General features: G+C 43.4%; 2 protein-coding genes across 15 annotated transcripts; one reads left to right on the forward strand and one right to left on the reverse strand.

Moving 5' to 3' along the window:
* Positions 1–472: 472 nt before the first annotated feature.
* LOC105482625 (male germ cell associated kinase) lies at positions 473–75,125 on the forward strand. 14 transcript variants are annotated; one of them, XM_071097623.1, is made up of 15 exons: positions 473–586; positions 8,203–8,531; positions 19,482–19,536; positions 20,447–20,568; positions 24,716–24,795; positions 27,401–27,533; positions 32,537–32,708; positions 34,374–34,541; positions 39,780–40,091; positions 44,575–44,747; positions 51,992–52,140; positions 61,074–61,205; positions 63,426–63,500; positions 66,280–66,399; positions 72,208–74,120. In XM_071097623.1, exons 2-15 carry the CDS (start codon positions 8,431–8,433, stop codon positions 72,360–72,362), a joined length of 1,947 nt encoding a protein of 648 aa, XP_070953724.1. In that variant the 5' UTR covers positions 473–586; positions 8,203–8,430; the 3' UTR covers positions 72,363–74,120. The 14 variants fall into 14 exon arrangements, with proteins under 14 accessions (XP_070953724.1, XP_070953731.1, XP_070953732.1 ...); XM_071097631.1 differs by lacking the exons at positions 473–586; positions 72,208–74,120 and adding exons at positions 595–747; positions 74,848–75,125; XM_071097622.1 differs by lacking the exon at positions 473–586 and adding an exon at positions 595–747 and having other exon boundaries at positions 72,208–72,925.
* An 8,699-nt stretch (positions 75,126–83,824) lies between these two features.
* Positions 83,825–93,084, reverse strand: LOC105482416 (transmembrane protein 14B). The gene is made up of 6 exons (XM_011742506.3): positions 92,949–93,084; positions 91,264–91,330; positions 90,860–90,936; positions 89,878–89,979; positions 85,854–85,944; positions 83,825–84,328 (listed from the first exon to the last, which is right to left on the reverse strand). Exons 2-6 carry the CDS (start codon positions 91,284–91,286, stop codon positions 84,277–84,279), a joined length of 345 nt encoding a protein of 114 aa, XP_011740808.1. The 5' UTR covers positions 91,287–91,330; positions 92,949–93,084; the 3' UTR covers positions 83,825–84,276.
* Between the last annotated feature and the right edge of the window lie 11,012 nt (positions 93,085–104,096).

Consider the following 104,096-nt stretch of genomic DNA (forward strand, 5'->3'; position numbering starts at 1 on the left):
AATTTATCCATTTATTCACACATTTATTCATTTTTCTTCGAATTACCACTATCTAACCCTGTGGCTGATACTAGGCAGGTTCTCTGAATGAATGAATGGAAACAAACTTAGAAGTGCAGCGCAAGCGATAATACGTACCCGAGGAACTGACCAATATAAGGAACTGCATACGAGAACAGTTTTTCCCCAGGCATAAACAAGTGCAAGTAAGAGGCAAACAGACGTCCTTCTCTTGCTCTGCCCGGTCTGGGAAACATTTTAATTAATCAAGACTTTGTAGAATGAATCGGAACAAAACCAAAACAAAATAAAGGGCAAACAAACCAACTTCTGAGAAAGAACTGACTGAAAAGGTAATCAACTCCCCTAAACTCCAAGTCTAAATGGCACACTTGCTGCAGCTCAGCCGACGGTTCCCCTGCTCCCTGAAGCCCCGCCCCGGAGAAGGCGGGGCCCGTGGGATTGGCGGGGATTTCCCGCGAGGCCACGCCCTCTCTGGGCGGGCCGTAGGACCGCCTGCTGCCCCCGCCGTTTCCTAGGAGATGAAACACAGAAGACGCCGGAGCTTCACAAGTGAGCGAACTAGGTAAGCGGCCGGCGCGGGCAGGTAATCCCGAGCGGGCTGCGGGGCCACCACCCTCTGTCCGACCCAGCCCAAGCCCGACTTGCGAGGCTGGCCAGGCATGTCCCCACGGCGCCCTGTGCTACCAGGGCCAATCTCCGCCGGGAGACGGGCCCCTGACGCCGGTAGGAGAAGTACTGGAGGGAGGAGGGTCCCCAGAGGGGCGGAGCGGGCGGGAGTGGTCCGCCCGAGGGAAGGCAGTGGGTGTCTCCCAGACCTCCGGACCGCTTTCCCGCCTCCTGGACCGCGGGGGCCGGCCTGGTGTGGGAGGATGACGGCGGGGCGTCCCTTAGCCTGATAGACCCCCACGCCGAACCTCTCCTCCGGGGTCTCCCACCTCTGCGCCCTCCTCCTCTCCCCTGCTGCTTGGGCTGGAGGTAGAAACTGCTTTTAGGACAGAGAGGCAGGATTGGGTCTCAGGGAGGCCGCGGAATTGAGTTCAGAACAGTTGCAAAATCTAAAAGAAGGGAGAAAAACAGGAACTAGGTCCGATTTCAGCCCTCGCTGGTGCATCCCAAAGGACGCTCAGATGAAAGTAGTATCCCGCACACCCGCGTCCCCCCGACGGCGCCGGACAGCAGGCGCCGGGGGACGCCCCCTTCTTCCACCAAGCGGTTCCCGGAGCCTCTTAAGGGCCCTGGTTTGCAGAGCGGGATCAGAAAGCGTGTGACGAAACCTGTCCCTTTTCTGCAAATAATACGTTTTAATCTAGGGACAGGTCAAGAGTGCGGTGTCGAGAGCAATAAAACTGGTTTTTAGTGGTTAGTAATCTCAATCCTACAAGGAAAGAGCTGTATGCAATTGTGTTTAGATAATCGTTTAAAAGAAACAGACATTTGTTCTAATGATAACGGAATTCTCAAAGAGGGAAGCCAAAGTTATCGGACTTAATTTATTCAGAAAGACAACCCACCGAGTGAAATAATGGTGAAGACAAAAGTGACTTTCCGGCTTTTCGGTCGGGCCCCGCCTCCCCGGCCCTTCAATTACCGAGGCTTGACCGGGAGGGAGAGAGTTCCGCGGACCGCGTCACCGCCTGCTTCCACTGCAGGCGCAAGGCAGGACATTTAATCTTTTCGTCGGGGTGGACTTTGTTTATTTGTGTGTAAGCTTTGACATAATTTGTGAATATCAGCACAGAGAACTGTGCTTTTATATTTTAAGATATAATCTTTGTTTTTCCATCGTAATAACTTTATTTAATTTCTGTAAACCTTCGACTTGGTTAGTTTGGGATCTTTTTTCCTGTGTAGCTTTTTAAAGAATTTGGTTACTTTTAAAACGTTAATTCCTCTTTTGTTATGTATTAGAAGCGTTAATGCCAGCCTCGGAGTGACATAATTATAGTATGTGCTAGAAAGCCAAGTTGAAGACATCCAAGCCTTATCTGTTCAGTGATTGGCAGACACTAGTTTTATCCTTCAATTGCCCTCTATGTTAATCTTCTTTAATCCTATCTGAATCTCTTATTAGCTGGCAAAAGCTGTTGAGAATAAAGGCCAGATTTACAACAATTGTGCACCTAAATAAGCGGTAATTATGAACTTAGATTAAAAAGTTGAAAACTGGAATGAGAGATAAATTATAAGGGTATTTATTTTTGTGTAGGTCTATAATTAAACCTCTAAATAAGCATCTTTTTCTTTAACCCATAGGAAAGTCAATAACTATTATAGCTTGATTGTAGAAAATTCCAAGTTTTTAACAATTCTGTTAAATTGAGGATGATAGTTAAATTTACTTGGGTTTTGTGTTGTTGCATATGTATCATATCTATATATATTCATGTACATAAGAAACTGTGTTAATATATCCCTATTTTGTAGAATTAGTTTTCCATGGATCAACAGAGAAGAGTATGTGTAACTTGTAGAGAAATATTACTGTGCGTGAACTGTAGAATCATGGGAAGCCTGTGTTTAAGGAACATAGACTGCTTTTTGATTAGTAATCAGTAGTTACTATGCTACCTTGGTTAAAGTAGTTGCTTATGTGCTATCAGGGAACAGGGACATGGAAATCATGATTTTTTTAAAAGCTTTACCTTTATATCTATGTCTCTACATTAGACCATTGTCCTTGTATGTTCAGGGGATAGAAGAAACAGTTGGCAATGATCAGCTTCTCACCCTGGGCAGCTGTTGATTTTGTAATTAATACAGTTCAAAAGGAGCCTTTCCAAAGTTTTTTCTTAGGGAGCGCAGTATGTAAACTTGTTTTACTTGAAGGTTAGCTAGGGCTTAAATGGGACAGATGCTCACAGAACCACTAATCTGACCTTTTAAAAATCTATGTCACGTCCATAATCCTCACCACTCCACCCCTCAAACAGAAAGGAGCTGGGAAATGGTCTTGTTCCTTGCTTATTCTTCCCTCAATATAAGTACACACTATCCTATAGCCATCATCAGTGGACAGACAATTGTTGTTGCTGGTGTTTATTCAGAAGTTGATTGGTTAGGCTTGGAATGAAGTTGCCACAATAGCTTCTCGCAAAGACACCATGCGTGCCCCCGTCTGGGCCAAAAGTCATCGGTGACCGAATGATCTATTGTGTTGATAGTGCTGGTACAGCTTCAGGTCACCCTCCCACCCCAGGGCGGTGGCGATGGGGTGGCTGATGGCCTTAACAGTGGAAGAGAGAGGTGTAATTAATTCTTATTTTTTAGATTGTTGGGCCAATGAAGGTAAATTTTTTTGTCACTCTGTTTCCACTTCCCTGAATAACACTCGCTACCATCATTACCATGCTACTAGAGGCAGCTCCCTCTTCCATTCCCTTCTCAAGTAATATGTCCTTTTTCAGAATTGTCTACATTACTTCTACCCTTCATACCCTCAAATGCTTGTCCTTGGTTAGGTGTTAACATGAAAATAATTTGGTTAAAAAAAAGATGATGCTATCATACCATTATGTTTCTGAATTAAATAATTTTCATGTCCGGGTGCAGTGGTTCATGCCTGTAAATCCCAGCACTTTGGGAGGCCGAGGCAGGTGGATCACATGAGGTCAGGAGTTCAAGACTAGCCGGGCCAACATGGTGAAACCCCATCTCTACTAAAAGTACAAAAAACATCTGGGTGTGGTGGCACATGCCTGTAATCCCAACTACACGGGAGGCTGAGGCAGGAGAGTCGCTTGAACCCAGGAGGTGGAGGTTGCAGTGAGCAGAGAGAGTACCACTGCACTCCAGCCTAGGCAACAGAGCTGTAGGAGATCGGTCAGGGTGGTAGGAAAAATCGTAGAAAGATGCAAACCTTCTTGGAAGGCCAGGGGTTTGCAAAGCTTCGAAAGAAAATTTGGCCGAAGGCAGCTGAATTCTCTTAAGAGCTTAGGTTGGATAACAAGGGAAGGTAAAGAAACTGATCTAGATAAGTTAGTTTAGGTAGGCCTCAGAACCTGGCATTTAATCATCCGTGGGCAGAACTGCTCTCTTGGGGGTGGTGGGGTGGGGTGACCATGTTGATTACCCACAAGTGTGTTAACTCAAAGCCTTTGTCATTAAATCTGTGCTGAATAAATGCCTGCAGCGCCAGCTGGTCAGGGCCATGGTTTACGGCACCCTGCTGCGGTCTGTGTGCTGCCCGGTCCCCTAGCCTGCTCTTTCACTGGATACCTGTACCTGAGTGCATTCTTTGATCTGTTGTTCAGCCAGGGTCTGCGGGTCGGACCCAGCACAGAGCGAGACTCTGTCTCAAATAATAATAATTATAATAATAATTTTCATGAGAGGAGCTCCACCTAGGTTCTTTCTCCCTTAACCATTCAAGTTCTAAGGTCTCACTCTTTCCCTTTACTGTTTCTATTGTATTTCACTGGTCTGAATGACCCAGAGGTAGCCCTAGGGTTTAGTCAGGTTATGGAGTGGTCCCACTTCACTTTCCAGTTAGTCAGCAATATCTTAGTGTCTGAGTGAGGAGCTGCATTAGGAATCTTAAGGTGGAGGTTGGGGTAGGTGGCTTGAGTTGTGGAGCTTAGTCTGCATGGTTTTGGAGCAAAGAGGATGTTTTCTTTAGCCTCATTAGGGATAGTAAGAGCTGGCACCAGTTCCTAAGAATGGCTTGTTTAAAAGTTGGAGACGGCCCTGAAAAACCAACAGCTTCAAGGCAAATGCGCCTTTTGGATTGACTCCGTTGATTCTCCAGTTGATCCTAGACAGGTCATTTAATCCTTCCATGTTTTTATTTTACGATCTTACTGTCATGAGGAACATGATGGCCTTTTGTGCAAATATATTCTCTATATGCTTACTTAATCAGAAAGAATCAGTAAACCTAGAGTGAACATATTTCCTAAAAGAGATAGTTACATGCCACCTTAAATAGGGTAGCTAGAAAAGAGTGTACAGCCATTTAATATGCTGGTGATAAATTGCAAAATACTGATTTAATAAAATCCTAAGTGAGAAGAAATATACTTTAGTCCATGTTTTGTTTAATGTAGTACAAAACAAAACAACCCAAAAGGTTTTTCCAAATTATATTTGCTTATAGAGATAAAGGCAAAATGAAGAAAAGCAAATTCATGTTTTGATCAGAAACCATGTAGAGAGAGATACAGCCTTTCTCTACATTAACGCCTTAATATTTGGAATCAGTGTCTATGCATAAGGTGACAATGACTTACAAAAGCTATTCTTTCTCAGGCAAATGGGGAACGATTTGCTGGTATTTATGATTATTAGTTCAGGCTTAATCTGACAAAAATGAAGAAAATCCTAAATAGAAATGGAATCTGCTGTCGTGGTCTCTTTTTCAAGATCCTGGCCATGGAGTTAGCATAGCCTAAATTATTTTATATGTGCCTTTGAAGGGATTGTTACCTACATGAAGTAAGAGAAATGTTAAATACATACTCCCGATTATCATTATTATTATTTTGAGACAGAGTCTCGCTCTGTTGCCCAGGCCAGAGTGCAGTGGTGCAATCTAGGCTCACTGTAACCTCTGCCTCCCGGGTTCAAGTGATTCTCCTGCCTCAGCCTCCTTAGTAACTGGGGCTACAGGCCTGCACCACCACACCCAGCTAATTTTTATATTTTTAGTAGAGATGAAATTTCACCATGTTGGCCAGGCTGGTCTCAAACACCTGACCTCAGGAGATCCACCTGCCTTGGCCTCCCAAAGTGTTGGGATTACAGGCATGAGCCACGGTGCCCGGCCCACACTGCCTATTATTAAAAGCCCCACAGGATTCTTCTCCAGTTTTCTGTGAACAGATCCATTCCTGTAAATAGGAAACAACATAGCTTTACTGTGCTTCTCTGCACGCTTATGTCTGCTCATGTTTATGTTTGTTTTCTGGGAAAGGCTGTGTTGGGAAATCTGAAGTATTTTGACAAATATAACATGTCCTTGTTGGTCTTAGATTCCTGCATATAATAGAGAAGCAGTTTCTATGATGTAAATGAAAGTGTTACAGTGAGAGAAAAATATTCTTTGAATGAAGAACTAAGTGATAAAAGGCACTTTAAAACAAACTACAGACATACCTCGGAGATACTGTGGGTTTAGCTCCAGACCACGGCAATAAAGTGAATATTGCAATAAAGCAAGTCACACATGTTTTTGGGTTTCAAAGTACACATACAAATTATGTTTACATTTTACTGTAGTCTATTTAGTATGCAATAGCATTTTGTCTAGAAAAATAATATACATACCTTAATATCTTATTGCAGCCGGGTGCGGTGGCTCACACCTGTAATTCCAACACATCGGGAGGTGGAGGCAGGTGGATTACTTGAGGTCAGGAGTTTGAGACCAGCCTGGCCAACATGGTGAAACCCTGTTTCTACTAAAAATACAAAAAATAACTGGGCGTGGTAGCTTGTGCCTATAGTCCCAGCTACTCGAGAGGCTGTCATAAAAAAAAAAAAAAAACTTATTGCTAAAAAATGCTCATTATCTGAGCCTTCAGTGAGTCATAATCATTTTGCTAGTGGAGGTTTTTTGCCTCTGTGTTGATGGCTGCTGAATGATCAGGGTGGTGGCTGCTGAAGGTTGGGATGGCTGTGACCATTTCTCAAAATAAGACAACAATGATATTTGCTACATTGACAGACTTTTCCTTTCATAAAAGGTTTATCTGTAATATGTGAGACTGTTTGATAGCATTTTACCTACAGTAGAACTTCTTTCAAAATTGAAGTCAGTCTTCTCAAATCCTGCCACTGCTTTGTCAACTCAGTTTATGTAATATTCTAAATCCTTTGTTCTTGACTGGGCACTGGTTCATGCCTGTAATCCCAGTACTTTGGGATGCCAAGGCGGGTGGATCGCTGAGGCCAGGAGTTCGAGACCAGCTTGGCCAACATGGCAAAAACCCATCTCTACTAAAAGTATAAAAATTAGCCAGGTGTGGTGGTGCACACCTGTAATCCCAGCTACTGGGGGAGTGATGGTGATGGGTGAGGACTGAGGGACAAAAATCACTTGATCCTGGGAGGCAGAAGTTGCAGTGAGCCAAGATTGTGCCACTGCACTCCAACCAGAGTCTCACTCTGTCTCAAAAAAAAAATTCTTTTTTGTCTTTTCAGCAGTGTTAATAGCATCTCTACCAGAAGTAGATTCCATCTCAATAAAAAATTTTCTTTGTTCATCCGTAAGAAACAATTCCTTACTTATTCAAGTTTGATTATGACATTACAACATTTCAGTCACATCTTCAGGCTCCACTTCCCTTTTTTATTTATTAAAAAAAATTATTTTTAGAGACAAAGTCTTACTCTGTCACCCAGGATGGAGTTTAGTGGTATGGTCATAGCTCACTGTAACCTTGAACTCCTGGGCTCAAGCAATCCTCGTGCCTTAGCCTCCCAAGTAGCTGAGACTACAAGCGTGCCACTAAGCCCAGCTAATTTTTTAGTTTTTGTAAAGAAGGGTATGATATAGTGCCCAGGCTGGTCTCAAACTCCTGGCCTCAACAGTCCTCCTGCCTTGGCCTCCCAAATCAATGGGATTACAGGCATCAGCCACCACGCCCAGCTGTTTCTTATTTCTTTGTATGAATCTAGTGTGACACTAAATTCTAATTAGTATTTAAATTTTTCTTAGTTTGATGTAAAATAAAGTAGCATGTTATTTAAATAGAATACGAAATTTTAAAATAATGCTATTCCTTTCATATGAAACAAAAGTTTGCTTTATACTTACCTTACCCAATTGGGGTACTTATATTCCACAGAAAATTTACAAGTAGTACAGTTTTAAATAATATGCCAAATTAAATACGATACAAAAATTGATTCAAAGAATGGATATAATATAGACATCAATTTTCCAAGGTCTGATTTGGAATAATATAGATTATATTTAGTAACAAAGGAATCATACAAGCCATTATGCCATTATTGAACATAAATAGCACAGTACCATGTAAATGAGGCATTTAGCAAGTGAATATTACCAGTGAGTTATATGTGAACTTCATTTTAGATAGACAAATGAGTTACTGACAAATAATTAACACAATAGTATTTATATTATTTATAATTTTTCCCTTTGCTCTAAGTTGCCAGTATAATTTTTGAAGAGACTTGTTAATGAAAATTCATGATATCCTTGTTTTCTTTCTTTAGGGTGTCTATAAGAATGGAAGCGCTGTTTCCTGCCAGATTTCTTCATGCTGTATCTCGTGAACCTTTGTAATCTTGGGGAGGAGCCTATATTGAATGATGACAAACCTGTCACCAGTGTAGCAACAACAGTGTGAGAACAAAAACAAATAAAAATTGAGAAGCGTTCAAATTTATATTCAACAAGGAAGTCATTGCAATCAACAACTTCAGCTGCATTATTTTTCCAAGATGAACCGATACACAACCATGAGACAGTTGGGGGATGGCACGTATGGGAGTGTGCTTATGGGCAAGAGTAATGAATCCGGGGAGCTGGTGGCCATCAAAAGGTACTGTGTGTGACACTGCCAACTTCACCTTTGAAAACTCTGCTCTTTATTTTCCTGTCCTCAATTAAGAATATATACCAGCACAGGCCGGGTGCGGTGGCTCACGCCTATAATGCCAGCACTTTGGGAGGCCGAGGTGGGCGGATCATGAGGTTAGGAGTTTGAGACCGGCCTGGCCAACATGGTGAAACCCTGTCTCTACTAAAAATACTAAAATTAGCTGGGCATGGTGGCGCGCTCCTGTGATCCCAGCTACTCAGGAGGCTGAGGCAGGAGAATTGCTTGAACCCGGGAGGTGGAGGTTGCAGTGAGCTGAGATCACGCCACCGCACTCCAACCTGGATAACAGAGTGAGACTGCGTCTAAAAAAAAAAAAAGAAAAAAAAATGTATATACACACACCCACACATACACATACACACACAAGCACAGGCTGGGTGCGGTGGCTCATGCCTGTAATCCCAGCACTTTGGGTTGAGGTCAGGAGTTTGAGACCAGCTTGGCCAACATGGTGAAACCCTGTCTCTACTAAAAATACAAAATTTAGCCAGGCATGGTGGTGCACACCTGTAATCCCAGCTACTCAGGAGGCTGAGGCACGAGAATCGCTTGAACCTGGGAGGCAGAGGTTGCAGTGAGCTGAGATTGCACCACCGCACTCCAGCCTGGGCAACAGAAGGACACTCCATCTCAAAAAAAAAAAAAAAAATACATATATATACACACACACAAGCACAGAAGGAGGTCTAGTTTAGATCAAATAGCATTTGGCTCATGTGGAATGTCATTCTTGGAAAAGAACATTGCCAACGAGGAATTCTGCTGTTTTTCATGTATATTACTTTAATTGCCAGGCTTGTCCAGCTACACTGATAAACCAAAACATATGAGTGCCTCCTTTTTCACATGTATAATACATTTGGACCAAAACTATAGGTAATCTTTGGGATGTTCTTCCAAATTTATTTGTTGGTTTTCACTTTTGTGTGTGTTTTTTGAGATGGGGGTCTCCCTCTGTTGCCCAGGATAGGGTGCTGTGGCGTGATCATGGCTCACTGCAGTCTTGACCTACCAGGCTCAAGCGATCTACCTACCTCGGCCTCCCAAAGTGCTGGAATTACAGGTGTGAGCCACCATTCCTGACCTGTTTTTCACATTTAAAGTTGAGTGCAGAGTGGGGCTTATAATTTCTTTAAAACAAGATCTCAAAATCAGATGGTATTCACAATGTCAAATTGAGTTCTGAATGATACATGTTATATTCCTGAACTTCTGAAATAGAATTAATTGTTTTTAACTTGTTTTTAATCCACTGTGTTTTTCCATTGCTGCATAACAAAATACCCCCAAAGCTTAGTGATTTAAAAGAAGAAGATACATTTATTAATTCATATAGTTTCTGTGGGTCAGGAATTTGGAAGTAGCTTAGCTGGGTAGTTCTGGCTTGGGTTCTCTTATGGCAGTCAGATAATTGGCCAAAGCTGCAGTTATCCGAAGGCTTGACTGGGGCTGGAGGATCTACTTCCAAGGTGGCTCACTCTTGGTTTGCTAGGGCCGCTGTAACAAAGTACCACAGACCGGGTGGCTTAAACAACAGAGATTTATTTCCTCACAGTTCTGGAGGCAAGAAGTGCAACATCAAGGTATCTGCAGTTTGGTTTCTTCTGAGGCCTCTCTCCTGGGCTTGTAGACAGCCATATCCTCTCTAGGTCTTTATATGATCTTCTCATTGTGCATGTCTGCGTCTACATTTCCCCTCTATTTTTTTTTCAAGACAGAGTTTCACTCTGTCACCCAGGCTGAGGTACAGTGGTGTAAACATAGCTTAGTATAGCCTCAGCCTCCAGAGCCTGAACCGTCCTCCTGCCTCAGCCACCAGAGTAGTTGGGACTATAGGTGTGTACCACCACACTTGGCTAATTTTTAAAAAATATTTTTGTAGAGATGGGGTCTTGCCATGTTGCCCAGGCTCCTCTTATAAGGACACCAGTCGTATCAGATTTGGGCCTACCTGAAAAACCTCAGGTAACCTTAATGACCTTTTTAAAGACCCTATCTTCAGATACTGTCACAGTGTGAAAGTCTGGGGGCTAGGACTTCAATATAGGAGGTTTGGGGGACACAGTTCAACCCATCACACTCACTCACAGGGTTGGCATATTTGTACTGGCTGTTGGCAAGAGGCACCTCGGTTCCCTTTACCAGAGGCTCCTTCCTTGGGCCTTTCCAGAGGGTTGTTTGAATAGCCTCGGGCCATGGTGGTTGGCCTCCCCCAGAACCTGTCTCAGACTCATCGGATACACATCTCCACATCACCACATCAACTACATTATAACAATCTAAAATTTAAATGCTTTAGCAAGTGTTTCAAAATATTATGATCTAAACCATTACATGTACAAGGAAATAACTTCATAAAATATTTTTAAACAGTCATTATCATCAGATAAGTAAATATATAATATATAATAATAGAAATGAAAAATTTATTGAATAGGCTTAATAAAATTCAATACTCATTTGTGATTTGACGAATTTAAAAAAAACAAACCTTGGTTTCTTAAAAAACTTACGATTAAAAAAAGCCACTTGGCTGAACGCAGTGGCTCACACCTATAATCCCAGCACTTTGGGAGGGCGAGGCAGGAGGATCACTTGAGCCCAGGAGTTTGAGACCAGCTTGGCAACAAGGTGAAACCCCGCCTCTACAGAAAATACAAAAATTAATTGGGCATGGTAGCGTGTACCTGTAGTCCCAGCCACTTGGGAGGCTGAGGTGGGAGGATTGCTTGAGCCCAGGAGGTCGAGGCTGCAGTGAGCCAAGATAGTGCCACCACTACTGCACTTCAGCCTAGGTGACCTAGTGAGACCCTATCTTACAAAAAAAAAAAAAACTCTCAGCAAATAGGAATAAAAGGAAACTTCCCTAACCTGAGAAAACCTATATAATTCATATTAATGTGAAATATCAGAAGTAACATCAGTACAGTTAGTTTGAAAACCCCAAATGCCTGCTAGCAGTCCTGCTGATTAGGATTGCATTGGGGATACTCACTACTGCAATAAGACAGAAACCTAAGAAATGAGTGTTATTAGACAAAGTGAGCTGAAATAGCCCTCATTTGTAGATTAAATGATTATGTAAATTCACACAAAGAAATACTTTATTATACACAAATACATCCATATAGAAAAATATTTTTAAAGGCCTGGAAAGATACACCCAAAAATCCATGATGGCCATGGTTTCTGGGGAGAAGGGTAGGAGAATCAGAAGGGGCATTGGGTCTTGGATGTGGTCCCACAGATGGTTATTACTGTCTGGTTTTATATGACAAAGTGTTCATCATTTTTTTCTGAGTGGCAAAATACGGTATTTGTTTTATTCTTCAAAAATATGGTAGTTTGTGTTGTTTTGTTTTGTTTTGAGATGGAGTCTCGCTCTGTTGCCAGGCTGGAGTGCAGTGGCGCTATCTCAGCTCACCACAACCTCCGCCTCCTGGGTTCAAACAATTCTCCTGCCTCAGCCTCCTGAGTAGCTGAATTATAGGCATGCGCTACCATGCCCGGCTAATTTTGCATTTTTAGTAGGGACAGGGTTTCTCCATGTTGGTCAGGCTGGTCTTGAACTCCCGACCTCAGGTGATCCACCAGCCTCAGCCTCCCAAAGTGCTGGGATTACAGGCGTGAGCCACCGTGCCCGGCCTACTGTACTCTTTTTTAATTGGGAAAGCAAAAGCTTTCCCACATCCCATCCAGAATGCATCGGGTTTCTTCTCGTTGATCAGAAGTGTACCACGTGGCACCCCTAGCTGCAGAGGGGATGGGAAACTGATTACTTAGCTTAGCATTTTATATCCCTGTGTAAAAGCTGACTCTGAATGACAAGGAAGAGAAGGAGGGCTTTCGGCTAGTCGGCTTACCATGTGTCTGCCATATGCAGTAACTACTGTGTGCTGGGCAATGCTCCACCTTAGGCAAGGATGGAGCAGAAATGAATGGAAAGAGGAGTCCCATGGAAGACTTGAAGAAAATTGAAAAATTCATTTATCACAGAATTGTTAAACTACTACTGTGTTTCATGATCAGGACAAAATGGGGACAAGATAGATGTCTTACAGTATACTCAGGAAAACCAACAGATTCAAGAAGTTACATCATCAAGTATGCTAAGTCCTATGATGGGGGAATGTTGGGTCCTATGGGAGCCTAGAGAAGCCACACTGGAGAGGTATCATAAAAGGCTTCCTAAATCAATGAGACCTCAAGAATGAGAGAAAATTTTTTTTTTTTAAAGTGGGGGGTGGATGGGGAAATGCTCCAGGGAGTAAGAAATAGTATGTATGAAGCCCTGGAGGCAAGAGAGGGTGTGTGAGGGCCTAACTGGGGCTGAGTAACTGAAAGAAGCATACGTGACTGGAATGTGGATTACAAGTGGGGCAGAGGAGGGACGTGAGGCTAACAGGTGAAGTTGTGAAGCCAGATGAAGGAGTCTGTGTATCTTGAGGACTAGAAGGTCATGAAGGATTTTAAGCAGAATTGTTCATGTGATCAAATTTTTAGAACTGGCTGGTTAGCAGAAGACTGGAGACTTGATTGAAGAGGTCAAGACTGGACACAGGGTGGCCAGTTAGAAGGTCAGTACAGTCATCTTGGTTAGAGTTAGAAGGTCAGTGCAGTCATCTTGGTTAGAAGTGGAGGTAGCCTGACAGGAAAATAGCTTTGGGGATGGATGTAAGTGGATACAGTCAAGGGACATTTAGGAAGCAGGCTGTATAGAAATTGGTGACTGGGCATGAGGATGGATGGTGGAGTAAAAGATGAGGAAGAGTCCGGGCTAACTCCTGGGATTCTGGCTTAAATGTATGGTGGTGGTGCCATGTACCATGTCAAGGAGGGGAAAATCACAGGCTTTAGGGGTAAAGCTGAATTCAGTCTGGGGCATAATGACTTTAAGATGACTTTTAGTCAATTGAATATTTGCATTTAAATCTCAAAACAGAGGTGCAAGCTAATGATTTGGAATGGTTAGTCTACAGATGGTAATTGAAACTCTTTAGAGGGAGAAGAAAAGAGAGGTCCTCATTTGAAGCACTGAGAAACCATGGCATATAAAGGATGGGCCCTGGAATAGGATCTTACAAGTCTGAGGAACTACCAGAGAAATAGGGGAGAAACCAGGAGAATGTAGAAAATATCTGAAACCGAGGGAAAGATCTAAAGAAGCAAAAGCATGTATCAAGAAGTCTTGAGTGTGGTGATTCCAGAGCTCTTTCAATGGCTCAACATTTACCCAAGAAATTCAGATGTTTTCTATGATTTTCATGCTGAGCGGTTAGCATTGTTTTTGTCCTCAAATGTGTCATCTAGTGACCACCTTATGGCTACTTCACCTCCAGGCATTACATCCATGCTCAAGGAGGGAAGAAAAGAGAATAATACCAGCAAACTCTTCTCATCTTTTATGAAGAAGTAATAATTCTTTCCCAGAAGTCCTCAAGGACATCCCCTTACATCCTACCGGCTAGCACTGGGTCACGTGGTCTCTCTTACTTCCAAAGGAGACTGAGAGAGTATTTACTCTTCCAGTCTCTGTTTTAGGAGGCAGAAGGAAAGGGGCTGGAAGTGGCCTTGTGATATTTCAACAATATCATCTGCTATGGTGTTCCTTGGGTTTGGGGAATATGACATAACTGGTGGCCGTGGTGAGCATTGTTCCAGTGGAATAGTAGAAGCCAGACCGCAGTGGGACAAGTAGTAGCGGGAAGTAGGGCAGTGGAGGCGTGGAGCTTTGGAGAGCTGTGAAGGATGAGTTACTGAGTTGCTAAGAAAACCACAAAAGAGTTTCCCAGTGTCAGAAAGAGTCCGCCTGAAATTACATGGTATGAATGTGAAAGTGGAGCTGCTGGGAGCATTTTCATGACTTTTCTTTCCACCTGCACCCATCTGTATGGAGAGGGGAGACTGGAGGATGACAAGGCAGGAGCGGTGGAACGATGGGAGAAGGGGATGTTCAGAACGTGTGTGTGATCTTGAGAGAGTAGTGGATGAAAGGGCTGATGGTGGGGCCAAGCTGGATGAGGAGGCAAGCCATGCCATGCAGGTGGTTGTAGGAATAGCCACAAGTTGAACAAGAAAGAGGTTGTATAAAGAAGTTTCGAGGGTAACGACGGTGAAAAGGATAGGAGGTTATGATCAAGAGTCTGAAGTTGGAAAGGTTGTTAGGTCTTGGACAGTAGGACTGTTCCTTATAACAAGGCGTTTATGAGTAACTGTGGTAGGACAGAGGTGAACCTTTCTTAGGAGTTAAGCAACTGTGAAGGCGGCTACTGGCAAGGTTAACAGTTTAACCTACACTGACTATTCTCTATAGCCGTTATTCCTCAAGTCTGAATGAGATAGTTATGTTATCTACAAGAGTCATACAAGCAGGCTTTGCCATCTCTTTAAAGCCTGATATACAGGGATAAACTTTACCTGAAAATTACAGATACTAGAGTCCTCATTCTCCCTTCTCATTTTTTTTCTTTGTTACCAAAACAATTCACATCCCATAATAACCAATCAATCTTTTGCTTGGAGATAGAAAATTTTAGGCATTTCCAATTTAGGCTTAAATATTCTAGGTGTATCTTAGTGGGTAACACTTTAAGATCCATTGATACTTTTCCCCTAAAATTAAAAATAAATTCCAGGCCAGGTGTGGTGGCTGACGCCTGTAATCCGAACACTTTGGGAGGCAGATCACTTGAGGTCAGGAGTTCGAGACCAGCCTGACCAATGTGGGGAAACCCCATTTCTACTAAAAATACAAAAATTAGCCGGGTGTGGTGGCGTGTGCCTGTAATCCCAGCTACTCAGGAGGCTGAGGCAGGAGAATCACTTGAACCCAGGAGGTGGAGGTTGCAGTGAGCCGAGATCATGCCACTGCACTCCAGCCTGGGCAACAGAGTGAGACTCCGTCTCAAAATAAATAAATAATAAGTAAATTCTACATTGAATACATTTGGTGGAGTAGCTGAAGAAGAGCTGCCTAGCCTTTATTTTCAGAGTGGGCAGTAAACATGTCCCCTTGAAGGGAAATTGATTACCTGGAAGAAGGTGTTTTCATTCTAAAAACCTTTTAGACAAAAGAGCCAGAGTTGGGGGCTGGGAGTCGGGGGTTTCTGTTGAAATTAGACAAGTTCAGCTACGGAATTTAACAAGTTCCATGTGTTACTAGATACGGCATTTAACACGTTCCATATGGAATTTAACAAGTAGGAATTAAACCAGTTCAGAATGATGTTGAGAAGCAGAGAAGAAGCTGAATGCTAGCCCTCTGCTTTTCCAGAGTTGGCCTGAAGAAGCAAGGGCATGGCGTGACAGTTGGCAGATGATGGATAGGGTGGTGTAATCTGCTACTGTGAACATGGAGAAGAAAGTCTGTGCTTAATTCAGCAGGCAAATCTTTTGAGCGGCCTAGAAATGCAGTCAGAACTGGCTAGGATGTGTTGTAGGGGAACGGTTAGAAGTTGGGAGAACGCTACACTGAACAAAATAAGAGGTTCCTTTTTGAATGTTTCCTTTGGGGAGTTTTAATTTAGATCACTGATATCTTGTGTTTTCTGCTGCCATTTTTTTACAGTTATTTTTATGTTAGAGGATGGTAGAAAGATTCCCTCACTTCATTACGTTAAATATCTATTAAGCCCCCTGCCCTTTAAGAACTTGAGAGGTAGTTCCATTTCTGAAGTTGATTTCCTGTGTCAGATGGGAACACCATGGTACCATCTCTGATTTGTTCATTGCCCTGGCATGGAGTAGATATTGACGAATTAATACATAACAAAAGATGGCAAGGAACCTAAAAGGAAATGCCTTTTCTTAGCTATTCTAAGCAATTGGTTTACCTTTGGGATAGTGATTTTGCAAGGAAACTTCTGTTGTAGATAGACACATGCATTGCCTTAGGGAAGTACTGCTGAGAAGTGGTAATTGCTGGAAAGAAGAAGAGTATATCTGGATGGATGAAGAGAATACAGATTTTTTTTTTTTTTTTTTTTTTTTTGAGACGGAGTTTCACTCTTGTTGCTCAGGTTGGAGTGCAATGGCACGATCTCAGCTCACTGCAACCTCTGCCTCCCAGGTCCAAGCGATTCTCCTGCCTCAGTCTCCCAAGTAGCTGGGATTATAAGCATGCGCCACCATGCCCAGCTAATTTTTGTATTTTTAGTAGAGATGGGGTTTCTCCATGTTGGCCAGGCTGGTCTCAAATTCCTGACCTCAGGTGATCCGCCCACCTTGGCCTCCCAAAGTGCTGAGATTACAGGCATGGGCCACCACGCCAGGCCCAGAATTTTAAAAGTATCCAATCTTTTAGAAGCCAAATAAAAATATGTTCAAGTTACTTTTCACAGTTCAGTGATAACTGAAACTTTCATGCTACCTGTAAAATCTGCACTCTCACTGGGCATGCTGGTGTGCGCCTGTAGTCCCAGCTACTCCGGAGGCTGAGGCAGGCGGGCTGCTTGAGCTCAGAAGTTAGAGGCTGTAGTGCGCTATGACCGAGCCTGTGAATAGCCACTGCACTCCAGCCTGGGCAACACAGGGAGACTTTGTCTCTTAAAAAAAAAAAAAAATCTGAGGCCGGGCGCAGTGGCTCACACCTGTAATCCCAGCACTTTAGGAGACCAAGGCGGGCAGATCACGAGGTCAGGAGATGGAGACCATCCTGGGTAACAGGGTGAAACCCCGTCTCTGCTGAAAATACAAAAAATTCGCCAGGCGTGGTGGCTGGCGCCTGTAGTCCCAGCTACTTGGTAGACTGAGGCAGGAGAATGGCATGAACTCGGGAGGCAGAGCTTGCAGTGAGCCGAGATTGCACCACTGCACTCCAGCCTGGGTGACAGAGCAAGACCCTGTCTGAAAACAAACAAAAAAAATCAAATCTGGCCGGGCGTGGGCACTTTATGCTTCAGCAGGACATTTTATAAATCTATAGCACTGAAAGGTATCTTTTAATAAGCTAGTAAACCCCCATTTCATCACACTTCTTCATAAATGTCTAGTACCTGAGTAACTGCGAATGAAATTCTCATTCACTAAGGATATTTTGAAAATAATAGCAGTGATGTCCTTTATGTCATCTTACAGTCAATCACAGATATTGGTAAAAATGAAAACATCTAGTAGTTATTGAGTGCTGAACTAAGCAGTTTGCAAGAAGCTCTTCTTATGCAGTAGTTTGTACTGTATGGCTAACTAAGGAATTTGAGGCATAGACTGGTCATTAGGTAACTTGTCCAAAGTCCTACAGTGAGTGACTGGGCCAGGATTTGAATCCAAGCAGTGCGGTTCCAAAGCCTCTGTTCTTGGCCATGATGTTGTGCTGCCAATTTTTACTCATTTCCTCACCTGTGTGTTATACCCCTATAGAGCCTCTGGATCATAAGGATTATAGTAATTAATAAAGACAATGCTAAGCTTCCCAAGGATCTTCTGGAACATCTCGGTAGGAGATTATATTACTAAATGAAAGCAGCATGGCATATTTGGTTTTTCTTTTTCACAGCCCAGCCTTATAATTCCCATACCTGAAGAAACATTTTTTAGAATATGAATCCTGTCTTTTATCCGCTGTTTTGTATGGTGACTAAAAATCTGTTCATATAAAAACACATGTTCATGTGAAAACACAACAACGAACTATGGTGTATATAGTGGAAATACTTTTTACCCTAAATACACTTTTGGTATATTTATCTCTAGTAGAAACCAACATTGGGATGAAAGAGAGGAAGTAAAGAACAAAATTCAAGAGAGCCATTTCTCTCTCTTTTTTTTTTTTTGAGACAGAGTCTCGTCTGTCGCCCAGGCTGGAATGCGGTGGTGCAATCTCAGCTCACTACAACCTCTGCCTCCTGGGTTCCAGAGATTCTCCTGCCTCAGCCTCCCTAGTAGCTGGGACTACAGGCACCTGCCACCAAGCCCAGCTAATTTTTTTGTATTTTTAGTAGAGATGCGGTTTCACCATGTTAGCCAGGTTGGTCTTGAACTCCTGACCTTGTGATCCGCCCACCTCACCCTCCCAAAGTGCTGGGATTACAGGCATGAGCCACCGCTCCTGGCCAAGAAAGCCATTTCTAACGTTTATAGTTACTTCTGAATTTTTACCGACTTAAATAATTTAAGTAAGGAGACATTTAACTATGGGCTTCTTGTCTAAAGCTGATGTAATTATATGAGAGTTATCAGATCAAATTATTTGACTACATTTGCTCAAAATTTGTGATTTCTTTCCCTAACTCCCTCTGAAGTACAGTGTTTTATATTTATCTCTTAAGTTCTAAAAAGAGAGGAACTTGAAAGGGACCGTTTAAGAAAGGCACAATTAAACTGATTAGAGAAATATTAAGAACTCACCCAGAGGCCGGGCACGGTGGCTCAAGCCTGTAATCCCAGCACTTTGGGAGGCCGAGACGGGCGGATCACGAGGTCAGGAGATCGAGACCATCCCGGCTAACACGGTGAAACCCCGTCTCTACTAAAAAATACAAAAAAACTAGCCGGGCGAGGTGGCGGGCGCCTGTAGTTCCAGCTACTCGGGAGGCTGAGCCAGGAGAATGGCGTAAACCCGGGAGGCGGAGCTTGCGGTGAGCTGAGATCTGGCCACTGCACCCCAGCCTGGGCGACAGAGCCAGACTCTGTCTCAAAAAAAAAAAAAAAGAACTCACCCAGAAAGGAAGATTAATGGTAATTTTTTCACTTTTGCGTTAAAGCTGATGTTTGGATGTGACATAGGCCTAACAAGTAGCCTTGAGATATAGGAGGTGATTTCCTTGTAAGGATGAGGAAAGGGAGAGAGACTCATCCAAAGTGAACCAATACTGGAGTAAGAAAGCCAGCAGTGTAATGTGTGTCTTTGAATTCTCAATCCCTGAACACTAAACTTTCCCTAATTTATTTTAGGATGAAGAGAAAGTTCTATTCTTGGGATGAGTGCATGAACTTGAGAGAAGTTAAGGTAAAATCCTAAAGATGAAAAGAACCTGGAAGGCCTTAATGCTACCTGAGGATAGTAGTTAAGATTATTTTATTCTCTGTGGGAAGCATTCTGAGGATAATTGTGTTTGTTTTTCCTTTATATTCCTAAATTAATTTCTCATTTCTTTTGGTTCTGATGTCAGTGGAGAATAGCATATAATTATATCCTCACATTTGAAAGTTCACTTTCACTTTTAAGAGAGCATCTTAAAATCATATTATGCAAAGACAACTTTTCTTTTCTTTTTTTTTTTTGAGGAGAGTCTTACTCTGTCACCCAGGCTGGAATGCGGTGGCATGATCTCGGCTCACTGCAACCTCCACCTCCTGGGTTCAAGCGATTCTCCTGCCTCAGCTTCCCGAGTAGCTGGGACTACAGGTGTGTGTCACCATGCCGAGCTAATTTTTGTATTTTTAGTAGAGACAAGGTCTTACCATGTTGGCCAGGCTGGTCTCGAACTCCTGACCTCAGGTGATCCGCCCACCTCAGCCTCCCAAAGTGCTGAGATAGCAGGCATGAGCCACCGCGCTCAGCCCCCAAAGACATCTTTTTGAATTACTACATACCATTTCCTTAGATTTTATGCTTAAAGACTTGGATATAATTTTGGATACCTTTGCATGGTTAAGTCAGACAAAAGTTAGACCTATTTATAAACCAAGGGAAAAATGTAATAGATTGAGATGTTTAATAGCTATTGCTGGCTTGATTTATCGTTTGCACTTAACGTTCATTACTTAAAGCAATTATGAAGATATTAAAATGTAATTAATTAATGAACCCAGGAGAAATGGAAAATTACATAATTATCATACTTAGCGTTGATATGATTTTGCCAACTTTTATAAGTTTTTTTAAGAAATTTTAATGCGTATTTGTTATTTTTCAGTCTCTGAAGAAACTTAATCATGCCAATGTTATTAAATTGAAAGAAGTTATCAGAGAAAATGACCATCTTTATTTTATATTTGAATATATGAAAGAAAACCTCTATCAATTAATGAAAGACAGGTATGTTTTTATTCACATTTTTCCCTGTTATTCCCTCCATGAGTTTTTGATCCTTTCAATATGTCATACTTTACGAGATAAAAATTGATCACTCCAAAAGGTAAATTTAAATTAACTAGTTCTGTTACCTTTATCAAAGGGTAACATTTAACACTGAAGAAGAACCAGCTGTGACATAGCCAGCATCTTTCTCTTGTAAATCCTTGAAAGTGAAGGCCAGTATCTTATATAAATACACATACTATCTATTTATGCTTTTTAAAATACAAATTTATGTATAGTTTAGTACTCAGTAATAAAGCTGGCCTTGGGCACTGTTGAGAAGATTATCTTGGTTGCTCTCCCAAGCATCTTGTGAAGGTTAATGAAAGAATGGAGAAAGGAATGAAGTTGCTTTCAAGAAAGGATCTAAAAAATTCATTCAGTAGAATGCACAAGTCAATGATAAGACTTGTTGTGTTACCAATTCCAAGGAAATTCACAACTTTTAAGTATGTGTGGGCAGAATCTGTACAGGGAGAGCTTCAGTCTTCCGCCCTGGACTTGGGGAGATAATGTTTTAATGGTTGTTCTGGTCACATCTGGGAGATTAACATCCATTTTGCCTGCTTTTAAAGTGAGAAATGTTCAGCAAAAAACCCTGAAATACTTAGAAATAATTTTCCAAAGTAATGATGTTGATTTCTCTCTGTTTCTTTCACACACACGCACACACACACACATACACTCACTCACTGAAGGTCTGAGGATGTTACGTGAATTCTTCTTTAATCATATTTTTCCCGTTCTCAAAACATATTTATTGAATGCCTCTTATGTTCCTGGCCGAAATCATTATAACATTAATATCAATTAAAATAAAAGTAAATTTCTGCCCCTCAAATCAGTTTTTACTTTTCTAAAGTCCCTTCTAGGCCTTGTATATAGACATGCACGCCTTTGTACTTACTTGTAATTTCAGTGGGACAAAATTTTTTATTTGATTCATTTACTTACAAGTATTTTTTATGTGGATATGTAGTATTTATAGTTACTATAAATAATATATTCTGTTAAATGTCTGTACTAAGCTTCACTTTTTGAACTATTTAAAATAAATATCAGTGCAAAAATAGGTTGGTAATTATTGTATATAATATTGATGGAATTATTACCATTAAAGGTGATAATTATAAGCATTGTGAAAATGCTTCCAAGTGGAAAAAACAAACGAAATTGCGTGTATGTGACATTCATTCCTAATACAAAAGTTATGCATGCAAATAAATTAGGACTGGATTAGAATACTGAAAAATTAAAAGTTTCTTAATCACGTGGAATTATGAGTAATCTTAATTTTCAGCCTCTAATAAATTTTGTCCTGTAAAATATTGAAATGATATATACATACATGAAATATCAGGATACACTTGTTGAAGAAAAAAATGGAATACATAAATGCATGAAATATTAAATTTTTGTCTATTTTTGAAATATATATAAATCTGGCTAGATGCAGTAGTTCCTGTCTTTAATCCAGTACTTTGGGAGACTGAGGTAGGAGGATCACTTGAGCCCAGGAATTTGAGACCAGCCTGGGCAACATAGTAAGACTCCATCTCTACAAAAAAATTTAAAAATTAGCCAGGCATGGTGGCACACACTTGTAGTCCTAGCTACTTGGAGGCTGAGGTGAGAAGATTGCTTGAGCCTAGGAGGTTGAGGCCATCCATAATCCCAGCCACTCAGGAAGGTGAGACAGGAGAGTTGCTTGAACCCAGGAAGCCAGCTAATTTTTGTATTTTTAGTAGAGACAGAGTTTCACCATATTGGCCAGGAGGCAGAGGTTGCAGTGAGCCAAGATTGCAATATGTATTTTATATATATATATAATATATGTATAAAAAATTATATATATGCATTATATATGTGTGTATATATATGTATTATATATGTATATATATAGAGAGAGAGTATAGAGCTACACTAATACAGTAGCCACTAGTCAGATGTGGCTAGCTCCTGAAATGTTTGCATTGAGGAGTGTTGTAAATGTAAAATAAATTACACATCAGATTTTGAAAACTTGGTACAAAAGATAAAATGTCTTAATAATTGTTGTATTTTTTTTACTCCAGGGTTGGTGACTCACACTTGTAATCCCAGCACTTTGAGAGGCCAAGGCGGGAGGATTGCTTGAGCCCCAGGAGTTTGAGACCAGCCTAGGCAACATAATGAGACCATGTGTCTCTCTTCTTTTCAGAGACAGAGTCTCACTCTTTTACCCTGGCTGGAGGGCCGGAGTGCAGTGGTGCAAACATGGCTCACTGTAGCCTCGACTCTCCGGCTCCAGCAATTCCCCTGCCTCAATGAGGCCCCAAGTAGCTGGGACTACAGGCACGCGCCACCATGCCTGGCTGATTTTTATATTTTTAGTAGAGACAGGGTCTCACCATGTTGCCCAGGCTGGTCTCGAACTCTTGAACTCAAGGGATCCACCTGCCTTGGCCTCCCAGAGTGCTGGGATTACAGGCGGGAGCCACCACACCCAGCCCGTGTGTCTTTTTCAAAAAACAAAAAAAAGGTAAATTTTTAAAATAAATAAATAATTTAAAAAAATTTTTTTTAGAGGCATGGTCTTGCTCTGTCACCCAAGCTGGAGTACAGTGGTGCAGTCAGCTCATTTTTATATCGATTACATGTTGAAATAATATTTGGCACATATTAGGTTAAATATATTGTTAAAAATTAATTTTACCTGTTTGATTTCTTTTAACATGGCTGCTAGAAAAATGATGTTAAGTACACAAGTGGCTCTAATATATATTTCTTTCTTTTTTTCGTGGGGGATGGAGTCTTACTCTTTCGCCCAGGCTGGAGTGAAGTGGTGTGATTTCAGCTCACTGCAATCTCCGCCCACTGGGTTCAAGCGATTCTTCTGCCTTAGCTTCCTGAGTAGCTGGGATTACAGACATGTGCCGTCACGCCCAGCTAATTTTTATATTTTTAGTAGAGATGGGGTTTCACCATGTTGACCAGGCTGCTCTTGAACTCCTGACCTCAGGTGATCCACCCACCTCGGCCTCCCAAAGTGCTAGGATTACAGGCATGAGCCACTGTGCCCAGCCAGCTCTTACGTTTCTATTGGACAACACCAATATGCAGAATATAACTGAAGCATTTATTTATATCTCTAACTTTATTTATTTTTTCCTTTTCTTTTTGAGACAGGATCTCACTCTGTCACCATGCTGGAGTGGAGTGGCACAATCACAGTTCACTGCAGCCTCGAACTCCCAGGCTCAAGTGATCCTCCCACCTCAGCCTCTCCAGCAGCTGGATTATAGGCCCGCGCCACCACACCTGGCTAATTTTTGTATTTTTTGTAGAGACAAGGTTTCACCATGTTACCCAGGCTGTTCTTGAACTCTTGGACTTAAGCGATCCTCCCACCTTGGCCTCCCAAAGTGCTTGGGATTATAGGCATGAGCCACCACACCCGGCCACCTCTAAAATTCTTAAAGCCTACATAATACAGATTCACATGCTTGGCTTATCTGTTAGTAATTCAGTTTTTCAACTTGCTTTGCTCTTCTTGGAACAGTTTACAATTCAGCTGGTTAGACTGGGCACGGTGGCTCACGCCTGTAATCCCAGCACTTTGGGAGGCCGAGGTAGGCAGATCACCTAAGGTCAGGAGTTCAAGACCAGCCTGACCAACATGGCGAAACCCCATCTCTACTAAAAATACAAAACCAGGCATGGTGGTGCATGTCTATAATCCTAGCTACTCAGGAGGCTGAGGCAGGAGAATTGTTTGAACCCGGGAGGTGGAGGTTGCAGTGAGCCTAGATTGTGCCATTGCACACCAGCCTGGGTAACAGACAGCAAAATTCTGTCTCAAAAAATTTATACATATACACATACATATTTTATATGTGTACAATATATTCAGTTTTGGATTTGAGTTTTTACCTCACATCAAAACAAAAAAAATCTAATTTTCATGTTTTAAATGTATGAGCTTTAACACTATAAATCTGTGAATCGCACCTTTAACCAGTATCGTGAGGCCAGTAGAGGCTCCAAGGCAGGGGGAATATAATCCTTCTTTGGATTGGTTGGCTGGTTGCTTAACAGAATTATGTGACTGTTCATTTCTTTACAGAAACAAGTTGTTCCCTGAGTCAGTCATCAGAAATATTATGTATCAAATATTGCAAGGGCTGGCTTTTATCCATAAACATGGTAGGTTTCTTTTAAGTTTCATTTCCCTACCTCTTTAGATTACTGTCGAGATTGTGCATAGAAATTACTTATAAAACTGTTAAATAACTTTATATTGGATAACTATGAATTTGGGGTATGTGCCTATACACACTGACATTTTAATTTTAAAACTTTATAATTTCTGTGATTCTATATAAAATGGAATTTCTGGCTGGGCACAGTGGCTCACGTCTGTAATCCTAGCACTTTGGGAGGCCAAGGCAGGCAGATGCAGATCACTTGAGGTGAGGAGTTCGAGACCAGCCTGGCCAACATGGCAAAAACCTGTCTCTACTAAAAATACAAAAATTAACTGAGTGTCATGGCACGTGCCTGTAATCCCAGCTACGTGGGAGGCTGAGGCAGAAGAATCGCTTGAACCCAGGAGGCGGAGGTTAGTGAGTTGAGATCGTGCCACTGCCGTCCAGCCTGGGTGACAGAGCAAGACTCTGTCTCAAATAAATAAATAAAATAAAATAGTTGCTTTTAAAAAAACTAATATTTAGTTCAAATAGGATGAATTACCAATATATGTATATTAGGATGGGGAAAGCCTTAGATGCACAAATATGTAATTGGTTTAGTTCTCTGAGACCTTATGAATTAGTGTCCCACTGCTCTGCCTCACATGGTCCCATTCCTGTTGTTACATTTGTTACAAAAGTACAATGAATGTCTCTTGGACACAGTGAAATGGATGTTACCAACTATTTAGAGTAAGAAGTACCGGATAAACTTGGATTACAAAACTGTTAAACAGATGTCACAAACAGAGCCCACTCTGGCTTTGAAGTGATTAAAAACATTTAGGCTTAAAAAGTCTTCCCAACCCCAGCTGGGCGCGGTGGCTCACGCCTGTAATCCCAGCACTTTGGGAGGGCGAAGCAGGTGGATCACGAGGTCAGGAGTTTGAGACCAGCCTGGCCAACATAGTGAAATCCAGTCTCTACTAAAAATACAAAAAATTAGCCAGGTGTGGTGGCAGACGCCTGTAATCCCAGCTATTCTGGAGGCTGAGGCAGGAGAATCGCTTGAACCTGGGAGTGGGAGGTTGCAGTGAGCCCAGATGACACCACTTCACTCCAACCTGGGTGACAGAGCAAGACTCCATCTCAAAACAAAAAAAAAACAAAAATAAAAAAAAGAAAAGAAAAGAAAAAGATAAAAGAAAGTCTTCTCAGCCCCAAAGCTACATGAAAACCCTCTTCAAGTGATCACCTGCAGTCTCCCTGCCTCCCAAGGTCATTGGAACCCAAGCCATTTGGATATAACCAGAATACTTTAGATTGCCCTTAGAAAAAGCCTTCCTTAAGACAAATACTCATCTGCCAGGAGGGCTTTAATGTTTGTTCTTTTCCCCTGGGTTTTCTTTTTATTTGTTTGTTTGTTTGTTTGTTTTTGATGGAGTCTTGCTCTGTTGCCCAGGCTGGAGTGTGGTGGCATGATCTCGGCTCACTGCAACCTCCACCTCCCAGGTTCAAGCGATTCTTCTGCCTCAGCCTCCCGAGTAGCTGGGACTACAGGCATCTGCCACCATACCCGGCTAATTTTGGTATTTTTAGTATAGATGGGGTTTCGTAATATTGGCCAGGCTGGTCTCAAACTCCTGACCTCATGATCTGCCCACCTCGGCCTCCCAAAGTGCTGGAATTACAGGCGTGCGCCACCACACCCGGCCCCCGCTGGGCTTTCTGCCTCATTTTCTTTGGTTTCCCCATTATCTTCATAACCATTTATTTTATAGATTGAATTGCTAATATAAACATTATAATTATTGGGATTTTGCAATAACACAGCTATTGAGTAAAACTGAACATTAGATAAAACAATTTTAAATGAAGAAATTAGTTCTGATGTGTGGAGTTACATTTTTATTGAATGGACTTTTTAAACAAGTGATTTTTCTCAAGGAGTCAGCTGCACTGACTTAAGCCTGATTAAAAAGTGCTCTTCTCAGCCTGGGTGATGTTGCAAAATCCTGTCTCTATCAAAAATACAAAAACTTAGCTGGAAGTGGTGGCATGCACCTGTGCTCCCAGCTGCTTAGTGGGCTGAGGTGAGAGGATTGCTTGAGCCCAAGAAGTTGAGGCTGCAGTGAGCCGAAATCGAGCCACTAGACTCCGGCCTGGACAACAGAGCAAGACCTGCCTCAAAAACAAAAACAAAAACTTCTCACACGTTAATTAGGTGACTTCACTCTGGCCCTCAACCTCCTCCTCTGTTGCACAGTAGTGATAACAGTACCTCCTTAAAGTTGTTGTGCAAATGAATGGAGATAATCGTAGTGTAATAATACCTAGCCCAGCGCCTGAACACCCCCGGAGTCACAAATAAAAATAAATGTTAAATGGGTAGTTATTTTTAATTATCTCATACACTGTGTGAACTTTCTTGCCAAAGCATTTTAAAAGTAGGGCCCCTACTTTCCCGTTACTTGTTAGACAATAAATATGGTTTACTTTTTTCCTAAGATGATGCTTCTTATTACAAAAGAGGGGGTTCATTTATATGTTGTTTATAAATCAGATAAAGCTATGTTTAAACCTAATGATTGATTTTATTTTTTTCTCTATATATCACCAAGGTTTTTTTCATAGGGACATGAAACCAGAAAACTTGCTTTGTATGGGCCCAGAGCTTGTGAAAATTGCTGATTTTGGACTTGCGAGAGAATTAAGGTCCCAGCCACCGTACACTGATTATGTCTCTACCAGATGGTGAGTAGGATTATGCAACCCTCCTGAGGCATAAGCCTATGGTGAAATTTTCCTACGATGGATTGTTACATATTTCTGGAAGTTCTGTATTGAATATTTAAAACATAGAAATGAATTTTATTTTTATTTATTTATTTATTTATTTTTTTGAGACGGAGTCTGGCTCTGTCACCCAGGCTGGAGTGCAGTGGCGCGATCTCGGCTCACTGCAAGCTCCGCCTCCCGGGTTTACGCCATTCTCCTGCCTCAGCCTCCCGAGTAGGTGGGACTACAGGCGCCCGCCACCTCGCCCAGCTAGTTTTTTGTATTTTTTAGTAGAGACGGGGTTTCACCTTGTTAGCCAGGATGGTCTCGATCTCCTGACCTCGTGATCCACCCGTCTCGGCCTCCCAAAGTGCTGGGATTACAGGCTTGAGCCACCGCGCCCGGCCAGAAATGAATTTTATAGTCTTTAAAGAAAGCGAAGGATTGGTTTATTGCTCTTCTGATCACTGAAAAAATAAGGAAAAAGCATTTCATTTATTCACTCAATCATTCATTCAACAAATATTTATTGAACACCTACTATGTGCCAAACATCATTTTAGGCACAGAGAACACAGCAGTAAAATAAAAAAATAAAAGAAAAACCTCTGCCTTATGCTGCTTATATGACAGCCAAAACACAGATAAACAAGTTAAAAATATTATGGGTCACCGACAGAAAGACATACCATGTTCACCAAAAGACGTGAATCCTCTCAACTGCACGCCACCCAAATGTCCATGAACAGTAGCATCGTATATCACCCAGAGGAATGCTTTGCAAGAGTGAGAGTGAATGGTCTATGACTGCATGTAGCAATATGGGTAGATCTAAGACAATGTTGAAAGCAAGAGTCCAAACAGAAAAAGGGCACATACCATACGATTTTGTTTATGTAAAGTACAAAAACAGAGACAAATAATCTGTGCCATAAACGTCGGGATAGCAAGCGGTTCCATGGGGGGTGTGTGTGTGTGTGGTGCCTGGACAAGTGCACGAGGGGCCTTCTGGGTGCTGGTAACATGTCTCTCTTTTTTTTGAGACAGTCTCACTCTCTCGCCCTGGCTGGAGTGCAATGGCGTGATCTTGGCTCACTGCAACCTCTGCCTCCCAGTTTCAAGTGATTCTCCTATCTCAGCCTCCCAAGTAGCTGGGATTACAGGTGCCCGCCACCACGCCTGGCTAATTTTTGTGTTTTAGTAGAGACGGAGTTTCACCATGTTATCCAGGCTGGTCTCGAATTCTTGACCTCAGGTGATCCACCCACCTCAGCCTCCCATAGTGCTGGGATTACAGGCGTGAGCCACTGTGCCTGGCCGATAACATATCTTTCTTGATCTGGGTGCTGGGTCCGTGGATGTGTTGTATTTGTGAAAATTCATCAAGCTCTGCTCTTAGAATACATGCCTCTGCCTGTGTGAATATTATACTCCAGTGAAAACAAGAACATACGTGTATCAGGCCGGGCATAGTAGTTCACGCCTGTAATCCTAGCACTTTGGGAGGTCAAGATGGGGGATCACTTGAGGCCAGGAGTTCAAGACCAGCCTGGCCAACATGGCTAAACCCTGTTTCTACTAAAAATACAACATTAGCTGGGTGTGGTGTCACATGCCTTGGTGCCACCTACTTGGGAGGCTGAGACATGAAAATCACTTGAACCTGGGAAGCAGAGGTTGCGGTGAGCCAAGATTGCACCACTGAACTGCAGCTTAGGCAACAGAGCAAGACTCTTTCTCAAAAAAAAAAAAAAAAAAAAGAAAGAAATATATTTGAAACATCTGATGATGTTGATACATTATAATAAAGAAAAATAAAATATGAAAGGGGGCAGGGAGTTGGGGGAGATGGGGAGGGACAGGAATGTTGCTGTTTTACCTGGAGGGCCTCACTGAGAGTAGCCCTGAAGGAGAAACCCATGTAGACTTGGGGAGAACGTGCAGACCCCACACAGTGGCTCAGCCAGAATTTTTTTAGGCAGAGCAAATGCTAAATAGAAAAGCTTTGAGACAGGTGCATGCCCCGCGTGAATTCTGCACAGCACAGAATGAATGAATGAGGGCAGTCATAGGAAACAAGGGCAGAGTTTGTAGAGTGGCCAGAAATGATAGTGACTTGGACCTGCTGGACATGCAGGTAGTGAGAAAGTGTGGAATTTTGGGTATGTTTTCTAATGAATCAGATGTGGGAGCTGCAAGAAAGGAGTCCGTGTCTTAGTGTGTTTTGTGTTGCTGTAAAGGAACGCCTGAGGCTGGGAAGTTGATAAAGAAAGGAGGTTTATTTGGCTCCTGGATCTGCAGGCTGTAAAAGAAGCCTGGCACTGGCATCCGCTTGGCTTCTGGTGAGGGTTTTTATGCTGCATCGAAACATGGTGGAGAAGGTCAGGCTGGGCGCGGTGGCTCATACCTGTAATCCCAGCATTTTGGGAGGCCATGGCGGGTGGATCACCTGAGGTCAGGAGTTCAAGACCAGCCTGGCCAACATGGTGAAACCCCGTCTCTACTAAAAATACAAAAATTAGCCGGGCGTGGTGGCACATGCTTGTAATCCCAGTTACTCAGGAGGCTGAGCCAGGAGAATCACTTGAACCCAGGAGGCGGAGGTTGCAGTGAGCTGAGATCGCGCCATTGCACTCCAGTCTGGGTAACAAGAGCAAAACTCCATCTCAAATTAAAAAAAAAAAAAAAAAGGTGGCAGGGGGAAGATCAAAGGGGAAATAGGCATGTGCGAGAAGGGAACAAACAAGAGGAGGAAGCTTGCTGTGGAGCAACCCACTGTCTCAGGAACTAATTTCATCTTGTCTGAAAAAGAACTCATTCACTACAAGAGAACAGCACTAAGCCTTTCATGAGGGATCTGCCTTGGTTATGTAACCTGCAAATGTGACCTTATTTTGAAATAGGGTCTTTGCAAATGTAATCAGGCTAAGATGAGGTCAGACCACAGCATGGCTGGTCTTAATCCAATAAGACTGATGTCCTTATAAGAAGAAGGCAGACACAGAGATGGAAGAGGGAAGACACGTGAAGGCACCTTGGGAGAAAGCAGTGTGATGTACACTGTAAATGGATCAACTGTATATTACGTGAATTCTATATCAATAAAGCTTGTAAAAATATTCGTCAAAGAAAGTATAGTAAGTTGTCACTTAACATCATCAATAGGTTCTTGGAAACTGACTTTAAGTGAAACAACGTATGATGAAACCAATCCGACCATAGGCTAATTAAAATAAACAATTTCATGGCACATTTCTGGTCACCAAAACATCACGAAAGTTTTTTTTTTTTTTTTCCTGTCACCCAGGCTGTAGTGCAGTGGCACGATCTTGGCTCACTGCAACCTCTGCCTCCTGGATTCAAGTGATTCTCCTGCCTCAGCCTCCCGAGTAGCTGGGATTACAGATGCCCATCACTACACCCGGCTAATTTTTTGTATTTTTAGTAGAGACGGGGTTTCACCATGTTGGCCAGGCTGGTCTCTAACTCCTGACCTCGTGATTCGCCCACCTTGATCTCCCAAAGTGTTGGGAGTACGGGTGTGAGCCACTGTGCCTGGCCACAAAACTTCTAAACAGCGACCAAAACACTAGTATTGAACACTGAAATACATGTGAGCCCTACATACATTTAAGAAAGATTAGTAAAAACAAGGAAGGTAATTATTTGCTCAGTTATTCTAGTTCAGGGTCACAGGTGGCTACAGCGTGTCCTGGAAGCTGGAGGCGCAAGGTGAGCACCAACCATGGATGCGACAGCCTCCCATGGCAGCACTCCCTGTCCCCCCACCCCGACACACGCATGCACCCACTGACTCCTCCTGGGGCCACACGGACACCCCAGTTCACCTGACATGCACACGTTTGGGATATGGGAGGAAGTCAGAGTCCCAGAGAAAACCCATGGAGACTTGGGGAGAACATGCAGACCCCTCACAGTGGCTCAGCCAAAAATGCCTTCTTTTTTTCTTTCTCATCAACATTACAATGAAACAACATTGAGCAAAACAACATTGAACAAAACTAGTTTATTTGAGGGCTTGCCATATTCTCAATGAACGCAGAAAGACATTATGCCAAACATTTGGACTGAAATATTTACACATTTTGGTTGGAAAAAAAGAGAGTTGAGAGTATCTTCCATTTAGCAGACTTTGTGTTGGACTCACCAGCTCACTTTGCTCTTGTAAATTGAGTATTTTTCTCAATTAAAAATATTGTTAGGCTGGGTGTGGTGGCTCACGCCTGTAATCTCAGCACTTTGGGAGGCTGAGGCTGGCTGATCACCTGAGGTCAGGAGTTCGAGACCAGCCTGGCCAACATGGGGACACCCCATCTGTACTAAAAATACAAAAATTAGCCGGGCGTGGTGGTGCGCCCCTGTAATCCCAGCTACTCGGGAGGCTGAGGCAGGAGAATCACTTGAACCTGGGAGACGGAGGTTGCAGTGAGCCAAGATCCCGCCACTGCACTCCAGCCTGGGCAAAAAGAGCAAAACTCCACTCAGTAAATAGAGTTGACTACAGAAGAGGAGTCGGTTGAGGATATCAGTACTTTCAAACTGATAAAAAGAAGAAAAAACTCCACTACTCAGGGATAATCCTTGTTCATCTTTTGTTTTCTGTGCTTCCTTGTGAATAGATGCTGAATATAATGCTTCGTAACATGGTTTTTCTACTTTTTTTCTTGATATATCAGATGGCACTTATTTCCATATCTATTCAGTTGAGTTCCTGTCTGAGCCTTCATGGACATTTCATAGACATTTATTTGTCTCCAGCCCCACTCATTGTGGTCAGGGAACATGTGTTATGTCCTCTTGTCCCCAGAACATTGTACAAGTGCCTGACACACAGATGGGACGGGGTCTGAATATCTGTTCCTTGATGGAAATACATGACCAAAGGGCGTAGAATGCTACTGCCCATTCACCTTTGAAATTGCAATCAAAATCACCTCTTTTGTTTTCTATTCTCACAGGTATCGTGCCCCTGAAGTTTTACTGAGATCTTCAGTTTATAGTTCTCCCATTGATGTGTGGGCTGTTGGAAGTATCATGGCTGAACTCTATATGTTAAGACCGCTTTTCCCAGGGACAAGTGAGGTCGATGAAATCTTTAAAATTTGCCAAGTTTTAGGGACTCCCAAAAAAGTAAGTACTCTTGTTCCTAAGTTGTTATAACTTTTGAGTATTTCTATCTTGCCGCTTTGCTTTTAATTTTATAATTTTTGATTATTTACAACTTTTGCCTAGATAGCTGATATTTTCGTTTTGAAATAGGCTTATACTTTAATGATTAATTTTCTTATAATATTTTTTTTTCTTCTTGAGATGGAGTCTCACTCTGTTGCCCAGGTTGGAGTGCAGTGGCACAATCTCAGCTCACTGCAACCTCCACCTCCCAGGTTCAAGCAATTCTCATGCCTCAGCCTCCCAAGTAGCTGGGATTACAGGTGTGCACCACCACGCCTGGTCAATTTTTCTATTTTTAGTAGAGAGGGGATTTCACCATGTTGGCCAGGCTGGTCTTGAACTCCTGAGCTCAAGCAATCTGCGATCTGCCCACCCCAGCCTCCCAAAGTGCTGGGGGGTTACTTGGCGTGAGCCACCGTGCCCGGCCATAATCCTTATTTTTTTAATCAGAGTGGGTTAAGGATTGCAAGAAGCCAGAATCCCACCAGCTGAAGAAAAACAGGTGTTTGCCTTTCCTTAAGAACTTCAGGAAAAATTCTGTGTGTTTAGAGTGTAACTTGGGGGTGATGCCCAGCTGACACTATACAGACAGCCTTGCTTGGGCTCTTTCCTGGTCACTCTGTGGCTGGCCATTGGCATCACCTGTTAACCCCTGGTGTCTTGAACCTTATATTTTCTTTACCCTTTCTTGTTTCCTTTTCTATATCTCTCCTGTGGATATTTGACTTCTTGAACTGAGTACTTTTCAATTAACTATAATTATATTTCATCTATACCTTTCTTTCTGAAAGGTGCTTTATAAGTGTGTATTATAATGACATCCTAATTAAATTAGTAGGTGCCTTGTAGTTAACATTACACAAGTAAATGTAGATATGAAAGCTTTAATGTAATTGTCATTTCCCACATATGTGCATTTTTAACATTGGACGTGCTGGGTAATGTATACAACAAGGATCTTTGTTAGCAGTCAGCCTCTTTGTAAAGCACTTTCCTTATTTGTTCAGAGTTAACCCAGATATCATCACAGCAACATCACCATCAGGATCTCAAACCAGACAAGAGCTTAATACTGTGAAATTTATAGAGGTTGGGCACAGTGGCTTGTGCCTGTAATCCTAGCACTTTGGGAAGCCCAGGCAGGAGGATCACTTGAGCCCATGAGTTCAAGACCAGCCTGGGCAACATAGTGAAATCCCATCTCCACAAAAAAAAAAAAAAAAAAGCCAGGTGTGATGGTGCGCACCTGTAGTCCCAGCTACTCAGGAGGCTGAGGTAGGAGGATCTCTTGAGCCCGGGAGGGTGAGGCTGTAGTGAGCCATGATTTGCACCACTGCACTCCAGCCTGGACGACAGAGCCAGATCCTGTCTCAAAAAAAAAAAAAAAAGTTATAAAAGTGCTTTCGCATTGTTTCCTAACTCTCAGCTTAATGTGCTTTCTACACTGTTGTAGCACTGAATTGTAGACGTGGTCTGGTATTTCATTCTCATTTTATTTATATGGATCAACATGAAAATGTTCAAACATAAATGATGTTTATATTACTGCTGTGTTTTTTAAATGGATTACTAAAAATAATTTGTTTTGCCCTCCCCACCTACACTTATATATTCCTGAAACAGAGTGACTGGCCAGAAGGATACCAGCTGGCATCCTCTATGAACTTCCGTTTTCCCCAGTGTGTTCCTATAAACTTAAAAACTCTCATTCCCAATGCCAGTAATGAAGCTATTCAGCTCATGACCGAAATGTTGAATTGGGACCCAAAGAAACGACCAACAGCAAGCCAGGTAAGAGGAGTCTTCCTGTTAGACCTTTTAAAATGTTTAGGTTTTTTAATATCAGGAATGTTTTCATTTACAAAGGCAGGTCTATTCTCAACCAGGATTTTACTAAGAGAATTAAACACAAAGCCCTAGGCATCCAGCGTATGTAATAAATTAATTTCTAGGCATATAAGATCATTGGGAGAAATGCAAAAATAGCCACACCAATGATTTTCTGTGTTTTGTGGTTCAAATGAAGAACCCTGAGGTTGCAACAAGGAATCAATCTGCAGTGATAAAAATTCAGACATGTGACAGACTAGTTATGAAGGAATCTGTCATGGGTAGCAAAAAGGCATCTCATGAATCATTCCATATAGTAGACCTTCCTATGCTGTCTTTACAGTTTAGGGGTGGGATTCTGGTTCACTATACAACAGTATCATCCTTTGCTGGAACTGAGTGTGCAGCCTCTGGCTGCCACAAGAGGGCAGCCTTGTGGCACCCAGGCTTTGTTGCTTTGTGACTGCACCTGACATATCCACAGATGTATTCCAAGTCTCCGGCCTTTAAAACCCAGTGCTTTTGTCTGCAAGGCTTCAATAAAAAGGTAAATAATAATCTTTATTGTATTCTCATCATTTAAATATAAATTCTGTGTGACAATTACAAAAATTTATTTTGCTTTTTTTAAAAAATTAATCGAGAAAATGTTTTCTAAATGTCATCTGGAAGAACAAATGGGAAAGGATAGTCAAGACACGTTAAAAGAAGAATAAGTAATTAGAGACTGGTGAGGCCAGGCGCGATGGCTCACGCCTGTAATCCCAGCACTTTGGGAAGCCGAGGTAGGCAGATCACAAGGTCAGGAGATTGAGACCATCCTGGCTAACAAGGTGAAACCCCGTCTGTACTAAAAAAAAAAAAAAAAAACAAAAAACAAAAAAATTAGCCAGGCGTGGTGGCAGGCGCCTGTAGTCCCAGCTACTTGGGAGACTGAGGCAGGAGAATGGCGTGAACCCGGGAGGCGGAGCTTGCAGTGAGCCAAGATCGCACCACTGCACCTCCAGCCTGGGTGGCAGAGTGAGACTCCGTCTCAAAAAAAAAAAAAAAAAAATAGAGCGGTGATAGGGATGGACAGCTTGCCCCATCAGATATTAAAGTAATCTTTAAATTGATGATGGTAACAGTGGAAGTACTGGCATAAGAACTGACAAATAGCTCAATGTTGCAGAACGTATGAGTCAGCATGAGGTAAACAAACGTGGCATCACAAAGAGGGGAGGACGGCTCAGTGGGTGGGTGATGCTGGGAAAATTCATTAGCTCTTAGGGAGAAAGATAAATTGAGGTTCTTACTGCTCACCATACTTTACAAATCACAGAAGGATTACGTTTTGTTGTTGTTGTTGAGATGGAGTTTCACTCTTGTTGCCAAGGCTGGAGTGCAGTGGCGTGATCTCGGCTCACGGCAACCTCTGCCTCCAGGGTTCAAGCAATTCTCCTGCCTCAGCCTCCCAAGTAGCTAGGATTACAGGCTTGTGCCACCACACCCGGCTAATTTTGTATTTTCAGTAGAGATGGTGTTTCTCCATCTTGGTGAGGCTAGTTTCAAACTCCTGACCTCAGGTGATCCACCCTCCTTGGCCTCCCAAAGTGCTGGGATTACAGGCGTGAGCCACTACGCCCAACCAGGATTACATTTCCAAAGTGTAAGAAAAAAGCACCCCTAAACTGATAGAAACAAAAGGAAAACATACACGTGTATTTGATCTCAAGGTGAAAAAAACATGGGTATTAAAATAATAGAAGAAACCACAAAAGGAAAACTCAGATGATTTGATTACATACAAATTAAAATTTTTCTCTATGTAAAAATCTTAAAATGGAAAGATAAGACAGAGAAAATTATTGTAAATTCTTAATATAATACTCTACAGAAACATAAGAAAAATACTGAAATGTTTATGTGTATTTTCTTTTTTTTTGAGATGGAGTCTCTGTTGCCCAGGCTGGAGTGCAGTGGCATGATCTTGACTCACTGCAACCTCCACCTCCTGGGTTCAGGCGACTCTCCCCGAGTAGTTGGGATTACAGGCGCCCGCCACCACGCCTGGCTAATTTTTGTATTTTTGTAGAGATGGAGGTGTTTTGTTTTTGTTTTTGTTTTTGTTTTAATTTGAGATGGAGTCTTACTCCGTCGCCCAGGCTGGAGTGCAGTAACGCGATCTTGGCTCACTGCAAACTCTGCCTCCCATGTTCAATCTGTTCTCCTGTCTCAGCTTCCCAAGTAGGTGGGACTATAGGTGCCTACCACCATGCCCGGCTAATTTTTGTATTTTTAGTAGAGACGGGGTTTCATCTTGTTAGTCACGCTGATCTCGAACACTTGACCTCAGGTGATCCACCCACCCCAGCCTCCCAAAGTGCTGGGATTACAGGTGTGAGCCACTGCACCCAGCCAGAGATGGAGTTTTACCATGTTGACCAGGCTGCTCTCGATTTCCTGACCTCAGGTGATTTGCCTGCCTTGGCCTCCCAAAATGCTGGCATTACAGGCATGAACCACCATGCCCAGACATTTAAGTGTATTTTCTAATTTTTCTTTTTTAAAATTGTTTTAAAGTTTCATTTCTTTAAAGATGGGGTCTTACTAAGTTGTCCTGACTAGTCTCAAACTCCTGGCCTCATGCAGTTGTCCTGCCTTGGCCTCCCAAAGTGCTAGAATAAATATAGGCGTGAGCCACCACACCTGGCCCATATTTTCTAATTTTTCTAAATATGTATTACCTTCGTAATAAAGACACAATAAGTTTTTCAAATGTATTTTAAAAAGAAAAGTTGTCATGGGACATGAAAAAGATACACAGGAAAAGAAATACAGATTACCAAAAATGCTTTTTAAATGTTCAGTCTTTGTTTACTCTCATAAAATGCAAGTAGAAATGAGATACCATTTTTCATTTATCTCTTAGTAAGAGAATAAAAAGAGCCTTAAAGACAATCAGAAATTATGCTCAAAGATGTTCAATTCCAATAGAAAACTGTCCATTGAAAGCTAATCAAAATGTTTCCAGCCGAATGCGGTGGCTCTGCAGTGCCAATGCCTGTAATCCCAGCACTTTCCGAGGCGGGCGGATCACTTGAGGTCAAGAGTTTGAGACCAGGAGTATGGCCAACATGGCAGAACCCTGTCTCTACTGAAAATATAAAAAATTAGCAAGGCATGGTGGTGTGCACCTGTAATCTCAGCTACTCGGGAGGCTGAGGCAGGAGAATAGCTTGAACCCAAGAGGCGGAGATTGCAATGAGCCAAGATCGTGCCACTGCCCTCCAGCCTGGGCGACAGAGTGAGACTCTGTCTCAAATAAATAAATAAATAAATAAATAAATAAATAAATAAAGTTTCTAAAGTTATGTGCATCTTTAATTTGGAATACACTGCCAGCGTTAACAGTGAATTTGTGTAATAAAGTTTTTAAACAATTTGGGACAAATCTCATGCTAAAATACTATTATACAAATAATGTGATTTTGTCTTTGAAAAATACATTTTATATGAGAAAAAATACTGAAAAGTATAAAAAAATGTTAGTCTTGGTTGTCTCTGGGTGTTAAATTTTTATTTTCATCTTGAGAACTCGACACGTTTCTCATTCTCTACAGTGATCACTGCTTCCCTTAAGTAAATAGGAAAAAATAAATGCTATTAATTTTTAGTTTCCCTCTTCTTGAAGGATAGTAACTGGTATCTTAAAGTGTCTTAAAAGGGAAGAGTTGGCCGGGCATGGTGGCTCACACCTGTAATCCTAGCAATTTGGGAGGCTGATGTGGGCAGATCACGAGGTCAGGTGTTCGAGACTGGCCTGACCAACATGATGAAACCCTGTCTCTACTAAAAATACAAAAATTAGCTGGGCGTGGTGGCGGGTGCCTGTAATCCCAGCTACTCAGGAGGCTGAGGCAGGAGAATTGCTTGAACCCGGGAGGCGGATGTAGTGAGCCGAGATGGTGCCACTGCACTCCCGCCTGGGCGATAGAGCGAGATTCCATCTCAAAAAAAAAGGAAGAGTTGTTATAAATAAAGCCTTGAAATTACAAAACACATCCTCAAAGTTTCCAGCTCCAAAATATGCATAACTAATTTAGGAATATTGACATACTAATTAATTAATGTTACTTAATTCAGAATTTGAGTACCTTCAGTGTGCTAGGCATTGAAGTATTTAAATTATGCATATTTGTGTATTCCACTGAGAATGCAAGTAACCCTTAATGAACTCTTTCTGGTGCTCTGTTTCACAGCCCTGCTTTGTAGTGGAAGTGGAAAGAGCTAATTTAGGGGGAGAGGTTGGTTAAGTTGTAGAATATGAAGACCATTTAAAGTACCAAGCTGCCTTCTGTTCCTCTAAAAACTGACCTTACACATGGGAGGAGTTAACTGTTGGTCAGGGCTATGTTCCCACGTGTGTGGGGACTGGCTAAAGGCAGGAGGTTCAGGGGAACAGAGCTTGACCATCTTAAGGAACCCACCCACCCCAAAAAAAAGAACAGCTACTTTGCCCAGGTATTTGATGCCAATAAGGGAATTTTTCCATAGCTGAGCTACACAGGCTTTAGAATTCTGTAGAATATTTTTTCAGTTTTAGCCTTATTGACATTTTGAACCAGATAACTCTTGGCTGTGGGATGCTATTCTGTGCATAATAGGGTATTTAGCATTGTCCCTGGTCCTCTAGACATTAGACACCAGTAGCGTCCCCCTACCCCTGTCATTATAAGAAATGTTGCCCAGGTAGGAGTGCAGTGGCACCATCTTGGCTCACTACAACCTCCTCCTCCCAGGTTCAAGTGATTCCCGTGCCTCAGCCTCCCATAAAACTGGGGTTACAGGCACCCACCAACATGCCTGGCTAATTTTTGTATTTTTAGTAGAGACTGGGTTTCACCATGTTGGCCAGGCTGGTCTTGAACTCCTGACCGCAAGTGATCCGCCCGCCTCGTCCTCCCAAAGTGCTAGGATTACAGGCATGAGCCAACATGCCCGGCCACTTTTAATTTTTTAATGCAATTTATTTCTTAAATCATTTTTTTCTGGTTATTTTTAAAAGGGACACTGTATAGGGAATGATGGCTGCTTTCTAAATCTTTGAAGCTCATGTGGGCTAATGATATATGCCTCGCACAGGGCCAATCACAGTTGATGTGCAATACATTTAGGTGGAACCATTTTCCATTTGTTGTTTTTTCTGTGTTTTTATAGGCATTGAAACACCCATATTTTCAAGTTGGTCAGGTATTAGGTCCTTCCTCAAATCATCTGGAATCAAAACAGTCTTTAAATAAGCAACTGCAACCGTTAGAATCAAAGCCATCTTTAGTTGAAGTAGAGCCTAAGCCTCTGCCGGATATAATTGATCAGACTGTTGGACAACCCCAGCCAAAAACTAGCCAGCAGCCACTGCAGCCCATTCAGCCACCACAGAACCTGAGCGTCCAGCAACCTCCAAAGCAACAGAGTCAGCAGAAACCGCCACAAACACTCTTCCCCAGCATCATCAAAAACGTGCCAACCGTGAGTAGCCAATCATGACGCTAGCAATGAAATAGTTTGACTCGTGCAATTAAGATTTTGTTTCGAGGCATTTCTAATCATGTTGGAAAAGATAGAAAAGATTATTCTTTGTTAAAGATCCTGAGTCCCCTGATTGGAGCTTGACATAAGATCACTTAAAATTCTAATATGGTTTATAAAAAGAAAAACTTTCAGAACAAAAGTAACCAAGTGTACATGCTATAGTCTTCGGTCTTTCTTTTTCTTTTCTTTTTTTTTTTTTTTTGAGACGGAGGTTTGCTCTTGTAGCTGAGGCTGGAGTACAGTGGCACGACCTCAGCTCACTGCAATCTCTGCCTCCTGGATTCAAGGGATTCTCCTGCCTCAGCCTCCCGAGTAGCTGGGATTACAGGCATGCACCACCACACCCGGCTAATTTTTTATATTTTTAGTAGAGATGGGGTTTCACCATGTTGCCCAGGCTAGTCTTGAATTTCTGACTGCAAGTAATCCACCCGCCTTGGCCTCCCAAAGTTCTGGGATTACAGGCATGAACCACTGCGCCTGGGCTTTTCTTTTCTTTCTTTCTTTTTTTTTTTTGAGACAGAGTTTCACTCTATTTGCCCAGGCTGGAGTGCAGTGGTGCGATCTCGGGTCACTGCAGTCTCCACCTCCTGGGTTCAAGCAATTCTCTTGCCTCAGCCTCCTGAGTAGCTGGGATTACAGGTGCCCACCACCACACCCGGCTAATTTTTGTATTTTTAGTGGAGACCATGTTGGCCAGGCTGGTCTTGAACTCCTGACCTCAGGTGATTCATCCATCTCAGCCTCCCAAAGTGTTGGAATTACAGGCGTGAGCCACCAAGCCCAGCCTAAAGTTCTTTCAATGCAGAAGAATTCAAAGAAATAATTTAAAAGAATCGGGTACTCCAGAGTACTGATCCTAAATCTTAAGAATTTTCTTTTTTTTTTTTTTTTTTTTTTTGAGATGGAGTCTCGCTGTGTCTCCCAGGCTGGAGGGCAGTGGCGTGATCTCGGCTCACTGCAAGCTCCGCCTCCTGGGTTCACGCCATTCTCCCGCCTCAGCCTCCCAAGTAGCTGAGACTACAGGCGCCCGCCACCACGCCCGGCTAGTTTTTTGTATTTTTAGTAGAGACGGGGTTTCACCATGTTAGCCAGGATAGTCTCGATCTCCTAACCTCGTGATCCACCCGCCTCGGCCTCCCAAAGTGCTGGGATTACAGGCTTGAGCCACCGTGCCCGGCCTAAGAATTTTCAACAGTGCTGTCATTTTACAGTGTTCTTAAATGCTAAGGAACATGGAGAGAATGGGTTTTTATTTATTATTATAATTATTATTATTTTGAGATGGAGTTTCACTCTTGTTGCCCAGGCTGGAGTGCAATGGCATGATCTTGGCTCACAGCAACCTCTGCCTCCCAGGTTCAAGCTATTCTCCTGCCTCAGCCTCCCGAGTAGCTGGGATTACAGGCATGTGCCACCACACCTGGCTAATTTTGTATTTTTGGTAGAGACAGGGTTTCTCCATGTTGGTCAGGCTGGTCTCGAACTCCCGACCTCAGGTGATCCGCCCTCCTTGGCCTCCCAAAGTGCTCGGATTACAGGCGTGAGCCACCGTGCCCAGCCAGAATGGGTTTTTGAAGTGTCAGACATAGTATAAAACTTTTTCTTCCATCTTTTGTTCGACTCCAGGAGCTCTTCAGTTGCTGTAGTGTTTTAGCTGTCCCATTGGGCTATACACTCCCAAATGTGTTTGCATTATGGCATTTTAGGATGGAAATTGGTCTTACACAGCACGTATCTATTTCCTTATCCAGTCCCCACCTGCCCTGCCAACACAGTATAAGCAAGGCCTCCTCGTCCCCCACTAGCACTAATCACATTCTAACCTACTGTTAATTACTTATTTCTTAGGTTTATTGTTTATTTGTCTCTTCCTCTGGAGTGCAGCAAGCTCAGTGAGATCAGGAATGTTTTCTGATTATCAGTACAGCCTCAGCACCCTGACCAGTGCCCGCCACATGGTAGATTCTCAGTAAATATTTGTTCAGTGAATGAAGGATTGAATAATTGCCCACATGACTTGCACACCACCTCTGGGGTCCCAAGGAGTCCCCTTTATCTTTGGAACAATTCTGAATATTAGAAAGTTCTTCCTTATACTGGGTAAAATCTGGTTTTCTAGCTTTTAATGAAGGCTAATCACTTTTCTAGAAAGGCAGCCTTTTAGATATTTGAAAATAGCCCTTATATTATCTGCCCTTTTCTCTAGAGAAACATCTCCATTTCCCTTAAGGGCTCTGCATATAACGCCATTCACCAATGACTGATAACTCTCAGTTCCTATTATGAATATGCCTTTAAGTCCCCTGTCATCCTGCTTCCCACTTAGAATGAGGCTGCCAGAACTGGAGGCAGACAGCAGGCAGGGAATATAGAGCAGGACGAATCACCTCCAACACTCTAAACCATGTGTGCACTCGTGCCACCAATGATTACAGTCCTCCCCACAACCGCTTAGAAGATGCCTCAATTGCTGACTCATACTGTGAGGGAAGGAAAGGAAGTTACTATTTATTGAGTAGCTACTAAGTGCCATGCATATGCTAGGGACCCTGTGTGTATTCTCTAAGTTAAAGAGAATAACCTAGCCCCCCACCCCGCCACACATACACACATTTTTATATAGGTAAGTTCCAATACTTAATCCAGGGATTAAGTATTGTGTCAACTAAAATTTCTAAGTATACCAATTTTTTCATAAATGCTTCTCCTAAATTGCATATTCTGTACCTCTGACTTGTGTATTTCATCTCTAGGATTCAAAAAGTTGCAAGACCTTTTACATCTCCAATTTCTAATTATTTTTGAATCTTTATTTTTTCTTCTCGGTTTACCCATTCTGCCCAGCTTCTTGCCAGCTATGTATTTGTTTAGTTATCTGTTTTCCTCCTGAATCTTCATGATGAATAGGATGACCGTGAGATCTTGGGCAGGCCACTACAACCTTCTCCTAGACTGACATTGATCCATTCATCAGTACTCTTGGTCAAGTTCTTCAACTATGTGCTGATCGCCTTTGCTGCCTTCACCCAATGGGCTAAAGTTCACATACACTACATTGAATGAATTCATTGTTTGCCGTTCATGAAAAAGTGTGGTCTATATGAGCTATCACTGTTTTTCCTTAGTGCTCACAAACATCCCCTTTAATAATTGATTTTAGAACCTTTGCCCTCATCCTCTACCAAACTTACTGAGGTGGAGTTTGCAAAAATAAATCTTCTACTTTATTAAGAGTATTATATTTGCCACTTTCCAGTCTTCTCAGACACACAGGATTCTTGGATATCACTGACATTGTTCAGCAGCGTTCAGCATAGGCACCCTAAAATACAATTCAACAGAAGGGAAGCTCAAACTCAGCTCAGGGTAACCTTTTATTAACCCTACTCATCTAGAGCTTAACATTTTTTTATTCTCTTTATTCTGGAGATTGTTCTGCCTGGCAGAGAAAATAATAGTGTAGAAGCTGGCAAATACTGCTTTTTGTTATCATCCATCACTATCACTGTGACACCATCAGCTTCAAGCAATAGCATGTCCGTTCTTTAAGCATCTCCCTGCACCCAACATAGCTGTATTTTCTGAAAATTTTCCATGCTCTATTCCCTAGTTTTGAGTTGCCTTTTGGATTTTTCTGTTTATGTGCCCCGAAACCACTCTGTAAATTTGTATAAAACCAATTCATTGTGTGCTCCAAGCCAGGACTTCTTTCCTGTTCCTTATTTCTGTTAACAATGCCTCCATTCTGTGGCAGTCAGACTCATACTTCCCTCTCTGTTTCCGTTAGGATTACATTCAGGGACTTATGACAAAAACTCGACCACTGTGGCTTAAACAATAGGGGTTGTTTTTCTCACATAACAAGAAATTGGGTGGTGGAGCTCATGAAGCTTGCGGAGGAGGCAGGCTGCTGCTGGCTTCCCGCTCCACCACCCTGAGCAGGTGGCTGTCATGCCTGTGGCCACAGGATGACTGGTGTGTCTTTGGATGTCATGTATATTCAAGGAGGGGGAAAAGTAAAAGATGCTGGCACATGCCAGCCTTAGTGTCCTTCTCATTAAGGCTGTCCCCAATTAAGGAGGACACTAAGGCTTTGAGAAGTTAAGTCCCTTGCCCAAAGAGACATAGCCAAGTCTCGGGTTTCCAGATCCTTCGTGTCAATGAAGAGTCAACTCAGATCCAAAATATTCAAGTCTCCCACCGACCTAGTTCACAGAGATCTCTCCTCTGAACACCTGTCATATTTTTGGCACGTACCGCCCATTTTTGTTCATGCTTTTAAATGTGTATATATGTTATGCCCTTAAGTGTATGGAACGCTCCTTGAGAATGGGGACTGTTAGTGTCTTACGTAGTAGCTTGTGCATGAAAGGCATTCAGTACATGATTAAAGATTATGACTGATTTTCCACCACAGAAGCCAAATGGCACACTGAGTCATAAAAGTGGTAGGAGGCGTTGGGGTCAGACTGTCTTCAAGTCTGGAGACAGCTGGGAAGAGTTGGAGGACTATGATTTCGGAGCCTCCCATTCCAAGAAGCCAAGCATGGGTGTTTTTAAAGACAAAAGGAAAAAAGATTCTCCATTTCGGTAAGATTTCAAATTCCTCAGAAAACTATTTTTGCCATGCATTCACTTTATTTTACTCATTACATATAAATGCATGTAGACCTTAAAAGAAGAAAAGTTTGCTTAATAGGCTGGGCGCAGTGGCTCAGGCCTGTAATCCCAACACTTTGGGAGGCGGAGGCGGGTTGACCACTTGAGGCCAGGAGTTTGAAACTAGCCTGGCCAACATGGTGAAACCCTGTCTCTACTAAAAATACAAAAATTAGCTGGGCATGGTGACGTGCACCTGTAATCCCAGCTACTCGGGAAGCTGAGACATGAGAATTTCTTGAACCTGGGAGGCGGATGTTGCAGTGAGCCAAGATCGCGCCATTGCGATCCAGCCTGGGTAACAAAGTGAGACTCCATTTCAAAAAAGAAAAAAAGTTTGCTTAATATATTGGTTCCTTCCACAAAATGCAAATCTTTCCACATACCTCTGAAAAGGTAAGAATCTTCTCACAGTAACAATTCTCAGTATTAACAGATGAGTGGGCGTGGGGGGTGTGTAGAGAGAGTGTGTCAGTCCGTTTTTGCATTGCTATAAAGAATGTGTTGGCCCAGGGTTCTGCAGGTTGTACAGGAAGCATAGTGCCAGCATCTGCTTCTGGCGAGGGCTTCTGGAAACTTAGAATCATGGCGGAAGGTGGAAGAGGATCCAGCCTGTCACACGGCAAGAGAGGGAGCAAGAGAGAGAGGGAGGAGGTCGCAGACTCTTTTAAACGATCAAGTCTCGCGGGAACTCAGAGTGAGAACTCACTCATTACCGCAAGGATGGTACCAAGCCATTCATGAGGGATCTGCTCCCATGATCCAGACACCTCCCACCAGGCCCCACCTCCAAAACTGGGGATTACATTTCAACATGAGATTTAGAGAGGACAGATGTCCAAAACATATCAGAGGGGATCTTGTTCCATTTTCACGATGCTCTTGTGAATGACCATCATTATTCCCCTTTGAAATTGACATGCCTCGTTGCAGAAAGCAGAGCACCACATGCCAAGTTAACGGCTGCTTCTGATGGTGTGAAGATTTCATTATCTGCTTGCTTGCTGTTCTAAACTTTTTTCAATCATTTCCTGAGTCTTTTCTGGAAGTTTAATATCTCTAGCAGTTCCTTTTCTTTTTATAAGTGAGGTCATCCTCAGTGTATTATTCAACTTTGAAGTTAGGATGGGTTAAGTTTTGGTGAATATTTTGGAAAGATACTTTCTTTCTTTTTTTTTTTTTTTCTTTTCCTCTTTGAAACAGAAGAATGGGAAGAACAGTTGTGTTATGAGTCAGGAAAACTTATCCCGTATCTATTTGGCATGGTATAGTGTGGAAGTCTTCGCTTGGGCACGCGGGGAGTCTCTAAGGAGTACATACGCTTGGATAATTTTTTTTCTTTTCTTTTTTGGTTGGATAACTCTTAGGCAATCCATCTCCAGGTCTTCACATTCCATAGGTACTCTTTCCTAAAAATACATGAATTTGAGGAAAAGCCCACTCAAGTCCTCTTCCACTTTAGGCAAGAAAGTCACACCTCTCAGTTATTTCAATTCTTACATGGCATAGAGTTACTAAATAAAGGGACAAATCAGAAAACTGGCTTCTGTTGGTTCTTGTCTTATAGAAATCGGGTACAGTAGTTCCCGTAACCTGCAGTTTCATTTTCCATGGTTTCATTTACCGGCAGTACAGTGCAATAAGATATTTTGGGCTGGGTGTGGTGGCTCACCCCTGTAATCCTAGCACTTTGGGAGGCTGAGGTGGGTGGATCGCCTGAGTTCAAGAGTTCAAGACCAACCTGTCCAACATGGTGAAACCTCGTCTCTACTAAAAATACAAAAATTAGCTGGGTATGGTGACAGGCGCCTGTAATCCCAGCTGCTCAGGAGGCTGAGGCAGGAGAATCACTTGAACCCGGGAGGCAGAGGTTGTGGTGAGCCGAGATCGTGCCACTGCACTCCAGCCTGGGTGAGAGTGAGACTCTCTCAAAAAAAAAAAAAAAAAAAGATATTTTTGAGAGCACACTCACATAACTTTTATTACAATATATTGTTATACTTGTTCTATTTTAGTATTAGTTATTAATGTTAATCTCTTGCTGTGCCCAACTTACATATTAAATTTCCTCATAGGTATGTATGCACATACATATAGGAAAAGACGGGCTGAATAAGGTTTAGTACTATCTGTGGTTTCAGGCATCCTCTGGGGGTCTTAGAACATATCCCCCACACATGATGGTGGCCACTGTATTTTAGCCCATGTTGGAAAGCATGGTGATTTGGAAGCACTGAAGCACCGGGGCTTAGTGATGTGTATTCTTTCAAATATACTAAAATGCTCTGTTTTCTCTTTGAAACAGAAGAATGGGAAGAACAGTTGTGTTATAAGTCAGGAAAACTTATCCCGTAGCTATTTGGCATGCTATAATATGGAAGTCTTCACTTTGGCATGCGGGGAGTCTCTAAGGAGTACATATGCTTGGATAATTCTTTTTTTTTTTCTTTTTTGCTTGGATAACTCTTAGGCAATCCATTTCCAGGTCTTCACATTCCACAGATACTCTTTCTTAATCCATGTGTTTAATCCACGTGTTTTCAAAACACGTGGATTAAAATTTTACTTATTTTTTTGAGGATCAGAGTGTATTATGGATAAGGTAGTTAAAACTTATTTTATCAAACCATACCATGAAACACTGCAGTTGCAGTCAATCCTCACAATATTTCATCTTATAAAATACCGTTTCTATCTGCTGTTAACAAGAAATAAGGAATAAATTTATGATAAAAAATTATAGATGTCAATTTAAAGATGTGCAGGGAGTTACGTAGTTAAAAAAATTTTTTTGGGTCTAGGAACAGAAGAGTTTGAAGACCGTTGATATAGGAGACTTGAAACATTTTATTTTCTTTTTTCTCTTTTTGAGACGGGATGTCAGAATGTCACTTCATTGCCCAGGCTGGAGTGCAGTAATGTGATTACTGCAACCTCCTCCTCCAGGGTTCAAGCAGTTCTCCTCCCTCAGCCTCCTTAGTAGCTCAGATTGTTATAGGCATGTGCCACCATGCCCAGCTAATTTTTTATATTTTTAATAGAGACAGTGTTTCACCATGTTGGCCAGGCTGGTCTCAAACTCCTGACCTCAGGTGATCCACTGGCCTTGACCTCCCAAAGTGTTGGGATTACAGGCGTGAGCCACCGTGCCTGGCGACTTGAAAACATTTTTTAAAACCCACGTCATTCTGATTTCAGCTAAATTTTATTCATAATTATTTATAATTATTCATAATTTATTCATACATTTTACTCATATATTTTTGAGGATAGTAGAGGTTTGAATCAAAACCTATATTTAAGATCAAGGTTGTGGCTGTTCATGGTGGCTTGGGCCTATAAATCTAGCACTTTAGGAGGCCGAGGTGGGTGGGTTGATTGAGCTTAGGAGTTTGAGAACAGCCTGGGCAATATGGCAAAACTCCATCTCTACAAAAAAAAAAAAAAAATACAAAAATTAGCCAGATGTAGCAGCCCACACCTGTAGTTTGAGCTACTCAGGAGGCTGAGGTGAGAGGATTGCTTAAACTTGGAAGGTGGAGCCACTGCACCCCAGCCTGGGCAACAGAGCAAGATACTGTCTCAAAAAATCAAAAAAGATCAAGGTTGTAATACAACTAGTAAATTTCTTCAACATTAATTATCCCTTTTCTCTTGAAATTCTTTAGAAAAGTGGTATGACAATGAATTTTTCATGTAGGTATTTCTTCTACATGTTTTTTTTTTTTTTTTTGAGACGGAGTCTCGCTCTGTCGCCCAGGCTGGAGTGCAGTGGTGTGATCTCGGCTCACTGCAAGCTCTGCCTCCCGGGTTCACGCCATTCTCCTGCCTCAGCCTCCCGAGTAGCTGGGACTACAGGTGCCTGCCACCATGCCTGGCTAATTTTTTTGTATTTTTAGTAGAGATGGGGCTTCACTGTGTTAGCCATGATGGTCTTGATCCCCTGACCTCCTGATCCGCCCACCTCTGCCTCCCAAAGTGCTGGGATTACAGGCGTGAGCTACCGCGCCCTGCCATTTCTTCTACATTTTTATTTTTTGGCATCTTTCAATGGTCCTGTACAATTCTTGGCATATGGTTATTATTATGATCATCATTACTATTAATATACTACCAGCTGTTAAGCTCCTGCCTAAACTTTATAATTTTCATACTTCAGTAAAAATATCTGCAGACTAGAATGCTGAGACTCAGATAGGCTGGGTTTCTTGCCCAAGATCAGGTGAGGATTAATTCAAATCCAGATCTTTCTCTCTTCTACCCCACGCTGCTTCTTTAGCAATAGGAGCTGAATTGGTGAATTGGTGGATTTGTGAATAGGAGGTGAATTGGTGAATTAGTGGATTTGTGAATAGGAGGTGAATTGGTGAACTGGTGGATTTGTGAATAGGAGGTGAATTGGTGAATTAGTGGATTGGTGAATAGGAGGTGAATTGGTGAATTAGTGGATTTGTGAATAGGAGGTGAATTGGTGAACTGGTGGATTTGTGAATAGGAGGTGAATTGGTGAACTGGTGGATTTGTGAATAGGAGGTGAATTGGTGAATTAGTGGATTGGTGAATAGGAGGTGAATTGGTGAATTAGTGGATTTGTGAATAGGAGGTGAATTAGTGAATTGGTGGATTTGTGAATAGGAGGTGAATTGGTGAATTGGTGGATTTGTGAATAGGAGGTGAATTGGTGAACTGGTGGATTTGTGAATAGGAGGTGAATTGGTGAATTAGTGGATTGGTGAATAGGAGGTGAATTGGTGAATTAGTGGATTGGTGAATAGGAGGTGAATTGGTGAATTTGTGAATAGGAGGTGAATTGGTGAATTGGTGGATTTGTGAATAGGAGGTGAATTGGTGAATTGGTGGATTTGTGAATAGGAGGTGAATTGGTGAATTAGTGGATTGGTGAATAGGAGGTGAATTGGTGAATTAGTGGATTGGTGAATAGGAGGTGAATTGGTGAATTGGTGAATAGGAGGTGAATTGGTGAATTGGTGGATTTGTGAATAGGAGGTGAATTGGTGGATTGGTGGATTTGTGAATAGGAGGTGAATTGGTGGATTTGTGAATAGGAAGTGAATTGGTGAATTAGTGGATTGGTGAATAGGAGGTGTATTGGTGAATTAGTGGATTTGTGAATAGGAGGTGAATTGGTGAATTAGTGGATTGGTGAATAGGAGGTGAATTGGTGAATTGGTGGATTTGTGAATAGGAGGTGAATTGGTGAATTGGTGGATTTATGAATAGGAGGTGAATTGGTGAATTGGTGGATTTGTGAATAGGAGGTGAATTGGTGAATTAGTGGATTGGTGAATAGGAGGTGAATTGGTGAATTTGTGAATAGGAGGTGAATTTGGTGGATTTGTGAATAGGAGGTGAATTGGTGAATTGAACAGACCCTGCCGTCCCCTGCTAGGTCTCTCAGGCAGCCAGGGCCTCCCCATAAAGAATACAGAGTACCAAATACTAACATGTATACCTTTTATTTAATGGTTGTCTTATTTTTAAAATTATTGTTATTATTATTGAGATGGAGCTTTGCTCTTGTCGCCCAGGCTGAGTGCAATGGCGTGATCTTGGCTCGCTGCAACCTCTGCCTCCTGGGTTCAAGCAATCCTCCTGTCTCAGCCTCCCAAGTAGCTAGGTGATTACAGGTGACCATCACCATGCCCAGCTCATTTTTGTATTTTTAGTAGAGATGGGGTTTCACCATGTTGGCCAGGCTGGTCTCAAACTCCTGACCTCAGGTGATCCACCCACCTTGGCCTCTCAAAGTGCTGGAATTACAGGCGTGAGCCACTGCGCCCAGCCTGGTTGTCTTCTTAAAAGTGAACAAAAAGCATGATATTTATATTTACATTTATACTTGAATTTATATTCAGTAGATGTTTATTGAATACCTAGTTGGAATTAAGCCTCTCCTCAACTCATCAAATATATAGCAACAGAAATAAGACCTCCAGAGGACGGTAACACATGACAAGTGTGTGTATTTAGTGCTACTAGTGACAGCTGCAAGGAGCACTGGGAGTTCTGTCTATGGGCAGAGAGCCCTCTGATGAGGAGAGAAAAGTCTTTTTAGAGTGAGCAGTTTTGAGACTGGGTAGAATTTCAGTTAGTGGTACAACAGCAGTGGGCTCAGGGGAAGGGAAAGATGCCAGAAATGGCGGGACTGTTCCCAATGAAGCAGACGTACCTGTGCCTAGAACTGCCCCCAAGCAGGTGGCCAGTAGTTCAAAGGGCCATCCAAGTGAGTGTCCATTTCCAAGGGAGTCGACTTGGTGAGTAGGGTACGGTAGCATGAATTTCTAGGTGGAAACCATGGATGCTTGGAGTTAACAAGTGATGGAAGTTGGGCAGTATATTCAGGCCCCAGCAAAGAAGGAGCCCAGTCGGAGGGTGGTGGGGAGGAGGTTGGTCATGGAGGGCTCATTACACACAGAGGAATGGGCAGCAGAACAAAGCAATGGCTGCCTCACGCACTGCTACCTGGTCAAAGAGGCCTCAGGAACAGGCCTTGGGCATGAGACAAAACTAAGCCTCGAAGCAGAAAGTCCTCAGTCCCTGCACAGAAACAGGACTGTGGGAGTCAGTGACCAACGGGCAGAGAGTCAGTCTTAATACTAACACCACCAAACAGCCAGCTAGGTGCTTAGCCACTGCACAAGTCTGTTCTGGCTACTGAGACACAGGCACGTCTCCACAAATACCTATTTTCTGTGCCTGACACTAGGGTAACCGGAAATTGTATATGGGAGCTTTTCTAGCACTTCTTTCCCCACTTCAGTTTTTTAGGCCATTCAAACCGTGCCCCAAACAACCTCATTGATTATAAATTATTTTAGTCAACAGGTGAAGATGGCTGTTATTTCTGTCTCCACACACCAGCTTCCCACGTTATGAATCCAACTGCAGCAGTTGCAGGACAGATAGAAACATATTATACACAAGCAAATTGCTGCTCAGTTACAAAGCCTCCTGTCACATACTGTCTGGTATCAGAAATGAGTCTGTGCACAACCTGATATCTACGGGGGTAGAGGGGAAGTGGTCAGTTAGCCAAAAGACTGATGGAAACCATTTAAGAGAGGTCAGATTGACTGGCTTAGGAAGATGTGCAGAGGGTGGGCGAGATCCTCCTGCTGTTCGTGCTGTAATGCTACCTTTCATTGGCTTTCAAGGCTTCCAGAGCCAGTACCCTCAGGCGCCAGCCACTCGACAGGGGAAAACAAGAGCTTTCCTGCGGTTATTTCCCTAAAATCTGATTCCGAATTGTCAACTGCTCCAACCTCTAAACAGTACTACTTGAAACAATCAAGATATCTTCCAGGTAAGTGGAGCAAAGAAAATGTTTGCTTCTAACTAGAGTATAGATAGAACAGGTTCAAGTGTCTTGGACTCTCTGAAGAAAGGGCACCAGTGAACTAAAAAACCTAATCACAGAGCTCTTTAGTCGTCAGTCTGTCACCAAGGACTTTTCTGGACCTCCTGTTTCTACCACTAGTAGAATTCTGCTCAAGAAATGCTTAGGAGCAAAAATCAAGATGCCGAATATGCTTCCAGAAAACACGAAGCCCCACCCCTCGCCAAAGCTATGCATTCAGTAAATCCTAAATTTTATTAAACCAATTCTGTGTCCCCATTACAACTTTTTATAAAATACAGATTTTCAAATGCTCTTTCCTAAATGATCTGGTGTACATTTTTTATTCTGAAACAGACTCTCGCTCTGTCGTCCAGGCTGGAGTGCAGTGGTGGGACCTCAGCTCACTGCAACCTCCGTCTCTCAGGTTTAAGCAATTCTGCCTCAGCCTCCTGAGTAGCTGGGACTACAGGCATGTGCCACCATGCCTGGCTAATTTTTTGCATTTTTAGGAGAGATGGTGTTTCACCGTGTTAACCAGCATGGTCTCAATCTCCTGACCTTGTGATCCGCCCGCCTCAGCCTCCCAAAGTGCTGAGATTACAGGCGTAAGCCACCGTGCCCAGCCCATCTGGTGTACATTTTTAAAAGATTCTGCCTGCTCGGAAGAGCATGCTGGGAACTCAGGACAGACAAGGACACTGGTTAAGAGGCCACCGCTTATGTCCAGATGGGATGAGGTAATGAAAATGGCTGGTTCCAGAGTGGAAGTAGCAGAGGTACAAGTGAGCAGAATCTACACGTTTTGGTAGTGGAACCAATAGGACTTGTGGGTAGATTGGTGGAAAGAATTAGTGGCAGCATCTGAGGTTTTGACTTGGGAACTGGGTGAACGGTGGTGACTTTAGCTGAGAAAGGGAAATTAGAAGAGGAGAGGAATGTGAAGGTAGAGAATGGAGAGCTGAGTGCGGGATGCCTGTTAAACATCTTAGTTGATCCACCTAATGGGCACCTGGGTATATGAATCTGGAGCTTGGGAGAAAGATCTGGACAGACAGTGGGGAGTTTATCATGTGCCTGCGAATAGCATTTTCTCCTCCTCTAAATCCAAGTGAAAAGGAAATGTTTCAATTCAGTTTAATCTAAAAGGAAATCCATTTTTAAATCATCCTGTATCTGCACAGATACATCTTTAATCCAGTGAGGGAGAAGATGATCTTTTTCTTTTGTGTTTTTGTGGGCATGGTCATTTATAACTTTCTAAACACATGAGTGGGCCACCGTGTTTATCTGAGGAAGATTTGCTTTTCACATCTAAGTCTCCTGAAGCAAGACACAGTCTCCGTTTCCCAGAAGCTTGTTGGGAAGATGGGGTATGGCAAACAAGAGAAAAGGTTGAGACTGGATTGCCAGCAAAAGATGGATCTGTAACACACTTCCCTGTGTACCTTTTAGGCAAACGTAGAAATTTCAGTTCCAAGAATCCAGCTGGGGCTGGGCACAGTGGCTCACACCTGTAATCCCAGCACTTTGGGAGGCCGAGGCGGGCGGATCACCTGAGTTCAGGAGTTCAAGACCAGCCTGGCCAACACGGTGAAACCCCGTCTCTACTAAAAATACAAAAATTAGCTGGACATGGTGGCGGGCACCTGTAATCCCAGCTACTCGGGAGGCTGAGACAGGAGAATTGCTTGAACCCAGAAGGCGGAGGTTGCAGTGAGCCGAGATGGTACCGCTGCACTCCAGCATGGGCAACAGAGCAAGACTCTGTCTAAAAAAAAAAAAGAATTCAGTTGGGACCCTCTCTTGCTGTTAGTAATTGGGGAAAGGAAAAAAAATGAAACCAAGCAGAGGGTTTAGAAATGAATGGGATAGAAAACAGAAGGCATAGTGGGTGTATAGGTTTAGCCACAGGTGTTGAATAAGTTGATGTAAACTTACAGGGGGTGTATTGAGGCTTTAGGACTGCAGTCCTGTGCTGATTTGTGAGGAGGAAGACACTAACGTATTTGAGAGGTTGAAGAAATTGGCATAAAGCCATCAAGGACAGAGCAAAAACGTTATAACCCTGGGTATTTGCAGATCTAAATAGGTTAAATACGTGTGTGTGTGTGTGTGTGTGTGTGTGTGTGTGTGTGTGTGTATGTGTGACAGAGTTTCGCTCTTGTCACCCAGGCTGGAGTGCCGTGGTGTGATCTTAGCTCACTGCAACCTCCACCTCCTGGGTTTAAGTGATTCTCCTGCCTCAGCCTCCCAAGTAGCTGGAATTACAGGCGCTCATGACCACGTCTGGCTAATTTTTATATTTTTTAGTAGAGACGGAGTTTCACCATGTTGGCCAGGCGGGTCTTGAACTCCTGACTTCAGGTGATCCACCCACCTTGCTTCCAAAGTGCTGGGATTACAGGCGTGAGCCACAACACCCAGCCCTATTATATTTTTTGTCGTCGTCGATGTAAGCACGTCTTTAGGCTCTGTGGCACCAGAGTGAGACATGGGAAGTGGGCCTGGAAAAACCTGGGTCTTGTTTGTGTATGTCTGGATAGAGAAACAATGAAAAAATGTATGCGTATCTTATTGGTCGCATATGCCAAATTAATTTACAAGTATCTTATTAAAATAGTTAATGAGGCCAGGCGCAGTGGCTCATGCCTGTAATCCCAGCACTTTGGGAGGCTGAGGCAGGCGGATCACTTGAGATCAGTAGTTCAAGACCAGCCTGTCCAACATGGCAAAACCTCGTCTCTACTGAAAATACAAAAAATTAGCTGAGCGTGGTGGTGCGTGCCTGTAATCTCAGCTACTCAGGAGGGTGAGGCAGGAAAATTACTTGAACCCGGGAGGCAGAGGTTGCAGTGAGCCGAGATTGCACCATTGCATTCCAGCCTGGGTGACAGAGTGAGACTCCGTCTCAAAAAAAAAAAATCTACTTTTGACCTTAAAGTCTGTATTCTTTCTTCCTCGTGAGGTCAAATTTTCCTGACTATCGTTTCACCTACAGTTTGAAAACTGTTCTATTTGTGACATTATGCTTTGATTCTTGAAAGTGAGAGAAAATAAGTTATTCTAACATTTTAGTATAGGAAGTTGTCATATCATGACACTCACAGAATAAGAAATCTGCCCATATTTCTTGACAATCAGACTGTAAACATGGCAGGCCTCATTTCGGCTGCTTCATCTTAGATGGCTGTGAAGAGGAGCTTAGAAACGGAATGAGGCATTTCAGCAGTTCTCCATGCAGGTTTGCGTGTAGAGGAGCAGGATCCCTTACAGAGGAGGAACTGGTAACACAGGAGGTGAAGGCGGATGAGTGAGGGACTGAAGACCTTAGGAAGGTGGGAGAGGAGTTGGGATCAAGACCAGGGTTGAGGCACACTTTTGAAAGCAGCAGAAATCCTTGTGTTGTAATCTTTAGATACCTGTGTGTAAATTTTGGTGTTGAAATCATGAGAGAGAAAAAAAGGATTTCTGAGAGAGTTTTAATCTGACTGCAAAAGCAGGGATGGAAGGAAATTTCCCAAACATACATTCATGGGAGATACTTTTCACTTTTTTTTTTTTTAATCAGTACATGTTGCTGGGTAAGGTGGCTCACGCCTGTAATCCCAGCACTTTGGGAGGCCAAGGCGGGTGGATCATGAGATCAAGAGATCCAGACCGTCCTAGCCAACATGGTGAAACCCCATCTCTACTGAAAATACAAAAATTAGCTGGGCGTGGTGGTGCGTGCCTGTAATCCTAGCTACTCAGGAGGCTGAGGCAGGAGAATTGCTTGAACCCGGGAGGAGGAGGTTGCAGTGAGCTGAGATCACACCACTGCACTCCAGCCTGGCAACAGAGTAAGACTTTGTCTCAAAAACAAAACAAAACAAAACAAAACAAAAACAGTACATTTCACTGACTGAAATATCGCAAATCGGTATTTTCTTACTCATAGAAGTGAGTGGTAGGAAAGACTACTGCAAACTTTTGTCAAAGGATATTTATCCTTTGAGCCAAAGCACCCTGTTTTCATAGTTCTGCTTCCTAATGTGGTTTTCAAAAATTTATTTCAGGGTATCTGAGACCTGTTTGATAAATTTCCTTTTTAACCAGAAATCTAACAAAGTCTGCAAATATTTGGGATCAGAAGTATGGCTAAAATTGAGATTTAAAAAGTAAACTCAATTACAAAGAATTGTGTGGTATGTAAACTTGAGCCTTACTGTCACCTGTTGGCATTCATTGTTTTGAAGATGACCCCTCTGGAGTTGGATGAAATTTAAAACTAGAATCAGGCTCAGTTCAGTCACTTGGACAGACATTTATTGAGCACCTATTGTGAACCAGCAACTATGGAGAGGATAGAAACCCAAATAAGAGGCAATCTTTGGCCGGGTATGGTGGCTTATGCTTGTAATCCCAGCACTTTGGGAGACCAAAGCCGGTGGATCACTTGAGGTCAGGAATTTGAAACCAGCCTGGCCAACATAATGAAACCCCATCTCTACTAAAAATACAAAAAAATTAGCCAGGCATGGTGGCGGGTGCCTGTAATCCCAGCTACACAGGAGGCTGAGGCAGGAGAATTGCTTGAATCCGGAAGGCAGAGGTTGCAGTGAGCCGAGATCATGCCATTGCACTCCAGCCTGGGCAACAAGAGCGAAACTCTGTCTCAAAAAATAAAAAAATTTAAAAAAAGAAGCAATCCTTGACATTTTTTTATGATCCATAGTTACTTTTGTAATTGAGTATCTTCAGGAATAAAAAATACTAATATCTTTTGGGGACCCCTCTTTACCCTAAAGCCAAGTATAAGAGGTCTTATTAAGCATCAACTTTTAGGATTATGGGAGCTCTAGAAATGTACCATATAATTGCAGGGCAGCATGACATTATACTGCAAGGATTGGCAGATCTGTGACACTGGCCTTCAGGGAAAGAGACGCAAGAGTCATAGTTATTGACCAGCTACTACTAACCGGCTGTGTACTTGGAGCAAGATTCTGTTTTCTGTAACTTACAATGGGACTGCACCATCTGTCAGCTCACTCTGTAAGCCTTAGGTACTTTAATTATCACAAGGTAGTTGCAAATACAGTACGCAATGGAAATGCTAATCTCTCAGCGGTGCCCTCTGGTCTCACCCACTGCTCCTACAGCCAGGACTCTGGGCATGAATCGATGCCACTACTGCTGGCCAGAAGAGCAGCCCACTCCATAGCACTTCTTTTTTTGTTTTTTTGAGATGAAGTGTTGCTCTGTTGCCCAGGCTGGAGTGCAGTGGTACCATCTCGGCTCACTGCAACCTCCGCCTCCTGTGTTCCGTTGATTCTCCTGCCTCAGACTCCCAAGTAGCTGGGACTACAGGTGCATGCCACCACGCCCAGCTAATTTTTGTATTTTTAGTAGAGATGGGGTTTCACCATGTTGGCCAGGATAATTGTGAACTCCTGACCTCAAGTGATCCAGCCGCCTCAGCCTCTCAAAGTGCTGAGATTACAGGTGTGAGCCACCGCACTTGGCCTCCATAGCACTTTTGAAACTGATCTGTGGATCCTTCTCTCTTCCCATTCATTATTTACCATCGTTCCTCCCACCCTGTTTATTCAACGTCCTGTGTCATTTCTACATTAGCCTCTGCTACAGCATTTTCACTTCCTTAACACGGCACACAAAATCCTATGTGACCTGCCCCTCCTTCCCTCTCCAGCCTCATTTTATACCACCCGTGTTCTTGCTGCACCCTTACTGGCCATCTCTGAGTTCTTTCCCATCTCAGGTCCTCTGCCCAAACTGTTGCCTCTTCAAGGATCACACCTCCCCACCCCTTAAAACACATTTATGCCTAGTGTTCCATTATTGGAACGCTAAGCATGTGGGAGTTACATCCTACTGCTCAAGGTCATTGCCAAGGCCTGATTGCTAAATTTCAAAAAACTGCGACCTCAGGCATAAACGGGGGTTAACCATGATTCATATTTCAGCTTAAAGTTGCTTATTTAAAGAAAGACTGGCTGAGTTGCTTCTGTTATTTGTCCCCTCCACCCCAGATTCTTCTAAATATTATGCACACTGCTCATTATGTATTTACTTAGTTATAACTAAAACCGTCTCCCTTCTCATTAGATTCTAAGAACCAAAGAGTAGAAACTGGTCTATTTTGTTTACCACCTTTTCTCCAGTGCCACACACTGCCTGGCACCGGTAGGTGCTCAGTAAATATTTGCTAACTGACTTTTTTATGTCCTTTGAGGCAAGGGATTATCATCATATAATGATATCTATCATTATAATATCAAATTATGTTAATTTATGCTTCTTCCTAAGGGCATTTGGTGTGTAGGAGGTACCCAGTGAAAACTTATAAACAAATAAATAACAAAATTCTAGGACAGGATATATCTGTTTCCAACAAAATTGGAATATTTATCTTAAATAGACCTTGAGGCCAGGCATGGTGTCTCACACCTATAATCCCAGCACTTTGGGAGGCTGAGGCGGGCAGATCACCTGAGGTCGGGAGTTGGAGACTAGCCTGACCAACATGGAGAAACCCTGTCTCTACTGAAAATACAAAGTTAGCCAGGTGTGATGGCACATGCCTGTAATCCCAGCTACTCGGGAGGCTGAGGCAAGAGAATCACTTGAATCTGGGAGGTAGAGGTTTTGGTGAGCTGAGATCGTGCCATTGCACTCCAGCCTGGGCAACAAGAGCAAAAGTCTGTCTAAAAAAAAGAAAATGACCTTGAATTAAACTAATTATCTTCAATAATTTACTTACCTTCCTTTTACTTTAAAATACTTAAAAAAAAAAAAAAAAGCTTATTTAGGAATATTGCCAAGGCCAACTGGATTAACAACATCATTTAAATATTCAGAACTCATTCTTTGTTGAACTATAGTTATGAGAACTGTGTTCACACCGATTTTTAATGTTTTACCCCCTACCTTGCACTTCCTTTTTGGGTAATTTTTTTTTTTTTTTTTTCCTGACAAAGTCTTGCTCTGTAGACTGGGCTGGATGCAGTGGCACAGTCTCAGCTCATTGCAACTTCTACCTCTTGGGTTCAAGTGATTCTTGTGCCTCAGCCTCCCGAGTAGCTGGGATTACAGGCAGGCACCACGACACCCAGCTAATTTTTTTGTATTCTTTTAAGTAGAGGCGGGGTCTTGCCATGCTGACCAGGCTGGTCTCAAACTCCTGACCTCAGGTGATCCACCTGCCTCGGCTTCCCAAATTGCTGGGATTACAGGCGTGGGCCACCATGCCCAGCCTAAAGATGTTTTTAATATGAGTAATTGCTACCAAGTGCATCTTTATGGTCAGGTAGTTGCCTTTTTTTGTCTTTTTTTTTTTTTTTTTTTTGAGATGGAGTCTCGCTCTGTTGCCCAGGCTAGCGTGCAGTGGCACGATCTCGGCTCACCACAACCTTTGCCTCCCAGGTTCAAGCGATTCCCCTGCCTCATGCCCAGCTAATTGTTGTATTTTTAGTAGAGACAGGGTTTCACTATGTTGGCCAAGCTGGTCTCGAACTCCTGACCTCGTGAGCCACCTGCCTCAGCCTCCCAAAGTGCTGGGATTACAGGCATGAGCCACTGCGCCCAGACAGTAGTTGCCTATTATAGTTTGATTCGTAGTTTTATTAGGGAAGTTAAATCCTTTAAAGAAAAGGAAATTACTTGCCTGATGAAGTGTTTCCTTAGAGAACTGATAATGGGTAACTTTTGAGGCTCAGTATTTATGGTTTCAAAATAAGGATATTATTACATATCTCATAAATATGAAACCTTTCTAAGGAATTCAGCTTGCAAAAAGCAAAAGCTCAACTGCCTGGAGACAGTTTTGACTTCCTAAATCAGTGGAGTCCCCAGTGATTATTTCTGCACTAGATAAAGAAAACTCTCTGTGAATGACCTAAAGGCATAGAATGGGCAAGTTCACTCTGATTTAATTATCAGTGAAAAGAAAACAAGCTCAAGAAGTTTTCAAGTCTCTTAAGAACAGGTTGCAACAACTCCCTTTGACCACTAGTATCACAGCCCAAGGCTGAATGGACATTTCACAGATTTCAGAAAATCATAAGTAATTAAAACTGTCCTTTTTCCAAGTACATTTGCAATGCCTTCTTTCCGGTGCACAGGGCATAAACTTTCCATTTTACTGTGTCTCACATACAAGTAAGTGCTACAGGCGGAGCTTCATATCTCCGAACTTCAAAGGTTTTCCTGAGTTCTTAGTCACGTGTCTACGTGCTACACCAAGGCTTGGGCCAAGAATATACGCTCAAAACAAGTGACATGAAAATGTCATGTTGGGTCGGGTGTGGTGGCTCACACCTGTAATCTCAGCACTTTGGGAGGCCAAGGTGAACGGATCACTTGAGGCCAGGAGTTTGAGACCAGCCTGGCCAACATGGGGAAATCCCCTCTGCTAAAAATACAAAAATTAGCCAACCATGCTGCTGTTGGGCGCTTGTAATCCCAGCTACTCGGGAGGCTGAGACACAAGAATCACTTGAACCCGGGAGGTGGAGGCTGCAGTGAGCTGAGATCACACCACGGCATTCCAGCCTGGGCGACAGAGAGAGACCCTGTCTCAAAAAAAATAAAAAAAAATGTCGTGTTGTTGAAGAAAAATTTTTGTGACACCTCATTTTTTACAAGACCCTTAGCAAAAACATCAAATGTTATTATAGTATAGAAAATATCTTCTGCCTATAAAGTACACTGTCAGCATCCCAGGGGGTTGTGCTAAGGGCTTCATCAGAAAGCAAGTATCTGCTACAGTTTCACGTAGATTTATTTCCATTCTCCTGTCCAAGGTATCTCTAGTCTTTGTTTGAATGTATTACACATGTTTCCTTTAAGTTTATGATCCGCTCTAACCTTCGAAGCGGCTGCTTTGTTCTTCTCAGGTGTGAATCCCAAGAACGTGTCCTTGATGGCCAGTGGAAAGGAAATAAACCCCCACACTTGGAACAACCAGTTATTCCCCAAGTCACTGGGACCCGTCGGGGCAGAACTCGCTTTCAAAAGGAGCAATGCAGGTAACGCAAGAACACAAACTGTACACGTACGTGGTTTTCCTTTATAGATGTCTACTTTTAAATATACTGCAGCGCTCTTCCAACCAAGATACATGTGCACTGGGGAGACACACAAAGGTTTTCCGCCACACTCTGCCTAGGGGAGCCCTGCTCTGCTGGAGCAGTCATGGAGTGGTAACACTGCCTCCAGTAAAACTGTTTCCAGCCGGATGAGCGTGGTGGTTCACACCTGTAATCCCAGCACTTTGGGAGGCGGAGGTGGGCAGGTCCCTTGAGCCTAGGAGATTGAGATCAACCTGGCCAACATGGTGGAACTGTGCCTCTATATTAAAAAGTACAATAATAAAAAAAAAAGGTTTTCTCATTAATTCTTGAGTACAGCTAGTTTTAAGGATATTCTCAACCTCCATCTGAGTCTTTCCTGAAATGGGTCTGCCCTAGCAGGGAGTCTGTATTCTGAAAAGAAGACTTCTCACTGGCTACCATGGTGCGTTTTCTTTCTCCTCAAAATGTAAAAATATCTGGGGTGCCAATGAAACGGAAATTCTGGTATGTTGATGTCACTGTTGAGAGAGTCAGTAACTTTGATTTGATGACTGAGGAACAGATCCTTCTTAAAGTCAGGGAGTCTTAACAGTTCCCAGCATTTAGAAAATTGAAGGAGGACCTGCTCGAGTTCTTAGCTGACAGGTAATTTAAAATTTTTTTTTAAATTTTTTTTGTGAGATCAATATATGAATATTGGTCTGTAACTTTGAAGAGTGTTTGAAGAATAGAGGGGCAAAGCTATCACAAAACCCCTTTTGTTCCCAACTATCTATTTGTATTAGCGAGATTTCTTAGTGCTTCTGTCTCCAAAAAGGAAGAAGAAAGAAAAGAGAGAGAAAATGGCCCTGATGCTGTGATTCCAGCAATAAATACTCATTTGTTGATACATGAACTAGTTGAAAATAGCCTCACCTTTCTCATTAACAGATGCGTTTGCAAAAAACTGAATTTCCGTGTTTAGTAATCAAAATATATAATATTCAACTTTTTTGATTAATTATATACAATGAATCATTGTAATTATAACTAACTTTGTATATAGTATGTTAATATCCTTATGGTTACAAGAAATTTTTTTAAAATGTAATTTATACATATTTTAGAGTGGCCAATTTTAAGACTTTTAAGCCTAAGATTACATTTGGATAAAATTTGGAAGCTGAGGTATAAATAAAAATATGATTTTAAGGGAAAAAGGAATTAATGTGAAATGTCCAAGTGTCAAAAAGGAACTTGTTCATGTATTTTTATGTCAATATTGGAGGGCGTAAAATCACTAATAGTTTTGGCCAGGCGCAGTGGCCTACTCCTGTAATCCCAGCACTTTGGGAGGCCGAGGTGGGTGAATCACAAGATCAGGAGTTCGAGACCAGCCTGACCAACATGGTGAAACCCCGTCTCTACTAAAAATACAAAAAAAAAAAAATTAGCCAGGCATGGTGGCATGCGCCTATAAACCTGGCTACTCAGGAGGCTGAGGCAGGAGAATCTCTTGAACCCGGGAAGTGGAGGTTGCAGTGAGCCGAGATCACGCCACTGCACTCCAGCCTGGGCGATAGAGCGAGACCCTGTCTCAAAAAAAATCACTAATAGTTTTATTTTTAAAATGCCTATAGTTACAACATGTCAGAAATAACATCCTCTGGAACTGTTAAACTTAGGATTAAAAATTTTAAATATCAACTTAAAAGTGTGTAAAGAGGTACAGTTTATTTTTAATGTAGGTGATATTGGATCAAAAAACTTTGACAATTACCATTATAATAAGTGAGTATAGTGAGATATTCTGATGTGACATCAATACTCAATACATTTGGACTTTTTACAAGTTTTCCAGATTCTTTAAAAACTCAGCTTATCCATTTAATGTTGCTGAGGTGTCATACACTGCAGCACTGTAATTTACTTATTTTTTCTTCAGATAATTAAAAATAATATTCACTGAACCAACCAATTACACAAATTCAATTAAATGACAGTAGAACAACTTTGAGTCTCAGGGGAATATACAGTTGGCATCAAATAAATGCTGTGACAACACATGGGGACATTTTTGCATTTTTAAGGGTTCTTTCTGGGTCTTTTCATTAATCATCTAATCCATTTTTTCTCTGCTTTTCCTAAAACTTTCTCCTTACTATTATTCTTTCTTTCCATCTGTCTTCTCTTTAGAAGAAAGCATAATTAAACCAATCGAAAAACTATCATGCAATGAAACTTTTCCTGAAAAATTAGAGGACCTACAAGGTAATTTCTGGGTGTCAGATGAATGCAATTTGTTCTTTGAATCGCTTGTCTAATTCTCTTCTCAACATGTGCCCCTAATCCTAACATAAAAGACCAAGATGATCTGCTTTTAGAAGTCAAATCAGGACTAGGACAAAGAAAAGCATTCTGTCTCATCAAGAATATCTTCCTTCAGTAATTGAGATTTTAAGATGAATATGCTCTCAAAAGGTTATACGCTGGTCTTCTTAAATTAATTATGGACATTTATAGAAGAAATCAAGCAAATAATTCTAATGAAAAGAATCAAAAGAGTATTTTCTAATTTTGTGATCTATATTCTTGGAATTTTTTTTCAAAGTTCTGAAATTCATTTATTAAGCATGAACAACCACTTTTCAAAAAAGGTTAGGCTGAGTGTGGTGGCTCACACCTGTAATCCCAGCACTTCAGGAGGCCGAGCTGGGCAGATCATGAGATCAAGAGATCGAGACTATCCTGGCCAACATGGTGAAACCCCATCTCTACTAAAAATACAAAAATTAGCCGGGTGTGGTGGCGTGCACCTGTAATCCCAGCTACTCGGGAGGCTGAGGCAGGAGAATCGCTTGAACCCGGGAGGCGGAGGTTGCAGTGAGCCAAGGTTGCGCCACTGCACTCCAGCCTGGCAACAGAGCAAGACTCCATCTCAAATAAATAAATAAATAAATAATTTAAAAAAAAAAAAAAAAGGTTAACTGGGTTAATAGAGATGGTGGATTTCCTAGGGGTTCAGTGTCACTGGTTTCAACAGTGCTAACCAATGGCTCCAATCTGAAAATTCACAGCATACAAGGTACTTCAAATAATAAGCAAAAATAATTCAAGAAGACCTAATTTTCTGTTCTTTTTTTTTTCCCTAACAACTTCTTTCTCCAATAAGAAGCATCATATAAGTGTTCAATGCATGAATCCTACAGTCTGATGTATCCCCATTTCGTCACTCACCAGCTTTTGTGGTTTGGGACAAGTAGTTTAAGCCAGCTTTCCCGTCTGTAAAATGGACGAAATTTCCTTAGGTATTCTTACATAACCCTACCTGGAATTTTGTCACATGCTAAGCATTTAATAAGTGTTTGCTCTGCTGATGACGATGAGAGCAAGAGACATGACTGAAGCTGCTAGTGAATCCAATCACTGCTTTGAATTTCCTTCCTAAAATGTTTCTGAAGTAAAAGGTTAAAGTAGGCAGCAGCTGAACTTATGCAAAATTCAGTAGGGTTAAACATGTATAGACTGAGAGCATGTGCTTACTGTATACAGTCCTTTAGGGGCTGATAACATAATATTGCACTTTAACATTTGTTGCTTCAAAAGCAGACACCTTTTGAAGCCTGATATGCCATGAGAGACCTCAGGGACACAAGAGCCCAGTGTTGAGACGTGTGAACAGATAACACTATGGAGAAAACACTCTGTTTACTGAACAGTGCTTTGAAACCACGAGGGTGATCAGAGCCCCGTTTCGCCTTCTAGAGATAACCTGTCTCCATGCAGAGCTAGCTCCACCTGTCACTTCCGGTTGTCGTTTGTCTTCAGTCTGCTTCCTGCCAGTGCAGCAGCTCCGCTAGATCTTGACATCCCAGTGGCCAGATCCCATGGGCAGTGCTGATCCCATCCGAGTCCTCTGCCTCATCTCCCATTCCTTTTTTCCACACTCATTGTGTATTGTCTTAGATTTCCATACCCTGTTCCTCCTACTACCCACCTCTCTACCCTCCATGGGGTCCTTTTCTCTCCTGTCCCTTAATGCTGATGTTCCTTGGGGGTCTACTCCAGGTCTCTGCGCATTCGCAGTCCCTCTGAGCTGGCTCCTCCAAGCCCACAACTCTGTAACCACCACACCCTGATCATTACCAGTCTCCACGCCTGCCTACATGCCCTCTGCCTGCCACAACTTGAATGTCCTCTGGGTACCATGTCTTTCCCCCAATCCTCATTCTCCTCCTATGTTGCTATCCATGGACAATGCACCCAGTCACCTGAGCTACAAACTTAGGAGTTTATATTCCCCTCTTTCCCTGCCACCTCCACCCCGTGAACCTGCTTCGTTCCCTTCTTCTTCACCCTCTGCCACTGTTGTGGTTCAGACCCTCATCCTCTCTCATTTCAGCTATTAGCAGTGACTTCCTGACTGGTCTCCAGACTCTAGATTTTTCCTCATCAATGCATCCCTATGCTACCGCCAGACTGAGCATGCACCGATAGTGATGATGATGGTGACGATAATGATAGCAATGATGCTAGCTGACATTTAATGAGTACAGATTCTATGCCACATGCTCTGAAGAGTCTCATCAATCCCTACAACAACCCAACGAGAATAAGTCCACTTACAACCATTTTACAGAACGAAGACAGACACAGAGAGCACTTCAGAGATGGGGGCTTTGCAGTGGGAAACATAGCCCCATATTAAGAAGCGGGATCGTGAGAAAGCCTGGCATGTTCAGGGTGAACTGAACACCCCTGGGCCTTGAGTTCAGACTCCAGCTCAGTCTCTTACTAACCATGAGAAGTTAGGCAAGTTACTCAACATCAGAGAGCCACACGATATGGATAATAATGTGGATAATAATGTGATCTCAGAGGGCTGTTGTATGGATGGAATAAGAATATCTGTAACAAGCACAGCATAGTGCCTAGAACATAGTAGATGCTGAAAAGTAGTTTTTAGAAGTAATGGGGGAGTATTCATTGTTATTCTACTGTGCCTAAAATATTCACCTTCTGACTGTGAAACTTTATGATATGTCACTAGGAAATCTTGGAAGCTATGCTACTTACAATCAGTCAGGATATATTCCTTCCTTTCTCAAAAAAGAAGTGCAGTCAGCTGGCCAGAGGATCCACTTAGCACCTCTCAATGCAACGGCTTCAGGTAAGAACAACTTCAGATACAGTTTTCTAGATTCCTGAGCAGAAAGGAGCATTTTCCTTTTTAAGTTTATGCAGTCACTTTTCCCAGCAAAGACTTTTAGTCTGCCTCACCTCATTCATGCATTTCTTTTTGTTTTTACCGAAATGTCCTATTTTTCTTCCAAAAATGTGTATTTGAGGGTCTAATAATTATAAGAAGAGCTACCTCTAATTAAGTGGTGACTCTCTGCCAGGCACAGTGTAAAGGGCTTACTGGGATTATATCATTTAATCCTCATGATAACCTGATGGTGTAGCTAGATCTCTTCTTTACAGATGACGAAATGTAGGTGAAGTAACTTACCTGAGGTCACACAGCTAGTGGAGCTGGGATAGAAACTCAACTTAATCCACTTCCAAAGAGTGTGCCGTGCTGCACAGTGAGATGTGAGAAAATGCCTTTTCCAGAGCCCTCTGCCCAGGACCTGGCACAGGGTGAAAGCTTAATAAATGCTGACACTCTATTTATGAATGAGTCAACATGAGGTGTGTCTCTACAGTTCCATCTTAGGGCGTAGAAATGAGTGGTGGCAGGACTTTCACACCCTGCCTTTTGCTTTGCAATAGTATTTGGTGGGGAAGGGTTTATCCCTCCACCCTCCAGCGATATGCCGAACTGAGGTAAGCCTGCTCCCCAGTGGCGTGGCATGTGACAGCCACATGTCGGGGTACACACTTGAAATGGAGGGTGATGATTCTGTACTTAAGCCAGTCAGATTTGACCATGAATGGTCTCTGAATCATTTTAATCTGAAATAGATATCCTTAGTGAAGCACCAAAAATAAACATTGAAGCAAATTATTAGAACTTTGATAAGATACCTAATTGTAGTTTATTTATTTTAACTCTTTTTTATAGAGAAAAAGCCTTGCTCTGTCACCCAGGCTAGAGTGCAGTGATGCAATTATGGTTCACTGTAGCCTCGAATTCCTGGGCTCAAGTGATCCTCCTGCCTCGGCTTTCTGAGTAGATGGGAATACAGGTGCACACCACCACGCCCAGCTAATTCAAAAATATTTTTTTTGTAGGAACAGGGTCTTGCTATGTTGCCAAGCTGATCTTGACTCCTGGGCCCAAGCAATCCTCCCACCTTGGCCTCCCCAAACTCTAGGATTACGGGCATGAGCAACTATGCCTGGCCTGTAGTTTAATTTAAAAGTTGACTCTGAAAGTATGCTCACAGCCTATCCTAACCACTATCTTATATTAAAACCCCTGATTAGATATGCCAGTCTTTAAAGTTCACACTATTGGAGCTAAAAATGTATAAAGCCTGGACTTCTTTAATTTTTTATTTCTTGCCACAACAGAACTGCTTAAGTAGTACTACAGTTACCTTATCTGTGAAAAGAATTGCTTCATTATCTTTCCGCTGAAACAAAATAAGTAAACATTTTATATACAGCAGTGATATTTATAAAGCCTCAAATATTTAAGCCAGCCTTATAAGTCATTCATTTAGAAATATAAAATTTTATTGATTTATTTTTTTGAGATGGAGTCTTGCTCTGTTGCCCAGGCTGGAGTGCAGTGGTGTAATCTCAGCTCACTGCAGCCTCCACCTCCCGGATTCAAACAATTCTCCTGCCTCAATCTCCTAAGTAGCTGGGATTACAGGCATGCACCACCATGCCCAGCTAATTTTTTTTGTATTTTTAGTAGAGACGCAGTTTCACCATGTTGGTCAGGCTGGTCTTGAACTCCTGACCTCAAATGATCATCCTGCCTTGGCCTCTCAAAGTGCTGGGATTACAGGTGTGAACCACTGTACCCAGCCACATTTTATATTTTTAATATGAAAGCAAAAAATCATAATGTTTCAAATTATTTTGTTACCTAGGTATCTACTCTTATAAATCAAGAGTGGGTCTTTTAAAAAATATTCTTGTAAGATATTGAAGGCCTTTATATATTAATTATTCTATCCAATTAGCATGCATATTCCTGTTTTCATTTTTTTAAGTAAATGCTTTTTCTTAACTTTTCATTTCTTTACTTTGCTTATCAGAATTTTCTCCAGATGGTGATAGGAGGAAAGGTAAAAAATGAAGTAAATATTAATCACTCTCAAGTGGTCAATGCAAATCCTTAGAAAAACACTGTTCTGTAAGAGATGCGTCTTCCTGTCATCCCAGTTGGGTGACAGTTTCCCACAAGAAAATAAAACCAGGTCATTACCATATTTACTCAACTGTTTTCCCCTTCTCCATAGTCTCGTCTTTGCTCTTCTTTCTCCCCTTCAAGTTTGTTTTGTTTTGTTTTTTGTTTTTGTTTTTATTGAGACAGAGTTGCTCTGTCACAAGGCTGGAGTGCAGTGGCGCAATCTCAGCTCCCTACTGCAACTTCTGCCACCTGGGTTCAAGCAATTCTCCTGCCTCAGCCTCCCTAGTAGCTGGGACTACAGGTGCGCGCCACCACGCCCAGCTAATTTATGTATTTTTAGTAGAGATGGGGCAGGATGATCTCAATCTCTTGACCTCGTGATCTGCCTGCCTCAACCTCTCAAAGTGCTGGGATTACAGGCGTGAGCCACCGCACCCGGCCTCTACCTCTCTAATTTTGAGACGGAAAATCAATGTCTTCCTCCCCGCGTAATCTCTCCTTCCAAACTTCCTAATACTTCCTTATTCCTTGCCTTGAAACTAATAACAAGGACTTGGAGGAGTGACTTCTGTTCTACACAGCACCCTTTAGGATCACTTTAGAAGTGCGGGATCCTGTTTTAAGCACTCTGTGTACATTAACTCATTAATTCTCCCAGGGCTCTATTCCAGGAGGTACTATTATGATCTGCATCTTACACAAGTTTTATATCTTGCTAACAGTTACATCATAGTGGCATCAATTAAATCCACAACTAAAGGCAAACTTCTTTATTTAGCACAGATTTTCTATAAGAAGTTAAATGTCCTTGATAGGACAGATGCAGTTTTTAAACACAGAGCAAGCATTACAAGGCTCACTATCCCGCTCTTGTGGGGCGGTGAGGTGCAGGGTGGTCCCACTAAAGCACAAAAGCATTTCTTGCCCTGCCACGAGATCTGGGCTCCTCTCAGCTGTTGGGTTATTCACCAAAGGTACTTGAGTCCTAAAATTCTAGTATATCTAGGAAAGGAACCCTAAATCTCAACTCTACCCCCGTCTTAGCACAATGATTCCCTCTTGAAAAAGTTTTACAAAATATTGTCCTGAACACAATTTCATTTAAAACCATTTAGGACTTGACTTAGGTGATGTCATGACCTGGAAAAAAGGCTTTTCTTTTTGTTACTCCCCAAAGCTCTCAATTCTTGCCCTCAGAGCCTCACTCATTAGCTTAATGCCATGCTCCTCCCTTTTCCCTCTCTGAATCAGCTGGGCTTATTCCTCTCTCCCGCTCTCTACTCCCCTCCCACGCTGTCTCTTCTACTCCTACTTTGACCTATGGCCCACATGGGTGAGCTCAACTAATTTAGCAGACAGAGGCTCCTTTCTCTTCCAATGGCTGTAACTAAAGGGCTCTTCCTAGAAAACATGGTGCCTAACTGGCCTTCGTAGACACGTTGTCCCTGACTTTGTTAGATAGCTTTTTAGTGGCGTTGACTTTGAGAATTTTAGCCCAGTAAAAGAGTGGAATAGAAGAACCTGTCAAACCATGGAGTGGGGAGCTCTTGGCCTCCCTGCCTCCACCAAACTACACCGCAGCCAGGCTGCCGTCTTCCCCAGGGTGTCCACGCTTAATATCTTGTTCACCCGTGCTGAAGTTAGTAGCTTGTCAGGACCACATGCTCACAGAATTCCCTCTTACCTCCCAGTTTTACAGGGAAAATTTAAGAAAAACTGCCAACCATGCCAGTAAATATGGGATAGCTAGGGCTGGGGATACAAAATGGTCAGATTCATTTCAGCATTAACACTTAGAGTTTAATCCAAGAATGGCAGCTACTACACAGTGTGAAGAGATATTTAAACCCCAGATGGAGAAAGCAAACATCCCTCCTCAGATACAATACCTGTGATACCTTAGCTCTCAGTTCGAGGTGAGGAAAGCATGAAGGAAGGACTGAAGAAGGCATCAAAAGTTCTCTGTAAAATGATCTCCTGCTTTGTCCTTTGAAATGTTGAAGCAGTTTTAGCTTATAAATTGTTCAGATAACAAATGTTCAGGAAATTTTAAATTTTTCACAAATTTTTAAACAGTCAGATATATGAATGAAACAACCTTGTAATTAAAAGTTTAGGATCTGGCCGGGCACGGTGGCTCATGCCTGTAATCCCAGCACTTTGGGAGGCCGAGGCAGGCGGATCACGAGTTCAGGAGATCGAGACCATCCTGGCTAACACGGTGAAACCCCGTCTCTACTAAACAAATACAAAAAATTAGCCGGGCATGGTGGCGGGTGCCTGTAGTCCCAGCTACTCTGGCGGCTAAGGCAGGAGAATGGTATGAACCCAGGAGGTGGAGCTTGCAGTGAGCTGAGATTGCGCCACTGCACTCCAGCCTGGGCGACAGAGCTAGACTCCGTCTCAAAAAAAAAAAAAAAAAAAAAAAGAAAAGAAAAAGTTCAGGATCCTACCATTTCAGGGAGTTGTGTTCCCACCTATGATTTTCCCAATGAGAAATGAAGTATCAGCCGGGTGCGATGGCTCACACCTGTAATCCCAGCACTTTGGGAGGCTGAGGTGGGTGGATCATTGGCAAGGCTGAGGTGGGTGGATCACCTTAGGTCAGGAGTTCCAGACCAGCCTCGCCAACATAGAAAAACTCCATCTCTACTAAAAATACAAAAACTAGCTGGGCATGGTGGTGCGCCCCTGTAATCCCAGCTGCTCAAAAGGCTGAGGCAGGAGAATCGCTTGAACCCAGGAGGTGGAGGTTGCAGTGAGCTGAGATCGCTCCATGGGCAACAAGGACGAAACTCCGCCTCATTAAAAAACAAAACAAAAACAAACAAACAAAAAAACTTCATCATAAAACCCACATTTTAATTTTTAAAAAGAAATCTATTATAGGACCCCATGTGTGTTTCTCCATGAAGCCACAGTTTTATAGATTCACAATTCCAAATACATTTTTCTGTGGTGATACTGTGTGAATGTTATTTAGATGTAACCACAGTGTGACATTACAAAGTCACTAACACTGTGGGTGTTGCCCATTGAATTTGAGCCAATAATTTTTCTTGGTCTTCTTACCTGGCTTTGCCTATCTAAAAGTAAAATATTGAAAATAGCAGTAGCGTCAGCACTATAAACCAGGAATGTTGGCTCTTCAGCTACTGAAAATTCTTTTTTTTTCTTTTTTGAGACAGAGTTTCACTCTTGTCGCCCAGGCTGGTGTGCAATGGTACGAGCTCGGCTCACTGCAACCTCTGCCTCCTGGGTTCAAGTGATTCTCCTGCCTCAGCCTCCTGAGTAGCTGGGAATACAGTCACCCGCCACCACGCTCAGCTGACTTTTTTGTATTTTTAGTAGAGACGGGGTTTCACCATATTGGCCGGGCTGGTCTCAAACTCCTGACCTCAGGTGATCCACCTCGCCTCAGCCTCCCAAAGTGCTAGGATAACAGGCATGAACCACTGCGCCCGGCCAGCTACTGGAAATTCTAATTGATGTCAACATAATAGTACACTACAATTTTTGGTTTTAACATTTAAAAAGCCTCAGAGAGTACTGAGTTAATCTTTTAAACATAAATTCAGATTTTCCCCATCAAATGAGAGGATGAATTTCTTTGAGTTTGATAAGCAAATGAGTAAAACCCTATTTTCCGAATCTGATTTCTTTCAGAATATACCTGGAACACAAAAACTGGTCGGGGGCAGTTTTCAGGACGTACTTACAATCCTACAGCAAAAAACCTAAATATTGTGAACCGTGCACAGCCCATTCCCTCAGTGCACGGGAGGACAGACTGGGTGGCCAAGTATGGAGGCCACCGGTAGGAGTCTGTGGTGTGAAACCCCACAGCATTGCTCTGTAGAGTACGTGCAAGTTCCTTGACCCTGGGAAATGTCTACAGATGTCTATTTCTACTGAGTTCTGGAAGAAATATGCAAAAGTGGGTACTTGGAAGAGCAAAAATCATCCCCTATTTTATTTATTTCCAAGAAATGCATTTTCTTAGAATCACTGCCCACAGTGTTGATATATGGGTAGGATGTTACAAAGTATTGAATAAACTATTTGCCAAAGTATGAAGTATTTGATCTACAATTTAATAAATAGTAAATCCAATAAGAACCCTTAAAAAAAAAAAAACTTCCAGAAAATGTTTAACGTGTTTTAGTTTTCATTTGTTGTATGTGCCCAAATGGTTTAGTAGTTCTTCACTTTGCTGTGATTGGCTCAAGAGGTTTGTCTTTTGTTTTTGTACCGCAGTTGGGCCAACCTCTGCTGGCTGTCAGCTGTGGTTCTTATTTGGCTAAGGCTCTGCGCTGCCATTTTGTCAGTGACAGAAAGATTGCAATTATTTGTTTTTCTTCTTTGAAGCTATGGGAGAGATGGTAAGTTCAATCTTGAGCAGGATGTCTTTTTTTTTTTTTTTTTTTTTTTTTTTTTTGAGGCGATGTTTCACTCTTGTCCAAGCTGGAGTGCAGTGGCACCACCTTAGCCTACTGCAACCTCCACCTCCTGGGTTCAAGTGATTTTCCTGCCTCAGCCTCCCAAGTAGCTGGGATTAGAGGCGTGACCACCACGCCCAGCTAATTTTTGTAGTATTAGGAGAGACAGGGTTTCACCATGTTGGTCAGGCTCAGGCTGGTCTCGAACTCCTGACCTCAGGTGATCCACCTGCCTCGGCCTCCCAAAGTGTGGAGATTACAGGTGTGAGCCACAGTGCCCAGCCTTTTTTTTTTTTTTTTTTTTTTTTTTTAGAAATAAATGTGTCTTTAACATAGAGAGTATCAAAGTTATGCCACCTGGTTTTAGTAGACCGCCTGTATTTTGATCTTGACAGTACAGCTCCTATGAATTCAAGGTGACTGTCAAACCCGATGGCTTGATGACTTTGATATTAATCAAGTCAAGGTTCTCTTGGTTTGACATCATTAAGAAAGTTTTGGAAACTGTGTTTGATGCTGGTTCATTGGACTCTTCAAACTGCTTTGTTTCTGTGTCCCTGCCAGACTCAAAGGTAAAGCGTGCCAGCTGGTTCCCCCAAGCCAACTCATGCTGCTGACCGCTGACTCAGCTCTGACGTTCACATTTGCTCTAAAGCAAGTGCGTTCAGCTGCTGGGGCAGTGATATCACATAGTACACATATTATTTTCTTAGTTTATTTCCAAACTGGTATTTTAAATAGACACTTCGAACTTTGGGCTACTCTGTTTAAACTTGCCACTTTCTGGGCTGGACCTTAGTACTGTAAATTCTTTTTAAAGAATAATAATGTTAACTGCTGAGATTTTTATGTATTTTGTGACTTTGTAACAACTGCTATTGTAATAGGTGTCATCTTGTGGGCATTATCCAAGGCATATTATAAAATAATAATAATGATATTTTTGTATAGAAGATTCAACTGTTCAGATGTAAAATGCTGAAAAATGTTAAAATCTAAAGAGTAATTTATCCTAGGGGTAATGGTTATATGTATTTGTACAGTTTAATGTCTCAAAGCTGTGCAGTCTTTTGTGTTACTGGGAAACTTTTAAACTCTGAATAGACATTAAAATAAATATGGTTAACTAGTGTGTTTTCATTATGTTTTTAAACCTTATATCCTGAATTCTATTTGTTGTTGTTTTAATTAGTAGTCTTTAAAAAAAGCAGTTTTAGGGCCGGGCAAAGTGGTTCACACCTGTAATCCCAGAACTTTGGGAGGCCTAGGCGGGTGGATCACTTGAGGTCAAGAGTTCAAGACCAGCCTGGCCAAGATGGCGAAACCCCATCTCTACTAAAAATACACAAAAATTAGCTGGGCATGGTGGTGGGCACCTGTAATCCCAGCTACTTGGGCGGCTAAGGTAGGAGAATTACTTGAACCTGGGAGGCAGCGGTTGCAGTGCACTGAGATCATGCCACTACACTCCAGCCTGGGCGACAGAGCGAGATTCCGTCTCAATTAAAAAAAAAAAAGCCATTTTATATTTATGAAAATATTGATCAGAAAGTAGAGTTCCCATATGCCCCTTCGTCTCCCCCTCCCTGATTTTCCCTATTATCAACATCTTGCATTCATATAGATAATTCATTACAACCGATAAGCCAGTATTGATACATTGTTATTAATTAAAGTCCATAGTTTATAATAGGGTTCACTCTTGTGTTGTACTCTATGGGTTTTGACAAAACGTATAAGGACATGTATCCACCATTATAGTATAAGAATCGTTTTACTCTCTCAAAATCCTGTCATCTCCCTATTCATCCTTCCCTATCTTGCCCTGAACCTCTGGCCACCATTGACCTTGTTACTGTCTCCACAGTTTTTCTTTTTCCAGAATTACCTGGGGTCAGAAGTTCGAGACCAGCCTGGCCAACATGATGAAACCCCACCTCTACTAATAATACAAAAACATTAGCTGGCCGTGGTGGTGCATGCCTGTAATCCCAGCTACTTGGGAGGCTAAGACAGGAGAATTGCTTGAACCCGGGAAGTGGAGGTTGCAGTGAGCCAAGATTGTGCCATTGCACTCCAGCCTGGGCAACAAGAGTGAAACTCGATCTCCAAAAATAAAAAAATAAAATAAATAAATAAAATAATAAAAGAAACTGCCAAACTGTCCTCCAAAGTATCTGTACCATTTTGTATTTCCTGCAGCAATGAATGAGAGCTCCTGTTGCTCCACATCCACACCAGTGTTTGGTGGCATCAGTGTTTTGAATTTTGGTCATTATAATAGATGTGTAGTGGCATCTCACTGCTATTATGCTTTGCACACTCTAATGACATGATGTTGAGCACCTTTTCATATGCATTACCATCTGTCTATCTTCTTGGGTGAGGTATCTGTTCAGATCCTTTGTCTACCTTTAAATTGGGTTATTTTCTTGACTACTGAGTTTTAAGAGTTTGTCTATTTTGGGTAACATTCCTTTATCAGATATGTCTTTGGCAAATATTTTATCCCAATCTGTAGCTTGTCTTTTCTTTCTCTTGACAATGTATTTCAAAGAACAGGAGTTTTTAAATTTAATGCAGCCTAACTTAATTTTTTCTTGCATAAATTGTGCTTATCATGTCATATCTAAAAAGGTATCACCAAACCCAAGGTTATTTATTATTTTATCCTGTTATTTTCTATGAGGCTTTAAAAAAAAAAAACAAAAAACACGTTTTTTAGAGATGGGGGTCTCACTCTGTTGTCCAGGTTGGAGTGCAGTGGCACAATCATAGCTCACTGGGCTCAAGCTTCCTCCCTCCTCAGCCTTCCAAGTAGCTGGGACTGCAGGCGTGTACCACCACAACCAGCTAATAGGAGTTTTATAATTTGCATTTTAAATTTAGATCTGTGATCCATATTCAGTTAATTTTTGTGAAAGATGTAAGTTCTGTATCTTGAGGTTTTTTTCATGTTAATGTCCTGTCATTCCAGCAGTTGCTTTTTTGTTTTTTTTTGGTTTTTTTTGAGACAGAGTCTCACTCTGACACCCAGGCTGGAGTGCAGTGGCATGATCTTGGCTCAATGCAGCCTCCACCTCCTAGGTTCAAGCGATTCTTCTGCACCAGCCTCCTGAGTAGCTGGGATTACAGGTGCCCACCACCATGCCTGGCTAATTTTTGTATTTTTGGTAGAGATGGGGTTTCACCATACTGACCACTCTGGTCTGGAACTCCTGACCTCAAGTGATCCACCCACCTTGGCCTTCCAAAGTGCTGGGATTACAGGCATGAGCCACTGCGCCGGCACATTCGTTGAAAAGTCTACCTTTTTTCTTCATTGACTTGCCTCTGCTCCCTTTGTTAAAGATTATTTGACTGTATTTATGTGGGTCTGTTTCTGGGTCCTCTATTCTGTTCCAGATCTATTTGTCTATTCTTTCCCAATACCACACTGTCTTATTTACTTTAGCTTTATAAAAGTTTTGAAGTTGAGTAATGTCAGTCCTCCAATTTGTCTGTCTCCTTCAATATATTATGTTGACTATTAGCGTCTTTTACTCCTCCATATAAACTCTAAACTCAGACTGTCGATATCCACAAAGTAACTTACTGGGATTTTGATTGGGATTACACTGAATCTAGATCAAGCTGGGGAGAACTGATATCTTCTTTGACTTCTTTCATTGGTTTTGTAGTTTTTCTCATATAGATCTTGTACATATTTTGTTAGATTTATAGCTAAATATGTGAGGTTTTTTGGTGCTAATGTAAATTATACTGTAATTTTTTCTTCCCCTCCAATACTGTATTTTTAATTTAAAACTTTAATTCTTCATTGCTGGTATATAAGAAAGCAAATGACTCATATATTAACATTATATCCTCATACCTGCTATAATCACTTATTAGTTCCAGGAGTTTCTTTGTTGATTCTTTGGGACTTTGCACAGACAATCAGGTCATCTGCAAGCAAAACAGTTTTATTTATTCCTTCCTAATCAGTATACCTTTTACTTGCTTTTATTGTCTTATTGCATTAGCTAGGACTTCCAGTATAGCACTGGAGTGGTGAGAGTAGATAGCCTTACCTTGTTCTGGTTTTAGCAGGGAAAACATCTAATTTCTCCCCTTATTAAGTATGATGTTAGCTGTAGGGGTTTTTAAATAGATATGCTTTACCGATTTGAGAAAGCTCCTCTTTCCAGTTTTCTGGGAGTTTGTATTATACATGGATGTTGGATTTTGTCAAATCCATTTTCTGCGTTTATTGATGTGCTCATGTGATTTTTCCTCATCGGCCTGTGAATGTGATATTTACATTAATTGATTTTCAAATCTTGCAACTCAGCCTTGCATGTAAATCCCACTGGATTGTGGTGTATTATTCCTTTTCTATATTGTTTGACTTGATTTGCTAATACTTTAGAGGCTTTTTCATTTCTGTTCATGTGTGTGTGTCTGTGTGTGAATTTAGAGAGAGAGAATGTGCCGAATGCTAACAACAGGTGAATCAGTGAGACTAGGTGAAGGGTATGTGGCTGCTCTTGAAGATTATTGAAACTTTCCTGTAGATATGAAAATGTTCAAAATAAAATGTTAAAACAACATAAATATATAAAGCAAAGATTTATAAATATAGAAAGAAATGATCAGAGTGGGAGGTTTTTCTCAGAAAAAAATATCTAGAGACCTAAAATAAGTAAAGAAATAATAACACAGTAAACTAAGTTTTTCAAAAGTATACCATATAGAACTTTGACCAACAAGGCAAATCTTCACATTCTTCTTAAATACATGTAACATTCACAAAAAATGTAACCCTATTGTTAGGCTGCAAAAAAAATCTTGAATTCTCAAATGTAGAAATATGCAAGCCACAATCTCTCTCTACAGTGTAATAAAATTGGAATATCACAAAAAGCCATGGCCCCCAAATCTATCCACTTAAAAATTCAAAAATATTGTTCTAAATAAATGTTTCAAAAAGGAAATATCAAAATTGAAATGAAAAGCCTTTTAGAAATGGACAATAATATGCCTCTATATTAACAGGTGTAACATCCAGCCAAAACAGATCTCAGAAAAAAATTATGCGCATGGTTTATTTGTGAAAGAAGCGAGCATGGAAAATATGCTGAATTTGAGCATTTAATGTAGGAAGCTAGAAAAAGAGTAACAATGTAAAAAAATGTTTTTAAGTAGATTTCAGCCCAGTAGCAACAAGATACCTAGTACTCAGATACTGGTTTCCAATACCACTGTTCAATAAAAGGAACCAGGGCTACTTGGAGAAATGGCTGATTCTAGTACTAGGACAGGAAATATACAAGATGAGCCTAGAACGTCTTGTAGTGCCAGACAATAAGGAAGTTCTACAAACACACAAACTAGCCCAATAAGGAAGTTCTACAAACACACAAACCCTTTGGCTATGCCAAAGGGACACAGAGGTCAACTGAGTTTCCAATGGCCAAAGCTGCAACAATTTGAGCAAGAAAATAAGTGTTACAACCCCAAGAAAAAAGAACTATCCATGAGTCCATACTAAGATGAATGCATGGATGAATGCATGAATGGCCAAGTGCAGTGGTGACCCATGCTTATAACCCCAGCACTTTGAGAGGCCGAGGTGGGTGGATCACCTGAGGTCAGGAGGTTGAGACCAGCCTGGGAAACATGGTGAAACACCAGCTCTGCTAAAAATACAAAATTAGCCGGGTATGGTGGCACACGCCTGTAGTCCCAGCTACTAGGGAGGCTGAGACAGGAGAATCACTTGAACCCAGTAGGTAGAGGCTGCAGTGAGCCCAGATTGTGCCACAGCACTCCAGCCTGGGTGAGAGGTCCCAGGCGAGAGGTCCCGACCTGAGGTCGGGAGTTCGAGACCAGCCTCACCAACATGGAGAGACCCTGTCTCTACTAAAAATACAAAATTTGCTGGGCGTGGTGGCACATGCCCTTAATCCTAGCTACTCGGGAGGCTGAGGCAGGAGAATCACTTGAACCTGGGAGACAGAGGTTGTGGTGAGCCGAGATCGCACCATCGCACTCCAGCCTGGGTGACTAAGCGAGACTCTATCTCAAACAAAAGAGTAAAAATGTGAAGTACTTTCCAAAGACACAAAATCTTGTAACGGCCCAATGGGTTCACTTTGCCCTTTGCCTAGACAGAGCCGATTTATCAAGACGGGAACTGCAATAGAGAAAGAGTAATTCACACAGAGCCAGCTGTGCAGGAAATTGGAGTTTTATCAGTACTCAAATCAGTCTCCCAGAGCATTCAGGGATGGAAGTGTTTAAGGATAACCTGGTGTGCCGGGGGCAGCCAGTGAGTCAGGAGTGCTGATTGGTCCGCTGGGAGATTAAGTCATAGGGAGTGCAAGCTGTCCTTTCGCACTCAGTCAGTTCCTGGGTGGAGGCTACAAGATCAGATAAGCCAGTGTATCAATCTGGGTGATGCCAGGTGATCCATCAAGTGCAGGGACTGCAAAATATCTCAAGCGCTGATTTTAGGCTTTACAATAGTGATGTTACCCCAGGAGCAATTTGGGAAGGGTCAGAATCTTGTAGCCTCCAACTCCTTGTGACTCCTAAATCATATTTTCTAATCTTTTGGCTAATTTGTTAGTGCTACAAAGGCAGTCAAGTCTCCAGGTAAGAAGGGGTTTGTTTCGGGAAAGGACTGTTATTCATCTTTGGGTTTTTTGTTTTGTTTTGTTTGACACGGAGTCTTGCTCTGTCGCCAGGCTGGAGTGCAGTGGCGCGATCTCGGCTCACTGCATTCTCTGCCTCTCAGGTTCAAGCAATTCTGCTGCCTCTGCCTCCCGTGTAGCTGGGACTACAGGCGCCCACCATCACCATGCCAGCTAATTTTTTTTTGTATTTTTAGTAGAAACAGGGTTTCACTGTGTTGGCCAGGATGGTCTCAATCTTCTGACCTCATGATCCACCCACCTCAGCCTCCTAAAGTGTTGGGATTACAGGTGTGAGCCACCACGCCGGGCCTTCATCTTTGTTTTAAACTATAAACTGAGTTCCTCCCACAGTTACTTCAGCCCACACCAGAATGAACTAAGATAGCTTGGAGGTGAGAAGTAAGATGGAGTTGGTTAGGCCAGATCTCTTTCACTATCTCAGTTACAATTTTGCAATGGTGGTTTCAATCTGAAAGCCATAAATAAAATATAATAAATTTGATTTCATAAATGTTTACTTTCTGTACAACAGCAAAATAAATAAACAAAATCAAGAGACAACAAATGAGAGGAAAATATTTTCAATACATATGATAAAGAACACATTTTTATACTAGAGTCTCAGACTATCCAGTGTTTTCAATTAAAAAACCAAAAACATGAACAAATGAGATTAAAGGCAGCTCACAGAAAAAAAAATAACTGGTCAACAAATGTATGAAAGATGCTTAATAATTCATAACTAAATCACCGAAACCATTAGATAACATTTTTTGGATAGATTAGGGGTTGGCATGGACAGAGCAGGAGCATTGCCATCTTGGACAAACCCTCATTCTAAAGTTCACCTTAATAAAAAACTGCCTAAATTCAAAGGGCATCAGCCTAATGGCTAAGGTCAGCACTACCATAAACCACATCTTCAACCAGAAACACTCCAGACTCCTCTCAGACCAGAGACATGGTGGCCCCAAGATAAGACTCCTCCAGCCGGAAGATGTTTGTCCCAAGATAACCCCCTCCTCCCAGAGATTCCAACCCCGCCATGAACACACCCAAACATTCCAAGCTTCTGGTAAGTCCCCTCACCCTAAAACCAATCTACACTCTTCATCTGTAGGAGAAAGTGCTCCTAACTGAAATCGGCTGGGAGGCCTCTCAGGTTTTAACTAAAGAAAACCTGTCTTTGACTGCAAAGCCACGTTTCATGTTTCTTTCTTCTTTCTTCAACTCTTACAGGCATGACTATGGTCAGTGAGCCAATTCTAGTCCATTGCCTGTTTTTGTGCAGACAGCAAGCTAAGAATGGATTTGCATTTAGAAATGGTTGAAAAAAATCAATATAAGACTACTATTTTGTGATATGTAGAAATCATATGAAATCCAGATTTCAGGGCCCATACGTACAGTTTTATTGGAACAGTTACACTCATTTACCAATTGGCTATGGCTGCTTTCATTCTACAAAGGCAGAGGTGAGCAGCTGGGACGCAGATGGGCTGCGAAGCCTAAACTACTATCTGGTCCTTTACAGAATAAGTTTGCAGACTTTCAGCTTAACGTGTCAAAAAGATTTTTAAAAAGTTCACTTCCACAGTTAGCCACCGCTAGTGGGAGGGTAAATTGGTGCATTTTCTTCTGAGGGCAATCACAGTTTTAAATGCTGAGATGCTCTGACTCAGCATTGAGGAATGTAACCTACAGATTCCTTTGCACATGTTCATGGGGATTTCCATGAGGGTATTTCTTGGTACACCATCCTTTGTAATATCAAAGGCCTCAGGGGATCTGCCCACCTCGGCCTCCCAAAGTGTTGGGATTACAGGCGTGAGCCACTGCTCCCGGCTATCAAAGACATTAAACAAGACATATTTCTATCAGTAGGGGAATGGTAAACTAAATAGTAAACATCCGTACAACTTAAAAGCCATTATAAAGAATTAGATCTTGGCCCGGAGCGGTGGCTCACGCCTGTAATTCCAGCACTTTGGGAGGCAAGGCGGGTGGATCACCTGAGGTCAGGAGTTCAAGACCAGCCTGGCCAACATGGTGAAACCCCATCTCTACTAAAAATACAAAAAAAGCCGGGTATGGTGGTGCACACCTGTAATCCCAGCTACTCAGGAGGATGAGGCAGGAGAATCGCTTGAACCCGGTAGGTGGAGGTTGCAATGAGCTGATATCGCATCATTGCACTCCAGCTTGGGCAACAAGAGCCATACTCCATTTCAAAAAAAAAAATTAGGTCCCAAAGGAAAGGGTTGAACCCAGCTGTGCTACAGAGTTTCATGCCTTTGAGGCACTGTACGTATTGTTCCCGCTATCCGAGACATTTGCCCTTCCTTACCTATGAATTCCTCATAGACAACTCACAAAAGGAGTTCATGTCAACTGACTCATGAATCAACTGACAAGGCTCAGTTTAACTATTGGTTCCTTTGTGAAGCCTCCCTTGACTCCCTAAACAGAAATGCCCACTCCCCTCCTTGTGCCCCCACAGTAATAGGGATCTACCTCCATTATACACTTATTTCTCTACTGCCTTTGTTTAGACGTCCGCCTCCTCCACTAGACTCCAAAAGGGCAAGCACCATGGCTTGTTCTTTGCACTGCTAGGACCCAGCGCAACCCTTAGCAGTAAATACTCCGGGACCTTTGCAGAGAAGCAGGGACGAGGGGACTTGGCAAGGGCTATGAAGACCTCCTGCCTCTCATCTGCGGGCAGCCTTAGAATTTTCCAGGTTGATTGCTGAGGACCAAATAGTCACACAGGGATCTACTTAGCACCTAAACTAATTCCTACCTTCAGGGAACCTTGTCATTCAGGATTCAGGTGCTCCTCTAGGACTGAAGGTGGCAAAACTGTGTGCCCTTTGGAAACACTCCATGACACATGAAAAAAGGGCCAACATTGAGACTCAAACTCTTAGCTATGGAAGCCTGGGAGGCTGGTAGGTTTGGATGGTCTATGGCCTTCTGATGCCTCTACCACTGCAACACAAGTGCCCTCAATTGTCCAGAGTCCTATAAAAAAGGATGGAAAACTAGGATCACCATCAAGGGGCTTATGCAAATACATAAAGTGTCTGAACTATACTCTAAACTCAACCAGTATCAGTTAGGGGAAATCAGTAGCAAATACCTTTTTTTTTTTTTTTTTGAGACAAGAGTCTCGCTCTGTCGCCCAGGTCGGAGTGCAGCGGCGCGATCTCAGCTCGCTGCAGCCACCGCCTCCCGGGTTCAAGCAATTCTCCTGCCTCAGCCTCCTGAGTAGCTGGGATTACAGGTACATGTCACCACACCCAGCTAATTTTTGAATTTTTAGTGGAGACAGGGTTTCACCGTGTTGGCCAGGCTGGTCTCAAATTCCTGACCTTGTAATCCACCCACCTCGGCCTCCCAACGTGTTGGGATTACAGGTGTGAGCCACCGCGCCCAGCTCCTTACCTTTTTAAACGGAATGAAAACTAAAGCAAGGGGCACCAGATTAATTCTTCATATTCAAACATGAATAAAGTAAACTAAAAACGTACCAGTATCCAGCAAATGTGTCCAATGTAGAGACCAAATTAGGTGATTCAAGCTCTAGATGGGTCTTCCAGTTTCACAATTACATATGAACTAATTAACAACAACAAAAAATCACACTTTTTTTGCTACACAGTCCTAATCTTAGAAATCCTCAGTAGCTAGGTACAGTGGCTCATGCTCATTAGCCACGACTTTGGGAAGCTAAGGAGAGAGGATCGCTTGAGGCCAGGAGTTTGATACCAGCCTGGGCAAGAGCAAGACGGCATCTCTACAAAAACATAAAATGTTAGCGAGGTGGTATGCACCAGTAGTACCAGCTATTCAGGAGGCTGAGGTGGGAGGACTGAACCCAAGAGTTTGAGGTTACAGTGAGATATAGTTGTACCACTGCACTCCAGGCTAGGTGATGGAAAAAGTCCCTGTCTCTTAAAAAACAAAAAAAATCCTCAGAGATCATTTTGAAACAAGCTTCAGTGCAATGTACAATCAAATAACTTTCCTTGGTCCTTAAATTTCTCAAAATAGGTAATTTCTAAATATCAACAAAATACTTTCAAGTTGCTATATCTTGCGGCTAGCACCATGTCATTCTATGAACTAGACCAGCTCTGGCAATGAAGACACCATAGGAAATATTATTTATAGTAAACTTTATTTTCAATGATATTTCACTTAACATAATTTCAAAGTCAGTCTGTGGTCTAAGATGAGCAGAAGAACAGATACTCTATTTTTTCACACTGTTCCTCTGAGCACGGAATGGGGTTTCAGGGTTCTCAATGTCAACACCTAACATTTTACCCTTGAGATTTACCTATAGATACAGAAAGAAGAGAACATCAATATACAAGAATCGATCTCTGTGAGGGTCTCAATAAGCTCATGTTACATCCTCTTTATAACCTCTGTAGGGTTATAATGGTAACAACTGATTTTCCACCCCTCCGCCAAGTTTGGTGTCTTTTTTTTTTTTAGGTAAAATGTCAAATGCAAAAATGCTGCACTTATTTCTCTTAATACATTGAAAATAGGGGAAGATGCAGATTTTTAATCCTTCATGAGTCCAAGCTGGAACATGACTTCTGCTAATCAGCTGCCATCAACATACGAACTCCAACTTTGGCGGCCATCAGCAAACTGTTTAAAAGAAACAAGATAGAAAACGTCAGGTAAAGGACAGAACAGGCAACTATGTTTTTAAGGAACTAAACTCTGCAGGTTCCTCACAACTGTGTGGGGGAGGAGGTACTAAGGCAAAAGTGGTCAGAGGTAAAATTTCCATCCCTGGAGGAACCAGAGAAAAAGCAAGCCAAGGGACAGTCTCATACTGAGGTCTTAAAATAGCACACATGAGCTGGATCCTAATCCAACTGCCAATAATTTGAAGAGAAATGGACACAAGAGAGAGCAAGGCCACCCCACCCTCAGGGATCTGATTAATGGTCGAAGCTCCAGCCTCTCAGTTTACTGCTCTAGACCTTGCTCCACATTGACTCTTTTGCTTCAGGTATAAAATATTGGCCGGGCGCGGTGGCTCAAGCCTGTAATCCCAGCACTTTGGGAGGCCGAGACGGGCGGATCACGAGGTCAGTAGATCAAGACCATCCTGGCTAACAAGGTGAAACCCCGTCTCTACTAAAAAATACAAAAAATAGCCGGGCGAGGTGGCGGGAGCCTGTAGTCCCAGCTACTCGGGAGGCTGAGGCAGGAGAATGGCGTAAACCCAGGAGGTGGAGCTTGCAGTGAGCTGAGATCTGGCCGCTGCACTCCAGCCTGGGCGACAGAGCCAGACTCCGTCTCAAAAAAAAAAAATTACACTGGCAGCGTCGCAACTACGAGAGTAGAGTATGCAATCTTTCTCCAAAACAGGTTTGTTAAAATTCCCCTGCCTTCAGGATGTCTTTATCACACTTAATAACTGATTTTTTTTTCTTTTTTTTGAGACGGAGTCTCACTCACCCTGTTGCCCAGGTTGGAGTGCAGCGGCACGATTTCAACTGACTGCAACCTCCACCTCACCAGTTCAAGCGAGTCTCCTGCCTCGACCTCCCGAGTAGCTGGGATTACAAGCATGCACCACCGCGCCCAGCTAATTTTTGTATTTTTCATAGAGAGGAGTTTCACCATGTTGGACAGGCTAGTCTCGAACTCCTGACCTCAAGTGATATGCCCGCCATGGCCTCTCACAGTGCTGGGATTACAGGTGTGTGCCACTGTGCCTGGCCTACAACTAAATTTTTTTAAAACCACAATTTGGTTTACGTATTATAATCAAAATTAGAAAACAGGATTCAATCAAAATTCCCTTCTAGTAAAATTTTCTATAAAAGACACCTACACATCTAAGAAATATGGGACCCCCACACATTCCCCACAAGTCACACAAAAGGTTGCAGTCATAGCTTTGCACTAAAACTTCTGCCACCATACAGGGAGGAGCTAGGACCAGAGAAAGCCATCTCCAGAGTGAATGGATATACTCATGTCATTGTGACATTAAATCAACCATTGTTTTTGAAGCATCTCCTATTAGTGTATAAATCAAATGTCAGCTGATGCATAGCATCAGATATCCTGAAACAAGTTAGGTTTTGAATGCATAAAGTATCCTGGGGAATAAACTGAACTCTACATGGTAAAGAAAAGTAACAAATGAAAGTACCTGGCACCTGCAATTAAACCTACAGGCATGACTTTTCCATAGTAGTAGGATCTCAATCCCAAAACACCAACAAAAGTAACAGATGTAGCAGCTGAAAAAGATACAAAGAAGGGTCAAAACTCATTACATCTTCTACGCAGGGGAATCAGAAGTGGACCAAGCCCCACCCATCTCTCAAGGGTCACACCTCATCCTATGCTTATTCCTCCTTCTCCAAGTAGGGGGAGACTACTGGCTGCCCACATCCTATGGGTCCAAGTACCAATATTGGCCAAACAGGGCCCTTCACAGCCTGGGCCCTGCCTGCCCTTCCAGCCTCATCTCTTACCACTCTTCTTCTGCAAAACCCACACTTTAGCCATCAATGTGTTAGTTTTCTCCAAAATGCTGCTGTTTCTCACACCCTGCAGACACTATTTCCTCTACCCTGCACGCAATTCCCACTGGGTAACTGTCAAAGCACCTACTACATGTCAAGCGCTGTGCTAGGTGCTGGAGAATACAAAGGTAATTGTAACTGTCTTTGCCCTTTTACAGTGCTTCAGGTCTGATGGGACAGACTTTAAACAATCACACAAAGAAAACCAAGGTACAATTTGTGCTTCAGGTATAATTGATGCTACACAAAAAAGCTCAACAGGGGATCAACCTATTCAGGGAGATCATGCAAGGCTTTTAGCCAAGGAAGTGAAGACTGGCTGAGATCTGAAATTACAGGAGTTAATAAGCTGAAGGATGGGAAGGCCCTTTCCAGGCAGAGGGGACAGTATATGCAGAGGCCCGGTGGTTGACAGGGAGTGTGGCACATTCACCCTAAATGGGCACTGTGGCACAGAAGTCAAGATGCAGTTTGCAAGTAAGAGGGGCCAGGCCACATGGAGCCTTGAAGGCCATACTAGGGATTGGGTTTTCATCCTAAGAGCAATGAGAAGCTATTAAAGGCTACTAAGCAGAAAGATGCATGAACAGAGTTGCATTATTATTATTTTTTGAGACAGTCTCACTCTGCAACACAGGCTGGAGTGCAGTGGCATGATCTCAGCTCACTACAACCTCTACCTCCCCGGTTCAAGCAATCCTCAAGTCTCAGCCTCCCAAGTAGCTGAGACTACAGGCACCTGGCACCATGCCCGGCTAATTTTTTTTTAATTTTAGTAGAGACGGGATTTCATCACGTTGTCCAGGGTGGTCTGAAACTCCTGAGTTCAGGCAGTCCACCTGCCTTAGCCTCCCAAAGTGCTAGGACTACAGGCGTCAGCCACTGCACCCGGCCCAGAGTTGCATTTTGAAAGCATAATTCTAGCTGTACCATACAGAACAAACTTCAGGGAAACTAGAGGGTACATGGGGATACCAGCTAAGGAACGTCCTTGGGAATGCAGGAAAGAAAGAGGGGATAACTGGGACTAGGATGATGGTTGTGCAGATGAAAAAGAGGACAACTCAGGATAAGGGCCGGAAATAGTGTTGACAAGACCTGCTGATGGATTAGTCAGAAAGGGGGCGGTGGAGGGGAAAGAGAGCAATCAAGACCTGAATGGATGGAGAACAGAAGACAGGAGGAGTGTGTGGCCATGAGGTTAGGTCTGGGCAGATTCCTAGAGACATCTGAAGGAAAGTGGGCAAATGAATACATGAGAATCCAGCCTGGAGGAGAGAGAAATTTGTGTCATTTGTGTATTGGTGGAAATTAAAGGCATAGGCTTTGATGGTACTTATAAACTGTCAAGTGAGTAGACAAAAAGAGCCTGAAGAACTTCAATGTCTAGTGGCCAAAAAGGAAAATGAGTTGCCAAAAGAAAATGAGAGAATAAAAAGGGAAACCAGGAGAATGGAAAATGATTGGTCAACCATGCTGAGAACTGCTAAATGGCCAAGTAAAATGAGGACTGAAAAATGTAGATTGGATTTTGTACAAACACAGGTCACTGGCAGCCTCAGGGAGAGCTGTTCCACAAACACAGGGACAGAAACAGAGACTGAGATGGGCTGATCATGTGTGATGGGAAAGGAAGCATAAATGATCTTTTTTTTTTTTTTGAAACGGAGTCTCGCTCCTGTTGCCCAGGCTGGAGTACAGTGGCTTCATCTCGGCTCACTGCAACCACCACCTCCCAGGTTTGAGCAATTGTCCTGTCTCAGCCTCCCGAGTAGCTGGGATTACAGGTGCCAGCCACCACGCCCGGCTAATTTTGTATTTTTAGTAGAGACGGGGGTTTCTCCATGTTGGTCAGACTGGTCTCGAACTCCCGACCTCAGGTGATCCACCTGCCTCGGTCTCCCTAACTGCTGGGATTACAGGCGTGAGCCACCACGCCCAGCTGCATAAATGATCTTTAAGAAGTGTTTGGTCTACCACCATACCGCCCTGAACACGCTCGATCTTGTCTGCTCCCAAGAGCTAAGCAAAGTCGGTCCTGCATGGTACTTGGATGGGAGAATACCACCCCACCTTGGGGAAAATACCAGGTGCTGTAGGTTTCTGGCCTCCCATTTCCTCCCTCTTGCCCTCTTGGCTGGGCATGGTGCCTCACGGCTGTAATCCCAACACTTTGGGAGGCCGAGGCGGGCAGATCACCTGAGGTCAGGAGTTCCAGACCAGCCTGGACATAGCGAAACCCCGTATCTGCTAAAAATACAAAAATCAGCCTGAAGTGGTGGGAGGTGCCTGTAATCCCAGCTACCTAGAAGGCTGAGGCGGGAGAAGCGCTCGAACCCAAGAGGCAGAGGTTGCAGTGAGCCAAGACCGCGCCACTGCACTCCAGCCTGGGCAACACAGTGAGACTCTGTCTCAAAAAAAAAAAAAAAAAGTTTATGAAGAGGAAAGAGACAAGCACATCTGAATATCAATGGGGGGGATCCACCTAAAAGGAGGAATACAAATACAAGACAGGATCCTTGCCAGTGTAAAGGTCTGGAGAAGGTCAGGGAGAAGACACTCAAAGCACAGAGGAGGACACTGGTGTTGGAGAGGAGGGAAAACAGGACGAGGTGAGGCTTGGAGATTAAAGGTTCCAGGGAGTCCCCACCTGATGGCTGCTGTTTTTTCTCTACAATAGGCATGAGGTCATTTGCTGAGTGGAGCAGGATCAGAGAAAGGGAAAAAGCAGGCTCAAAGTCATTCTGCAGCATGAGGGAGGGAGCTGTTAGGCAGAGCTGCGACCTGGACGCACCTCCTTCCCCAGCACACCCCATTAGCCATCACTGACCTCCCTTCCCAACCCCGGCTGATGGGTACAGATCACACGGCTTCTCCCTCCCACATGGCACTCACTCTCACACGGGGTTTGTGGAGACAGTGAGGAACCCACACTCCCAGCAGTGTCTGACACATGGGTGGAGCCCCACAGAAATGTGCTGAAAGCCACCCTGATAAGAAGGACTCCTCGGTCCCCCACCCCACTCACTGTCCATGCTGCTCAGAGGGTACGTTTCCAGTCCTGCTTCTATGCTCATGTCTTACTTCCCCAGTGAAGTCAGTTGAAAGCTCCTGGAAGGCATGGCCTATGTCTTACATATTTATTTAGCTGACTGCTAAAGAGGTGATTTTCAAACGGGAAAAATGCAACGTGGATGCAAACCTAACCCAGATGTGTGATATTGTAGTGATGCTGAGGCCAATGGTTTTCAGCGGAAAACCTCAACGGTTGACACATATTTGTCTTACACAAGTTTAATGCTAATTTTACTGGGTAAATACGGGTAACACAAGTTTGATGCTAATTCTACTAGGTAAACACTGAAAATAAGGCCCACAGAGGAGGGAAGATTTTCTGAGAGTCACAAAATTCATGAGGTATGGAAATCTTTCCATGTTCTCTACATAAATGATAAACAGGAACCCGGACAATTCCCGCCACCCTTCTCCTATTTTCAAACTTTCTGAGGACTTGGACTTGGAGAAGCAGTGAAACTGTAGTAAATTAAGTGTGAAGAACTCGCTCCATTCCACCAAACCAGGGTCGTGTGGAAAAGAGTATTGCAGATACACGACTGCCCTAAGGAGACGCTGAAGCAGACATACCTAGGAAAACCCAAACGTTCCTTGGATCCTGAGACATCTGGTAAGAACCCAGGCCAGCGAGGCTGCCGAAGAGCAGCCCTGCAGCCAGGGACGCCACCCTTCCTAGAGGGAAGCAAACACAGCTTGCATTGTAATGTCAGGCACTTATTTCACTAACAGAATCCACCAGACCCCCTGCCCTACAAAGGAGGACAGCACAGAGAACTCTCAACACAGCTCATAGCCAAGGTGGACTCAAGCAGGAAGATGTTTCGGGGAGTGTGCTATCTTCTCAGAGAAGTCAGGGTCTTCCCACCCCATTTTTCTCTCCTCTGATAAGCAGGGCACTTCCATCTAAGGAAAGGAAAGAAGGCCATCTTCCCTCCTTAGATGGAACTAGTGGCTAGTGGCTAGGCCTTCTTTCTAAACAGGCCTGATCAACCATGAAGGGCTGGAACTGTGTACAGGCAGGACCTCCAGCAAATCACAAAAGGAGAGGGAAATAGGGACAGGTGGTTAAAAAAAATAGAAGACCAGGACAATAAGAATTCTGGTGCAGGGGTTTGGGTGGGAATGCAGGCAAGGACTAGGGGGCAGAAACAAGCACAGCCACTGACACACCCCTGCCTGGCCTAATGAGGAGACTTCAAAATACCAGTCTGTGTAGACCAGAGGTTTCCTCCTACCTGAGCCCAGAGATGGCACTTGGGGGTCGTGGCTGATGCACGGTAGTCAATGATAATAACAAACTACAACCACCCCTGCCTATCTTTAGATAAAGAGGCAAAAACAAGTAATTCCACAAGAGGCCTGGCTCAGCTTCACCAGGTAACCGCAAGGCAAGTGCAGGAGCTGCAACACTGACAAGGAAGCCTGCACTCCAGCTTGGGGACCAACAGCAAACCTGAATGAAATGAGCTTGCTTCTCAGGGGTACCCGGGCACTCACATTTCACTGGAACAACGTGAAGATGTTAAGAGGCTAAGTAACAACAAAACCATACCTGTTTTTACATAGCCAACGATCCCACCAGAAACAACCACTGCTGTGTAGCCAAAGCCAAACCAATGCAAAGGCACTCTGAAAACACGAGAGAGAAGTCAGTGTTAACCGGGCTTTAAAAACAAACCATATTGTCATAGGATGGGACTAAAAGGTCATCATTCCCCACAGGTTCTATCACTGAAAATAAGGCCCACAGAGGTTGGATGACTTTCTGAGAGTCACACAACTCAGCAAAGCCAGAGCTGGGACTCAAACCCAAGTCTCTGGCCCACAGGTCCAGTGATCCTCCCATCTCCCACGCAATCCCAGGCAGTCTACTCTTAGGGTTCTTTTCAGCTGAGGAAAGGAACTCTGGTTTCCAGAAGCTCCTGGCTATTCCATACCCATTTCCTGTCCACTCACAATGGGAAGGGGCTCTTCTCCATTCTTCTCTTCTCAGTCCAGAAAGGAGACTACCCTAGGCCTGCATCTGGGGAAAACAAGCTGCATCAGTAGTGGTTAAAAGCACAGCTCTCCAGCAGTCCGAAAGAAGTGTGTCCAACCCGCAAGCTACGCAACCTAAGTCTCAGTATCCTTCACGTACCATGAGGATAACACTGGTACCAATTTCCTGGGGCTGTTGTGAGCATTCAACGTATGACACATGCAAAGGTGCTTAGCACACAGTAACGCTGAACAGATGCCGATCATTTTACATAGGCCCACAGGAAACTCAGCCAAGATCCACTGACCAACTCTATAATCAGGGAATGTGTTAGCCATTTCATCAAGTACTCACGTTATCACTAAATCGGAAAGCAAATACTCCCATGCCCTTAATCCAACTACTTTCATGTCTCTTTCGGGGGGAGGCAGGGGTGTTGCTTTTCGTCCCCGCTGCAACAGCCAATTTCAATACTCAAGTTTTTTAGAAACTTCTGCATCCAACTCACAGTTCTTGTTAGGAGGGCAGAAGAGGGGGTAAAATATATGAAAACTCAGATCAAAATCACATGTGACATTGCAACCTTGGAAAAACAGCTGGTATTTTCTTACGGAAAAGTATCCTGTATGCAGCGAGCCTAACAAGATGGAAAGCAATGCATACCCCGTTTATTCTGTTTAAAGAATTAGGCCAGGCAAGGTGGCTCACGCCTGTAATCCCAGTACTTTGGGAGGCCCAAGCAGGCGGATCACCTGAGGTTAGGAGTTCGAGAACAGCTTGGCCAACATGGTGAAACCCATATTCTATTAAAAAAAAAAAAAAAAAAAAAAAATCGGGCATGGTGGCGTGCACCTGTAATACCAGCTACTTGGGAGGCTGAGGTGGGAAAATGGCTTGAGCCCAGGAGGCAGAGGCTGCAATGACACATATTCAGGCTACTGCACTCCAGGCTGGGCAACACAGCGAGACGCTCCCCCCACCCCCCCAAAAAAAAGAAAGAAAGAATTAAGCTCCCATAAAATGGGGAAGGGCTTAAGGCTTGGGATCTTGCCCACATTTCTTTTTTTTTTTTTTGAGGCGGAGTCTCGCTCTGTCGCCCAGGCTGGAGTGCAGTGGCCCGATCTCAGCTCACTGCAAGCTCCGCCTCCCGGGTTTACGCCATTCTCGTGCCTCAGTCTCTGGAGTAGCTGGGACTACAGGCGCCCGTCACCTCGCCCGGCTAGTTTTTTGTATTTCTTAGTAGAGACGGGGTTTCACGGTGTTAGCCAGGATGGTCTCGATCTCCTGACCTCGTGATCCGCCCGTCTTGGCCTCCCAAAGTGCTGGGATTACAGGCTTGAGCCACCGCGCCCGGCCTTGCCCACACTTCTTAACTCGAGGCGGCACTGAGTAAGGGAGGCTTTTAAAGAGATGGAGAAACAAAACCACCAGGAAACGGGGCAACACTATGCGACATGGGTAGGCCTTTCCCTCAGGAGCTCAGGGACTCCGCCCATCCACAGCTTCTTTCAAGACATGCAGAAAATACCGACGAGAAAAGCACCGACCACACGGCCTAAAGGCCCGGCTGAATCGGCAAGACGAAAAGCAGAAGGCCGTGAAACTCCTAAATAATCCCTAAAAGTGGCAGAAAATAATAACCATACTCCCCAAGGATCCGCACCGATCTCCCGAAGGCCCGCGCGGTCCACAAGCGCGCACAAGCCGCGAGGCACAGCAGCCAGGTCTCGCCGGAAACGCATTTGCGTCCGCGCTGCGTCCCTGGAGCGCGGCAGGGCGGGGAGAAAGGCGGGGCGTCGTGTCTCCTGCGCAGTGTACTGGGAGAGGGGAGAGCGGAGAATGGAGACTGTGGGGGCGGGGCTTGAGCTGCCGAATAGCCGCACGCGCCAGGCATCCCGGGGGCGGGGAGTGGGACGGTGCCTAGCCGCGAGTGCCGAAGGCGGGGAACGGGGCGGGGAATCTCTGTGCTTCCTCAGTCCCCAGGCCCAGCACCTGCAGGGCCGACCAGCTCCACTCCCAGGTCCAATCCTGAGTGGCCAAAAGCCGGAAACCCGGAGCTGGAATTGGGTCTTGCACAAGCTGGACCACGTAACCTGGGCCAGGCCAGAGGTGGAGGCCACCGCTGCGGAAGAAGGGCATCTGAGGCTGGATTTTGAAGGACCCCATTAATAGAGGGTATAAACCAGATGTGGGCCATGAGGTAGGAGTGTCACTCTAGCCCGATCTTGTTTGTTTACACCAGGAAGGGCCTGCCTTCTACCTGCAAGAAAATATGGCGGCTGCAGAATAATGTGGCTCAATGCCAAATATCCGTTTGTTTTAGGGAGTGAGGCTACTTGAGAAGCATCTTAAAGGGGGAAAGAGAGCAAGTTAAATCTGATTTCCACGCAGCTCTGTGGATTCCGAATGTCCACAGCATGAAGTTATCTCCATTCCCACTTCCAAGTCACTCCTGTTCCCTGTGTTTCCCGCACCACCATTCTCTCAGTTGCTCTACACTAAAATTTGCTGTCATGGTTGACTTCTCCCTCTCCTTCATCCCCTACAAGTATCAACATAGACAAATCCGATCAATATAATAATCAGTGAATAAAGCAAATTGCAGCGCATATTCTTAAAGACAGACTTTCCACTTGCAGCAGCACCTACCTTGCAGAGAGCTAAGTTGAAGCCCGTGTTTATTATAGTGGATTCTAACCAGCCAAAGCTGATAATGACTAAGAACTTGCAGGAGTTGCAGTATGCCAGACCTTCAATTTAATTGAAGACTTTCCTGAACAATTAATAAGGAGACTTGTCTTAACTAGCAGGGAATGGCTTTAGGGACTCATTCTTCCCTATGCAGGCGCAAGCCTAAAACCTTAATTAGGATCATCCACGATGATCCTCGAGCCCTTCCCTCACCTTATATTTGAAGAGGCTGAACCTCAGAGAATTAAATTACCTACAGTCCTGGTCACTGGTAGAGCTATTATTTAAAGTAAGGTCTAATGTCAAAGCTTACATCCTTAACTCTACCATATGCTGCTTCTTGTAGTGTCGTTCCTCAACCAGAACACATAGCTCTTCTGTGTAGGAAAAGTCCATCAAAACATGTCATAAATTAAAGAAATTGGTTTCTGCTCTATTTCAATTAGTACCAGAGTAAATCAATCAATGATTTGTGTTTGGGAATGTTGCTAGCTAGCATTAACGTTGTTAAGAGATAGCTTTTCACTGGGGGCCCACTGAGGTATCGGAATCCTGAAACACAAATGTGTCAAAAGGGTGTGATCAAGACCATGTCAGGGAATGTTAAGTTTTTAGTATTTGGTCACTGAGGCCCATCAGTAGGTTTGGGTGTTTTGTTTTGTTTTTCCCACAACGAGGCTTTGAGGAAGAATTGTGTCTGATAGACAAACACAGGTACACACAGGTGTGTACTCACACAGCAAGAGCAGTAGAGATCATCTGTCACAACAGAAGAGCTCATGAAGAAAGGGAATTGAGCTTCAATTTAAGCATTAGTTTATCATTTTTGGAGCCTGAATGTGTTGAACTTTACAAATTAACAGGTCCCTGAACAAAAAGGTAAAAAACAAATCCCGAGTTGCAGTCCGCCCGGGTAATTCATGTCTATCAAGTGTCTACAATACCAATTTCTACATCTTTGTGAGTATTTTACAGGTTTGTTTGAAGAGCAAGGTCAATAACTCTTTCCCCAAGAAATAAAAGAAATCATTAAAAAAAAAAACGCCTATTTTCTTAACCTAATCTGCCACCTTACTTCTAGATCACATTTATTGGAGTCATAAAAATATTAGCAAAAGCATATGCAGTGCTTATTATCTGCCACTGTTGGAAGCGCTTTACATATGTTAACTTACACTTCATACCAACTCTGTGCAGTGAGGACTATGAATATCTCCTGCTTTTACACATGGAAGAAATTGAGGCACAGAGTATAAGGTCACACAGCAAATGGCAGAGCTGTCCTAACTCTGCATTTGTTTCTTGCAGTGAAGAGGCTTTTTTCTGTATCTTAGTGTGTTCTCAACACAGTGACCAGAGCGCTTGTGTTATAAGTCTTATTGTGCCGTTTTTCTCCCCAAAACCCTCTGGTGGCAACCTTTTCTCAGGCAGCGCTTTGCAAAGCCCCACACATCCACCTCCCTGACATCAGCATCTTCTCTTTCCCCCTCACTGGTATTTATTTTTCTTCCTTGCTCCCAGCTGCTTCATCTGCCTGGAACCCCTCCCCAGACAATCTTCCGGTTCACTCCCTCACCTCCTTTCTGTCTTTACACAAATGTCACTTCTCAGAGAGGCTTCCCTGATCACCTGATTTAAAACTTCAACTCATCTGCATTTCCCCTGACAGCTTCTTTCCTTCCATGACAATTCCCTGCTAACCTGCTCCGTAACTGGCTTAACCATTGTAGAGCCTACCTCCCCCTTTTTCGCGTGTTCGTTTCACAGGAGTGATAATTATGCAGCATTTAGCACAGTGCCTGGCCCATAACCAGTACTCAGTAAACATGTGTTGAATGGACAAGTAGATATGGAATGAGAAATGAAAGGGGTGGTTGGCAGAGAGAACAAAGGCCACATATACAGATTGCCCTGGCTGTACCTTGGCTCTGGTTCTTCCTATCTTGGCCTCAGCCAGATACACCTGTGTCCTTCTCACGTACTTACTCCCACGCCCTCTGTCGAAGCTTAGGACATCCAGAGTTGTATTTGTGTCTTTCAGTGAAGAGTCTTTTAAAATCTGAGACAGCCTGTGAGCGGTGGCTCACGCCTGTAATCCCATCACTTTGGGAGGCTGAGGCACATGGATCACCTGAGGTCAGGAGTTCAAGACCAGCCTGGCCAACATGGTGAAACGCTGTCTCTACTAACAATACAAAAAAAAAAAAAAAGCCGGGTGTGGTGGTGCACGCCTGCAATCCCAGCTACTCAGTAGGCTGAGAAGGAAGAATCGCTTGAACCTAGGAGGCAGAGGTTGCAGTAAGGCGAGATCACACCACTGCACTCCAGCCTGGGTGACAGAGGGAGACTCCATTTCAAAAAAAAAAAAGAAAAAGAAAATTTGAGTTAACATCATGTACCCTGTGTCATTCAAAAACTCAACATTTCACTAGAGTTATCAGTCAAGCTGCCCATGACTGCCCCAGGCCATTGCATTTAATATGTTAATTTATTTACCAAAGCTATGTATTTCGGAAGGGATTGTGTTTTTCCTTCTAGCCCCCAGAATCTAGGATAGCACCTGGCACACATGGTGAGCACTCACTACAGAGAAACAATGGAGCAAGGGAAGGTGGAGGTGAATGCTTACATATGGGGAATTGTATCAGGAAGTAGTGTATGTGTGATGAAAACCTGGTCTACATAAATAGCAAAGTTGATCATTCAACACGTGGACGACTAAAACAATATGCAGAATATCCATTCCCAGGAGGAAAAGGGAAGCTATCAACCTGACCTCCCCAAAAGGATTCCATATTTTGATTTGAATTGTCATGTGAGAAATGCAATGGCCTCCAGGTATACTACCTTCTCAGAGATCAGTGAGCAGAAAGGCTCACAGATCAAATTAAAATGCTGGAATCTCTTATTTAAATCAATTTAAAGAAACAGTGAAAAGCAAGAGGAAAGTGGTGGGATAAGTAAATGCTGTTGAGAGGGTGCAAATCTGGTGGAAAATGCCCGCTACCTAAAGCCTGCCTCATACAATGTTTAAGGGGCTACCATCCCCCACCTGCCCCAGCCTCCCACCCCTCTCTGTGACATCAACTTTTCTGTGGATGGTGTTGCTGAAGACGAGAGGTTTGAGCAAGGAGACTCAAAAGCTAGGTGCCCTGCGCCAATGACACACACTTGCTCTGTCCGAGACGCAGGTACAAGCAAGCCTGGCAAAGAGTTGAGCTTTGGCTGTTGGCCTGTGGAGCAACCATGGGTTTTACTGTGTTTCTTGGACAGAGGACACTTGGGGACAGAGGTGAATAACGTTATTTAGGACCTCATGACTATTTCATGCTTATGTATATTATGCGCCCTGTATTTAGTGCCTCTTGGACATTTAACGTATCAAATATTTCATGCTCAGGTGTCTCATGTATACTTGGTGGCTAGGAATGTTAGGTATCCTGGACTTTATTCCTTTCTGTTTAACACATGTTCTATTTACTTACTACCTAACAAATCTTCTAAGATCTGCCTATGTTTTAAAAACTTTAAGATTTATCTATACTTAACTCGTACTGAAAAGCTTTCCCCTATGTCACAAACATATTAATCTTCTTTAATAGTATTGAATACTCTCAGAAACCAATGTATTTTCCAACTTTCTTTTTAAATGCCACATTAAAAAAACACCCTCTGGCTGGGCGCAGTGGCTCACGCCTGCAATCTCAACATTTTGGGAGGCCAAGGCAGGCAGATCACTTGAGGTCAGGAGTTCGAGACCAGCCTGACCAACATGGTGCCACCTGGTCTCTACAAAAAAAATACTAGCTGGGTGTGGGGGTGGATGCCTGTACTCATAGCTACTTAAGAGGCTGAGGCAGAAAAATTGCTTGAGCCCAGGAGTTCAAGGCTACAGGGAGCTGTAATCGTGCCACTACACAGGGTGACGAGACCCAGTGTCTTAAAACAGACTTAAACAGCCAGTTTCAGCCTTTCAGTTAAACTTCGCACAAAGAATTTTATTTTGAGAGTGTTGCTCTGTCGCCCAGGCTGCAGCTCACGGCAACCTCTGCCTCCCGCGTTGAGGCGAGGAGGCACAGCTGGGATTACAGGAACATGCCACAATACCCTACTAATTTTTGTATTTTTAGTAGACAGGGGTTTCACCACGTTGGCCAGGCTGTTCTCCAACTCCTGACCTTGTGATCCACCTACCTCGGCCTCTCAAAGTACTGGGATTACAGGGTAAGCCACAGCTCCCGGTCCCCACCAAGAATTTTCAACATTTGATGGGAATGGGTCCGGAATTGCTTCCTTCCAGGGGGTTTTTGGTCTCACCGACTTAATGAAGCCACGAACCCTCGCTGTCAGTGTTAGTTCTTAAAGATGGTATGTATAGAGTCTGCTCCTTCAGATGTTCAGACGTGTCTGGAGTTTCTTCCTTCTGCGGGGTTCAGTGGTCTCACAGGCCTCAGGAGTGAAGTCGTAGACCTTTGCTGTGAGCGTTATAGCTCTTAAAGGCGGCGCGCCCAGAGTTGTTCATCCCTCCTGGTGGGTTCGTGATCCCACTGGCTTCAGGAACGAAGGTGTAGACCTTAGCAGTAAGTATTACAGCGCATAAAGGCCGGGCGTCCAGAATTGTTCTTCTCCCAGTGGGCTCGTGGGCTCGCTGGCTTCAGGAGTGAAGCTGCAGACCTTCGCAGTACTACAGCTCATAAAGATAATACCTACCCAAAAGAGCGAGAAAAAGAACAAATCTGGGGGGGATTACTAGCTCGGGTGGCCTGCTTTCTATTCCTTTATTTGGCCCCACCCACATCCTGCTGACTGGTCCAATTTAGAGTGCTGATTGGTGCGTTTACAAACCTTTAGCTAGACACAGAGTGCTGATTGGTGAGTTTACAATCCTTTAGCTAGACAGAAAAGTTCTCCAAGTCCCTCCCAGCTGGCTTCACCTCTCAGGAATATCTGCATTATACTCAACCTTGCTGTAATATGCATTCCCTAGGAACTGACTAGAATTAAATACCTGGAAGCTTCATCAAGTCGATTATTTATTTTTGAGCCAGTGTCTCACTCTCTCACCCAGGCTGGAGTGCAGCGGCATCATCTTGGCCCACTGCACCCTCCGCCTCCCAGGTTCAAGCGATGCTCCTGCTTCAGCCTCCCAGGTAGCTGGGATTACAGGTGCCAGCCACCACACCTGGCTAGTTTTTTTTTTTTTTTTTTATCTTTAGTAGACACCGGGTTTCACCATGTCGACCAGGCTGATCTTGAATTCCTGACCCCAGGGGATCTGCTGCCTCTGCCTCCCAAAGTGCTGGGATTATAGGCATGAGCCACCGCACCCAGCCTCAAGTAACTGCCTTAAGGTGATCCTACATTGATTCTAGGGAGAATGGCCTAACAGGAATTACATTTGTATCCATTTTTAATTCCATCTAGAAAATCATTCAGAAACTTGCTTCTCTGGAATGACAGAGTAGACGTACTTTCCCGGCTCACCAAGTGCAACTAACAACTCTGGACACATCATGTATAAATGACACATAAGGAGGCACTGAAAGGTGGAGAAAAGGGTGATGAGTCAGGGACCTTGGGACTCAGGAATGACATGGTAAATTCCCTAAAATTGTTTCCCTTATATATCCCAGACTTAAATGTGAAAACTAACGAGGCACGGTGGTTCACGCCTGTAATCCCAGCACTTTGGGAGGCTGAGGCAGGTGGATCACCTAACGTCAGGAATTCAAGACTTCAACATGGTGAAACCCCAGCTCTACTGAAAATACAAAAAAATTGCTGGGTGTGGTGGCAGGCGCCTATAATCCCAGCTACTCGGGACGCTAAAGACAGGAGAATGGCTTGAACTTGGGAGGCCGAAGTTGCAGTTGAGCCAAGATCACACTACAAACCAGCCTGAGCAACAGAGCAAGACAATGCCAAAAAAAAAAAAAAAAAGTGAAAACGTGCAAAAATGGCTGCTCACATGCTGTGGCCCATGTTTGTAATCCCAGCACTTTTGAGAGGTCGTGGCGGGTGGATCACCTGATGATAGGCGTTCACAGCCAGCCAGACCAACATGGTGAAACCCCGTCTCTACTAAAAACACAAATTAGCTGGGCGTGGTAGTGGGCACTTGTAATCCCAACTATTCAGGAGACTGAAGCAAGAATCACTTGAACCCACGAGACAGAAGTTGCAGTGAACCAAAATCACACGACTGCACAACTAAAAGCTAAACTCCCTCTCAGAAAAAAAAAAGATTACCTTAATGGACACACATGGACCAAATAAAATGTGCAATAAAATTCCTACTCTTTGTAGCCTAAGGACCACACAAGGAGCACAACATCCACTCCCGCAGCGTCCAGAATCGGCTTTACCCTCAGCATCCACTCTAGCAGTATCCAGAATCAGTGGGTTCTTCACTTCACTCACTGCAAGAATGAAGCCACAGATACAGTAAGCATTACAGTTCTTAAAAATGGTGTGCTCAGTTTGTTCCTCCAGACATTCAGATGTATCTCAATCTTTCTTCCTCCTGGTGGGTTTCATAGTCTTGCTGTCACAAGTGAAACTGAAAACCTTCGTGATAAAAATTACAGCTCCTAAACACAGTACGTCTTGAGTTGTTCATTCTTTCCCGTGGACGTGTGGTCTTAACGGCTTCAGAAGTGAAGCCGCAGGCCTTCACAATAAGTGCTACAGCTCATAACGAAACATGGACGGAAAAAATAAGCAACAACCGAATGCTTTACAAACAACAACAAAAATCACCGGCTGGTTCCGGCAGCCTGCTTTTATTCCCTTATCTGACCCCACCCACATCCTGCTGATTGGTCTATTTTACAGAGAGCTGATTGGTCCATTTTACAGAGAGCTGATTGGTCCATTTTGACAGGGTGCTGATTGGTGCGTTTACAATCCTTGAGCTAGAGAGAGCCACAGAGTGCTAATTAGCTAAATACAGAGTTAGCTAGATACAGAGTACCAATTGGCGTATTCACAAACCCTGAGCTAGACACAGAGTGCTGATTGGTGTATTTACAATCCTTGAGCTAGACACAGAGTTACAGAGTGCTAGTTCTCCAAGTCTCCACTAGGTTAGCTAGATACACAGTACTGATTGGTGTATTTACAAACCCTGAGCTAGACACAGAGTGCTGATTGGTGCACATACGATCCTCCAGCTAGATATAAAAATTCTCCAACTCCTCATCCGGTTCAGCAGCCCAGCTGGCTTCACCCAGTGGGTTCTGCACGGGGTCTGTAGGCGGAGCTGTCCGCCGGTCCCGAGCCGCGCCTGCACTTCTCAGCCTTTGGGCTGTCGATGGGGCTGGGCACCAGGAAGCAGGAGGCGGCGCCCTTCGGGGAGGCTCAGGCCGCGAGGGAGCCCACGGCAGAGGAGCTCAGACATGGCGGGCTGCAGGTCCCAAGCCTTGCCTCGCGGGAAGAAGGCTAAGGCCCGGCGAGAATTTGACGGCGGTGCCGGCGGGCGGGCATTGCTGAGGGACCCCGTGCAACCGCCACAGCTGCTGGCCCGGGTACTAAGCCCCTTACTGCCCTAGGCCGGCGGTGCCGGCCGGCTGCTCAGTGTGCGGGGCCCGCCGAGCCCGCGCCCCCCGGAATTCACGCTGGCCCGCGAGCGCCGCGCGCAGCCCCGATTCTCGTCCGCGCTCTCCCTGCACACCTTCCCGTAAGCAGAGGGAGGGGGCTCCCACAGTGCCGTGGCGGGCTGAAGGGCTCCTTAAGCGCCGCCAGAGTGGACGCCGAGACTGAGGAGGCGCTGAGAGTGAGGGCTGGTTAGCACACTGTCACCCCTCCGCAGCGCTCGAGGAGGCCTTCAGCCCGCCACGGCACCGTGGGAGCCCCTCTCTGGGCTGGCCGAGGCCGGAGCCACCTCTCTTTGCTTGCGGGGAGGTGTGGACAAAGACGCGCGGGCGGGAACCGGGGCTGCGCGCGGCGCTCGCGGGCCAGCGCGAGTTCCGGCGGGCGCGGCGGGTCCCGCACACGGAGCGGCCGGCGCCACAGGCCCAAGGTTGTGAGGGGGCCTAGCACCCGCTCCAGCAGTTGCGGATGTTGCTTCGGTCCTTCAGCACTGCTGGCCCGCATGCGCCGCGCTCGTATTCTCTCGGAGCCTTAGCCGCCTCCCCATAGGGCAAGGCTTGGGACCTGCAGCCCGCCATGTCCGAGACTCTCCTCCACGGTGGGCTCCTGCGCAGCCGGAGGCTCCCAGATGGGTGCGGCGCCGTCTTATCGACAACCCAAAGGCTGAGAAGTGCACGCGCGGCTGGGGATTGGCGGAGCTGGGCTGAGTCTACTAGGTGAAGCCAGCTGAGCTCCTGAGTCTAGTGGAGACTTGGAAAACCTTTATGTCTAGCTCTAAAGGATTGTAAACGCACCAATCAGCACTCTGTCTAGCTCAGGGTTTGTAAATACACCAATCAGTACTCTGTCTAGCTCAAGGTTTGTAAATACACCAATCAGTACTCTGTCTAACTCAAGGCTTGTAAATGCACCAATTGGTACTCTGTATCTAGCTAACCTAGGGGGGCTTGAGAACTTTTCTGTGTAGCACTCTGTGTCTAGCTCAAGGATTGTAAACACACCAATCAGCACTCTGTCAAAACGGGCCAATCAGCGCTCTGTAAAATGGACCAATCAGCTCTCTGTAAAATAGACCAATCAGCAGGATGTGGGTGGGGTCAGATAAGGGAATAAAAGCAGGCCGCGGGGGCTAGTAGAGGTAACTTGTTGGGACTAGCTTCTGTACTGTGGGAGTATGGTTCTTTTACTCTTTGGGACAATTCTTAGTGCTGTTAAGTTGGGTTATGGTGTCTTAAAACCTGTGTTTAAGAGCCTTGGCAGTCACTGCAGAAGGTATGCAGTTCTTCTTTGGAAGTTAGTAACACCGTGAATCCTCCAGGAGGAGCGGCTGTAGATGTGTAACTTTTAAGAGCTGTTACAGTGTTATACTCACTGAAAGTTTGCAGCTTCGCTTTTGTTGGTGAGATCACAAACTTATCAGAAGGAAAATGCTCCAGTAAAGCTTTGACTGTCTGAAGAAACAAATTCCAGACATACCATGTTTAAGAACTGTAACACTTATACTGTGAGGGTCTGCAGCTTCATTCTGTTAAGTGAGGTTAGAGCCCACTAATTTTGGACACAATGTATTGCCAAAAGTCACCTACTTCTATCTGGCAGTAGCATCCCCCTCCTTTTCTCCAACAATGTCAGAGAAAATCTGCTAAAAGGTAAAAATAAGAACCAAAGGCTGGTCTTGTGTGTTACCCCAGCACTTTGGGAGGCTGAGGCAGGTGGATCATTTGAGGTCGGTTCAAAACTAAGCCTGGTAAACACACTGAAACCTCGTCTTTACTAAAAATACAAAAATCAGGTGTGGTGTACACCTGTAATTGCAGTTACTTGGGAGACTGAGTCACGAGAATCGCTTGAACCCAGGAGGCGGAGGTTTCCGTGTGCCGAGATGACACCACTGCACTCCAAACTGGCAGACACTTTTTCTTTTTTCTTTTTTTTTTTTTTTTTTGAGATGGAACGCGGCTCTGTTCCCCAGGCTGGAGTGCAGTGGCGCGGTATTGGTTCACTGTGGGCTCTGCCCTGGGCTCACGCCATTCCATTTTCCTTAGGCTCTGGAGTAGCTGGGACTACAGGAGCCCGCCACCACACCTGGCTAATTTTTTGTGTTTTTACTAGAGGTGGGGTTTCACTGTGTTAGCCAGGATGGTCTTGATCTCCTGACTTTGTGATCTGCTGGCCTCGGGCTCCCACAGTGGTGGGATTACAGGCGTGAGTCACCACACCTGGCGGAGACTGTTTTAAAAAATAAGAGCCAGAGTCTGCTAACATACAAATGTGTCCAGAATTCAATAGAAATCACCCAATATACAGTCATATGCCACATAACTATTTTTGGTCAATGAGAGACCACATTTATGATGTATGGTAAGATTATAAACCATATTTTCAGTGTCCCTTTTCTATGCTTAATTATGTTTAGACATTCAAATACTTACCATTGGCCAGGCGCAGTAGCTCATGCCTCTAATCCCAGCACTTTGGGAGGCGAAGGTGGGCAGATTACCTGAGGTCAGGAGTTCAAGACCAGCCTGGC

Source organism: Macaca nemestrina, chromosome 5, assembly GCF_043159975.1.
Source record: "Macaca nemestrina isolate mMacNem1 chromosome 5, mMacNem.hap1, whole genome shotgun sequence".
NCBI classification, from domain to species: Eukaryota; Metazoa; Chordata; class Mammalia; order Primates; family Cercopithecidae; genus Macaca; species Macaca nemestrina.

What these genes read in the sequence shown, in the direction of transcription:
- LOC105482625 (XM_071097623.1), top strand. Translation starts at nt 8,431, where the DNA reads ATGAACCGATACACAACCATGAGACAGTTGGGGGATGGCACGTATGGG. An exon ending in TTTTAGGGACTCCCAAAAAA is followed by an intron (nt 32,709 to 34,373) that starts GTAAGTACTCTT and finishes TTCCTGAAACAG; the next exon opens with AGTGACTGGCCAGAAGGATA. An exon ending in TCATCAAAAACGTGCCAACC is followed by an intron (nt 40,092 to 44,574) that starts GTGAGTAGCCAA and finishes TTTCCACCACAG; the next exon opens with AAGCCAAATGGCACACTGAG.
- LOC105482416 (XM_011742506.3), bottom strand. Translation starts at nt 91,286, where the DNA reads ATGGAGAAGAGCCCCTTCCCATT. An exon ending in CGTTGGCTATGTAAAAACAG is followed by an intron (nt 89,980 to 90,859) that starts GTATGGTTTTGT and finishes GCTTCCCTCTAG; the next exon opens with GAAGGGTGGCGTCCCTGGCT. An exon ending in GAACGTTTGGGTTTTCCTAG is followed by an intron (nt 85,945 to 89,877) that starts GTATGTCTGCTT and finishes TATCTTTTTCAG; the next exon opens with CTGCTACATCTGTTACTTTT.